This window comes from Colossoma macropomum, unplaced genomic scaffold (genome assembly GCF_904425465.1).
Source record: "Colossoma macropomum unplaced genomic scaffold, Colossoma_macropomum, whole genome shotgun sequence".
Taxonomy (NCBI): domain Eukaryota; kingdom Metazoa; phylum Chordata; class Actinopteri; order Characiformes; family Serrasalmidae; genus Colossoma; species Colossoma macropomum.
In genome coordinates, this window is record NW_023494794.1 from 20,370,232 (window position 1) to 20,514,410 (window position 144,179).

The window sequence follows — 144,179 nt, forward strand, 5'->3', positions numbered from 1 at the left end:
AAAATCACAATGTAGACAATAAGCCAGTTAAATAACAGTGTGGGCTACATTTGTGTCTAATTTTGAGAAGCAAACCTGACACAGGTAGCCTCCACCCAGCTGAAAATAGAACTCATATGAGTTTATGTCTTAATGTCCAGGTGTTTTTTGCGGCTTGAAGGCTCAAGAATATTCTGGAGACTCTCTCAAATGTCACACACAAGGGGAAAAGGCGAGAAAATAAAACCCAAAAGGCACACTGGCGCACCCTGTGGCTGAAAGTATGAAGTGCAGACTGAGGGTCACTCCCATGAAGTATGCATAACACAAACACCAAACAAGGTTTTGGTTTCCATTGGTATATATTTTATTTTCTTGTATAATAATAACTAGTACACTACATCTACTGACTTGTATACAATCCCATGATAAGCGCTATAGCATCTCTTTACTGAACAGGTTATTGAATCACATGAAGGATGACTGAGTGAACACTGCGTGAGAAACAGAGGTGTTGGTGGGGTGGGAGGAAGACTGAGGGAGTTTCCTGATCGCATCAATCAGCTCATTTGTCAATCCCAGTGAAAGTCATATTGGACACTAAAGGGAGAATTAGGCCCAATTGCGTATCTAGATTGCATCTTGCTGATCTAGGTTCAGCTGAAATATGACTGCGGGGTGTGAAAAGCAGAAACTGGTACTAGATCAGCGCTTTTATCCACAGAAGTTTGATAAAGACCTCTGTAAAGTAGTTCTGGGCCTCTTAGGGAAGAATAAGAAAATTATTATTAGAGAAACATCGTACAAAGAATTTGGAGGACTAACTTTCTGGTCTACCATGAAAATTCGAAGTGAAATCAGTGAAATCGCTGGGCAGAAATGTTAGCTAAAACATCTAACATGCTGATCTGCATTCATGTTCAATAAGTTCTGCTTGGAGAGTCCTGAACGCTCAACAAAATGAAGCTTAGATTCAGTAGTGGACTCCAGACGCATAAGGGAGCCAAGTCTCGTCAATTCTAAACAGTCTTATAAACTTCCTGGCGAGTCCTGTATTTTCCTTGATTTTTAAATGTGTTATTCACAATCGCAGAACTCTTTGAAAAGAAAGACATGGAGAGAATAAATACACAATAAATAGGAAATAAATAACACAATTATCAATTAAATACTTAAATAAATAAATAAATAAATAAATCAGTACACAGTTAAATAAATATGGTCAAAAAGAAATGTGCAGGTGTGTTTTTGCAGCCTGGTTTCAGGGTAAGTATGTCAGGGCACCTACGGGGGTGGGGGAGGGTGTAGTAGGTACCCAAAAAAAAAACAAACAAAAAAAAAACAGCAAAGGTAATAATAACTGATAACTGTACAGAAACTGACTAAATGATTGAAAGCTCTACGTAGCGATACAACCATGTATGCACTAACCACAGCCGAAGAAAAGTAGGACCGAAGTAACGCAGTCCTAAAAGGTTCTCTACATACAGGTGCATCCGATATGGAATTGTTAACGAGACCCAGGGATACGGGAGGAGTAGAAGAGAAATTTACACGCACATCTGTGACCTCTCCTCTGCTAACGTTTTAGCATCATGCTAACGCTTCCACATACAAAGCCTAACGTAGTTATAGTGAGGGATATACAGTGCATAGTTTACAGCCAGAGCTTGCAGTTTTTAGACCTTCACACGTCAGCATCCCGGCATACGTTACAGTTATAATACACCGTTTAGAAAAGCACACAGTCCCGTTTTCCGCTAACAAAACTTGAGCTTTTGAAATCGTTTGTTCTCGCTTTTGTTCGTTTCAAAGTCTTTAGGGGGGAAGAATAGTACAGAGTGTTTGTCTGCGTCGTCCAGTGAGTGGCCTTCGTCCTCTAGCTGTTTACATTCATCTCCTCAGGATGCTCCTTCTTCGGTCTTCGGTCTTTATGTTACCTTTATGTTACGTCTACACAGGGGCGGATTATCAAATAGGTCTACTGGGCACGTAGCAGCATATCGTCACTGTCCAAAAAAATCATCAAAGTATCTCCAGGAGAGGGCAAAAGCATTCTAATATAATAAGCTTTTTACCCAAGTAATTGTCTATTGGTATTTGACCACTGCTGTGTTCAAATTACATAGAAAAATAAAAAATCGGCAAAAAGTTTTTTTTGTTTTTTTTGGCCAGTGATGATATATTTATAAAAAGTTGCATTTATTTTAACCTATCAAGAGACAGAGTGTTGATATAACGTGCTGATGGAACAATAGTCTCAGAAGTACCACTTTGCGTAAAGACCACCCTTATAAAGGGTTTATGAATGGTTTAAAATTTGTTGGTTATTAAACAGGTAATAAACATCTTAAAATCATTAATAAGCAGTTATAGAACATAAATAAAAAGGGCAACATGGGGGCTCCCGAGTGGCACAATCGTCTAAGCGTTGGCTCTATCATCAGGAGAACGTGAGTTGGCGGTTGGCGCTTTCCTCCGAGCGCGCTGCAAAAGCAGTGGTTTGAAAAGATGCGGTGGTGCTTCACAGGTCTCTGAGGAAGCCTGTGCTAGCCGTCACCCTTCTAGTGCTGGTGGTATCGTGTGATTGAGAGAGTCCTAACTAGTGGGTGGAATTGGAGATGACTAAATTGGGGAGAAATCTGGGGGAAAAATCCTGAAAAAAAGGGCAACAGTGACCTGTTGCTTGCCAGATAGTGAGCCCACATTCATCTATACTGTCTCTTAATTCAGCATTATACCTGTCAGCTTTATCAGATATGCAACAGATACAACAGCTCACTCCTGCCCTTTTTATCTGTCATCAACACATTGTTTTTAAGCTGTTTATGATCTAATTAATACCCATTAATAAACACAATGCTAATTGGTACCCAGGATTCAAAATCTGGTTTTCTGAATGTATGCAATTGAGGTGGTGGTCAATCGCTTGTGAACATTTTGCACGTTTTTTTATGCTGTTGTGGTGGTCACCTTGGCACACTACAGTTGCGCTGTTATGGTGACCGTTGATAGGCACAGTGCAGGCCAGTATGGGGAGGGGGTGGGGGGTGGCCGTGCCCAGGACCCCAGGACTTATTAATTTGTCTCTGCTTCTGCTGATCCTTTTTTGGTTATTTTCACAACTTGGAAGAGTCTCTCAGACATGAAAGTGCTTTTCTTTGCTTTGTTCTGTCGGCTTTTTGGCGTCTGTAGACAGTCCCGTTGCCATAGCAACACTGCATTGATATTTGCTGACAATATCAATATGTGTGATAGCATATCATTATGTAGATATTCCCGCCAGATCGTTTTTTTTTTTTTCTAAAATAATGTCACTGCAGACTTGTCCATGTTGGATTATTGTTTTGCACTTTTGAACAGTGTTTAATGCCCTTTCTCCAGGCTTCTGGCTTCAGCTACCATCTTGGCTAATTTGATGATTACAGCCAAAATGTAATTTCTGTAATACTACCTGTAATAGGTAAAAGGTACCTATTAGGAGTTTTTAACACAGAGTAAGGGAATATTCTGGCTTAGTTTGGATAACTTGTTCATCTCTGCTTTTTCTTCCATTCATCCTTCTATTTATCCATCCTCCTGTACCCATCCGCTGGCTCCTCACTCTCCTCAGAAGCCTGGGCTTTCGTAGCTGCTGTGACTGTAGTAGCTGTGGGCCTGGCTGGGGCTGCGAGAGAAACTTCGGCTCCGGCTCCTGCTGCTTTTGCTCCGGCTCCTGCTCCGGCTTCTGCTGCTTTTGCTCCGACTCCTGCTTCTGCTGCGGCTCCTGCTGCGACTCCGGCTGTAGCTGCTGTAGCTGTCGTAGGAGCGGCTGCGGCTCCGGCTGGAGCTGCTGTAGCTGCTGGCTGAGCTGGAGGAGGACGGGCTGGGCCTGTAGTACGGGATCGGCCGCTTCCGCGCACTACAGAACAGGAGCAGAGTAGAGAGGGAATTACGTACTTAAAATATTAACTGCTGCCCATCAGAACTAAAAAAAAGGATAAATAAGAATGTTTTCTTTGTTTTCCAATAATATAAAGGGCCCAAGTCTACATTTTATGCGAACCCCTTAAAATCCCAGGCTTATTACATACTTAGGTTTATTATTCAGTAACTACAGGGACTGTGTTTCAAACTGGCTGAGCTATTCTTCAGTTATAGAAGTGTGTAATACAACTTGGGCCCTGGCCATTTAAGGGGTTAAGCCCACTTGGTTTTATGTCATTTTTACGACTGTTTTTTTTTTTTATCCCTTAACAGGCTATTATTATCACGGTGCCTTAAAGGCTGATATATATAAATGCCCTGTTCTGATTACCTGCTGTATGTTGTGCAGGTATTATACAGCAGTTAGTTCCGGCCACGCAAGCTGATTGGTTGAGAATCATTTTAACCGTGCTGTTATTTCGCCATAACATCACAGGTTTTTCACAGACACTGTATCACTCCGCTGAGACGCCATTGCTAAGCAACGACTTTGACAGCTGTAGGAGACGCTCAACCCATTTGAACATTTTTACTTCTTACTTGCCACAAACAGAAAATGGATACTTTTAAGATCACATTTGACCGACAGCCGATTTGGTCAGACTCTGAAGATGAGACGACACTAAATTCCCAAACTGTCACCACTGAGCAGCTTTTCAGTCGGCAGCTGTGACAGAAGAACCTAAACAACCTGGATTTAGCCAGAAATGTACCGAATACCATTCGCCAAACGTGTAGTCTGATCTTCAGAGTCTGACCAAATAAGACTGAGCCATAAAACTGCCGCAATAAAAAAAACAAAAAAGCTGCTCAGTGGTGATGACAGTTCCAGAATTCAGTGTAAGGAGCTAGAGATGAACTGCCGGCTGTGCAGCGAGTTTGTTACTCTGACGTAGCAACGAGCTGCTTGTTAAGGAACTATAATTTGGCGGAAGGAACTGCAAACATTAAAACATATTAAATGCCGCGTTCACGGCCCAATTTATTAATTTCTTACTTTATTTATTTAACTGTTGTATAAAAGCAACAGAACACTCGAGGTTGTGTGTTATCGCTACAACATCACGGCTGTGATGATCTACGGCACTCATCTTCGGCTTGTGCCTGTGACCAAATCACAGCTGTGATGTTATTTCACGATAACACACTCCCTCTTGTGTTCTGTTGATTAATTATGACATCAAAACCATGATAAATTCAAAATGGGCTGCTTTAGCAGCTTAATTTCCATGATGGACAACATGGTACAGTCATATGTTTGGGCGCCCCTGGTTAAATGGCATGTTTTGTCGGTTTTGTAAGTGAAAATTTATTAACACATCCTCTACAGAGAACACACTGCACGTCTTAATGCACAATTACTGTTTACCTGCTGAGTTTAACATATTGAAATAAAAAGATAAAAATAAAAATCTGGCCTGGGCAAAAGTTATGGCACATTTTATATTTTATTTTTTTCCCAATATGTTAAACTCAGCAAATAAGAAATTGTGCACTTAAATTTGCAGATGCTGTATTGAAGTTTGTTGCCAGTAGAGGATGTGTTATGTTCACAAACCAACAAAAAATATAATTTGAGCAGGGTGTTCAAACTTTGGCACACAACTGTATGTTTTGAAGCAGTGTTTACTTTGTACATCAGACTCTTATTTTAAAAAAGCGAAGAAACATATTCTAAGATATAGGCTCTTTAACATGATAATACTAGCCAGGTTTGTTTTAAGGGACGTAACAATACACTTTTAAATATTTGTGACAATTACACTAATGACACATAACAAAACTACATTCATGAAAAAGGACAGTTGTTTAAGGGAGGTAATTGTTTAAGGGAGGTAATTGTTTCTTAGTTATTGTTCCAAATGTTTAGGTGATACAGATTTCTTATAATAAACCTGATTAATATTTTAGTTTATTATGTATGAAGTCAATGTAAACAAAGAAAACAAGCTAATTTATCAGAATCATTTAGAAAAGCTAGGTGTCCAAAAATTTTTGATGGACAGCGTGAGTACAGATATCTAATGGTGTAAACACAGCATTGTCACAGTGAGCTGTACTGCTGTAATTAGTTGCTGCTGGAGGAGTGAAGAGACTGAAAGAGAGTGGCTGATTGTGTTAGTCAGTGTTAATGCACATCCCCTCTGCAGGCGTCAGTGTATCTTAGAAGAGACAGATATAGAGCCGTCATTTGTTAATACAGTGCGCTCCAACAACACACATACATACACACGCAAACTCAGACGCCATATGTCACCTCAAAGCACCCACACCGCTTGTGCTGCTGGCAAGCTGAGAGCTGTTAACTGGCACAGACTGAAATCCTTAAAAGAGTTGAGTGAAACAGAGCCTGTAGGTGACTTCAGGTTTATCAAGAGGCTTTTACTTACACTGATCATTGTCACGCATATTGAAGACTGAAAACTACGGGCACCCCCTGGTCAGATTATGTGTTTTGTTGATTTTTTAAAGTGAAAATGTGTTAACACATCCTCTCCGAAGAACGCACTTAAATGTGTGATTTTTACATTTTAAAATATTGGAAAAAAATACATAAAATATAAAATGTGCCATACATTTTTGCACAGGTCAGATTTTTATATTTTATTTTTTACAATATTAAATTCAGCCAATAAAAAAGCAATTATGCATTAAAATGTGGAGTGTATTCTCTGTAGAGGATGTTTTAACTTAAAAAAAAAATCAACAAAACAGCATCTAAATGGGGTGCCCAAACTTTTGCATATGAATACATATGTGTTTTACTATGTCATTTGAAATTCACTTAGACCTCACGCATTTCAGCTTCAGTTATACTGTCAATTTAACTCTTCCACGTGTAAGATAACTGGGACTTCTTTGGGTTAAATTATGTCCGCTCTTCTACTCCAAATGCATGTCTATATAAATAAATTGTGAAAATAAAAATCTATGAAATAAAACACACAGCATGAAGCCTCTGGATATCCCCTCAGTCAGTTAACCGTGCTGTAAAATTAGTGACCATCAGAAGACGGTGACCCTTCTACTGTATTAGAGCCAGAAAAAGCGAAAGGGTTAGGATGCAGGGAGGGGTGGGATGTACTCTAGGGATGCTGTCTGCGTGCTTGCTGCTTCACCAAAACGTGCTCATGAAGAGAAGAGGCCTAGGAGAGTCCTGCTGCTCGGCAACAGTTACCACGGTAACCCTGCCTTCAGCCCGCCGACATTCCGACGTCTGCTGTCTTCTGAGCACCTTTGTACAGGAGTGGAAGAGTGAGCTCATACAAATTCACCTACTCACTATGGACACAGCTGAGGTACGTGTGCTGCTGCACCTGGGAGGGTTTGTTTACCTTCATGGAAATTTTAGAAAAGAAAAAAGAGACTGTAACATTGTAAACAACGGAAATACTGACCATGTTGAAGATACAAGTATGAAATTACTCTGTTATGATGCTACTATGCTATAACTTAATAGGTTACACGTTAAAACCACAGTCCATTTGTTTATGTATAGTTTGTGTCAACCGTCCTCCTGCCCTTCCTCAGTTGTCAGTTTCTGACCACAGAGCTGCTCTTGGGTGGTGGACTCTCCACCTAACGTTGACACCGATGCAAGTCAAAACCCCTGCAACACTGCTGTGATACACTCATACCATCAGCTCACTCACTACCACGTCAACGTCTCCGCTGTGCTGGGAATGGTCCACCACCCAAATAATCTGGTGAACAGAGGCCCTGTGGTCAGAAATGCTGACCAATGATGAATTGGGTGGATGGATACTGTGAGCGATAACAGATGGGCTGCTATCTGTAACTGTGCACCTACAGAGGTAGGTGGAGCTCATAAAGTGGTCCGTACAAGGTAGGTGTTTCTGAATCAGAGGAGGGTGACTGTGTGATGTATATGTAATGCCCCCTGCAGTGCTAAACCGTAAGACTGGAAAGCCTGCAGTAGAGAGGCTGGCCACTAGATGGCAGTGTTACACTGTACCAATGTTACTCTATAGCAGTGATCACCAACCCTCCTTCTGGAGATCTACTTTCCAGCAGAGTTAAGCAGCAACCCATATTTACCTGGAGCAGGTTTGGTAGATTGTGGTTGGACTGTGGTCCATAGTTGGTGCCCTATAGCCAATGTTATTATTTAAAAGCTCAAGAAAAATAATAAAGCAAAATGCTTGAACACAGAACAACCGACACAAAATTCACAAATCATAAAAATTCGTGTTTTCGGCAAATTAATGGCAAAAACCTTTTTCGGGTTTAGATCAACCAAGAGCCAAGAGTACAATATATGTAATGTTGAAAATAAATAATATCTGACTAGTTGTCTCATGTGTTTTAAAATGTTCACCATTCACCAAAAGACTGTGAAACAGCTGGACGTCAGGTCGCTGCAGTGTGAGTAGCTATACTGTTCACATTTGTATACCAGTACTGGAGTCAGATTAAATTTCAGGTTTTTAGTTTTAGCAATATTGATAGATACAGAAACAGTTAAATGAAATGTAAACTGTACAAAAAACATAACCCTAAACATAATAAAATACATAACCATAAACTCTAAATAAATTGCAAGTTTCCGTTCTAGAAATGTGCTTTCTGTGTGATTAGCATGTACAGTGCTGTGCAAGGTTTCACTTGGAATCATTTGAAGAAAAGAAAACAACAGGAGTACAAAACAGTCTGACATTCTTTTCACAGTATCAGTACTCTGCATACCAGTACCAAGAAGGATGGGTGCACTAACTTTATTAACACTTAAAACTTAAATATCCTCTGATACAGTGATATTGTGATATATTTAGAAAATACTGTGATACTGAATTTGAACAAAATCGCCCAGCAGTAAGCATGAGGACGTGAGTTTACCTGGTGATTCTGCGAGCCTCCATAAAGCTGGGCGAGTCTCTCCTCCTCTTCCGAATGGGAGAGTAACTGCGGGAGCGCCGACGAGCTCTCTCGGCATCAGAGTAGTGAGGACTGTCCCTTTCCCTACACGAGCACACAGGAGAGGTGACATTTAGAAGTGTGTGCACTCATATTTTTGTGTGTATGAGCTTTTTTGAGTCACGTCATGGGTACATCTCTCTCTACATGTTCCCACTATGACAAGAAAACACTATTCTTACATTGTGGGTATAATTTGAAGCCCCTTAGGGAGTTTCTTTTTTATCACACACACTCACCACCCAATTTATAAGGTATATCTACCCGGCATCTGCACTCGCTGTCAATTTCATCATGTCCGCTTAGATGCATTTTATGGTTTTACTCTTACAGAAAGTCCCTCTGTTTCTCTGTATAAATTGAAAGTCCAACTCTAAATAAGAGGCTGTGTATTGGAGCAAATGCATTTTGTATTTAGTTCAGCATTTTGTTCCTCTAATTTTTTCCCCAATTTAGTCACGTGCAGTTCCACCCTTTAGCTAGTTCTCCCCGAATCACACAGTGCTACCTAGGAGGGTGAAGGCTAGTATGTGCTTCCTCCATAAAGCCAGCTACCACATCTTTTTGTACTACCACTAACACGTCATTGGACAGCTTAACATGCTTAGAGGAGAATGTTAAATGTGGATTTGTTAGCTAGCATTGTACTGGGTGATGGCGGGGAGGGAGGGTCTTCCTACCCCCTCAGAGAGAGCATGACCCATTACACTGTACTGGACCCCCAGCCACAAACGGAGCCCCATAATGGAGCCAACACTTAGAAGGTTGGCCTACATTGCTGTGTGTGAGTAAATAAGGGTGTACCTGGAGTTGTTCTGTCGTGTGTGGGGGGATTTGGTCTTGCTGGGAGCGTGCTCTCTGGAGTTGGAGCGTGAAGAAGAGCGGCCACTGCTCCAGGAGCTACTTCGCTGCCGTAGACTCCCGTGGGATTTGCTCTTCTTGCGGCCAGACGTGTGTCGGTGCCGTCCTGGTGACGCTGACGTGCTGCGGTGACGGTTGGGACCCCTTCCGCGGTGGTGCTTCTTTGATGAATGAGACCCTTTTGCTCTGGTGAGGAAGTGAAGATTGAGTATACACTGGGAAGTGCACTAAAATTGATGTATATAGATGGAACACTTTTTTGTGGATCCAACAACAGCAGATGTGCTACAAGTCTGCTGTACCCAGTAATAATAATGACTTACAATGACTGGCCACTTTATTAGAAACACATTCCTTATTTGTGTTCCCAATATAAACTCTCAACCTAGCAGTGATACTGACATTTGGGGGAAAACCTTGTGTCACTGTTGCGCTGAGAATGGGCCACCACCCAAATAATATGCGTTCTACAGCGGTCCTGTGGTCAGAAACTGACCAATGATGAACGGGGCAGTGGGTGGCAGACCATTTGCAGCAACAGATGTGCTGTAGTCTGTATCTGTACCCCGTATAGTGGACTAATAAGCTAGGTGAGGCTCAAAAAGTGCAAGGTAGGAGTCATAGGTCTTCCTAAGTTTACTGAATATTATTTTCAGTATAATATTAGGATAAATAAAATGCACACTGTAGCTTATGTATGTAAGGCTAAGCTACTGGTCAATGGATAAATAGCACATATAACTTTGTCTCACTTTTTCTGATGTGAGCTCTTAGCTTTGGGTTGGAGGTCAGGCTGAGAGTCACTGCTATGTGCTGGAGAGCCGCTCTTCTCCTGAGCCCGCTGCCGGCCACCCCGTCTGCCTGATGACTCGGAGGGGTGCTTGGCCCCCCGCTGTTGCCTCTCATCCCCTTTTCCCGCCTCTCCGACAGGCAATCCTCCGGGGCTCCTAGAAGAGGCGCCGTGGCTCTTTGCTTCCCTTATGCTGGGGGACGTCTGCCTCTGTGCTTCACTTGGGGAGGATGAAGCCAGTGACCGTAGCTTCTGTAGATGAATTATAACAAAAACAAAGAAAAAAAAAGGAAGAAATAAAAAAATGACAAAAATATACTGAAATTAGAGTCGTTTTCACCTGAGAGAGTGAGCGCTATGGTGTACTTGCCAAAAAAAGGTAAATATCTAAAAGAAAAGAGCTAGGAGTTTTCTCGATATGGCTTATAGACAGTCCTCTATGGTGCAGCGCATGCAATACTTGGCATGCAAAACCATAATGAGCTGAAAATATATAATCCCGAAAGAAAAGAAGAGAAAGAAAGGGAAAACAATATATGTAAAACTGTGAAAGAAATTAAGATCAGGAGAATAGAGAGTGAAAAGAGAGAGCGACAGATACTGAAGAGCTGAGCAGAAAAGGAGGACTTCTTCATTTTTTTAAAGAAATGACTACAAACCAAAAAAGTGGAAAATAAAAACTAGGAAAAAAAAGTCAGACAACTTGACGGAACATCACAGAAATGGAAGGAACAAAAGAAAGATTCACAATTATAGACTCAATCGAATTAGAAAACAATTGGTCTTCTACTCAATAGTAAATTTCTGCTTGTGGATTGCTTTTCCTGCAGACAATTGCTGAGATGTGAACAGCGACCCATTTCCTGCTTTTTTTTAATGGTTACTCTGTTTTAACTCCCTTTTGGTTAACATCCACTTACCAATAAAGTGGTATTCCCTCCTTTAGTAGGTAAGGTATGAAGAGAAGGGAAAAGTGGGGCAACATAAGTGCATCATTAGATTCACAAAATGCAAGAGAAAAAGACACAACACCCTTCCCTGGTAGTGAGCATGAGACAATGCATGAAAATCAAACCAAAGAGACACACCAAATCAAATCAAATCAAATCAAATCAAACAAAAAAGAACTGATCATTTAGGCCTTAGAAAAATAACCATGTGGGCTGGGACACTCATAGCTTTTGAGCAGAACCACTTCCTTTCAAGGTAGCAAGTGATTCCGATCCTTTTGTACAGGCAGATATTTTTTTCTGTCAGCTGCTAAGGTTGTGGTCATTTAGCAAAGAAAGGAAGAGCTAATAGCTTAAATTAGATTTAACGGTCAGCAAAGCAAGCATGCACAAAAGCTTCAAAAAAGAATAATCTGATCACGCTTTCAAAACAGATACGACATACTGGCCTCTCTCGTTCTGTGGAATTTTAAACAGATGCAAGCTGACCTTTCTGCATGGTTAGATTATTCATGGGATCTGACCATTTTAACCAGACAGTCGTAACCTCTGGAACAACCGCGAACCCTATGAGGTCTACCGTTGCACTGGTAAATTCTCTGTTCTTCCCTGTTTTATTTCATTTTGGTGTAGTTTATGCTTGATTCCTATGCTTAATTGACCACTCTTCATTTTTTATTTACAGTCAAAACAGCCTGTTATTCACTGTCAGTAGATATTTCTGAGGATATTCAATATGAGATATTCCATCTGCGTAAGGATGGAGAAAGTCCAGAGAAAATAAGTAGACCACCAAAGCTGTCACCATCAGATAAACAGTACTTAAAGCTTTATGCTTAATTTTTACTTCAGATCAGTTGTTTCTGTCCATCCTTCCACCATGAGAAGACAACTCAGCACTATTGGTGTTAAAGGATGTGTAGCTGCCAAAAAGCTGCTACACAGTAAAGGAAGTAGGCAAAAAAGGAAAATTTGGCAATTAAATAAAGAAGCTGCTGGTGTTTTCAAATTAATAGGCTTGCCACCCTATAGGAACCCACCAGACCTTACCATCACTGAATATGTTTGGGATAACTTGGATAATAAGAAGCAGAGAATGCAAGACTGAACTTTGGAGGTGTGGAAAAATATCCCTGCAGATTTCTTTGAAAAACTGAAAGCAAGTCTCCTGAAAAGAATAGAGGCTGTAACAAAGGCAAAGTACGGACACGAGAAATACAGAGCAGAAATGATATTATGTTATCTAAGTATATAAAATATAGTTTTCTGCTTTTTTTCCTGATGCTGGAAAATGAATAACTTTCATTGTTTGCTTTGACTGGAAATGAAGTAAGTGAAGGGTGGTCTCTGACTGTATATAATTGTAAGAAATTAAGCTAACCTGAGGTATTAAAGTCAACCTGAAAACATTTAACTTTCCCTCTTGTTAGTTTGTGTCCCTGTTCATATAAACCATGACTCATCATACTGTACCGTTTAACCACAACAAAATGTGACAATTTTTCCTTGTCTCTAAAACATCCTCTGATTTTTGATTACATCAGCGTGCACCAGCGAGCGGGAAAAATAATATTAACCAATAATATCATGGTTAACCTCCCCCACCCATTATTGAATGAAATGCTCAGCTCGCAGAGACCCTCCCTGATACTGATACTCAACAACAATGTGTTATGACTTCAGACTCGCGCTGACTTTAAAATACACCAGATTGCGTTCTGTATATTTAAACTTTAAAAAGCTTATTCACACCTGCATGTCTCTTTTACGCAAATGGTTCATCAATCGGAACAAACTGGAACCAACAGTTGGTCTTCTATGCCATTGCTCCCTTTCTGGCTCCTCTTTCATTATAGAAGTGTAAGATGAGGCCTTTTCATTGCACCAGCGCAATGATGGACCTCATAGAGTCGATAAAGGCCTCTTGTATTTTTCTCTGACTAGCAATGCAAATTACTCTGCGTTAAGCAAGAGAACATCCAAAATGCCCTCTTGACCACCACTAAGACAGAATTAGGACCTGCTGAGTAAATATTATATGTGTATAAAGAAATCTAAATGACTCTAAAGCTTTTTACATTTTACATTAACATAAGCACCAAAAATACATCCTTTACTACTTAATGCACGCAGGATTGTAGGAGCAACCTTAGACTTTGGAAGCAAAAAATTAGTGTTGTAGTTTAAAAAAAAGGTTTAAAAGATAAATGACTGAAAAAAAAACTGTAAGACGAATGTACCATTTCACCAAGAGACAAAAAAGGGATGCGGCACAAACATGAATGCATTCTACCGAAACGGAAAGAAGAAGAACGGAGACAAGAGATGGACTTGAGGGGAGGGCAGTGTACTGAAGACTTCAGCATGAGAGCAAAGGTAGATTTTAAGGTTGGTAAACAAAATAAATAAAGAAATAAAAGCTGAAATACTGAATAAAAATCATAGAGAACATATTGCTAATAAAGAAGAAAGGAAAACAATGAAAAGTAATCCGCCAACTTTTTTTTTGTCATCATAGATAAATGAGGAAAAAGAAAGAGAGAGAAAGAAAGAGAGATAGAAAGAGAGAGAGAGATAGAGAGAAAACATTGAAGTCAAGCTAGGGTGCTTGTCACATTCTCATCTGCATAGAGACCACGTGCGTAGGCAGAGCGTTACCTACCTTCCATTTCAATCAGAGACACGTATGCAATATTAACAAAAACAAGAAAAGGAAGAAAAAAAGGAGGGGGGGAGGGAGAAAGGAAAGTTCTCCGCAGCGAAATGGGAAAAAGACAATGAATTCTTTTTAGTATCCCAGCTAAGTAATTTGGACCACAAAGCTAAGAAGGAGACCAAAAAAAAAACAAAAAACAACAAATCAATCGAAACTAAAAAACCCCAAAAAAAACAAAACAAAATCGGCCAACATACGGAACAAAATGAGGACAAATGAACAAGAACGGAAACCAAAGAAACCAAACTAAAATCTACATGGATTGCTGTCTTTTTCGCTTGGACATATGTGCAGCCACGTAGTATTAAAGGTTAAAGAGGGTGGGGGGTGTGGGGGGCTCTAGATAGTCAAATGAGAGACAAGGTGAAACCCGTCGCATGGATAGAACCTGCCGGAAGGAAACGTGGAAGGGAATGAACATGCAGACTACGGTCGATGGGGGGCAGAAAGCATGTCAGGACAACAAAGAAGAAGAGCACACACACCACAGATGGACAGGTGGAGGTGGGAAAATGTTTAGGGAGGGGAGGGGGGGAGGTTGTCGAGTGGAGGGCAGTCACTGCTAGGATGGAGAACTAAAGTCAGCACATTTCAAAGGGACCCCAGTCACATTGTTGGGAACTTTGCACTAACAGCACATGGTATCCTTCGTAGGACTCTCTTTGCTCTCAGCAACTGTCAAAAATAGGCAAGACATTTGAGGAAAAAGGAAGAAGGATCAGTTTCATTATAAAAAAACATTAAGGCTGTGTTGGAGCAAATGTACTTAATGAGAGTCAGGCCTGATTCTAAATGGCTTGGGTCCCTTTAGAGTAACGCCTCCACTAAACGCTTCCTATTGTCCTATTGTAATAGCTGCGAGTTTTCCATTTGCCTAGTCAGACATAAAATCATTTGAGATTTAGAGTAGAAAAACCCTTGTTATTCCACAGCTACTGAAATATAAAATTATGTGTTACAGCAGCAAAGTCAGTGTTAAGGAGGGGTAAAGAGAATCCTTTGGAATTAGCTACTGCCGTCTCGTAAGGGACTGGTAATCGTTAAGAGGTTTCCTACTGCTTGCACTTTGCAATTCCATCACTCCCAGTCAACCAACCGGTCACCACGCCACACAGCTGATTGGCTGAAAGTGCATGGGGACGGGCTAGAAGCAATTACAAACTCGTAACACCTCTCTTTTTTATCTGAAGTGAGAAACAGTCAACATCAGGGGACAGTCTGACAGAGGTGACCCTGCCACCCGGAAGGTAACATGCAGGTCAGAAATGGTAGTCCACAAGAAGCAAGTAAAAGAAGGGCTTTTTAAACACTTGAGAGACAGCCGTCAAGTTCTGATCGATCTGGAGGAAAAGGGGGGAGTTCTACAGTGTTACTCGGCAGAACATGAGCGTTCAAACTGTATTGACAAGAAAAACTAATACACATACCCAGTTTAACCTACTTGGTCCAGTTCCAAAGCATATGAGTGCTTTTTACACAAACAAGACAGAAAAGTTTGGGCATTTATTGGTGGGAAGATATCACGTAAAATGAACAGAGGCAGAAAGTAAAGAAGAGAGGGATGAAGCAAGCAAGTGAAAAAGGAGAGAAAGAGCATATGAGACCTCCTCAAAAGAATGCATGCAAACTACTAGGAGGAAACCTGTTAAGGTACCAATATTTACGGTAAGAAAATACAACTGGAAACTCCTCCCAAATCATGAAGAGAACATCAGATTCTTGGCTAAACATTTACTGACAGTGTTGACTGGATACACTCATCGACAACTTTAGAAAGCCCTACCTTACAGGTCCACCTTGGTGTACAGTTAAGCCTTTTTTTTTCTATCAGGGTGTGTGGTAGTGTGTGGTACGGCAACAAATCCATGAGCAGACATTTTGTATTAATTTCCAATGCCATTTTATCAACGTTCCACTATCTGAGTACCTGTGCTAAATTTGGTTACCCTTTTTTCCGGGGTACGAAGCCAGAATGTGAGTGGAGCTTGAAACAGTGCAGACTGATGATTGATCACACGCAATCACCTTAGAATCTTCATTTGAGTCAGGCAACCTAACCTACCTAGCCAGAATCGCTTTCTCTGACTCTATGCAAAAAAATCTGAAGCTCTTCCATAATTGCTACTGCATTTGTGTTCACTGTTAACACACTGCGTAAGCCTCCAAGGGCCAGACGTGATCTCGCAACTACAAAGTTCAGAGACATCCTGAAAAATTTCTATCACTCGCTGCAGAACCAGAAGTCCAAAGGGGTGGAGCCGGACCTATCCAACTCCGCCCACGTCTTCTTTTCATTTGTCTAAAATCATTGCATTTTTATTGGTCTTTAAACTAGTGTGGGTCGCTTACATTTTCCACCTGCGACTGATTTCATTGGTCTACACTGTCACGTTTTTATCTGTGGGAAACCTGCAGGTAAACCACAAATACCAATTCACTACCATGTCAGTGTCACTGGTGTGCTGAGAAAAGTCTACCACTGAATTAATATCAGGTCAACAGCAGCCCTGTGGTCAGAAACCAGTGATAAATGGGGGAAATGGTAGTCTTGCAGGGTCAGGCGTGATCTCTCAATGAAAGTACACTGAGCGCATTGGGCTTATTGGAGCCGTGAATGTAGATTTGTAAGGGTGGGAACAAACAGCAATCCAGTGCCTTGTGAAGGCAGAGTTTAAAGGAAAGGTGGCCTTGCCAACACTGTTCACCTGCAAAAAGCCTGTCATTAGTACCACAGACTTAAGCTAATAAGGCTTAAAGGTTCCCTAATAATACTACAAATTAAGATGTTTGTTGCATGTGTGGGAAAAGCATCACATACTTTACAAATAAAGTAACTCTTCCAAAGAAAAATCTCCCTTTTAAAATGGAGAACACTTTAGCCTAATCTCTGGACAGGGAGTAAAAGTTAGCGTCAGATTACAGGCCGCTCACTGTTCTTAAAATACAGGAAAATACTATTTCGCTGGTTAGTGATATGTTGTTTTTTCTTGTGTTATCGATCACAATTTGGACTGTAGAGTATTGCAAGGGGATTTTAGAGGGAACACCTCTAGTAATTTGTACTCTTATTACAAGATTATATCAAACTCCGCAAAACTCGGTAGAGGCTGACAAATTGTATACAACAACAGACACACTGCAATCTAACTGTACATCTATATGGTGGACCTGTAAGGTAGGTTCAGCTCATAAAGTAGCCAGTGAGTGGATGCACAGGGTAGGTCTGTAATAAAGTGTAGAGTGAATGTATACTGCACATTTTCTCTCACTTGCACCTTCGGGGTACTTCCTCACTTTTATCAAGGAGTGTAAATGTTCCTTTTACATTTTCCCTTGAGGTTATGCTGGAATAAAAAAAGGCCCATCCTAAACTTTCACAAACTTGAAGAGCTGAGAGGGCTGCAAAAGCTCTGAAATCTGACATGTACAACTTTATTGCGTGGGTCAGTTTTTCTAGTTGTCTGGGCTTTGGTTTTCTTCATCAAAGTTCGTCCGACTGAAGTTTGGGAATTATAGCCCAGGGCGGAGGCAACAAACTGGAAGAAAGATGGCTGCGCCCTGACAGCATTTAAACTCTTTTCTTCTGAAGGCAGCGCTCTGTCATCTCCGAGCTACTTGACTGTGACTGAAATTTCAATCTACTGGATTTAATCTGCAGTGATTTATGTCACTTCACAAGGCGGCGGCCGTCCAGCAGCAAGCGTGGTTTACAGCCGGTGGATTCTGTCGAGGTAATCTTGAGAGAAGTCAATGGTTTGGCACGGCGCTCTGCGGCACATCCCTCAATTACTCCGTCATGCCTGCCCTTGGGTAACTCGAATGAGTTATTCTGCGACTGCACCTTCCTTGACACAGGTTTGGCATTGACAGTGCAGTGACTGATTCTTACAAGGTTTTCTAAGCTAGAGCTGGCAAAAATTTTATCATGGATCATGGATAGTTATATTGAATAAAAGTCTAAATAATGTTTAACACTTAATTAATATGTTAAAGAAATAATATTTATTGCCAATGTAGAATGTAAAAAATTAAGTAAAATCTTGAATATTAAGTACAAAATTACTGAGAAAGAATATGTCCTTGTTTGAAGACGTTTCATTAAGCACATCGCCACCTGGCCTGCTTTTATTGTCTTGGTAACACTACACAACTTACTACACAATACGTTTTGTACTTTCTGCACAACACTGCAGAAATTCTACTTCCCTGGTCTTATACTGCATTTAACCTCAAGACATGTAAAATGATTTTCTTCGTTGTTGTTTCACATAAAATTGCAAAAGGGAGTTGATTCATGTACCCACGCAAACCTAGAGGTTGACAAGTCGATTACAATATGCTTCTTTTTACTCTTTGTTGGCTGAAATGTAGGAAGTTAAACAACCCTGGTGCCTTTGAAATTGAACCCTGGTTAAATTTCCAATTCCGCAAGCCTATCTTTTCCTCTGCAGGCTATGAAGCCTGAATATTAAAGTGTGCACAGAGACAAACTGAGGTTCGCTATCAAGAGAAAGAGTAGGATTATCTGCTGTTCAGGAAAAAAAATAAACCTTACCCCAACAAACATGAAATCCAGCTGAGAATGGAAAATAGTCACAAAACTGAGCCAAAGAGGTGTAAGCAGGGGACATAAATAAATAAATAAACAAACAAATAAATAAACAAGAATCAGCTCACACATATGCGACTGAGGAAGAACAATCAAGTCAGTATGGGAGGCAGTTAGAGAGAGAGAGAGAGAGAGAGAGACCATGTGAGTGGGAGGACTCGAGTGAACAGTGTAGGGAGAAGGGCGAAGAGGTGAAATAGAGGAGACTACATACATCGTTCGCTTTCTCTCCATCGAGGTGGTTGGGTCCGGAGTCTTTGCCATTCCGCACCCGGTTACTGTGGTGGCCGTTCTGCCGGTAGGTGGCGTGGTCTGGGCCGAGGGAGGGGGATGGACTGTGACTGGACCTCCCACCGGGCTTGTGTCCGTCCGCCCTGTGCTTCGGATTCGACCTGTGGGTGGTTCGGCATCCAGTCATTCAAACATCCACAGAAAAGAGATCAGTCATGTGTACAGAAAAAAAATAGTAAAGAGTGACCTACATACATTGATCATCCACTCTAACTACTTACACATCCTCCACTCAGAGCCACTTCATAAGCTCAAATCTACCTTCTAGGTCACTGTATAGGTGCACAGTTACAAACCAGAGGTGTCACGACATGCATGTTAATATTATTTCTTGCTATAAAATGTGTGATAATGTGAATAGGATCTATAGTTCTATTTAACACAATTCTTTATATTCCTAAAAGTGACAACCATGAACACAAAAAACTACTACTAAAAATACTACACAGCTCTCAGGACGGGGAAAAACATTGGTTAGCTTAGCCTGGATTAGCTAAACTGTTTTTCAGTCAAGTACAGTAATCCTGGACAAAGAGTGGTAGACAGAACAGTGACAGATCGCTGACATTGCCTAATGTGAGGATCAAATACCTGCGAATACCTTAAATATGCTACCATATTTGTGAAGATATCACATAAATGTGTCAGTTACTGGAGCAAGAAGAAACGCAAATCTGAAGTTAGCAATGCTTCTTATTTGATTCCTCTGTTCCACCTTAAACTGAGTAGCAGTTACGTTACTGCTGCACCATTTAAGGTGGAATGGAACATTCTGTTGAAATAAGAATGTCGAACAGGAAGCCAACTTCAGCCTTGTGGTGAAAACAAGAACACAAGAGCTTCTTCCCCTCACAGGATTCAAGCACCTGCTCAGTGCTGATACTGAACAGGCAAAACAAATAATTCTCTCCATGGGGATGTTAAAAGAGACTGATTTGCACTTGCATTTGTTGCAGAGTTCACCTCTATTTGGTTGTGGATTCTGCAGTTTGCTGAGTGATTGAGCCATGTGAGAAAATCCCCTCTCACTCGTTTCAGCCAGAAAGTAAGAGCCACACTTTATACAGAAACAAAACATCAGATTGTAAATGAACTTGTAATGTTCTGTTCATTTAATATTGAGATGTAGCCTTATAGTTTACGTTTTTGTTTTCTGCTATAAAGATATTGCACATTGTTTATATTATTTATTCTTTTATATTCTGTCCTCTAAGAAAATGACAGTTTTGGGAATTATCAAAAAATAAATATTTCTTTTCTTATTCTGTATCGAAAAATGTACCGTATTGTGATGCAAAATCAACAATATGTATGGTATTATGAAATATGCTTATCGTTACACCCCTATTACAGACCAAAGCCCACCTGTTTTTTTCTAGTGATGGAGTGAAATTAACAAACCTGAAAGAAAGGTGTTTTTGCCGTTTTACTTATGCTTTTAAATTAATGCATGAAGCATAAAACTTCTTCATAGATAATGAAGAAAATACTGTTTTATTATCAAAAAAGTTGCTAAAAAATAAATTCACAATAAATATAAACAGTTAGCAGGCTACAGAATGTGCCATGAAATCCCTGAGAACACAGAATAGGTGGTCACTGAAGATAATGAATACCATTATTGTTTAGTTGGCACTTTGGCAGTGTTTTTAACCACTATTTATTGTTTTCATTGTCATTCAAATGATCCTATAGAACTATTTTGCCTGAAATTTTTTCACTGGTTTTTCTACGTCAGTGTCACTGCTAGGTTGAGAACGGTCCACCACTCAGAAACTGACCACAGATGTAAGGCTGGAGCACATGTGTCAGGCTCCAGTCCTTGCAGGCCAAAACACTGCAGCTCATCAGGTCATTAGCAGAGCCTTCATAAACTGAATTCAGAGCACTTTGGCCCAGAAGGTCCCGACTTTGACGTGCCTGAGCTAGAGGATGGCTAACACAAATCATGCATCAACAGATGGGCTACAGTCTCTGTGTGCCAGTAACACTGCAAAAATTTTATTTTGTCAAGTGAATTGATCTTAAATCTAGTCAATATAGGTAATATTTGTCATATTGGAAGTGTTTTAAGATTATTGCAAGATCTCATCATATTATCAGATAATTTCGCTTGTTTCAAGTATATTTTCTAAAACAAGCAGTATGTATGTGGTAGATTACCAGTGTGCAATACTAGTTTACATACACTCAGAGTCAAATCTGAGGCCTTTGCACATTACTCAAATTTCTATCCCAGCTGCCCCATAATCTGTAGACTAGAGTCAACTAGCACTGACTCAGCCTGAATGAGAATCAGGGCTAAAATCGGAGTACAAATCATGTAGTGTAACCTCAGCTTTACGGGTAGCTTGAATAGATGCAGTGGCTTATTTCACATGTCTCGTAGCGAGTAAGTAAGTAAGTAAGTAAAGTTTATTTATATAGCGCTTTTTACAATAGGTGTTGTCACAAAGCAGCTTTACAAGGAAATCAGCATTACAAATAGAAATCCAGGTCCAAACCCCCATGAGCAAGCCAGTGGCGACAGTGGCAAGGAAAAACTCCCTAGGAAGCATGTAGTGGCCTTCAGCCTCCCAGCTTGGTAACAGGGGGAGACCTAACTAGTAGATAAAATGAGCCACGACTGAAAATTGGGTTTAAAAAAATTGACTAAAACGGAGGAACAAAAGCAATGTTTACTGTCTTCCTAATAAAAGTTCAGGCGCTTGATCCTCCTGTTCAGCGGCTTATAGACATGTGGGTTTACCTGCTGGGGGATTTGGAGATGCTGGCGATGGAGGAGACAGAGGCACTGCGAGAGCTGCAGCAGCTTCCTCTGTGCTGAGGCCTCCTGCTGGCACACTCTACTGGAGACCTGGAGGCACACGTAAGCACACGTATGCACACAAAAGCACATAGACACACACGTGTGCACGACCACATACACACACAAATTACTAAACCTGCCAGAGCCATTTCTGAAACCAACTGAGTGTAAATCACTCCTCCCTGGCAAAATGTCATCTGCATCCTTTTCAGAAATGAAATGGAAAAACAACAAAAACAGGCCATCTGTCCTACAAGCCACCTACAAAGCTCCAAAATCAACGGATCGCATTTAATATTTGATTAAGGCTGAAAACGGTCGAGGAATCCAAACTCACTTCTTTCTCAGTTTGCTCTTGTCTTTGTGTTTGTTCTTCGGAGTGCCCGACCTGAGGAGGAAAAAAAAACAGAATTGATGGCAGTTTAAAGAAAGAGAGCACAACTGAGTTTCTCTACCGCAGAAGGAGAAACACAGTGAAAGGACTGAATTTGATGTAACCCTTAGTATTTTATTCCGAGGACTTGTTTAATAGACTGACAGTAGTCAAGGGCAGGTTACCCTAGCACTGAGAGATAGCTGGGGGTTAGAGTGTGTACGAACCTGTGTCTCCTCTTTCTTCTAGACCCAGATGCAGACCTGAGAGAGAGAGATTTGAGGCTGTGAACAAAATCTCAATCAGGGACTGCACTGAAATCAGATGAGGTTTAACCTATAATAGAAACACGACTACTTTTCACTGGCCACTTTAACGGAAACATCAAGAGTACAATTCTTGTCAATTCTAGAATTCTGTGCAATTCTAAACGACCATTCAGTACAAGTTATTTTTTCTTCCAGAGATATGTCTCAGGCACATGTGTCAAGCTCCAGTCCTCGCGGGCCAAAACACTGCAGACTTCAGCACACTACCTCACTGAACACACCTGATTCAGCTTATCAGCTAAATAGCAAGGCCTTCATGAACTGAAATCAGAGCATTAGATGAGGGTAAATGCTGATCTCCACAGCACTTTGGCTCAGAAGGTCTAAAGAAGGTCTGTGTTTAAAATTACTTAAATTGCAGGAAGCAGAAAATACAACCAAATTTTAAGACTGAACTTTGAAAGTGTGACAGAAATATACACAATTTTTGTTGATAAACTGAAAGCAAGTCTTCTGAAAACAATGGAAGCTGTAATAAAGCCAAAATGGACAGACTAAACACTGAATAATTTAATATTTAGTTGTTGAGGCTTCTGAGGACTTTTTTTGTTAAATATAAGTTTTCTTCTATTTTCCAGATGCTGAAAATGGATAATTGTACTTAAAGCCTGGTTTGACCAAAAACAAAATAAATGAAAAAGTGGTATCTGATTATTGCGCAGTACTACACCTTGCTTAATGCTGTTAATCAAAATAGCTGTTTACAACACTCACATATTGCTAATGTACATAATATTCCGGGGGTGTATATAATATCCACATGAAATACTCATTTTACAAAGCTTATTCCCAAAAAGTTGGGACAGTAGGTAAAATGCAAACAGCATGTATTTAAACAAAAACAGTACAGAGACAAGATATGCAAAATATTTCACCTTATGAACGTTTATCAAACCTCTCTTCAAACCATTAAGGTCACACAGACGTGTCATAAACATGATAAATATGGAGGAAGCCATATTTGTGAATACCAGCCCTAGTGTTGTCTGAAATGACTGCCCATATTGGTGAAGTTCATTTTGTTCATTTTTATAGGTCATAGTAAATCACACTGTGCTCTAAACCCCATCAGCAAGTCTGCACAACCTGAAGACTTGGATACAGTTTGAGCAGGTTGAGATAAATTTTGTTGGGGATGTATTTTTATGAAACAATTTGGACTATTTAACTTTGAGTTTCAGTATTACTTAGCAATGTTAGCCTCATAGCTCCAGTTCTAAACTAAAGAAACAATATATGGATCTGCGGTAAGTGAAAAACTGGATGAATTTGACGTGTATATTTTACTTATTTTCAGTAGTTTCAGTTTTAGTTTCAGTACCAACTGGACATTAATGACCATGTTATTACTTTACATTTATATTGATTGTACCTGTGCACTGTCCTTTTTTCTGACAGCATATGTAACTGATGGTGTTGGGAAGTGTACAAATGTAAGTAATTGGGAGCCCTCCTGCTGCTGGTTGTACTCATAGCAGTATGTGTTTTTTGCGTGTGCTGTTTGTGAAGCTGCTACCAATGAACCAAGTCATGTTCTCTGTATGAGGCTCTGCAGGAAAGGGAGAGCGAGGGAAAGAACTCAAATAAAGCTGTCATGGCACCACAGGGTGATGAGAAAGTACTGTTGCAGCCCTCCTGCTGTTCTGCAGAGAGACAGAGACAGAGACAGAGGAGCGTACAAACAGCAACATTTACATCCTTATTCCTATAATTCCTCCTTGTCTCGCTCTCTCGCTCTCTCTCTTGCTTCCACTCCAGCCGCTTTGTCTCCTCTCACTCCTTTGTTCTGTCAGAGAACAGTATGTTTTATGTGGGGTGGTAAGTTAAAAGTTAAAATTCAATGATGCAAGAAAAACAAGCACAAATTCATGCTTTACAGAGAAAAGAAAATTGCATTCTATCTTGCTTCGTGGCCCATCCTACATGGTTAAGCGAGACAAAACTGACTGGGACAGGAAAGTTCTGAGCAGTGCAGGTAAAGAACAACAGAAGGTCACTGTAACTCTATACACTGAGCTGTTGTGTGGCCTGAAGTTTTTGTTGCAACAGGTCACTAATCAGCATAATTAATCATTAAAATTCTAGAAATATTACTGTAATTTTTTTGTACGGTTTAAATTTGATAACATCATTATATAATTAACTGTTACATGATACACATTGTTATGTAATAAGTTACATTTACATTCAGTTTACATTCTGTATCAACCAGGACCTGAGCGATATATACTGAACTGGTGAATTAGAACCCAAAACACCATAATATTAACAGACTGCTACCAATTGATAAATATAAATGAGGAGTGCATAGAAGAGTGCAATATGGTGTACCACAAGGCTCTGTTTCAGGGCCCTTGCTGTTCTCCCTTTATTTACAGCCAACATGATATATAATTCGTAAATGAAAAAATAAATCTCTCGTAAATAAGGGTTAACATAAACCCTCCTAAGTAAGGGTTAACATACTTTCTGCATAAGACTAACATTCTAACACACAACAAAAACTTTTAAAGAGGAGAACTAAATTTGAAAATGATTATTGGTAGTGTTACAATATTTATATAATTTAACTGACTGTGACGTTCTGTTGTTTATATTGAGTTTAAGAAGCGGAACAATTAAGAACTGACAATCAAATCCATCAGTAAGGCAGCAAGTTTGAAATTAAAACGTAAAATTTTAATCTAAAAATATATATTTACCGATATTATTAGCTATAGGAATTTTTAGCCTCCTAAAGTGGGTATTTTGTTTTTGATTGAGCTCATATATCAGGTTTGAGTCTGTACCTTTTTCAGCCTGTTTCAACGTCAAATGACAAAAACATAGAAGAAATGTAAAGAATGGATTTTGTTTTAACAACACAAGACCACACAACAATAAATTCAAATTCATCAAATTCAAACAGAAAATATGTCCTACTTACATACACAAATGTGGTATTTGCTTGTTACAAAGAGCTACAAGTGAGTACAGTATCAAATATAATATTTCACCATGTTTTTTTAATCTACTACAGACTGCAGTACGTCCTGTTGCAGAAAGAGGGCAGTCGGGTCCCTGCATTGTGTGAGTGTATTATACACTGACCATTGCGTTTTACATGGTCAGTGTAAGCTAAACCTGGGCCAGTCACAAACTGTCATAACAGTCTTCCACCCCTCTCTCTCCACTCTTCCTCTAGGATATCTGACTCAAGGGACTCATCCTCCTCTCTTCTTTTCTCTTCTCCGCTCTCAATCCATAATTGATTAGGGGGGTATAAGCGAGACTAGCGGGCCAGTGTAACTCCAGTGCAACATGAGAGGGAGAGATAGAAGAGAAGCAGAGGAGGGGTGCGACAGAGAATGATAGGAGGGATGGAGGAAGAACAGAGGGGAGGATTGTGGGTATTTTGGAAAAAGGCTCATTTTTCTCCTCTGAAGGTCACGCAGCGTCCGAGTTTTTACAGGAACCAGTTCATGTCAGAGAGCGAGCGAGGAAGATAGAGAGAAGGAGAGAGAGAGAGACAGACCTCTCTTCTCTCTCTTTTCAACGCTGTTTTTTGAGGTTATTATGAGAGAGAGCTTTGTGCAATGTAATGTAGGAGTATGTAATGTAACCTATATTTCAGGCAGATTTTGAGCCTCATAAATATTTCATGAAGCCCAAAAAAGCTTTTGCCTAGCAGATGCTATTATTTTGCATGAAAATGTGTGATGCTCAACCAACGGTTGGCAAAAACTGCTATTTTGCCAACCGTCAGCTGAACAGTTCTCATTCTCTCAGGCTCATCAAATCACAAAAAGATTATAATAATAAAAAAAGCCGGAATAAAGTAAACTAGACGGGGAGGAATTTAAAATACTCTACAGCATATCATCATTTAACAGGCACTGTAGTTTCCCTCTACTTAAAAAAGCACCTGCCCATTGGCTTCTATTACTAATGTGTCTGAGTCAACGGGTTCTCTCCTCTTAGGGTGCATTCACACTTGGCAGGTTTGGTTCGATTAAAACGAGCCCTGGTGTGATTGCTCTGTTAGCGTGGTTCGTTAGAGCAAGTGAGAATGCGGTCATTAAAACTCTGGAGCGCTCCAAATAAGCAGACTGAGCTTACTGAGGTCTTGGTTTGCTTCAACTCTGGTGCGGTTTGTTTGAAGTATGAACGCAATAAAGACCAAAGACGTCTAAACAGACCAAAGACAGGATGAACTGCCGTCTACTCTCTGCAGAACTTCTTTTGTACATGGAAAAGACGAGTTTCTGATGCTGCTTTGACACGTGCTTGTGCTTTATCATCTCTTCTCAAGCTCTAAATTGATAAATATAGAATGGATATATTCAGTTTTAAAACGGGGCTGAGGCTTGAAGTCATTATAAAATACTTGATATACACATCTGACTGCACATATAAACTGCATTATGTATGAAGGTGCCAAGGTTTCTCTGTTTTAATAGCAGTGAGCCACTCGAGGCTGTTACAGGGATTTCACCCTGCATGGTGTTGAGCAAAACCACAATAACACAAGGAGTCTCGTGGCTTATTGCTCTAATACCACAAGACAGACAAAATAAGACATACATAAAACCAATGAGCCCAGTTAGAACAGAGAACTGGAGGATTCAGAAAGGTGGGCATTATCACTGTTATTGTACATTATAAAATATGACCGTCTACTTATATTACTTTTGTTTACATCTTTTGGCTCAAACTAGAACCAGAACTAAAATGTTAATGGCAGCTTTACTTCACATGTAAATACTGAATGATGAATGAACCAACAGAAATCACCTGTAATAAAACTTCACATTACATTAACTGATTAAATGACATTGATTGACATTGAAAGCTAAAGACTTACTTCAGACCAAGTATGAGTATGAGCATGTTTTTCAGTTCTCGCTGATACTGAGTCTGACACCATAATGAATTACATACTAAGAATTAAGTAGATGTTGGTGTAAATGAGTGCAAAGTACATCAACAACTAAATCATTAAAATCTAGCTGGTTTTAAATGAAGTGTACTACCTAGCTGTGCTATATTAGTTATGTTTGATTGAGTAGTGCTGCAGTGGAGAAGAGCAGATTTTGTTCCATGTCAGAAAAGGGCTTCTGTACAGCTGTAAGTAAGTAATGTATGTTTAATAGTTTTGACCCCTCATGAGGCTGAGACTGCAGAAGCTGTGATTTGACGTATGAGGTGTGCACTGCCGAAGAGTTTTCTGTTGTATTTCAGTTTCAGCCTCTACCAACAGAGTTGCTCTATCTGTCTGATGTACACTGCATGCTAAAATCACCACACTTCTTAGAATCTCAGCTCTCACAGAGAATTTAAACTGGCTCTGATTATCGGCGCTTTACTGGCTTTATCAGTCCAAACTAAACGCTAGTAGCTACAGATCGATAAGCCATCCAGAGTGAGACACAGGCCTAGAAAACATCCCCGCTATACTGTTTTGAGAAGTTATTCAAGTAAGCAAGAAATCCAGCCTTTACTCATGCGTTTGTTTTTTGTTACAAGTACGTCAAGCCAAAGCACTTCCTATCTCGAAAACCTAGCTGGTCTGACTCACGGGCCTGTATTTCTGTGCAGTCTTACAAAGCTTGCAGTGGAATTTATTTAATCTTGTGTTGTATTTCCAGACAAATAAAGTCATTTGGGCTTTAGCAGAAAAAATGATTTCTGTTCTATCCTCCTACTCACCACAGTATTCCTGCAATACGTGTGTTAGAATTAATAAATGGACAAAAAAGAAAAAAAAAGTAAAAAAGTAAAATAAGGTTCACTAGTGGCCACAGACACATAAACACACACCTGTCTCTCTTGTGCTTCTTGCCGCTCTTCTTCCTCTTTCCTCGCCGAGTGGGGGAGGAGCTGTCAACTCTGTGGATCAGATTACAAGAGACAGGAAACAGAGGGATGAGACTACTGTGTGCACACATATATACACACACAAAGACAAACAAAATACATCCCCCCAGACACACATGCACCACTGTTCAAAACCCTAGAATCACTGTTTTTTGATAAAACCAATTTAGCTGTAGAAATAAGCATAAAATGCATATAATGAATCAGGATTAATCATATTAGTTTGTGTATTGAATTTTATCTATCTTAGTTGTGCAACTGACCTTAAAGAAAAACCTTTCCATTTACAAGCAGTGCATTTTGTCATAGCTATATGAGTGGACAAAATAAGTTTCATCAGAAGGTATTACCTTCAGTAATTCAGTAACATTACTTTCATTATGTGAACCCTGCATTAAACATGAACACGAACCTGAACATGACAAATACGTGATTTCAACAGAGTGAGAACAGTTTCCAGTTTTCATCACCAATGTCTAGCCAGAGAACAGTGGCTGCATGTTCCAACTAACAAGTGTGTGAGTGTGTATGTGTGTATATATATAGTCACTGGTTCCAACTACTCCACGATTGTAGCCTCTCGTTCATACACCTTGATTCTTGTTACAGTGGAGGCTCTTGGTGTACTGTCCAGTGTAGTGTGCTGAAGTTTCTGAAAGTATCACTTTAAAAGCCATTTAAAAGCTGTATTTGAGCGAGAGGGCTACAATCACAGATTCAATCAAAGCAACATGCATCAGTTTTAGCCTAGAATTATGGATAGTTTGAAGAGTCAAAACTACAAAAATGCATTATCAGGATTTTAAAAAATTATGGCGTTAAATTATCGTACTAACACATTAATGTGTCAACTTTGACAGCCCTTATAAAATGATTCTGTTATGATGCAATACAACATTATACATTTCAAATACTTAGTTAATTTTTTCTAAAAAATCTGTCTAAGCTGTATTTAGTATCAAGAATAAATTATAATAAAATCAATATCCAGAATGCCTCAGTTTTGAACAGTGGTGTTCAATCTCCAGGCAGATAACTGGACAAAAACTTACTATTGATAGACAGTAATATTTATTATTTACTAACTTCTTGTTGTTGAAATATTAAATAAAATACTACACTACATAACAACAGTATGTGGACACCACTTCTAATTAGTGGGTTAGGCTTTTTCTGGTACACAAATTGCTAACAGGTGCATAAATTAGGTGTACAGTCATCTATCTCCACAGACAAACACTGGAAGTAAAATTAATTATGCAGCAGAATTCCAGAGAGATGAATCTGGATGCCAGGACTATAAAGTTTAGTGGAGGAGGAATAATGGGCTGGCGCTGTTTCTCATATTTTGTTCCTCTTAGTTGTGCTGCAGCACACTTTTTCAAGAGAATGGTGCGACTGCAACTTTGTGAAACAGTTTGGAGAAGGTCCTTCCCTGTTTCTGTATGAAAGAGCCCCCGTGCACAAAATGAGGTCCATAAAGAAATGGTTTGCCAAGTGGTGTGGATGAACCTGACTGGCTTTCACAGAGCCCTGATCTTAACCCCCCCAGTAAACACCTTGTGAGGTATGAATTTAGAGCCCTGACAGTGAGCTGGGCCTCACTGCCCAACATCAGTGCATGTCCCCACAAATGCTCATGTGGCTGAATGAAAGCAAATTCCTGCAGCCATGTTCCAAAATCTAGTGCATGGCCTTCCCAGAAGAGGGGAGGCTGTTGCAGCAGCAAAGGAGGACAAATTTCATGTTAATGCCCTTGTTTTTTTCTACGAGATGCATACATGGATGTGATACTCCACATACTTTTGGGACTATACATAAAATGATTCTATTATGTCTAAAATTAAGATGTGTCTAAAATGAGGAAGAATTGTACATGTCCAGCAAGTCATGACCATCCAGATCATTTGTAGGTCTTTGTAAGTCTCAATGTTTAGCATTGTACAGCAAGATATACATTTGTAGTTCTTCAATTACAGACTGTAAAAGGGGACTAACAGAGAAACAGATGGACTACAGTCTGTAATTGTAGAACTACAAAGTCCACCTATATAGTAAGTGGAGCTGATAAAATGGACAATGAGCGTAGAAACAGGGAGGTGGTCATAATGTCATGCCTGATCGGTGTATGTACAAGATATACATATTCACTGTTAAATGTTGGTATCAACAACAAGCAAAAATACTGTCATGTTGTACCCAAAATACTTAAAATATTCAATAAAATATCTACCAATACTGTCAGGTGTCTAGTTTTTAATATTTAAATCTACATCCACATTGTACGAATCACTGTGATATGTAAAGTAACCAAAAATATTAATATGACAAGTGATTTCAGATTTTTATTCTACATCTGTGCTAAAATGTCTTTTTGAATCTGAACTGCCTGGAGTTACTGCTCTGGCTCCGTGTAATCTCATAAAATTTGTTGTGACTCTCCTGCTTGTCACGGTTACCTTTCGGTGCCACTTCAGTTTGCTCTCCTACTCTTACTGTAATTCTCTGGGTTGTTTCTTATGGCAGTGTGCATTTCTCTCTCTCTCTCTCTCACTCTCTCTCTCTTCCCTTCAGATATTGCCTTGATTTTTCTGGCTCCCCTTTTCACTTCCTATAAAAAACCCCTTCAGACAGTCTCGATTCTGTCACTCATGGAGCTGTAACTATGCAGCACAGTTTCGCAAATGTGCCACTCAAATGCAGTGCTAAGCCGAGTCTTAACTCCAGACTTTAAATAAGCAAATACACGAAATAAACCTATATGGCTGGGACTTTAACAGCAATGCTGCTTGAGATGTAACTGAGCTTTTGCAAATACAAAACCAGCAGCTGAAAATCCCAATTCAAAGGACAATTCCACTGATTTTTCAAAATACCTGCATAATTTGCATAACGATTAAGATGTAAATAGTCATGCAGTGTGGTATGATGTGAAATGCCCCATTCTGGAGAGTCAGAATGGTTCCCACTGGTGGTGACAGGAACCAGAAGTCTGAAAGTTTAAGGCCTCAAAAAGCTCCCTCACACATAACATTAAATGGTTATGAACATGCTGTCAGATACCTGAGACACTGTTGTACAACAGTTTTGAGAAGACTGTGGCCTAAAACATATTTGTGAACCATTGTAAAACAGTCCCTAAAGAAAACCTATTTTTCAGATTTTATAATCATCAACATTACAAATAAAAACTCAGACGACATGTCTAGGTTCACTTTTGATTTTGGATACTAAATAAAATAGCTAGAATTACATTGTAGACAGCATGACTCCTGGTTCCTACCACCGCCACTGTAAAGAAATGTGTCAGCAAGTTTCTCATCAATGCACCAGTTTACATCAAACCACTATGAATGACTTTGTTTACATCTCAATGATCGAATTAAAAAAAAAAAATGGGATTCCCCTCTAAGTAAGAGTATGCTCCGCTAATGCTTATTAACTACACATTTTTAAAATAATGTCAAAGGCACAAGGTTCATTAGTTTGAACATTAGGCTACATTAGCTTAATTAGCCAATACGCACTCATAATAGAACATCCAGTTCTATTATAAAGTTTGGGTGCTCCTGGTCAAACTGCATTTCCCTGCAAAAAATGTGCGAAGCCCTAAAGATAATAGTTTTTATTGATGGTTTTGGGCTAATATTTGGTCTCACAGTAAACACAACAGATGTTACAACAGAAATCAAGAAGCGCTACAGAGGTCACAAAAATGAAACAAAAAGACATGTGCTCCTGGGGCATGGGTGCAGAAAACTAAAAAGAAATGGTTCCATGCTGGGAGAGGCAAAAAACCCAAAAAAGTATCCATCCACATCCACAAGGCATGTGCAAAATAAATCCCAGATTTAGAAAAAATTTTAGAAAAGTATAAAAAGCCTTTATTAAAACATAGCAAAGTAATTGCCTTAATCTATTACCTCCTCTAATGGACTTTGGAACAACCTCAATGGCCATTGTTCGCCACGAGCTAGGGCTCGAACGTTTAGCTGCCTTATAATGCATGGCCATAGAATAGTTAGGGTTCTGGGTAACAATAGCATTCTTATGTTCAGATCATCTATCTCTAAACCTCCTTTTCGTAGGACCAATATAAAAACAACCACATTCACAATCAAGTCTGTATACTACAAAAGTAGTGCACTTAAAAGTAGTGCCTTAGCAATGTTTTTCAACTGTCTGAAGTCACCAATGCTGAGTGGAACAATACAAACTCTTCTTTCTATAAAAGGCTGTCTGCAAATTTACCCACAAAACTTAATCAATTAAAGAAAAAAATAGGAAAAATATTCCATATTTACTTCATCTGTTTGTTTAATGATTTGTTGTTAAGAACTTTAAAAAGCTTAATGCCTGCCATTTTGGGACTGGCCCCTTTTTTTTGCACAAGAGTGTATATGTTTTGTTGATTTTCTAAGTAAAATAATTTAACACAGAACTAATTTAACTTAATTTAACTACAGAAAAACACTTCATATTTAATATTTTATTTTTTCCAATATGTTAAACTCAGCAATGGAAACTGTGCACTAAAATTAGCAGAAAAGTGCCATATTTAAGTGTGTTCCCTGTAGAAGATGTGTTCACTTATATTCACTTAGAAAATCAACAAAACAGGTAATTTGACCAGGGGTGTTCAAACTTTGGCACATGTCTATATGCATCAAAGCAGCAGCTTTAAGTTTAATAAAGCCACGTTATGCTTGTTATTCTAAAATAACAAAGTAAGAAATACTAAACACAGTACTTATTCAGACAGGATTAGTTAACCAGTCATTGTTTCTCTGCATCTTTCCTCAGGTTGGAAGCTGAGTTGTAAGTGTGAAAAGTGGAGATTTCCAAGTTTCGGGAGGCATATCTGATAGTTCATGATCTCTTTAACACTTTTGAAATTGAACAGAGATGAAACTGACACTGCTACGCTTTGACTGCCTTTGGGAATTTAACCTTTTAAATTTTAACCAGTTTCTCCTAGCTAGTTTAGATGCTAAAATGCAAATTCTGCTCTGTAGTGGCTATTAAAAACTATGGTAGTGAGGTAAAATACTTTATTATAAATATACTGAAGTAAACATAAAAGTATGATGATTTAATTCTACTCAGAAATGTAATATTACATAGAAAGTTGTTTTTCTGTTTATGAACTACAGCTACTTTCATTTTATTACTTAAGTACACAAAAGTGATAGGTGATGCTGAAGTGACTGACCGGCTGTGCCTTCTGCCTTTCTTCTTCTTTCTTTTCTTTGGTGCAGGAGAGGGTGAACTGCTGGACTTCCTCTTGGTTCTGTTAGAAAGAGAACGCAGCAAAGGAAGAAAGAGTGAAGGACGAGCCATGGTACTATACGTGCATACGACTGTTAGCGCAGTAGACATCGAGGCTTCTGGTCCCCATCACCACCATTATACAGAAATTTGAAAGCTTTCTTCACACAATTTCACATCAAAACATTCAGAATTACTCTGTTTGCGTCACAGAGAATGAATTTTTTTGAAAAATCAATGGAATTCCCCTTCTGTACTTCTGCTCAAGCTATATTTTGTAATGGTACATTTACTTTTCCTTATATTACTGAAGTAATAGTACTTTCACTTGACTATGTGTTTAGGCAACTCTACACACCACTGACTGCCACATATGTAGCAATATAATTACAAATACCACCTGTGATCTCTTCTACTACATCACTCTCCCTTATTATCTCTCTCTCTCGCTTGCTAATTTCTGTTTATCCTGTGCTGACAGTATCTGCTTCTGTGTGTGTTTTACTGCAAATGCACTCCTGGGGGTGTTGGTTGACAAAGCAATACTGAGCTGAACTCTGACTTTCTCTGTATAGAATGTAGCTGCTTATGCGATCCTCTCTCTCTCCCGCTCTCTTCTGTGTAGGCACACAGAGCAGAGGGCATGATATGTTCTCTGTTCTTACCTGTAGTCATCGTGGGCGACAGAGTCACGATCGTAGTAATCTCCATGCCAGTCGTAGTCTTCCTCGTAGCCAACGGCAAACGCGCGGCCCTCGGCATCCTCTTCATCACCATGGGGCAACATGGTGACCCTGAGATTAGAGAGGAAAGATAATGTAACTGCAAACATTCTTCTGCTACAGCACACTTAGCGCTTAGAAAGTGAAACAATTCATGCGTGTACCACAGTCTACTGCAGTGAAGCAGCTCTGCTATTTAATATTTAATGTTTTATGATGCCTTTTGTCTTGTCTGCTGTTCACACTGCTCTACCAGGTACTGTATGTATGGTGTGTTATGGTATGTTAAGTGTTGTCCCTGCTGCACTTCGCACTACATAGCGTACACTATAGCTTTTCATTATACTGTATACTTGTTTATAGGTAAAAGGAAACTTGCCAATATGAGTGGGGTAGAGGGTAGTATGACAACAGATGGGCTACAATGTGTAACTGTACACCTATATAGTGGACCTATAAGGTAGGTGGAGCTTATAAAGTGGTCAGTGAGTGAAGTACGTCAGTGGGCCTCATTCACCAACCGTTCTCCAGAAGAAATTCTTAAGCAGTTTTTCCAAAGATTCCGACATTCACCAATGTTTTCGTATTTGGGATTTGTTCTTAGGTAAGAACAGAATCTACACACTCAAGAGCACAAAGGTATGAAGAATTCTGCAGTTTAAGAACACGCCATGAATCTGACGTAGACTTTTTCTTAGGACTTTTCCAAAGAAAAAAGTGAACTAAGATCTTCAAAGTTTCTTCTCCCTACAAAAGTTTTACATTCATATTTACCAATCACAATGCCATTGTGAGATATTCATTTTTCAGTGTCAAGAAAAACTAGAAATCAAATCATATTATATATAATAATATATTTAACAGAAAATGACACAGAAGACTCAAAGGTTACGTTCACATTACCAGGTTGAAGTGGCACAAATCCATTTTTTGCCCTAATGTGACTCAAATCTGATGTTTTTAGGGCTGTGTGGACACGCAAATCTGATCTTCTCAAATCCGACCTGAGCCACTGTTATATGTGGTCCTAGATCGGATATGTATCGGATTTGTGGCCATGTGACCTTAATGTGAACGCTCAGATCAGATTTCATGCGCATTTTTCCACTGCACATTCGCAATCATTCAGCGTTACCATGGCAGTAGCGCCGAACTGACGTTAAAGCCTGTAAACGGTGGAAAAGCAACGTATCTTATCTTTATCTCCTTCGTCTCGCTCTAATAATGAACAGCTGAGAGCTGTGACGTTACTGAGTAGAATATGCGCATGCGGGTGATTTCAGGACGTTGGTTCATTCACATTAATGGAAGATCTGAATCACTTACCTAAACGATTGTGAACCATCGTGTCAGAGAAATCGGATTTGAGCAAAAAATCGAATTTGAGCAACAAGGCTTGTAATGTGAATATAGCTAAAAACTAAATATCAGTTGTTTCAGTATTTAGTCTGTCCACTGTTTGCCTTTATTACAGCCTCTATTCTTTCCAAGAGAGCTGCTTTCAGTTTTTCTAAGAAATCTGCAGGGCTTTTCTTCCACTCCTCCAAAGTTCAGTCTTAGAAGTTGGTTGCATTTTCTGCTTCTCACAATCTACCACTAAGTTGATACCAGTACTGTTTTCTCTATTACTTTCAATCATTTTTTAACCTTTCAGGAAATAGAAATAGACTGTGTACTTAATGGCTGTTTTGGCTAGAAGCGAAATAAATGAAAAGTGGACTCTGCCTTCTACCCAGTACTGTGTACCGTACACTGTGATTCAAGAGACTCTAGAGACACTAGTGATTAGTACAGACATGTGCACACCTGTGAACTGAAGAACTGCAAGAAGGGGCAGAAAGAGGATTAGAGGGTGGCTCCTACCATCTGCACACGTTCCGTAACTGTGTGTCCGTGTGCGTGTGCTCTGTTGAGATGCATTAAGCTCCTTTTGCGTATTAACATCATGATCTGCCCCATCACACTCCCCAGTGCCAGTCAGTTCCCTCCACAGTCACTACAGCCACACAGTCCCGTTAGTGCCGCAATTATGTGCCCACTAATCTCCATACAGTAATTGCCATTGGTGTGATTTCTTAAGCGATGCTAAAACCAACAACCTCGCTGCGTAGCCTGAGGCTTTAGCCCGAGGCTTTACTCTTTTTGGAGTCAGAACCCTTTCGTCTTCTTCATCTTTTCTCTCCTTCACTCCTGCTTCATTCAAATGGGCTGAAAGCTGCATTTTTGGTGGTTCTACCAGTAACATTTCACTAAGGGTGCATTGAAGGAACGGTTTTGCACAATTTGCATGTAATCGATCGGACAAGACATATTCAGCGTCCAAATTTTTGCTTCTTTAGGTTTCCACTGGAGTTACAATGCCAATGAAATAGAAGTCTATGACCCCCAAAGTCTTGTCCATTAATACATGAATACAATTTTTCCTAGATTTGCTTCAAATGCTTCAACATTCCTAGGTTGTCCATAGCATACAGCTATGCTTGTATATGCCTCCTCTCATATTTTGAAGAGTTACTTTTCACTCATAGAACAAGCAAAGAAAAATTCTGTGGAAAGTGCAGACTCTAAACTTTCAATCCATGCCACATTTGTGTTTGTTTGTAAAAGAAGCAATACTTTATTATGATTTAAATGTAATATTATTTTTTGCGCAAATAAAGATTAACCGCTCAGATAAACAGCTTTAAAGTCAACATGAAATGGAAAGCGCAACACATTTTCCTTCCGTTCTGGCGTATTTCCAGCACGGAGCCACAACTGTTAGAGCTAGGCCTCCAGTTTGGGCCATAAATGTAAAACTAAAAAAAAAAAAAAACTCTATGATAATGCTAATGTCTACTAGCAGACCAATTGGATTCTAATAGTATGTTAGCGCTAAGCTTGCATATGAACGTTTTTTCATGTGAACTTCATTTTTACATTAAACACAGATATTCAACCCCTAACATGAACAAAGTTTTATTACACACTTCTATAACCTAAGCATAGCTCAGCCTGTTTAAAGTCCCTGTAGTTACTGAATAATACACCTTAGTATGTAATAAGCCTGGGATTTTAAGGGGTTAAAACTTATGAAAGACATTGCATATTTTGTTTGAAGCTTGTAACATACATTAACATATATCATTGCCTTGTAGCAGTTTTACAGTGACTCTGTGAGAGGAGACCCCTGCCGTCAAGCTGCCGCTGCTGTTTTCCATTTCTAACAACTAAGTGAGACCTGGTTAGACCATGGCTATTATACATATCATAGAAATTTCAGAAGGTCTAGAGTGACTTTCTTTTTCACAAAATTGGTCCAACCTATTGTAAATCTAAATATGATTGGTTTATACTGTCACTGTCACTTCCTAGTTATGTTAGTGGTTAATCTGACTTGTTATGCCTTCAGTTCAGCTCCTGAAGTCCTAATCAATGGGAGAGCTCGCTTGGCTGTATCTACCTACATACCACAGAGGGAAAAAAAGTCCTGATCGCATAATTTTACTGTTGGGTGTTTCAGTATTTACCCCTTTTTGTTTCCAGTCAAACGTTGTAGAAATAAGAGTATTACTACAAAAACTTACAGAGTTTAAACAGATTCAGCAAGATAGTTCTTTTAAATTAAAATGGACAAAAAAGTACAGACATATTTTCACATTAATCCCAGAGGGCTCCCAAATACATATTTCTCTCGAAGACAGGTGGGGCGGTGGAAGGAAGAGATGAAACATGATACTGTTGGTTAATACTACATGTCCTTTTATTCATGTCTTATAGGATAATATTAAATATTAGGTATTAAACAAAGATATTTTAGACACAGACACCACTACATTTTTGATGGAAAATTATAAAAAATATAAAATAAAAATATAATATAAAAAAGGAATTTTGTTGTTTACATGGTATGTATGATAAAGTATGCTTAATATGACAGGCACATGCACTTTTTAGGTTGATTTTAGGTTGATTCTAAATATAATTGTCTTTATTTTTTCCCAGAATTGTACATTTGCTTTACATTCTGTATCATTAAGTTTTCACTAGTTATCCCCCCCCAATTTTTTCCCCAATTTTAGTTGTTTCCAATTCCACCCTCTAGCTAGGACTCCACAGTCACACAATACCACCAGCGCTAGGAGGGCGAATGCTAGCACAGGTTTCCTCCGAGACCTGTGAAGCGCCACCACATCTTTTCGAACTGCCGCAACGTCATTGGACAGCTGAACATGCTTGGAGGAAAGCACCAACTGTCTTCGTCAGCTAACAGACGCCTGTGCTTAATAGCATCGCGTTCGAGTGATGGGGGGAGAAGGGTCCTTTACAATTATGTAATCATGTAGCTGCATTTAAATCAGTATGTAAGGTAAACTGAACATATAGCACAACAACAACAACAGCTCTAGACTTTGAAAGGTTAAGGTCTTTATGCCTTTGAGTTCCATCCAGTCTCCAAACACAGCTCAGCAGCATGACTAACTTCAGTGACCTCTACGTCTTTACAAAAATACATCCCCTGGTTACTGACAAGATCTATACGTCCTGCTACAGTGTGAAGGGCTCATTTATTATAGCAGGTCACCCCGTGGCTGAATGACTTCATGCTCATCTCTGACTGTCTCTGATGCCCTGACGATTCATAACAATGAATAAGAGTGCACTCAGCAAGCACCTCCAAGCTACACTGCAATCCTGCAGTAGTCATAGATGCAATAGACTCTGAGTAAAGAACATAATCATGCCTCAGGCTTTATAAAGCTTTGCAAGTAGGCACTGTTGTGGTGTATTAGAGAGAAGCCCATATTCTAAGCTTACACTTCCAAACTACAGTGAAATTGGGCTCTTTCACAGCTCAAATAATTCAATATACCCGTGTATATTTGTGATCAAACTGTTGCAATCAGGGCTTCCGAGCCAGAACCAACAGAGTTTATGATATGAGAATGACTGTAGTGTTTCAGCACGTTCATCACTTCAGTGTATAGTTATTATTGTCATTTGCCTATACGATGAATTTACATTACATATTGATTGACAGTTATTACATAAGTACACAGGTAGTTGTTTAAAAAGGTACATTTACATTCAGTTTACATTCTGTATCGGCAGGTTTATGATGTTTTTTATGCATTACCAATCCTAATTCTAATCAAATTCATATCATAATAAAGTATCTCATCTTTTACTTACAACCACAAATGTGGTAAGGACTGTATAGAATCCATATTTTCAAGAGACTCCACTTGTTTCAATGACCTTATGTTCCCTGAATAAAGGTACTGAGTGACCCCAGTGACAGTTTCATACCTTTTTTTCTGAGAGTGTAGGGCAAGTTAACGTTTAAAAATTGTCTGAACTTTTTTTATTGTGTTTCAATAACCTATGAGTGAATAATAGTTCAATAGCAGAATCTGGCTAACCCTCTTTTTTCACCGTAGGGCAGGTTAACTTTTAAGAATTGTTGTAACTTTTTTTATTGTGCCCCATGCAGCAATACAGGAAGTTAGGGGGTGCTGAGGGGGCATTCCCACATTTCAGGACTGCACTATGTACGATTTGGGGATTTGGAGACCTTTCTGGTGGAAATTGCATGTCACTGCATGAACATTTGTAATGCCGGTTATGCTTTGGACTCCTGTCCCAAGTGAATGATTGTGAGAGCATTTAAAGCGTATTCAACGAGAAGTCAGTCGAACTTGATGAAGAACATGTTTTCCGAAGATGTGAATTATCTACTACTGTTAACACATCTTTATCAGCATAATGTTAATTTTGCAGATGGGATCTAAACATCAAGTCGGACCTTCTTTCTGAGTGTGTGATATTAATAAGTACAGGCGATGATGTGGTACGAAAAACTCCCACGGAATCCGACCTCTGACTTTAAAATGATTATTTCAAGATTTGACAGCAGCGCACGCTCACCATATTTTAGCGTAAAGGAGAAACGTATGCAAAGTTGTAGGCTATGTCTCAGCCCTCAAGGCAGCCTAACACTGTTTTTTAAACTTAATGTTATAATGTCCCATGTTTTGAGTGTTTTTCAACTATTTGGTGTATGTTTAAGTGTTGATTCGTCACACTGTAGCTCAACTCTGAGCTTGACACAATTGGTTATGATGCCACATATCAACAACCTGATTGGTCTTAACTCTTAACTCTTTTGCATAAACTTCGTCCAGAAGCAGAAAGAGCAGAGGGAATACTGTTGTCCCTCGCCACATTACAGCATGTTCTGTTTGAAGTTTTCACTCGACTTGTTAAAAAAATTCTTTTGCATGAGGTCACTCTGTAGGTCACTGCTCAAAATAGCAGAACCCCCAGCTAAAAGCACCTTTCCGTGTCCTTGCTTCCATGAAATAACTCTTGCTAGTTCACAGCCTGAACCTGTAGCAAGAGTGTCCGAGTGAGGACGACGATAATTTATGACATCAGAATTGCTGTAATTCCTGTATGATCATCACATTAAAAACATATTTAGAACTGTTCTTGTATGCAGTGCTGGAGCTGCTGCACTGGATGAAAGAATGACAGGGAGGGAGGATGGTGGGATGAGAGGAAGAGAAGATGCGCTTGGCTGGATGAAGGATGCACTGTTATTAAGTCGGTGTCCCAGGGTTACTGGCATGATGTACGGTTGTCGTGGCATCTTCGGGGCATGCTACGGCATTAACAGAGGGCCATTTTTTATCTTTAAAGCAGCAAGCTCTGTGATCCTCAGAGCGGGGGCTTAGTTTCTGCTGCAGCAAATGGAGAAGAGAAGCATTTGCAAGTGTGATGCGAGTGTATCTGTGAAAAAAATAATAACACTAAATCTAAAGCTTTTATTTTTTTGTCTTGTGTAAAATACTGTATGAAATGAGACCAAACATTATACGATAAGGATGCAGATTTTGCATATTCTTTTGACCGATAATCGGCCATCGTTAGTCAGTAAATAATTGTTAAAAGACAAACCTAAAATCATGGCTACAACCCATGAAAACATCAAACAAAGCAATGCTATTTACAAAAAAAAGGCTTTAGGCTTTACTGAATAAAAGCCTAACATAACAGATATGACAGTAACTTAAAGTAGCCTACTTACTTACATTTACATTTAAAACATAAAATATAAAATGTGCCATATCCTTTGCACAGACCACATTTTATGTTTTATTTTTTTACCTAATATGTTAAATTCAGCAAATGAACAGTAATTGTGCATTAAAATGTGCAAAAGTGCATTTTAACTTTTTAACATTTTAACTTTCAAAAAATACAATAAATATTTAAAATAAATAAAAACATTTCATTTTTTAAATTTAAATTAAAACATTCTGGTTTGAAAATAAATGCGTACAAAGGCATCATCTTCACTATTTGTGTTTGTCTTTGTCATTTGCATATATATCTTAAATATCATGAAAAATGCGTATCACTGCTGTCCAAAAAAAATTAACGGCATTTTTTTCTTTTTTTGCAATGAGGGGACCAAATGAAATGCTCCAAAAATGCTTGGAATAAAATTTCTGTACATTAACTTACATTAGTAAAGAATGTTTTTGCTTTCTTCTGTAAAGCTGCCATTTTTGGAGGTGGGTTTTTTGAACAGCGATGATAGTAGTACATTTGGCACTGGGAAGAGTGGTCTTCCTGGCACTTTTACACGTCAGGGAGTGTGTTTATATGCACTCAATAATCCTATCATGATCTGATTTCTGCAGTTATCTGATTATTTAAATGGCCAAGTAAACAGCATGTGCAAAAACAGATGGTGGTACCAGAAATAAGCAAGCAGCTTATTTCTGAGATGCAGCAAAACACTTCTGGAGCAGAGCTCAAACAAACTACATTCTTGATGAAATGAAGGATTTAAATATTCTTCTGATTGATCTATGCTCATATTTTCAGGTAAAGTGGTGCGATGTTTAAAAAAAAAAAAAGTCGCGACACGAAGTTTGAGTTTTACGTTACGTTTACGTCTTTTTCTTTGAGTCTACTGGCTGGTTGCAAAGCAGAAATCTGATTACTGTCTGACTCATTTAGACACAGAGTTTCCTCATTATCTGATTACCCAAGTGCATGTAAACCCGTTGGTCGGATTACTGACAAAATCTCATTTTCAGCTTTTATCGGATTATTCAGTGCATGTAAGTGCACTTAGTGTCACTGCTAGGTTGATAGTGGTCAACCACCCAAAAATATTCATCCAAGGGCGTCTGTGGTCAGAACCAATGATGAACTGCTAAAGCAGCATTTCCCAACCCGGTTCTCAGAGACAATCCCTATGTGGTGTGGGTTATGTTGGGGCGAAAACATGGACTGTTTGGGGAGCCCTGGTGGTTGGGAAACAGCGTGCAAGAGGACAGTTAACCTGAGTTGTGCATGGTAACTGTACACCGTCAAGGTGGAGCTCTAAGATAGGTGTTTCTAGTAAAGTGGCCAGCAAATTTAAGTGTGAAGCATAATTTCAGCACACGTAAGCTACATTCATGGATGGAAGGTTTCTAAGAACAAATCAGGCCTTTCAGTACTGGTTAACCCCCTCATTAGTCAAGCTCAGGAGGAGGGATGTGTGTGTGTGTGTGTGTGTGTGTGTGTGTGTGTGTGTGTGTGCGTTCCACTGTGGTTATATGACACTGTAAAAGCAGCACTCTAAACTTCAGAGCAAACCACAGCACTGAGCTAAAGATCTATAGGAACCACAGTTCAATGAGGCCTGAAAGTGATTAATGATTGCTCCCTGTGTTTGTTTGTTTGTGTGCTTGTGTGTCACTTACGGTGGTCTCGGGTGAGATCCTTCTCTGGTTATGACTCCCTCTTTCTCCATCAGCATCTGCCGAAAGGTCCCGACCTTCTGCCGGATCTCCTCTTCTGAGTATCTACACAAAGAACACACGCACATTAACTAAACTGTGACACAGATATACACATAATATACATGGTTGACTAAAATCAGCAGTTATCATAGACATAAATTTAATAGTAGAAGTGAAAATAGCACCAATGAAAGTGGCTTGTGTTACACTGTGATGATACCCTGCCCTCATATGAGGACAGAAAAGCCTGTCTACATGGTCCAACAAGAGAATCGCTTATTTAAGAAGACTATAATTGATTCCTACTTATTTGCCAGTCTTTATAGAAAGCTGAAAATAAACAGTTGCTCATATTTAAAGCTGAATATGTAAACCTCAACAAGAAATACCATTAAAAATAACAAGGACTTGTAAAATACACCCAAATTAACCTTTATAACAGGAAAAAATTATAAAAACTAAAATCTGACAAAAAATAAGAAAAATTGGAGCTACTTAACTGAAACCAACAAAATCGCTAAAAATCTAGAAAGCTCTCACACCCGTGACCACAATATTTATATTATTCAAATTGTTTCTGTTGAATTTGACAACTTGACAATCATATAAGCCATTAAAGCACTGTTTCAAGACCTCATTCACACGTATCCGGATATTTCTGAAAACACAGGGCTTTTTCCTTCGCTTTCAAAAAAATATTCATCCACTCCAACGGCAAACAACTTGAGAATGCATATAGGCAGCCAGGTAGGTGATAATACCATAAAATTTGATTTCAAACACCTGAAAAAGAACATTATGACCACACGTACTGCACAAAACTGAAGCAGAGGTTTTCTAACTAAGTGATGGCTGATTTCTGCCAGAAAATAAAAGTTAAAAAGCAAGAAAATGCGTCCTTTGCTGCGGTGGCTACACCACTGTCTCTGAAATGCCCAGGCAGTGCTGATCAGGTGGAGTTTTTCTAGCTAAACTCCATTTGAGAACTGAGCACAGTAAGTTGTGATGTCTTTGCACAGCAGTATACTGAAAACGTCAAGGTAAATTCAGTGATAAACACATTATCAACTCCCACATTGCCTTGTACACAGAAAGTCAGCCATATTTCAGACAGAGTTCTGCAAGCTCAATAAAGGAAAACAGCAATAATCATGCGCAAATGAATGCTGTGATATCAGCAACTTCAGAAAGCTGTGTTCTGCCTGTCCACACAAAAATCAATTTTCAAAAAGATAGATTTTCAGTGATACAAACAGTGTTTTAGTGTGGACGGCAAAATGCAGAGAAAAAACTTTGAGTGAAATAGGATATTCAGGAAATTCGGGTGAGAAATAATTGAGGGCGAGACGTGATTTTATTCTCCAGGATTTGACAGCATTGTGAAAAGCAAACATGGAGTCAGACTCTGACATGCATTTACATGCAGCCAGAAAGTTTGATCAAACATGACAGAAAACGTGAATTTTGTGTTTTGAATTATGACAGTACACAGTGGATTGTGCTTAGTATGACCAAGGACATGAACTAATAAAGCAAAAAAAGGTCCATTTTGATTTCAGGTTGACTTTTTCTTTTATAATTGACATTTTATTTGCACACAAAGTCAGGTTCACAGGTACAGTGACATTAGTAACTTAGTTATTACTAAGTTATTACTAAGTAATAGTTACCAGTGGACATGACATGACCGTGCCTCAAGGTAAGATATAACAACTGCCATATTTGCCAGAACTTTTCTGAGTTAAGTTATTTGTCAGTTGCTCTAAAAGAAGCACTTTTGTAAACTGGGACAACCAGAAATCAACAGATGGAACCTGAGGAGTCCCCAAAAGTAAAATACATTTCTTAGCCAAAGAAACTTATATAGAAACAGTTGCTTGTACGGTTGTTTTACAATCAAGTACAAATTCCATATCAAAGTTTAATAGGACCAAACCAGGAGAAAGGACTAGGCAAAGTTTCAAGTTCATGGTGGATCCCCTTCCAGTAAAACTGTATCTTGTCACATAACCCAAAACAGTGCATATCTGTACCTCTTTCCTGTTCACATTAAAAGCAAAGAGTTGAGCAATATTAAGAGATCTTACGGAGGTGAACTGGCATAAGGTAAGTCTTATTAATAACTTTAAGTTAATTTCACAGAGAGATGTCAAGCATACTCTAAGCTGTAGGCCTTCCCTAATCAATTTCCAATCATCATCACTTATGTTCATTCCCAGATCTCCCTCCCACACACCCTTCAGATAAGGTAGAGATGATGTCCATACACCAGACAGCTATTCAGGTCGTCATTAAATGTGATTATTTACAAACATACTGGCTGATATTATAGATTTTCAGATTTTTTCCTCCTTAAAATTGGTATCAGTATTGGTGTAAACCATATCAGTCGAGCTGTAACACATACACTCACAGGTCTCAGACAGCAAGATCAAGAGAAAGAGAAGAATGACACTGCCAGCACGAGGCCATTCACTTTATCTCTCTCTCTCTCGATCACTGATATACGCACCACAATAACCTTGCCTGCCGTTATGTCCACTACAGAATAATCCTGCATCAGAAACAGCGACAGTGAGTCAAATAATGTGACACATCCGTGGCGCATGAAGGACGCTAATAGAGATATCACACACAACAGCGAGAGGTCACAGGGACAGCGAGCGTGTGTGCAGAACAGCATAGATCATTCCTCTACTTTCAGTCTGATCCATAACAGATACAGACAGCACTGAACTGCAGGAGCACCCTGTTCTCCATCAGTCTAACACGGCTGCTAATTCAAAGCAGCAACCACTTATAATATCACAAGCATTATGGAACAGCGCACTAATTGTTGGGAACGTACCAGATGATGAAAAGTCCATTTAGCCATGTATTAAAAGTAAATGAAGCACCTCTGAAGTGTGTCTTCATGTCTTCCTCCGCTGGAATGATTTCATTTCAAGAACGTAGGTCTGTTTAGTGTGACTGTCAATAGACGTTCCTTATCACTTTGCATATACACTTATTGGCCTCTTTGTAAGAAACACCAGTTATTAAACAGTAGCATATCTGTTGGCATGCATGATTTGTGTGCGCTGTTCTCTAGCCCAGTGGCGTAATAAGTCATCCTCGGTGTCGTATGAGAAGCTTTTGGACTGCGCCCGCATACGATCCCAAACTAAGCCCAACATAGTAGTGCCAAATCCACTCACAGCCAAAGTCTGTACTAACTGTCATATCCAGCACAACAGTTTGATTAACTGTTTGACTCAGTTAAACCTGCAATATGTAAAACGTTTTTTTGTTACATCTGAAAAAAGTAGCATTATTCAGTCAGGAGAAGAAAAAAACAAAAACGCTAAAATATGGTTTGTGTGCGCTGCCGCGAGTCGCCCTGTAAAGCCTGAAATAATAATGTAAAAGTCAAAGGCATCAGATTGGATTCTGTGGGGTTTTTTGGACCATGTCACATGCACAGGCTCAAAAAGAAGGTCCGGCTTTAGGTCTTAAATGCAAAATCAATATTATGCTGATGCTACATATGTTGACAATAGTAAATAATCCACTCACATCCTTGGAAGACGTTCTTCTCCAAGTTTTGACTGAATTCTCCATGAACAGTCTTTCACTGTGCTTGCGATGATGAGACTCATCCATTTGAGTCTGAAGCACAACGCACTTTACAAAATGCTCTTCCGCATGTTGCATGCAGTTACACATTTGCTCTATAGGGGGCTCCAAAATCCCCAAAACTTACACAGTGTAGCTTTAATCAAATGTCTGATTCAATGATGAATTAACATGTCAAGTTAACATTATTACCTGTGGAGATTCAGTTGGACTGGGACAAAGACTGCCCATTTTCTATTCATCCCAATATCATATCAAATCATAGCAAAAGCACTGCTGCAAAACACGAGGGCACAAGCTTTGAAAATAACCACAATAGTGGCAAAATAATATATAAAAATAGAGCAAATAAATACAGTAAACCTCATATATATAGACTAAATCTCATATCAATCTTAAGATATCATATCAATAGACTAAATCTCATATAGAGGTGCAAACTTGAATGAAATGTTTGGGAATAGACTCTCAGGGTATTGGGTTTTTTTAAACCCCTTAAAATCCCAGGCTTATTACATACTAAGGCTTAATATTCAGTAACTACAGGGACTTTGATTCAAACTGGCTGAGCTATTCTTAGGTTATACGGCTTATGGCCATTTAAGGGGTTGAGTCTCTGCAGGCACATCTTTTAAATAAGTGCAGGTTCAGATTCAAAATATATTCACTGAAGGGTAAGTGTTGAATAGTAACGGTTGCTAAGCACCGACGGGTGGGCTAAGAAAGTGAGGTGGGGTTTGGAATTGGTCAATGATGCACTGATAATAAACAGAGGTGATTATGCAATGAATACACAAGAAGCATAAGCTGCATACCAAGATGATACGTCCTGCTTTAGCCCTAAGGGTCAGTTTCTGACCACAGAGCCACTCTTGGCTGTATATTTTCAGGTGGTGGACCACTTGTGACCTAACAGTGACAATGACGTGTGTAAAAACCCCAGCAACACTGCAGTGATACACTCATTCCCGCACCAACCATACTACCACGTCAGTGTCACTGCTGTGCTGAGAAATTATCCACCACCCGAATAATATCTGGTCAACAGCGGTCCTGTGGTCAGAAACTGAACAGTGATTAAAAGAGCTGAAGATGGCTGATAAACATGGATGGACTAAAGTGTAACTACACACCTATATAGGGGAACTATAAGGTAGGTGCTCAAAAAAGTGGCTAGACAGTGTAATTTTAATACCCACTACTAAAATAATAATAGAGTCATAATGGACAGCCAAAGTCAGCAAGGGTTTAAAGTAACAAGAACAAATCACTTACAAAACGGGCACTGAGTTGTCACCCAGCAATCAGGCAAACAGGAAGCACCAGGCGTTTCTGCCCAGGTGACCATCAGTTCTGCTCACACACACTCCCACTCACAGTATGGCAGCAGAGCCGCAGGGTGGACGCAGCTCTTCCCCGCTGATCTGAAAGCAGCTCTGCTGTAAGCCAGTCTTCAAAAAGCTATATTTTCATATATATATTCTCAGCACTGGTATAAACATCTAAAATACGCAATTTTTTTGGAACACTGGATGTCAAACGCACAGATAAAACATTACCACACTTTATCCAGTGACTATTTTACACTAAATAATTAGTGTCCTGAATTTACCTCACTCAAATGTGTCTATTAGTCACATATTACATCAACACAATTCTTGCTAAAAGAAGCAATCTGAAAGCAACTGTGTTGATGGAACATATTTCATTTATATGCAACCAACTGACAGATCAAATCAAACCACTTTTTCAGTGCATAAAGAGTATATAAATGCTACTTTTTATTATTATTTACTATTTTACACTTTTTACAGTTTACAGTCTGTGGTGCTTTTCCTTATCAAAGTCAACCCTTAAGTTACTGTAAGGCAGACATGGACAGTAGCATTTTTACCTGCATTATTATTGTATTATGCATTATTATTAAGATGTTATATATATAAGATGTTGTCCACTTAAGAGTACAATCCACAAAGGAAAAAGTCAAATTTATTTGCAATTACAGAATTCACTTATTTGCTATTCTGTATACAGATGTATATATGCACAGTACTGTGAAAAATTCAGAGACCACCCAAAACAGCCAATAAGTATAAATTAAAAAAAAAACTACAAAAAAGCCTCAAAAACTACATCTAATATTATATATTTCACTATTTACTGCGTCCAACTTTTGATGTTGGCCTATTACAGCTTCTATTCTTTTCAAGAGAACAGCTTTAGTTTTTCAAAGAAAATCTAAAATCTGCAATGTGCTTTGAAAGTGGTCACTTCATGTGTCTTGTGTATCAGGATTATATCTGAATAAGGCCAAGCCACATAAAAAGGCAAGCGTAAACGCACGCAAGATGCATTTAAAATAGATGTAAATCTGATCGCTCAAACCACTTCAGGAGGTGGTCTGAGACGCGTTTGAGCCACGTTACAGCACTACAAACGCATCCACCTCTCCAAGACACATTCGATAACCAAACCACCCCCCCCAGTAACACCAAAACTCCTCCCCATGCAGAACTGGGCACCTGATCTGACGAGGAAGATAATCACGGTGCACACACACAGTTGGAGACCAGACGAAGCAAAACACTTAACAGCAATATGGACAGACACTACTGTGCAAGACAAACTGCAGATGAAGAAGCTGAATGGTTAAACACTTGGTAATTGGTTGCCGCATAATGAGTGGATTTGCATATTCTGTCAGATTTCAGTCTGACTAACCGGAGATGCATCTGACTATCAAGTGTAAATGTATTTGGCTAAAATCTTACCAAGATTCAGTTGATACAACTGAATTAAAATGAAGTGACCAGGGGTAAACAAGGTCTTTAAAGGTGGTTGCATTTTCTGCTTCTAATAATCCAAGTAACCCCAAACACACTCCCTGATGCTGAGGTCTGGACTCTGGGTGGTCAGTCCATTGTTCTGAGAACAGCCGGAGCTTATTTTTTGGTTAGTGTGGCATGCGCCCGCCCCCTGGGCCCCGACGATGACGGCCGCGGCGACGGACCTCGGCCACGACGGCAGGGAGAGAGCCACGAGTGGGGAGGGGGCGGAGCGCAAAGCCCGAGCTCCTCCAAATAACCCGAGTGACGCGAGTGACGGCGGGAGGAGGAGGAAGACGACGACGGTGCCAGGAATGAGAGGCACCAGGGCAAGGAGCGAGTCCCGAGCTCTGCCGCCTGGGCCCCGCCCCCTGTTACGCAGCGAGGCCACTCCATTACACCTCACTTTCGACCCGGGCGGCTGAGCTGCCAGCTGGGGGCGGTGACAAGGAGGCGGAGCAGCGAGCTCTCGTTCCCTCTCGGCTCAGGTGCTCACTTAATGAGAGCCAGCTGATGCTGATCTGGCTGGCAGCATGAGCGCCTTTTAAAAGAGCTGAGAGGGAACGGAGCGAGGGAGAGGGACACGTAGCAGCAACAAAGACCGAAGAGCTGAAAAGCTGAGGATAAAGGACTGAAAAGTCTAGCCAGCATAGTTTGGTTGTTTTGAGTTGTGTTTATTTTGTGGTGTGAATAAAAGAAATATGGCTGCTGCGACACTGAACCCTGCCTCCAGCGTCTTCCTTGAGCCCGGGGTAGCACATGCCGTGCTACAGTTAACTAATTTTATTCTTTTGTGTCTGTTTCCTTTTCTTAGTAACAGCTTCTTTACAACTACACATCGTTTTGGACCCATAGTGTTGAGTTGTCTTCTCACAGTGGAAGGATGGGCAGAAACAGCTACGTATTTTTTCCAGATGTGAAGTAAGAGTGGTGCTTTATTTTCTCCTCTCTCTCAAAGATAAAAGTTTTACGTGTTGTTCATCTGTTTTGGTGGTCTTCCAGGTCTTGAGTCTCATTTTCTCTGTGTCTTTTAGTCATTTTTTAGACTCTAGTTTTTGAACACCTGTCAAATGTATTTTCCTTTGACTGTACCCTTCCTTATGCTAGTGGATTATCTTATATCTAATCACTTGTACTTAATGGTTGTTTTGACTTTCGCACAGCATAGTGTTTAACCTTCTTTCTATGTGGAGTGGATTGCACTCATACTATTTATTCATAATAGGCTCTTGTCCTTAAAATATAATACATATCAGTGAGGGTCTATTTATTTAAAAAAATGATAAAGCCTGTAAAGTAATCTGTGGCTTCCTCTGCTCTGACATTAGTAGCCAATAAATGCCTGTTTGGCTGGCGCTGTGTGTGGTTTAATCTGTAGCTAAAGGAGGCAAATCAAAGGACAAAGTCAAAGTCATCCACTCAGGCATGCAGATCACGCCTACAAACACAGGAAATCAGCTGTCAGCCATGACATGAAGACAGAGCCGAGCTGAGCAGCACAAGGAGTGATTCCGGATGGCAGGGTGGGTCTTTGTCTGATCTGAGATCAAACTGTGGCCATGCCACATGGACAGGGCATGGCAGGGTCAGATCTGTGGGGAACAGACTCAATCTTCGGTCTAACATCAGAAATGAATAGACACAGTCTCTATCTCCAAAGTGGACCACTGTTTTTGCTGCTTGCTTTGAAAACATTTCAACATTCATTCAAATAAGACTCTCCCAGGCAAATCCATTATTTTATTCGCACTCTGTTGATCTGAAGACACTTCGTGCGCAGCTGACGCTGCAATAAATCACTACTTCAAAGGCGTCAGGAGCTGCCTGCTTTATCGTCTTAAAAGTGCTGCACAATAAACAAGCAGCCTAGAAGGTAACAGAAATTACTGTAGGAAATGAAAATAGTAAGAATAATAACTGAAGGTACTTTCTCTGTGAAATATGAAAACAGTCCAATACCTACAATGACAATGTTTTGACTAGAGTTGCACCTCTATTGTATTTCTGGGCCAATACAATGAGCGATAATTAACCTATATCCCTGCGGTGTCAACCAATCCTGACTGCCAGCCAAGCCACTGATCTATGGGCTAATAAAAGCAACCAAGCTAGCATCAGAGGAGCTCTTAATATGGCCATCAAACAAAACTAGAAAGCTTTTTATTCAGCACTGGATACCAGAGACAAGTTTCCACCTTTTCAGGCAAAGAACAGAAGAAAAGAATAATAACTGAAGGTACTGTATTCTATGACTTATTCTTAACAGTCCAACAAAAAACTGACACTTGTAATATCTATAATGACAATGTTTTGACTAGAGTTGCACCGATATTGTATTTCTGGGCCAATACAATAAGCGATAATTAACCTATATCATATCAAACGAAAGACCTATATAATAAACCAATCATTTCATCATTTTAATTTTTTTATTTTATTTTACCTAACAATGAAGCTAATACGAGGCTATACAAAAATCATGTCATACGCAGATACCCAGTGGGGAAACCTCAGGGCCTTCTAGGCCTTCAGAGAAGGCCTGATGATTTCAGGGAAGTAAAAAGTGCTTGTGTGTAATTTTTATTCAGTAGAATTAATTATATTTTATTAAGCAGAATTAAATCGACTGTATTTAAACTCTGTAAATATTACATGACTACTCTTGTTTCACTGTTAAGTTTCGGATGGAAAAGGATTAATAAATAAAAGGATTAAATTCTTGAAACACTGAGTAAAAAGTTGGTCAGGAATTGTTTCTAGGCACAAACAATAGGTTGTTTATAGGTTTCTACAGCCAAGCCAGCACCAGACAGGGTTCTTCTATTGTTACAAGCTTGACATCATTACAATAGCAGAACCTTGGGTGCTATATGGAACCCTTTCCAAAAAGGCTCTATATAGAACCATCTACAGCACATGCTCCATCAATCTGACGAACCATTTCACAATGCAAAGCACCCATTATTCATACAAAGGGCTCTTTGAGTGTTCTTTGAGTAATTTATACCATAAAGAAATAATTTTCTTTACTAAAGAACCGTTGAAGAAACATCTTTTTTAAGACTGTAGTTAAGCTACACAGTTCGTAGTAACAGAGTGTTTAAAGAAAATACAGTTGGCCACCTCTGTGCCTGTTGGAGCAACCAGGAATATGAAAGTAGCATATCGCTGCTGTTGGAAGAAAAGCTCGTGTCTCCAAAATGGTAACTTTACAGAAAAAGGAAAAAAACCTACTTTACTTTTAGTGTAAGTCTTTGGAACCAGACTTTTTTCCCCCCCCAAGTCATTTTAGGGCATTTCTTTCAGTCCATTCTTCATGAAATTTACATACAATGTAAAGGGCAACAAGCATTTTCAAATTACGTCAAAAACTGAAAGTGAGTGTCACACTATGCACATGCTAAAATGAAGTTATTATATTAAATACAGGACAAAATTAAATAAACACTAAATGTAATGTATTAAATTTACTTGATTCAAATTCCATATTTCAGTTTACTAACTTACTGCATTAATCTAGCTTAAAACTAGGGTTTAATATTTGCCGTGTTGTGCAGTATTCAGTTGTGCAGCATTATATCTCTCAGCACCATTTTCATGTTTTTGTTCAGCAGTGTCCACTCACTACAGTACCCAGCATGCACAAATACATCATATACCAGTTGGGAATCCCTGCGGTGTCAACCAATCCTGACTGCCAGCCAAGCCACTGATCTATGGGCTAATAAATACAACCGAACTAGCATCAGAGTAGCTCTTAATATGGTCATCAAACAAAACTAGAAAGCTTTTCTGTTTTCATTCAGCACAAACTGGACACCAGAGACAAGTTTCTACGTTTTCAGGCAAAGAAAAGAAGCCAAACTGAGGTGAGGTATCTAGACAGCCAGCTACCTCGCAAACTCCAGCTCTTAGCTTATTGTCCTCCTCATCTGGTGTCATTTCTGTAGTTTGAGCAATCCATTCTCTCAACTGTAATTATGATTTGAAGGCAGTTATTAGTTATATGGCTGCAAGAAGATATTCAGCTTCCTAGCAGTTAGCTATATGCCCTCCTTCTGCTAACATTTCAAAACAGCCAGCCCTGAAAAATCCACCCCAAAATGGCTGAAAGTTTTTAAGATTTGCTCCCAGCCTAAAAATTAGGTTTTGCTAATGTCTGAACTGGAAAATCTCACTGGCCACTGCTAAATAAGGCAAGTAAGCAGACGTAGCAAGGGTTACATCTCTCATTTTGGCCAGGGTGTCCTTTTAATTGCGACGATAGTTCATACAGTACATTTTATTGATCGAGTAAATTCAATGCATCACATTTTTCAGCGCACAAATGTTGGGACGGCAGAGATAACAATTATGAAATCCAATTAATGATGCTGCTGTCATCTCTGTGGTCTGCATAAATGGTGAAAGAGGGAAAAAGAAAGAGAGAACATTATGTTACACAACATAAATGAGCATTAAAAAAACATGCTGAACACTTTCAGTCTAAGGCGATATGCTCTGCAAGTAACAAAGGGACAGACCACGTTCCTGCCCTTCAACGCAGTGAAGACATCCGCTCATTATTAGCTCGTCACATCCATCACATACTCCAGATGCAGCAACGTAATTGTGTTGGCTGAAGCCTACAGCACAGAGCTCTAAGGATGTGGGAAGAAGGGGTGCCGAGGGGACTGCAGCCCCACCAGATTTCAGGATTGTTTAACTATAAAAATAATGTAAGCATAGACCTTTGTTTGCACTTGTTTTGGAGTCTAGTTTGTATTTTAATTTTATGTTTTTATTTTCAAAATCTGCAGCAGCCATGCACTGTATAAGTTAATGCTGCATTTTCTTTACAGTGAGCCGAATTGCTTCCCTCACCAGCTATTGGCTGCTCTGGAGGCGTGTTGATAAAACACAAATATAAATGTACAATTTTCAACTTAATAATGTTTTGTACACATTCGTTTTTACAACCAGTAGTTCTGTGTCAGCAATGAGTGAATCTTAAAGTATCTGAACTAATTAGAAAGGATAGTTTTGAACATATAGTGTATATAGAGATGCTCCCAGACATAATTTCTGTGCAGATGCAAACGTCAATAACTGTTTATTTAAATTTATTTTAATTAGTGTAAAGTATTTTATTTAGATTTTTTTACATAGTTGTAGTTTTGTAGTACTTTAGTCTCGAGACCATTAACTAGCTGCCTCAGTCTCGTCTCAGTCTCGACATCATTTGGACTTGATCTCATTTTGGTCTTGGGGTAAGGTAGACTCAGAAACTGAGGTGGAGACAAGCTAAGTGTGATGCCTCCATCTGAGGTAACTGGGAACTAAACTTTTTTCAGTTACTATTGAACTTTAACAAAACTTTCAAGCACAATAAAACAGAGTTCCTAATCTTTTGCAACCCGTGACCCACACAGACAAACCAATTGTTTGTAACACTAGTGACAATACCTGCATCAGTGATCTAGAAACAGGGCACTAAAATATCTGATTTAGTTAATGACTGAAATTCTAATAACAGGTAATAATAAACAATAATAATTTCCATTTATAATGTGAAAATTATCTTGTTGTCAGGATTCCACCAATTTTTCTGCATCATTAAAAGGTTAAGATGTAAACCAAGTCATTGCGAGGGAACTTACCAAGAGAAACTTAAGCCAGAAAATTTGAAATTTGGAATAAAACTTGAGTCTTAAAAGACCTTGTGGTGTCTAGATTACGGTATTTCAATCTATACTGTGTCTAAAATATGTCATTAAACAAAGCAATTCAGAAAGCAAACTGTATGTCAATTAATCAATCAATTATTATATAATATTTTATATTTAAACAGTAAACAGCTCAATACTATTATTGGCCAATTACTAATTACTACACTAATACTGCACTGACTTCTATTACATTATATATATATATATATATATATATATATATATATATATATATATATATATATATACACACTGATATGGTATAATTAATACTTTAATTAATTTGTTTAATTATTTATTATTAATTGGCTAAATTAGAAAGAAAAACACTTAATGAGGGACTCTTCTTTAGAAATCTACAAAAATACATCAAACAGTGTTGCTGAAGCTGAGGCAGTAGAATATGACTGGAGGGAGCTGTCCACTGAGTTGTGGTGCTGAAACTGACACTACGCCCCAACGTCTTACAGCATTACTTAAACTGATATTATGGTGTTTCAGTGTTCATTCATTTCATGTACCATAACATCATCATCCTCCACACACACACACATCTCAGCGTGCCCCCCTTCTCCTAGCCCTTCCTTCCTTCTATCTTAATTGTGCAAAACAGAACAAAAACAATTCTCTAGCGTTGCCCCCCCCCTCAGAGCAGGACGTGCTGAAAAGACGCTCATAAACATGCTAGGCTTTCTGATATCAAACAGAGACCTTTCCTGTTTAGTTTAGCATGCCTTCAGTAGGAAATGAGCTCACTGCAGCGTGGCCTGGCTCGTGTGGTGGGCTGCCAAAGCCTCTTGTCACACCGTCTGCCCCTGCTATAATGCAATTTCCCGGCCCTGTGGCCATCTGTAGGGCTAGAGAGGGCAGAGGAGCGCTGACAGTCACTCAGTGTTCATACAATATTATCATACATGCACCAACCCTCATGAACCAGAGAGATAAAAAGTGAAAAATACTCAGTGGGAGAGGGAGAGAGAGAGAGAGAAAGAGAGAGAGAGGTACATCTTTAACCATGAGGGCCTGTATGTGGATCCATACTTCAGTGTACATAACTTATATATTCGTTTCATAGTAGTTACTGTTAGTTTCTGTTAATAAGTAACAGCGAACGTACCAGGAAATACTGCCTAAGAGCACGAGAGAGAACCAAGACTCTAAAGGAAAAACTCCTTCACATCATGAGGCTTTATTAAACTACCTAACGCTATAAGATGATTGCTTTTCATCTATTTTTCTGTATTTTTCTTTCTTTTTTTCTTTCATTCTTTCTTTTTTGCTTCCTTCCTTATTCTTCCTTCCATTCTTTCTCATTTCCCTTAAAATTCCAGGGTTTTTACATACGAAAGCTTATTATCCAGTAACTACAGGGACTTAAATGCAAACTGGTTGAGCTATTCTTAGGTTATAGAATTGTGTTATAACACCATCCGTAACAGTGCAGCTGAAGCCAGAGATGTAATAAAGGAGGAGACGGGTCACTGAAATATGAATGAGAAATCTCATGACGCTCAGCAGGACATCTGTTTATGAGGAAAGTCCCGCCTTCAGTACAGAGAGCCAACCTCATACTATAAGCTGATAGCTTTTCAACTGTGTTTCTGTTCATTCTTTTTCGTCCTCCCTTCTTTCTTTCTATTTTTCTTTTCTTTCTTTTTCTTTATTTCTTCTTTTATTTCTTGTTCCTTCTATCCATTCTTTTTCTTCCTCCTTGTTCTTCTTTTCTTTTTTTCTTTTTCTTGCTTTCTTTCTTTTTTCTTCCGGCCTTCCTTCTTTCCTTTCTTCTTCCTTTCATTGTTCCTTTTGTCCTTTTTGTCTTTGTCTCTTTATCTTGTTTCCTTTATTATTTAACATCCTTCCTTGTTTCGTTTCTTTCTCTTCCTTTCTTCTTTTATTACCTTTCTTTCACATTGTCACAGTTTCCCCATTGTCCCCCTGTGTTGTCGCCATGTGCTTTTGTTTTTGTTTTGGTTTCCTTTGCTCCGCACTTTTCCTGCCTTCCCTAACAGAATCCTCACCTGTTTGTAGTGCCATTCTCCTACCTTTCCCAGGTGCTCCCTATTGTTTCTAGCCTATGTTAAGCCCGTTTTTTCAGTTCATGGTTGTCTAGTCTGTTACTTTGTTATATGTAGTGGTTTAGTACCTGCCCGGTGTTTGGTTTCCTTAATGTGTTTCTTGATTTAAAGCTGTGTAGTTTGTTATTTTGTGTCGTATCAGTGTTTCTTTTAGTTTGTTTTGTTTATTAAAGATGGCTCACGCTTACAGCCAGCCTCATTACTCACCATACATGACACACATTCATTTTTAATTTTTCTTTCATTCTTTCTTTCTTTCCCATTTTATTACATTTGAATTCTGTCACTCATTCATTCCTTTCTTTTTCTTCTGTCCTTCTTTTCTGTCATCATTTCTTTATCATTTTGTTCCTATATTATTTGAATTCTGTCACTCATTCCTTACATATATTATTTTATGATATTTATTTGATTTGTACAGTATTTGCTTCAGGAGAAAATTATTTAATCATAATTAATTATAGCTATCATAGTTAATTAAACAGTACAGCAAAATGACAATAATAACTCTACTTCTAAAGGTAATATAGCCAATACTAATTCATTGTAGTATGCCTTGCATTCAAGTATGCCTTGATCAGCTCTGATACCGATCTTTCAGATCAGACTGGGACATCTTTGCGGAAAATTTACCCTGCATGCTTCCAGTCAGCTGCCATTAGCCACACCTGTGAGCAGCTGGAGGGATCAGAGTAACCAAGGGCAACCATTGTGTGTTCACTGTTGCTTGTTACGAGGGAAGCATCACAACAATACCCGGGTTTATCAGCCACACTGCAGAGGACCCTCACTAGCAGCAAACAGCAGGAGTGGATGAGTGTGAGTGCGTGTGTGTTGGGGGGGTTGTTATCTGTCCTTGTGCAATTAGCCAGGGAACATAACACTGAGCTCGTTCGATGTGATGAAGGGGTAGGAGGCGGGTTTCATCTTATCCATACCTGCATACAAACAAGTTCAGTAAAACTCTTTTTATTAAAAAGTCTATACTTTATATTCAGACAGAGGACTGTCCTCACAGCGTTCCCCCAGAAAATTGTATTAGTGGTTGGCATTGATTGTTGAATGAGGGTTGGCAGTATGCGCCTATGCTGATCGATATAGTCTTTTTTAAAGGCCAAGAGCATCAGGACTTTTTCCCACATGCTGCCAGTGTCATGCTCATAGTTTCTGGAGAGAAAACACTACAAAATACAACTCTCAAAAAACACATATCGCTGCAGCAGAAGTGTGTATGCAAGGCTAGTGGCATTCACGGCAAGTTCATAGCTAAATATGGTCCAGATAAAGTTGATTTGATGATTTGCAAGTAGAAACACGTTTCATCACTCTTTCATGGTAACATGACACTTCTATATTACTGAGCAAAGAACAAAATCTGTCATGGCATCTCATGACATCACATGACATCTGCCAAGACATCTTTATGGTGTGGCTGTGTCAGCGTTATCTAGAAGTAAATTTCAGCCCAAACATAATTATATTATTATTGTTTTAAACTGGTATAACTGTTACGATTAAAAGCTTAGTTGATGTTGAAGAAGAGCATATAGATCACCTGGTAATAGTGTAATATATCACCATGTTACAATCAAAAGTGTACAGACACGCCCAAAGTCAACTGTTTTTAGGTCTACACTCTAAAGGATTAAAAGGTAAAAGGAACACCAAAAAAATCCAGAGGCGCTGCATTTTAGTGGCCAAACTGTCAAACGCTGTGTCCATTCTGTTCAATCACTCATCCTGTGTATGTCTGTATGTAAAGACAGGAGGATGTGCATTTGTCATATGGAGGAAGGAGAGCAGTGTGTGTGTGTGTGTGTGTGTGTGTGTGTGTGTGTGTGTGTGCGTGTACTTTCCAGAACTCTGGGTCAGCCTCACAAAACGCTGCACTCAGCAACTTCTCTTAACCTGACTAACTCACAAACACAACGAGATGAATGGAGCTGAATTAAAGAGAGAAATGCTGATAAGACTGCTGTGAACGAGGAGTGGGAGAGAGAGAGACAGAGAGAGAGAGAATTGAAGAGAGAAGGGAAATAAAGAAAGAAAGAAAGAAAGAGATACAGAGGAGAAAGAATGAAAGAATGAAAGAAAGAAAGATACAGAGGAAAAAGAGGAGAAAGGAAGAAAGAAAGAAAGAAAGAAAGAAAGAAAGTAAAAGAATGAGATAGAACAAGAGAGAAGGAAAGAGTGAGAGACAAAGAAAGGAAAAGGAAAGAGGGAGAGAGAGAGACAAACACACAGATAAACAAAGAGAGAGAGCGACATGCAGCACTTTAATGTTAGAAATATCCACCTCAGGGCACTGTTATCTGTGCTTCACGTATTTCCAGATGAGTCTACAGGGTCTTTAGTAGGACTAAACACCCACACACACACACACACACACACACCACACACACACACACACACACACACACCACACACACACACACACACTCATTTTGTGTCCATGTTGCATCCTCCTTCCGTCGCTGTGTATTTCTTCAACGTCAGCTAAGACGGATGAGTTCAATTACATCGAGTGACTGAGCCAATTAGAAAGCACCATGGAGACGAGACCCTCCCCCTTACCAAATGCCTTCTGGGAAAATCAATGATCCCCCTCTCTCCTTTATTGAGCCCATGGCACTTTGATTGTCCAGACTAACCACTCTTAATGGCATTAACGTGAAGAAATTTACTCATGTGTATATGTGTGTGTGTGTGTGTGTGTGTGTGTGTGTGTGTGTGTGTGTGTGTGTGCGCTTTATCGGACCAAGACTCCTTTAATAATGTACACACAGTACTGTGCTAAGGTTTTAGGCACATAAGCACATTATGTAAAGCCGTTTATCTGCGCAGTCAGTGTGTTTTCAACGTAAAAACTCTTTAAAATATTTTAATCTATGCAAATAAACAGAAAACTAAAAATATTTTTTTTTTACGTTTTAAACACCTCAGTGTCACTGCTGGACTGAGAAAAGTCCACCAACCAAAAATATCCAGCCAACAGTGTTCTGTGGGCAGCGTCCTATGACCACTGATGAAAGACTACAGGATGACCAACACAAACTGTGCAGCAACAGATGAGCTATCGTCTCTGACTTTACATCTACAAGGTGGACTGACAAGGTAGGAGTGTCTAATAGAGTGGACAGTGAGTGGACACAGTGTTTAAAAACTCCAGCAGCACTGCTGTGTCTGATGCACTCATACCAGCACAACACACACTAATACACCACCACCATGTCAGTGTTACTGCAGTGCTGAGAATGATGCACCACCCAAATAGTACCTGCTCTGTGAAGGTCCATGGGGGTCCTGACCACTGAAGAACAGGGTAAAAGGGGGCTAACAAAGTATGCAGAGAAACAGATGGACTACAGTCTGTAACTGTAGAACTACAAAGTGCACCTATATAGTAAGTGGGCTGATAAAATGGACAATGAGTATAGAAACAAGGAGGTGGTCATAATGTTATGCCTGATCAGTGTATACCTCAGCCATCTACCTAAGGTTTGCTTTTTTAGCTTTGTCCTGAAGCTACGAGGCTAATGTAGCCTCAAACAGGCTGGCTTATGTGGTTGCTGACATTATAAATAGAGAGTAGAGCAACACTATGGCTTCAAAATGGCTGCTGTTACTGTTTTTAACTATACAACTGTTAATACTGTTTATTCTCATAGACAACAGTATGTCATGCAGCATCAGAAACCACATAAGCAAGTCTATTTGAGGCGTGTGATCACTTGGGCGTACAGTTTGCCAGATAACTGATGGGGTATAAGCTAACAGTACTAGCCTCATAACTCCACAGTAAAACTATAGAAGCAAACATGCATTGGTCGAGTACATTTGAAGTAAGAATTCTGTACATGTGATTTTTGCCAAATTACTACTGTAAAGCTGCCAGTGATTGACTAATTGACAACACTTTGGACTTTGACTGACTGTGAAATTCATTTCAACACTTGATAAATTCATGTCGTCTGCTGGTGTTAGTTTGTGAGAGCTGGAATGAAGCCAGCATAATTGACACGTTCAGTCCTAACAGATGCACCCTGAACATTATTTATGTTTATCTCTGGCCAATGTAATAGAGATTCAGACTCACTCTTTCACTTCCACTCCATCAATCACACCTCCTCCCTGATGTCCCAGCTGATCATTTGAGTGTGTGAGTGGTGAGTGTGTTTGTTTTCTTACAATGACAGGATAAAAAAACAGAAAAAAGGGATTGACCTACAATTTCAGGACACCAAATAAACTGGAGTCTTACCTGGAGCACCTGTAGAGCTCTTTAAAAGGGAACTCCACCGATTTTGCTAAATTACTTAATCATTCAAAGATTTAAATGTACACAAAATCATTCAGAGTGGTTTGGTGTGAAATGCACCTTTCCAGAGAAATTTACAGTAAAAATTGTTTATCATTGTAGTAGTAGGAACCAGATGTCGTTATGTCTACACTACCCACATGTCTTAGCATTGTATTAAAACAAACTCTGTGTTAAGCAGAGCAGAGAGGGCAGCCAGTGGCGGCAGATGTCTAAGTGAGTGTGCGGCTTAGTGAATGGGCCGGCTCCAGTGTGCCTCTCCTCTAATTGGCTCCCAGGATGGGGATGCCATAAAACACACCTGACAATTAATCCCCTCTGCCTGCAGTCACACTGCATATGCTGTGTGTGTGTGTGTGTGTGTTGTGTGCTGCGGCGGCTGGGGAGGGAATGAGTAAATGCCCCAGCAGTGCACGCAGCCAGTCTGTCTGTTTAATCTGCCTAGAAAAACCTCAGTGGGCCAAACAAGCAAGACAGGGATTAAATGCATGTGTGTGTGTGGGTTAAAAGCTTATGACAGGTTTTTGGAAGGAGCTTGTTTGAATGTAGCTAGAGGGGCAACCCGGTGGATTAGATTCACCGCCTAGACAAAAAAGCCCCCAGTCAGTGTTTTAATTGCTTCTAAAACTTCTTCCACACACACACATTTGACACCCATCCCAATCATCATCACTCTGTGCTCTCCTTCCTTTTTCTCCCTCATTTAATTCAAAGGAGTCAAAGCTCTAATTAAAAGGGCTTCGCCGGTGATATCTGGAGAAATAGAAGGGCAGAGAGACGGGTCCACTCGAGCATGAAACAGGCCAGCAGAGTGGACGAATGGCGACTGTGGGGAAAACCCCACAGCTCAGGTCAATTTGCTCTCATTACTTTATACTGCGTCCCACTCTCGTCCATATCAATTACTAGAGGTGTAAAAAGTAGAGTTGGGGCAATACATTCAGGAAATCAATCAAAACTACAGTAGCGAACTATAAACAGAAAACATGTCTTGGCTGATCATTTATGGTAAGGAGCAAAACTGATATTAGAATTATTGACAAATCATTCCTTTAAACTCTGAAATCAAAAAATGGACTTTTTTATCTGGTCAGTATATACTCCTTTCCCTTCCATGTTCTAAATCACAAATAAAGCATAACAAACCTAAATGAACGCTATTTACCTGTAGGAAGACATATGTATGCACGTATGTATGGCTAGGCGTAAACTATTCGACTTTTAAATTCTTAACAGGTTTCTAAACAGAGCACCACAAACTTAACATTAGTTTGTCACAGAAGTTCTTGTCTTATTGTCATGTGGGCCCAGCTTATGTGTTTATGTATGTGTGTATGTATGTCTGCATATGTGTATGTGTGTATATGTCGTCGCTGTTGCACAAAAAACCTTGTATCTCCATTTTTGCTGTCGCCTTCTACTTTTTTACATAATTCATAAACTCCAGTTACCCTTTGCATTGTGTTAAACTTCATGACAAACTGAAAAAAAGAAATGGTCTAAAATATAAAAAAAAAAAAAACTGCTACATTAACTTTAATTTCAAGTTACGAGTGTTTTTTTTTGTTTTCCTGTGAAGTTAGCATTTCGGAAATATGAGCTTTTGTTCTGACAAAATATATATATAAAATATACTTCTTTATATATATATATATATATATATATATATATATATATATATATATATATATATATATATAACAAGAAGTTTTGTTATATATAAGAAGAAACCCTATTTTTGTGTATTTACTGTATATAATTACTATTTACTATTATATAATTAGTTATACAAATTATATTTAATGATAGGAATCATATGTAGCAACTGAAGTAAGTTGAAATTTTTTCAATATATAGAAAAAAAGGCTAAATCTGTCATTATCCCAAGAGACCAAATGTTCTTGCTTTAATTCAGGTCTATGTACTGGTGCACATGCCTGTCGGACACTGCTTGACGATATCACTATTCTCTATATCTGACACTGTGTTTTTAAGTGATAGTATTGGCGCCAATGCCAATAGGGTATCGATATTGGCAGAACCCTAAAAGCTTGCTATATTAATCACGATTCAACATATCACTCAGTTTAAAAGGCAAAAGTTTCATTTTCCTGTAATCTTTTATCAAAATGTCTAAAAAAATCCTCTAATTTTTGATTACATCACTGTGCACCAGCAGGCTGAGACAAATAATATTAAACCCTTAATATCCCAGTCTTATTACACACTGAGGCTTATTAGTCAGTAACTACAGTGACTTCAATGCTAACGGGTTAAGCTATTCTTAGGTTATAGAAGTGTGTAAAGGCTTAACCAATGATACCATGATTCACTGCCCTTTCCCACAACCCCGGCTGTCATTGAGAGGTAACACTAAGATAGCTCAGAGACCCTCACTGACACCATGTTATCTTCTTCAATATAAATGAACTCATTATTTGTCCAAAATAAAAGTCTTAGGCTATTTTCAAAGGTAAAAATTAAAAATGTGTATTGTTTTCATCAATAACTGGCACCTTTGTGTCTACAGTGTATTTTTAACCATAACTCTGAATCGTACCAAAATCGATTTGTGGTGAAACTGATGAGATTTCATGATACAGGGAATTGTTTCCTGAAGACCTGCAGCTGAAACCAATGTTTCTGAGATGCGAGATTTAAACCCTTACTGTTCACCTCTTAGCACTCTCCCTTTATTCAAAACAGGGAGCAATTAGGCTGATACAGAAGAGGGCTGAGCTTTGTGAGGTGTTTAGCACCCCTGGCAGATGGTCGCTCTCTCCTCTTTAACATTCAGCTTCATATCATGGTCATCAATCTGACGGCCAGTACATCAGCAGTTCTAACGAGGAACATACCATCTGCTGTGGTAAGAAGGGGGGTTTGGACGGATTATGTGGATTACTAAAAGACGAAATACAGAAAGATACTCAGCAGCCACCATTTCAGAAACACCTTGCTGGTGTACAGATTAGATTTATAACCGTTCACCCATTTCACATCCACCGTGATTTTTTCAACCTGACTCTGAGCACTTTCTAGAAGTGTATACAGGTTAGCCACTCATTTGGAATCGATTCCTCCAACAGCCAACGAAAACTGAGCACGTGAAAGAAGAAAATACAGAAAGTAAGTAAAGAAAAATGTTGAAAAGACGTTTGTGTATGTAGTGAATTGTTTTAATGAACTGAGCTTGAGGCAGGAGCACAATCAAGTCCATCTACATCTAAAAAAAATTCCACACAAATCACATCTTTACGTTCACAACCGTCACTTAAATTTCTTTACCTGCCACCTCTGTACTGTGTCAGCGCAAACAGTAGTGCAAACAGCAGCAAGCAGCGTCAAGTTTGTTTATCTGCGTCTCCAGCAAAGTTCGGTTCGGTTCCACAACTAAAAAGTTGTGCAGTGTGTAGTGGTTTAGTGTATGATCCTCAGTATTTCAGTCACCTCAAAATTTCAGCATTTTGCTTATAAGATCAGGTGTACACACTGAGCACAAGGTCACGGCCCTCCCACTTAATTAGTCACTCCTTGGCGCCAGGCTCCTGTGAAAAGCCCTTGAGGCGTCCAGCATGGGGCCTGCAGGGACATGTGTGGCGGCTGACTGAATGGCAGGCTCTGCAGTGACAGGGATTAGAAGCCTAACAAACGCCTCTGCACACACGCTGCCATTCCACTGAGGCTAATGGCATGTTAATAAAGGGAGAGTGAAAGCGTGAGACAGAGAGCATACAACTTCGCACTTTCCCCTTGCTATTATATTTCATAATGGATAATAACCTCTGTGCCTTCCATATAGACACGCATTAGAAACTAACTCACGTAATTAAAGGCTGCACCTCAATCCTGAGCAACAATATCTTCTTTCACATGAGCTGAGCTTCATTCGCGCCTGGATAAGCTTCCAGTTTGGTACCGACACCTATTTTAACAGATCTAGCAACTCAGATATGAAATAAATGTATGCAGTAATCTGTATATATTAAGGCGGGCCTGAATAATTTGAATACGTTTCTGTGATGTCACAAAAACTAGCACATTTGCATACATTCATTTAACCTGCAGCAGTTTAGCCCTGTCAATTCAGACTGAGTTAATAGCAGCTGTTGGTTCCTGGTCGTTTTCAGTAGTCGCTAATGCTATTCTGTGTTTTCCTGAGAGGCTGATATCACAGTATAAAGGATTCAAATCATTTACTCAGGTGTTTTTGGGACTGATTCCAGACATTTGTTTGTTTTTTTTAATGGTCTCTAACGGCAACCATTAAGCAAACTCTGGTTAGGAAGCAATATCATCAGGTTTTATTCCTAATGGTTCTAATGGTCTTCAGCATGGCTTTCATGAGTTTCAGCAGTAGCCTGTTTGTTTTTCCTGCGACTATCCCGATATTCATGTCTTATTGTCCTGGTTTTATTTTGAAAGTTTCCACATTTAATTACCTTATTTTCAGTATGACAACGCTAATATATGTTCAGTGTAACTCCTGTTGCCCAACAGTACGTTTCCCTGTTTTCCCTCATAAAACTGACAAAAACACTCTCGTGGCAGAGCGTGCACTGACGTCATTAATAGGCTGGCGGTGCATGTCAGGCTGATAATGCATGTCTGCAGCCAGACCCTTCTCGAGCTTTTAGAGGCATTAAAGCCTTCAGACGTCTGGTTCCCATCACCACCACTGTAAACAGTAAGTTTCTCTTGAATGGAGTATTTCATATCAAACCACTTTGAATGACTTTGTTTACATATTATGTAGTAGTTATGAAAAATGGGAGGAATTATACTATAATCTGTTGGACTCAGTCTTCAAAAAACTGATGACGTGAGCTCCTGCTTGGTTGGTATGAAAACCTGCAGCCATAACAGCCGTATGTGGATAAGATTTTTATCCCTGCTATAAAAAGTGGGAATGTAATTTTCTGATGGATGTAAGACACACATGCAGTGTGTGTGACAGACGACTTAAAAAACACTTGAAATATTATTTCTTTGAAGGGTGATTCTGAAAATAAGTATTCAAGTATTCATCAACAAGTACTTAAAGCCTTTAAAATGCTGGCCAGCCCAATAATGAATTCCAAGGTTATAAAGTTATGAAGGTCATATGTCCACAAATATCCAGACGAGCCTGTGATCACCACACCCAATGCCAACGTTGGCTAAAGGGGTACAAAGCCCTCCAGCATTGGCCTGTGGAGCAGTTGAACTGCATTCTCTGGAGTGATGGAGCTCCATCCAGTACCTTTTGGATGAGCTTAAGTGATCGACAACTGATCATCCAACATCAGAACCTGACCTCACTAATGCCCTTGTGGCCGAATGCAATCAAACCCTCACTATTAACACAAATGACCAGGTCTCCACAAACTTGTATATGTATGACACCCAGATATCCCTTAAACCAAATGCTGGGAATTGGCTTAAAACCTTGTGCGATTTTCAATTAATCCCATGCCATGGCAGGGATGGGTGCACACAGAGTCAAGCCCACCTTCAACTTCTCGGAAAATAGCTTGTGTTTGGGCGTGAATACATAAATATATAGCATCGGACTGTTCCTTGTAATTTCTATGAATCTGTCTATGTATCTGTGGATAATAAATAAACATTAAATTAATAAAACAATCACATAAATTGTTGATCCATCAAAAGAGCTTAGTAACAATGTCTGATACAACTGGCTTGTGACACCAATTTATAACTCATACTTTAGCCAAGAAACTGTTTGTCAAGTACTACTAAAGCGCGTTTGAGAAAATTTTGTAAAGAAAACGTTCCTTGCATAAGAACCTTGTCAACATAGTTACCACTGAGCTCTGTGTGTAATGCTACCTGTGTGTAAGACACACTTTTTTGTGTTTCAAGACCTACCAGGATCTTCTAGATCCATCACTACTCGATGCTCCAGAACCTCATCATTTGCAAAGTAACCAACATTACAAACCCCAGTAATGACACATTTCTAACCATAATATTGCATTAAAAGCCCTTTATCTTATTATTAATATATTGCTGGTGTTGGAACAAAACCCTGAACCTCGAACTTTACAAGAGAAGAAAAGAACCTGCTTTTCCTTTAATGTAAGTCAATGGAACCAGACTTTTTTCCAAGTCATTCTGGGACATTTCCTTTAGTCAATTTATCATAACATTTACACATAATGTAAAGGGCAACAGGCATTTTCAAATGTCAAAAACTGAAAAATGCTAAAATGGAGATGCCAGGCTTTGTTCCAACAGCTACGATATCTTTAATGTTGACCTGCCAAACTTGTTAGCAGTTTAAAGAACATGCTGAGTGAAAGAGCACATGCTGTGTCTTTGGGCTCCCTTGTCAGGAGTAACACTGTGCATTTTATGCCACTGCAGCAAACAAACAAGCAAAATAAGAACCAAAAGCAGACGTTATTCACAATCCTCACTATGTGCCAGCTGAAATACTGTTATTCAGAAGTTTGGAATCACTGTTCAAAAAGTTGCAATTAATGTTGGAATTAATCAATATTCTAAAACCAACTTTGCTGCAGATACACATACTATATAAAATGATTCGAGCACAATGTTAGGGCTCCACATATATTTCCACTCCCTCATATTTTAAATAGTTTGAATAAAGCTGAAAGAAACGAAGAAATTTTAAATGTGTCCAGAGTTATAAGCAGAGCTGTAATAGCAAAACAGCTATTTTCTTCTTCTGTACAGTTCTTATTTCAATCAATACTGTACATAGTGTCATTGATTAAAATACCAAAAATGACCAATATGACAAATGATTCCAAACTTTTGGACAATGGTGTACACACAAGGACACACACAAACAGTCTGGCTCACCCCTGCTCCTCCATCATCTCCTGCAGCTCCATGCATTTCAGCTCCACTCGTCTCTTTCTCTCATGGTCCAGGATCTCGCGGTGAGCCTTCTTCACCAGCACAGGCTCCGGTTGTTGCACACCCTCCTCTTCCTCAGGCTCATCGTCAGCGTTGGGGCGCATGGCAGGCTGCAGGGGGACTCCGTTAGCGGCATCCCCAGGGGAGGGAACCCTCGCCCCGTCGTACATGTCCACAGCACTCTGGAAAAAGAGGACGAAAAGAGTCAGTGATGTTGAGTTTGGACAAAATCTAGATGAGCATTCATCACTTTTGTATTCAACAGGTGGGTTAAGATGGAATTTGTAGGATTCAAGTAGATTTTGTCAGGCTACAGAGAGGATTGGGCAGTTTTGTTGGGCTACAGTCGAATTAGGGCAGAATTTTGTTGAGCTACAGTTGGGTTCAGGTAGAATTCTATTGGTCTACAGTTGGGTTCAGATTCAAAACTTGGTGCTGTGGTTTAAGTTGGACTGCAGAATATTTACAGGCTGTAATTACGTTCTGTTCAAAATTTTAGGCCTATTATGCTGATTAAAACCCTTATTCAGTTATCAGCCGTTTTAAACCCACCATTAAGGGCTTTATGGTTATCCCCAGATTAAACTCAACTCAATGTGTCATTCAATAAACACTGAGTGTGTTTATACACTATCTATTACACTAACTGTAATAGAAGTCATTTGCCACCCTACCTGCCAAGGACGATCAAAAATAGTACCAAGATGGCAGATGAGAACTAGCTTCATGAGAAAAACTTAAACAAAAGCTTTAAAGAAGCGAGAAGCCACCATGATGCTCTTAAGACAAAGTGGAACTTCTGATCTGACAGTATTAAAACTCTGCAATAAGTCACACCCAATTGGTCACCAAGTGGTCCATAAACCCACAGCCAGCAATTCATCGAGATCTGATCCAAGATCAGTTTGCAGATACAGACAGCGGCTCTAAATGTCATATCCCCTTAGTGAACTGATAAGCGGATCATTTCACCACTCAAGACATTCACTCTGAGCTAGATATTAATAATTAACCTCTCGTGGCCTTTCTGCTCGGCTACGTTGATGAAGCTTGATGGTTATCACTGTGGACAGAAAGACTTTTTTTTTGCAAAGGAGTGAAATATTTTTGATGACAGGGAAGTGACATATTTCATCATTAATGCTTACAGCAACCTTGGTCTGCTGTGCAAGTATCAGCGGTGAGGTTTAAGGTTTATCTTCAACATCGATAAAAGGATAAGGCTGATGTTAACATCAAAATGGCAGATTCACATGCTGCTAACATTGCCGAATGACCCTGATGTTTGAGGTTCACTCATCTGAGTATGCATAGATACATATATCCACCCAAACAAAACACACACAAACACACCAAAAGCCTCTCTGCAAATGTGTTGTCTCTGTATTTCAGAGAATAGTGGGTTCTGATAGAGACATAGTGGAAATATCGTCCACTGTGCAGATAGGGGCAGAGGAAAAGAGCGAGGGAGAGAGAGGTGCTATCATCTCCATCTCTCTGGGACAGAGGCCAGAAGTTGCTCCACTAATGGACTCATTTTTCACAATGGAGAAAACGCAACCACATCGCTTAATCACTGTCACTGCCCAGAGTGGTCAGGTGCTGTTTTTTTGTCCATGGAAAATGTCTCCCTTGGGCTGTGGGCTCTGGGTGTCCCTCTGTTAGTGTGTCCCATTAATTAGTAAGATTTAAGACACATTCCATTTTTTTTTTTTTCAAAAATGATAAGTGAAATATAATGAAAATGGACACATTGGATAAGCCCATGTGGTCAGATTCTAAAGAAGAGAGTGACAGCAGGATTACATTAAATATCCCCTTACATACAGGATAATACAGATAACTCTATCTAACCTAACTAGCTTTAAAAAACTGATATTAATACAGTTCCAGTTTTTAAATATTTTATTTTGGTGACATATCAAGTGAATGAATGGCTTTTACTTGTTGGATTATATATGTATATATATATATATATATATATATATATATATATATATATATATATATATATATAAAATGATATGCAGATGAACCTGTGGTCTACACATGTAAGCACACAGCTTCTCTGGCTTGGTAAAAACTGTGCTGCATGTTGTATTTAACCCAAATTTCTCAAATCATTTGTCTTACATGTGCGTCCCATTCACTCGTGCTCCGAGCTCAGTCTCTGCTGGAGTTCAGTGAATATTACAGTCAAGCTCAATAACAGTAGTGGCAGTTGAGTCGCAGATTTCTCGGGACCGTTGAAGCAAAAGGCTGCGAGACCCCGCTGCCGTGTGATGAAGCTGACTGAAAGATGAGCTAGTGGATACACAGGCCCATCTAGTGGACTAATTTACTAAAGGCTAAACCAAGTCTAAAGGCTTTCACTACCCCAAAAGACTGCCAGTTCCTTCTATACATCTCTCTGAAGTTCACTCCCTCGATAACAACCTGGACTAACTCTAACTCAGACTGTAACTAACTATGATGAGGGATTACTGAAATGAGCCTGGCTTAGCCATTCAGGTGAGGGGCTTCCATTCAAGAGCAACTCTGTGGTCAAATACTGATCATGAAGGGCTGAAAAAGGCTGACACAAACTGTGTATCAACAGATGTACTGGGAAAAAGGAGTTAATGAGTTAATGTAGACCTGCGTTTATAGACCTGATAAATCTGCGTAGCTTGGTGTTGACAGAAGTCACTGATGCAAGATCTAATTTTGTTGTTTCTCACACTAGGACAAAAGAAGCTGAGCCAAGATCTGTGCAATGGAAGAGAATGCTAGCTCATCCTTCATGACAAGTTCAAGAGATCCTTATGAGTAAGCAATATGGCTAAGGTCGACTGGTAAAAGCAGCATAAACTAATGAGTTTGCTCAGGACAATGCCCTACAGTGTGCTGAATGCTAAACACACAAGGTGGTGGAGAGCCAGCCGTGCATCGTGGTTAAAGTCACGAAGCGTCGCATAGCTAAACAGGTGGCGCGGCAGCAGGAGGCATCATCACGGAATTCATTATCCACTAAATCACCGCCTCAAAAACACTGTGACTTGCATGCACACACTCTCTCGCTCCCTCTATCCTTCTACAGCCTCATCATCTTTCCTCCTCCCTCCTCTCTTTCTGCATCTGTCTCCCGCCTTCTCTCTAATAATCTGCATAGGAGACATTTCCGGAGTCAAATGGATTTGAAGGAATTTTTATGTTTATGTCAATGTTTTGGGAAATGGACTGCCCCAACAAGCTCTTTCTGTCCCCTTCCTCTGACCTCAACCTTTAAATCAAACCAAACCTCTACAACAAACGTCGTGCAGAATACTAACTAATACACTGGACTATTTGCTGGCCACTTTATTAGAAACGTCCATACTGTAGCCCATGTGTTTCTAGCATAATTTGTCTTAACCATCCTCAACTCCTTCATCCATGGTTAGTTTTTGACCACAGAACTGCTCTTGGTGGGATTTTTGGCTGGTGGACCACTCTCCACCATGAAAGTGTCAAGAATGGCCTACTTGTCATATTGTTGCTGCCGGACAAAACCTCGTATCTCCAAAATGGCAACTTCACAGGAGAAGGGTAAGACATACCTTTTTTGGAACCAATGGAACCAGACGTCTTTACAAGTCATTCTGGGTCATTCATTTTTGGTCCATTCATCATGAAATTCACACACAATGTACAGGACAATAGGCATTTTCAAAATATGTCACAAACTGAAAAATGCAAAAATGGAGATAGGAGGTTTTGTTCCGAGAGCAGTGATATAATATCTGGTCATGTTGTTAGAAAATGGCTGATAAATGGGGAAGTCTGTAGACATATAAAATGGCAGGAGATTAGACGTAAGATGAAGAAAGTTTGCACTACAATGCCAAAAATGGACATATGGGGTAAGGTTTACTTAGATCATGAGAAGCAGAAAATGCAACCAACGTCTAAGACTGAACTTTGGAGGTGTGCAAAAAAGATTTCTTTGAAAAACCGAAAGCAAGTCTCCTGAATAGAACGGAAGCTGTGGTAAAGATAAGGTATGGACATACTAAATGATATTATATTGAGCTGTTGTGACTTCAGTGTAATTTTCTGTTAAGTGTATGTTTTCTGATTTCTCTTGATGTTGGAAATTAATAACTTGTAGTAAATGGCCGTTTTGGCTGGATGAAATAAATTAAATAAATGAAAGCGTGGTTTCTGACAATGGCAGTGTTGTATAGTGTATAGTTAGTCACGAGTGAGATACTTATCTAGACATAAATGAAACACTAATAGGCAACATATCAAAAAACATATCATTAACACTGCATTCTATGATATCTACAACCTAACACTTAACTCATAAAATGCACTTCTGAGTTCCACTACAGATCTCATCTCAAAAAGGCAAGTGGTTGAAGCTCTCCATGAGAAAACAGAGCTGCATTTGTGCCCTTTGTCTTTTATAGTCGCTGATAATATACATCCTCTCAAAGCAGTAAAAGTGTTTATAATAGACATAAAACAGCTACGAAGATTGATGCTTTTCCAAAGTCTTTCTAATTGAAACATCAGGATCTGGCCTGTGCTTCAGCTACCATACAGAACAAACCAAGATAGCGTTTAATAGAGGGTGTGCCATGGTACATGTTAATGACACACTGTATATCATTCATTGGTGACGCTTTGGCCTTGGGCCATGCTTAGACCTCCATGGTGAAAGCATCTGCCATATGTTAATGGAAGCTGTCCAACTGATTAAAGACCAGCTTTGCAGGTTTTTGATCTCAGTTAAGCTAAGTTTCAGCTTCACGAAGCCTAACAAATGCAACCACCTTAACTCCTTTTACAAGGATGGTTAACAACTTTGTTTTCTGTTAATCCAGGTTTACATACTGAAGCTGTGATTAATCAGCCTGTGCATGCTCACGAAGGCATAATGTTTATGATGAACAGCCAAGCGTGTGAAACATGAGGAGAAGCTCACATGAATACATGAAGATGGAAAAAAAGGTTGCACACACACACACACACACACACACACACACACACACACACAAACACACACACGCACACGTACGTATATGTATATATTAGCCAAAAGTATGTGGATACCCCTCCTAATTACTGGGTTCAGGTGTTTCAGCCACACCCATTGCTAACAGGTGTATATAATAAAGCACATAACCATGCAATCTTCTTAGACAAACATTTCCTGTAGAATGGCTCGTACTGAAGAGCTTTAAATGTGGCACTGTCATAGGACGCCACTTTTGCTGCAAGTCATTTCTTTCTATTTCTGCCCTGCTAGATCCGCCCTGGTCTGTAATAGGACTGTTCTATTATTGTGAAATGGAAGCGCCTAGGAGCAACAACAGCTTAGCCACAAAGCAGTAGATCACACAAACTTAAATGGATGCCTCTGGGCTTGGCAGATGGCAGGAGAACACTACCTACCAGAATGCATAATATCAACAGTAACGTTTGGTGGAGGAGGGATAATGGTCTGGGGCTGTTTTGGGCTTGGGTTCGGGCCCTTAGTTCCAGTTTAAGCTGATGTGCTACGGCTTAAAAAAGACATTTGTGGGAACTGTTTTGGGGAAGACCCTTTCTTTTTTCTTTTTTTTTATTATATTTTTATTAAGACACTTGTCAGGTTCACAGATACAAATGCATTTGGAAACGCGGAGGGACCATATGAGTGGAAAATCTAGGAATGATTATACAACTAAAAAAAGAGCATGTATAAATACAAAATTAAGACAAATTACCAATATAATTCCATAGAAGAAACCATATTTGCCAAAAACTTTCTGTCTTTTGGTGTAAATCAAAAGTTAGCTTCTCAAGAGGAAGTAAAGATGTTATTTGAGAAAACCACAAATTGAGAGTTGGGACCTGAGGAGAAGACCAGAGAAGTAAAATACATTTTTTAGCAATATAAACCAGTAGAATAAATATCTATCTAGCACTGTAGTGAAATGTATCTTCCAACTGGCCATAGAGTAAATATAATTTAGGGCATAATGTAAACTCAAAGTTACGTTCGTGTATATTAACTGAAGTGCACTTAGGGTATAAATTTGAACAGACAGAGAGCCAGACATCCTGATCAATAGCCTCCTCAAGGTCTCTTTCCCAGATATCTTTAAGACTTGCAAAAGAGGACAAACACTCATCAGATAACATGGCATAAACCTTTGAAATCAAGCCTTTTAACTCGTGGTGTTTAGTCAAAAATAGTTCAATCTCTGTCATGTCCATTCGCAGCATTCCAATATCCATCTGAGCTTTAATGAAGTGTCTAATTTGGAGATTTCTAAAAAAGTCAGTCTTTAGTAATTTGTTTAACATCTCTGAAAATGACATCATAACACCCTCTGAAAACAAACAAGAGACCTGTGAAATGCCAAGTTTACTCCAATTTAAAAGTCCAATGTTAGATAACTGAGAAAGAGTCCGGATTGGATGCAATCGGAGAGAGCAAGGAAAGGCCTTTAGGTACCTTGAAATTTTTTTTTACTTCTTTCCAGGCCAATAACGTATTGGGAAGACCGTTTCTGCCCCAGTATGACTGTGCCCCTGTGCACAAAGCAAGGCCCATAAAGACATGATTTTATAAGTTTTGTGTAGAGCAACCACGGCGGCCTGAACAGAGTTCTGATCTGAACCCCGCTAAACACCTTTGGAATGAACTGTTATGCTGATTGCGGGTCAGGCCCTCATGTCTAACACAAGTATCTCACCTCACAATTGTTCTTTTGACTGAATGGGCACAACTTCCTACAGACACACTCCAAAATCTTGCGAAAAGCCTTCCTAGAAGAACTGCATATTAATGAGCATGGTTTTGGAATAGGATATCCAGAAAGCTCATATATTATATATTAGTGGTCAGGTGTCCACATGCATTTGGCCATATACACATATATACACATACATAAAAACATATAATGCCAAAGTTCAAATACTCTTGATACCCTCTACAGAGAACACACTTAAATATGGCATTTTATGCAACTTTTAGTGAACAACCTCTACTTATTCGCTGAGTTTAAAGTATTGGAAATAAAAAAAAAACATATAAATAACACAAACATAAAATACATATGCTTACAATATAAAATGTGCCATAACTTTTGAACAGGCCACACGTTTTATTCTTTTTCTCCCAATAATTCAGCAAATACAAAGTAACTGTGAATTAAAATATGCAGAAGTGTGTTCTTTGTAAAGAACTAATTCTTATTTTCACTTCAGTCAACAAAGCATGTCATTTGGACAAGAGTACCAAAACTTTTGCATATTATTGTAAGTTGCCATGGTGATGTAACTCGTTCTTTAGTAGTGATCGGTCATTGTGAGACAGAAAATCCAGGGTTTGCTCAAACTAAGCCTAAAGTTAACTAGCCAAGTAAGAAATCCTACTTCATACTGAATTATAGCTTGTTTTCCCCATCATAACCAACACAAACCTCACAAAAATGCCAGAAAAAAGGACAGGAGGTTCTTTATTGGTGATGAATTTTCATTTCTGCATCTCCTCATGTGGTGAAATGGGATCTAGTGAACAGACGCAGGAGTCCATATGCTAATGACGTGTGCCTTCTTGTTTTTAAATCGTATCATAAAGCCAATCAGTGCTTTAATTATGCTAATGTGCACGTCCCACTCATCAAGAATCTGCATTGTTTACTTACGGGATCGGAGCGAGTTTGGTCTTCGTAATTTTTTTTCATGTAATGAGTCGCAGTCTGTGCTGCATGAGATGTCACGAAGTTGACAGGGCACAAAAAGAAGCAGTTAATTAAGCGAGGTTCTTCGGATGCACAATCCGGCGATGTCGTTGGCTGTGTTTTCCTCCAAACAACAATTGATGCCATTTAGATAAGCAATTTCGCATTTGTTGTATTTGGAACAGAAGGTAGCTGTCAGAGCTAGCCTCTGGTAATCAATGGCTAATAAAGGCAACATGAGGAGACAAAGCACTTGTATTGATTGTAGAAATCTCATAACTGTGTGTGGAGCGTGCAGACATCGTGCCACTGTGCTCTGGGAGGATAATAAGTACCAGCACACATAGCAGATATGACTTCTGTGCTCAGCGGAAGTCTTGGAGCTCTGTGTGTGCGTCTGCCTGCATAAGCACTTGTAAAGTACTGACAGCTAGCTATAAAGTCCCACAGGAGAAGCGGGTTTCACTCGCGCTCCCAGTAATTGCGCAGACTGCTGGATGTGCATTTCTCTCTCATTCTCAAAGTCCCCCACCATCTCCGCCTTGTTTTCTGCTGATGCAGTTCGCTCATTCAAACAACGGCAGCACAAAAAAAAAGACCTAAAGAAAAAACAAGTAATTAAAATCATAATGACTGTCATACTGATGAAATCCTAACATACTATTCCTAGTGGATACTGCTCACTTTGACTTGACTTGTCAAGGGCCAGGGCTGTAACTAGGATTAAAATGTGGGGTCCATTTGGCAGAAAAGTATTGAAGCTTATATCTGGCACTTACAAAAAGAGTATATCATTATAACAGGAAAGTTTCTCAAAATTCTAAGTTGCTATCTCATAATTATGACCTGGTATCTCACGATTGTGATAATTTTGTCAGAAGGTCTCATAACAACGAGAATATTTACTCATATTAAGATGTTAAGTCATCATTATGACATACTAAGGTATGATTATGAGGAGGTAAGTCATAAATATGAGATAGCAAGTCATAATTATGAAAGAGTAAGTCACAATGATGACATAGTGAGCTATTATTATGAGACACTAAGTCATAATTATGAGATACTAAGTTGTAATTATAAGACAGGATCTTATTAATGGGTACTAAGTCATAAGTATGAGATACTAAAACTCATTATTATAAGAAAGCAAGTCAGAATTATGAGATTCTGTCATAATCATGAGATATTAAGTGATAATTCTGGAAAACCTTCTCAGTATTATGACTTACAAAATAGCTATATATATTTTTCAGTGGCCTCAATAGAAAAGTGAGCAATTTCACATAGTGAATAAACCAACCGCAGTGTGTATTATGTCAACAGTCAATTACTCCATTAGGGTTTTTTTTACCTATCCATAATTGTTATGTACCTTTTAACTTAATTTCTTCCTTACTCATCCCTCCCTTCATCCATTCAGTACTATTACTATTTCATAAACTGTTTTTTTTTTATTTTATTTTCATGGACCTATTAATTTATTTTCAGCTGAAAATACATGTTGAACAACAAATTATGTGGTTTACAAGCACACAGTCTGTTGACTGCTCTCATAAGCTCTCACATTTATATCACAGCTTCACTAAATGACCAAAAGTATGTGGACATCCCTTTTAATTATTGTGTTCAGGTGTTTCAGCTGCACCCATTGCTAACAGGTCTATAAAATCAAGCACATAGCCACGCAATCTCCATAGATAAACACTGGCAGTAGAATGGATCGTGCTGAACAGCTCAGTGACTTTAAACATGGCACTGTTGTTGAATGCCACCTTTGCCACAAGTCAGTTTGTGAAATTTCTGTCCTGCCCTAGCACACTGTAGTGCTATTATTGTGAAATGGAAGTGACAGGATCAACAACAGCTCAGCTAAGAAGCGGGAGACCTAACTCACAGAGCGGGGCCGGCAAGTGCTAAAGTGCGTAGCACCTAAAAACTGTCCATCCTGAGCTCCAAACTGCCTCTGGAAGCAACATCAGCACAAGAACTGTGCATTGGGAGCTTCATGAAATGGGTTTCCATGGCCGAGGAGCTGCACACAAGTCTGAGATCACTATATACAATGCCAAGAGTTGGCTGGAGTGGTGTACGGCACGCTGCCACTGGAACAGTCAAAACATGCTCTCTGGAGTGATGAATCACACCATCCTGCAGTCTGATGGACAAAACTGGGTTTGGTGGATGCCAGGAGAACACCACCTACTGCAGCAAAACGTCCTTAGACCGAGGCTACCCAAACCCAGAGCTGCCATGGTGATGTAACCCACTTTTTAGTGATAATCAGTCAGTCGTCGTGGGACAGAAAATCCAGCCAAATCCTCAGCAAGAAATCCTACTTCATATTGAATTGAAGCTTGTTTTCCCTGGCATAAGAAGCATTAACCCAATCTCTCCTAAAATGCCAGAAAAAAGGACGTGAGGTTCTTCGTTCCAAAGAACACTGGCATGAATCTTCATCTCTACATCTCCTCATGTGCTAAAATGGCATCTAGCGAACAGAAGCAGCAGTCCGTATGCTAATGACTTGTGTGAGGTGCACAAAGAGGGTTTGACAAGTTTGAAAAGTGAGATATAACAACATAAAATCCCAAGCTTTTGTTAGCACTGCAACTTCTAAGGTTTAATGCATTGAGCACAAGTATATACATTCATATTTGGAACTGCTGGTTGTTAAAACCATACCATACAAGGTGCTGACCATTTGTGCTTTCAAACTTCAATATTTTGACCTTTTCTTGGCTGCCTAAGTATGTCACCTTAGACCCAAAATACTTCCTTTTGATCATAATGACCTAATGATCACTGACATGCTGTATAAGATCTAAGGCTTTGATTCTATTCTGTGATTCACCAGTCAAATGCTGAAGAAAGTGAAAGGTGGTCTCAAGAGCAATAGACCTAGATGTCAAAGTGTGAAATGCAGTCCCCACAGCCAGGCTGTCTTACAGTGAGAACGCAGCGAATTAACCCTGTCTGCTCCAAAGAGGACGTAAGCTTCCCCTCTCACTAAATAAACAGCTCCCACTAGAGAATTCATTATCACCTCAACAGTGTCTCCACTAGTCTCTTCTCACCTCTCTCTCCATCTCTGGCACTATGGCTCTATCGCTAGAGGTAATGAAGGCCTAGCCAAATACATCTCAGCTCTTTCTCCTGAGGGTCCTGTTAGGAAATCTCTGGGCACCTAACAATTCGAATTCAGAGCAATGGTTTATGCATCTTGATTTTAATTTCCTGTAGCATTAGCAGTGTTAGCCTATACATAGTCCACTTGCTATGCCTATAGGCCTAGACCTATTTAATCATTTTACAGTACAAACTTCACTAAACTTTAATTTTATTTGATCTTTTTGTTCTTTACATCAAGTTGTAGATCAGAATTGCATTTGTCAATATGTCAACATTTCAGTAGGCCTCAGATTATGAGTTATTTGATTTAGTGCGGAATCTTTTCAGTGTGAATCACATAGAAAAAGGTATTCTTTATCCAAACCTTTAACCTGTAGTGGATTTCCACCAGAGACAAGGACTGCTATCCAGGCAGCTTGGCCTTGTAGAACCTCCTCAGACTCAGAATTGCAAATTTGTGAGGTGTGAAAAGTTCAGAAACCACCTCTTCCCTCCATTTTAATGATTTTTACATAAAAGTAAGCATTGTTGTGTGCTCAAAAATACACGATAATACAATCCAAAGTCAAATACAACACAGGCAGCTCATAGCTTTTACAAAAGTCTATAGAAATCAATGTGTTTCATGAAAAATGGCATCAATTTCAGTTTCAAGTTTTAGCTGATTGTCTGGGCTAATATGTGATAATTTACACATAATAACCTTTTTGAACCCACAGCTTGAAAACTATTGAATGAAATCCAAAAATTCGAATAATAAGCCAAATTTACTGCTGACCTTCATACGACCCAAACCATTAGCTACGACAGATCATTTTACCATTAAGTTAATTGGCAATTAATTGTTACTGCAGCAACAAATGAGAATAAAAGAGCTTTCTTCCAACCCAGTTTACTGCTGTAACATCTGTTGGTAAAACAACCTGCTTAAAATTTTCTGCTTAAAATTTTTGAGACTAAACTGCAGTATTGGCTCATTAAATATAAAATGGAATGGCAGATTAGTGACCACGTTTGACCAAATCTACAGGATTCAACAGTAAAGGGAGCATCTTGCTTCTTTTATATAGTGGAAGAAAACACGGCAGCACACAGAAAGCCCCAATTCCACATGCTGATCCATTTTACTACGGCCAGCGTGGACATGCACATGACCTGACTACTCTGTTAAAGGGGACAAAGACAGAGTCTCTGAAGACAATATGTTGTGTATAATAAGGGTTAGGGTTAAACTGTTCTTCTGCAGCGTGCAACCTCAGAGAACACCATCATTCTACCTGCTATGAAAAGAAAAGGGCACAAGCTTGAGATTTAGATTCTGGTCCTAAACTGTTCGAGCAATAAATCTGAGGTTTTATATATGTGAACAATGATTATTCCAGAAAATAGTCTGAAGCCAATGGGGCACATCTTCCTTAGAACATTACTCATTTTCTTTATACCTCATATTAGTTCAGAAGATCTTCTGTTGATATTGTTTATGCAGATAGGAAGCTCAAACGTGTGTACCAAGAATTGGAAACATTTTTGATTTGATCTATATTAAGCATTTTCTACTGTTTCTATGCAAATCAGTAGTCTTATTTAGCGATGAAAAATCCTTCAAATTGGTGCTCATGCAAGCTCAGGTATATTCGAAAGTGGCAACCACTGCCATAAGCCAAACAAAACAATCCTTTACCATTCTTACAGCAAACTTTCGGTGACGCCAGAAAGTCCACAACCTTTAGCTTTGCAGTGTCAAGGAGCTATAGCTCTCGAAAAAGCTAATTTGTACGTGTCGGCCTTGATGAATAGCACTGTCCACTCCAGCTACGGAGACACCCATACTCTGCAATATGCTTCACTGGAGCTCCCCCTATCTCCTGCCCACGCTTCCATAAACTCACTCTCCATTTTGGCCTGGCCTGACAAGCCGCCGATGCTATTTTTTTCCTGAGCTGCTCTCTCCCCAGACTGCCTGCAAAGAGCTAGCAGCCTACAGACCCGGTAATCTATTCCAGCCTCCGTTCCCCGGCTCTCAGAGGGCCTACGGAAATAAACGCACCACTTCCAGGCACTCGCGCCTCTCCGGGAAGCCATTCATGCCGGGCTGCTAACGGAGGCGCAGAAATAGCGGCGAGCCAGAAAAACAGTCCCCATAGTGTTTTTAACACAAGGTGAGAACGATTTTTAAAGGCAGGACCTTGAAAGGTGAACGGGAAGTTAGAATAGTTACGAGTTTTTGCTTATCAAGAAAAGGAAAGAGGTGGAATTTAATGGACCTCTTTTCGAACTTGTTGAGAGCAAGATTGGAATAGTGTCAGCGCAATTGCTATGACACCTGCTCATCCAATGTTTCTTCTGAAATTAAGGGTATTCATTTGAAAGTTTGTCCTTTTTTGCTGCACTGACAGCATCTACCCCTCTGGGAAGGCTTTACACTAGATGTTGGAACATTACTGTGAGGATTTGATTGCGTTCACCCCAAAGATTGTTAGTGAGGTCAGGTACTGATGTTGGATGATCCAAGGCCTTTTGCCCCAAGAGTTTGGTAAGTGTGGCAAAGTGTGAAAGCTGTATTCCAGCATGGAAGAGGCCCAGCAAACCAGTCCTTGGTTCTCCTGACTACGCAGGTTCACTGCAAGCAAATCCTGATGCAGTCTGCAGAGTCTGTGAAAGCTATCTGCCCCCAGTGCTGCACATAGAGTATTGTTATTGGTTCATTTTGTCATGCTATGGAGGCAGAAAGGGTTTTGAGGCATGTCTCATGCATCCAACTTGATTTAAAATCCTCCTAAGTGAGAGCAGCTACTCATTTGCAGGTTGCATGAGGACATGCCACACATTCGATAACAGCTGTCCATCACTGTGAGTGTCGGCAGCCAACCATAGGAACATAATGATAAAGGTATGAACTATTGTCAATTGCGATGCCACTACTGTCAAAAACAGCAAAGGGATGAGCCTATAATCAGCCATTTTGCCAGAAATGTGTGTACAGAGGTGGCATACGGAATTGCGTAATCAATCCATGGTTCGCTGATGTGAGAAAACAAAACAGCAATAATGAGCTCCTCACCAAAATGAGCCCAGAACCAGTTCTGGGTGTGGACTCGAGTATACATGGACAACTGTGAAAATGCCTTCAGGCAACACATTTTAAATGCAATAGGATACTATTGCACAAAAAGAAGCTGTTCTTAGGAGGCAGGTTAACGCATTTGACAAGTAGATAAAGATGAGACAGCAATTTGAGAGAGTCCAAAAGACAGAGACGGTTCATAACAATTTCAAAACTGATATACTGTACAATAACAAACCAGAAAGCTCTTTTTCACACTCAGATAGTGATAATCTTTGCGTTAAGTGTTCCAAAGGTTCGGGAACTAGCTTGCTGAATGAGTGACTAGAGAGGAAGCATCCTCGATATTGACTGGTCAGCTGTGGATAACATATGACGCTCTTTCGTGAGCGCTCGGCAGAAAAAAAGTTGAGAGTTTTTCAACCTAAATGTGCAGTTTTACAATGAAAAGCATATTGCACAGGTTAGAAGAGTTTTTCAGTTGTAGTAAGTGTTGCTCTATAGACAATAATGACAAGAAGTGCATTAGAGAGCTTGAAAAGGTGTCGTCTCAACCTTATTCAACTGATGCACATATTTAAATTAAGTAAATCATTTTTTTTCGGTGGAGCTGTGTCAGAGATGGATGATCTTTTGAGAGCTTTTCTTTCACAGTGCACCCGTGAAAAACAGACTCTTGAAAAAAACAGAGGTGGGTTAAGGACAGTGCAGGACTGAACTGTCACAGCAGTAACAGCTGAAAGAGTGAGATGGAAAGAGCTGATGGCCAGACTAAAACTCAAGAGCAGAAAATGAAAACAGGAATTATTCGGAACAGGAGAACAAAAAATGAACTACACAGGTGGCGGGTACAAAGACTCTGCAGTCGCACTGTCCTGACATCACCTCTCTAACACAGTTTACACAAGAATCACATCCTACACACACACACACACACACACACACACACACTGCTAGACTTCAAACACTGTTACTCCATCTGCTCTGCTCTGACCAAGGACAAACCTCTGGTTATTTTTAACACTCCAATCACCTCCTAGAGAGAGAGAGAGAGAGAGAGAGAGAGAGAGAGACAGAGAGAGACACAGAGAGAAAGAGACAGAGAAAAAGGTAGAGAAAGAGAGAGGGGGAGAGAGAGAAACAGAGAGACTGACAGAGAAATAAAGAAAAAGAAACAGATAGAGAGAAAAGGAAAGGAAGAGAGACAGAGAGAAAGAAAGCAAGAGAGACAAAGAGAGAAACAGAGACAGAAAGCGAGACACAGAGAGCGAGCAAGAGAGAGACAGAAACAGAGAGAGAGAAAGAGAAAGCAACAGAGATAGAAAGACAGACAAAGAGAGAGAAACAGAGAGAGACAGAGGAAGAGTGAGAGAGAGTGAAACAGGATTGTAACAGGATTGAAAGAGAGAGAGGGAATGAAAGAGAGAAAGAAACAGAGAAAGAGAGACAGAGGGATAAAGAAAAGAGAGAGGCAGAGAAAGAGGATTGTTGGGGGTGAGAGAGAACGGACAGGACAGAGAGGACAGAACAAATTACAACAGGGTGATGTTCAGCTCCTCTCTTTCTTTCCTCTTTGTCTTTCTCTCTCTCCCTTTCTTTATCACCTCCCCCCACCCCATCAGTGGATGTGGTTCAGTCAGTCTGCCAGCTGTTCAGAGTCAGTTTGGGTGTGTGATATGGTCGTTTATATGGTTGTCATTTCATTAAATACACTGTAGTTAATGTATTTAACCATATAATAACACAATAACATTGAAATCCACGGTGTATTTTTTTTTTATAAGTTACACTTTTTTGTCCAGCACCTGTTAAAAGAAAGCTATGGCTCTGCATTAAATACTATACCAAAACAACAATATTAACTCTAGACTTCTAAAGGTTAAGCAAATTTTGCTCAGTGCTTTCTTCTTTAGACTATAGACTTGTTAAAATCAGTTTCTCATTACAGCTCTCTTTTAAGGGTTTACCCAAAAGAACCCCCTTCCCCCAAAACCGTCCCTCTCTCCCTCACTTTAATTACCAAATATTAACTCTAGTTTCCCCCAGGCTCGTTTTAGACGCATAGCCATCCATTTGGAGCGGATTTCATTAGGAAACGCTTCTCTTACAGTAACAGGTCTGTGGGCGAAAACAGAGTGTGAATAAGTGATGAAGACAAAAAAAAATCCCCTGAGTGTTTCCAACTGCTCCCTGTCAGACGAGGGAGCGCAGAAGCCCTTTATGAATTTCCCTTCGTACTTTAATACCACCTCCTCCGATAGAGTAAAGTAGCTTCTACTATAATACCTTTTCTTCTTCCGTCAAAAATAGCATTACTGTTAGACGACATGGTGGTCCTCTATCTTTAGCTCGTCGGCTGTTAGTCGAAGCTGATAGATCTCGAGGGTGCTGTAGGAGCCGGTCCTTTACTCCAGCCCAGATTGGTTAATTTCACCGAGTGGATGGCTTGGACCGCCCGGGGAGGCGAGCCTGTGCTTCCTCCGAAATGATTTCAAGCTTTATTGCGTCTCCTGAAAGAGAAGGGGGCGGCCATTTTTGCAGGAGTAAATCCTCTGTCCTCGTCTGGCCGGTCTGCTTTGCGAGCGGGGAAAAAGGACAAAGACCTAAAGCGGTTATCTGTTCCGGGAACTGGAAATAACCTTATGGCCGCGCGGCTGTCCGTGAGGACGGACGGAAATTGGAAAGTGGAGTTTAGGAGGGAGATTAAATGCCTCCTCTCCTCTCCTTTCTCGCTCTCTTCTTCTCTCTCTCCACAGATGATGGGGTTAGGGAAGCCATTGTCCCAGCCTTTTCCCTTAGGCCCTCTCTGCCTCACTGAAGAGGAAGATGAAGAAGAAGAAGAAAGTGTGCTGACAGCATTGTCCTGCACCCAAAAAGTCATAAAGAAAGAGTAAAAGACTTCGAGCTAGAGCCTCGCGCTGGAGCAGAGAGCATAACGTGCTCTGCTAAACAGCGAAAAAGGCAAATTCATGCTTCTGCACAGGGAAGAGCTGCTATGATCCGATATCTTAACCAAGCCTGAAACTACTGTTTTAGACGCAGGGCCGTATTATAGAAACGTTCTATCTGTTTGTCTTAACTCAAGATCTGACAGGTCAAGATAAGATTTTTCACAAATTCGTATTACAGAAGCAAATCTTATCTTGATTTAGGAATCTTATCTTATCTTACAGCATCTTATCTTATCACAAGTTAAGAAATCTTAACTAATTCAATCGAAGTCGACAATCAACTGTCACGTCTGTTACCTAGCAACTGACCACAAATGCTCAGCTGAAACGTAAACACGTAATCAATGTAATTAAGCTAGTTAGCCAGGCACCTAACATTAGCTACTGTTACTGATTTAAGAAGGTCAAACAAAACTAAATCGCGATAAACTGAAAGTTAAGAATATTGTTTCAGCGCTTCAAGCTGTTTATCAGGGCGTCACCGTCTCCAGTTTCAGTTTCATTTCCCAAACACTTTAGCCGAGCGCACTAAGGTTATTCCTCCTAATAAACGGGTAAAAACTCACAAGCCAAAGCACCGTTTTTGATGTAGATAAATGTAGCATCATTATGCTGGTTATAATAAACTATGCTGCCTGTCACTGCATAAAACAGTAGAAACATACGGTTAAAACAGAAGTTAAGAAGCTCTGGTGTTTATCTTAGTTAGGATAGAATTTAGGAAATGTTGTAAAGTTAGGGTGTTTCTGTAATACTGTTTTCTCATCTGGAGTTAATGGATAAGATTATGAACTTAAGAACTGCTGTTCTGTAATAGCTTCTGTCCTAAATTCAGTCCTAACTGAAACTGTCATGGTGACTAAACAGATAAGAGTTTCTGTAATATGGCCCGATCTATCCAGACACAGTCGATAAATGAGCCTAAATGAGTAGTAGTAACTTCTCCCATAAGCCTGCTCTGGGCCTCCCCAGCCAATCACCGCAGCTCTCCCAGCCTTTCTCAGCATCATCATCATTAAATCAGATGTTTTTTCTACTCTACTCTATACCACTTAATTCAATTTTACTCTGTCCCATTCTGTCCTATTCTAATCTATTCTACTGTATTCTGTTCTAATCAATTCTCTTCTATTTTGTTCTGTTGAATTTTATTCTATCAGATTCTCTGCTCTATTCTTTCCTCCTGTGTTCCGTGCTATTCTGTTCTGTGCTGTTTTATTCTAATCTATTTGATTGCATTCGGTTTTTCCATTCTGTTCTGTTGTATTACATTCTGGTAAATTCTATTCTTTTTCATTCCTTTCTGTTCTGTTCCAAGTTCATCTATTCCATTCTATTCAGTTCTACTTTATTCTATTTTATTATGCTCTGCTTTTTTTCTTCTATTCCATTCTGACTGTTTTATTATACTCTATTCAAATGCATTGCGTTCCACTGTATTCTGTTGATCTCTTGCATTAGGTTCTGTCCTATTTTGCTCTGCTTTGTTTGATTCTTTTCTGTTCTGCTCGTTCTGTTCTATTCTGTTTTTTTTTTGTCTATTCCACTTAACTCTATTTTTTTTGTTCGAGTGCATTCTGTTCTATTCTATTCTACTCTATTGCTCTGTTCACTTTCATTTTGTTTTCTTCTATCCTGTTCTGTCTGTTTGCCTCAAGTCTATTCTGTTCTACTATGTTCTAGTCTATTTTGCTTTCTTCTGTTCCATTGTATTCTATACTATTGCATTCTGCTTTGTTCTGCACACTTAAAAAAGATGGTTCTTCAAGGGCTTTTTAGTACAGGCAATGGTTCTATTTAGAATATATACAGAAACATCTGCATGCTTAAATGGTTTTTTGCATGGTGAAATTGTTCTTCAGATTGATGGAGAATGTGTGATATGTGGTTCTACATAAAATCTTAATAAAATGGTTGACAAGATTGACACTGTAACAATAGCAGAATCCTTTCTGGTGCCATATATGACTACTTTCAAAAAGGTTCTGTATAGAACCATTTACAAGACATACAAGACATACAATCAATCTGAAGAACCATTTCACCTTGCAGTGCAAAGCACACCGTAAGCATGGAATGGTTCTACATAGAACTCACAATTTTGAAAAGAACCACTGCCTTTACTAAAGAACCCTAGAAGAACCATCTTCTTTTAAATGACATTCTGTTCAGTTTTGTTTATTCTGTTATACTCTATTCTGTTTTTCTATTCTATTCTATTCTATTCTTTTACAAGGTTAAAGTAACTCTAAGCATGTTCCCTCGTGTGAAGGTGCTTGCGTGCTGCTGTCCGCCAGAGGCGATAGGGAGGCCTGAGTAATTATGTGTGCGCTGAGGCACAAGCTCCAGGTCCAGAAGAGAGTGCTTTCGGTTCAGCAAACACGCACACATTCATCACACTGCGCCCTCGCACAGCCAGCAGGCCAAAACACTGTGACCTATCGCATTAATCACACGCACACATACACACAAACAGCCTTTACAGAGCGACTTCAGAATATCCGCTCAGCAATGCAGAAACACACAGTGAAGCAAAGGAATTCATTACTGACCTCTAAGCACAAAGCTGTTGATGAAAAAAAATAACACAAAGTGAAGGTGAGGGAGAGACACAGAAAGAGAGAGAGAGAGAGAGCAAGAGATGCTTGCATAAGTCCTGCATTTGCATTAATGTGCACCCACTCTTTCTCCTGCGGCACAGAAGCTCACCTCTCCTCCCTCCTCTCCACTGAGTGTCTATGTGGTTGTGATCTCCTCTCTGTTTCTGCTCTGGGCTGCAGGTCTGAAAAACTCTAATTGACAGAGACTGATGGAGTGCGAATGCCTCAGAGACTCGAAGTGCTATCTGTCAATTAGACATGCCTCTCTGCCCCCCAGCACCAATCAGACGCTGCTCTTGGCCCTCCCGCCGCTTCCCAGGCCGTTCTCCAATCGCCCACGGCACTGTCACTCAGACGGGACCCTGAGCTCATCAACCTCCTGCCAAACTCTCAGCGCTGCGGAGACGAAAAACTGAAATACATACAAAGCCGATCAAACAGTCCCGAACCACGGAGGCGAGTGTGTGCTGAGCTGACTGATTCTTTAGGAACTCACAATATATGGGTGAGCGATGTATTATCACAGAAAATCAGGGAAATTATTATTAGCAAATTACAGCTGAATGTTACAACCGATAATTTGGCATCCTAATTTTAGCCTGCACTCTATTCTGTTCTATTCCATTTTGCTCCATGTTAATCTATTCCATTCTATCCTGTTCCAGTTTAATCTGTTCTGCTCTGTTCTACTCCATTATGTTCTATTCTATTCTATTGATGCATGTGGTCACTAGTGTTTGCTATTTCCCATCTTTGCAACTCAATCAGAGAGATAGCATGGTGAATAACACTGTGCCCCACACATTCTCCATCCAGTCGGGAACACCACCAATACACAAATAAGAGTCCTTGGGCAAGACTCATAACATTACATTCACTTACCATTGTGAGTAACACCAATTAATGTAAAATATATACAAATATGGGTGTCTACAATAACTGTCATGTCTAATTCAGTTATATAAAATGTCTTGGCTATGTAAAATGAATTAATAATCTATCCTTAACCTGTCTTATGCTCATGTATTATAGCGCGAAAAATCAGAGATCCCATTTCCTACTCTTTTCTTGTACTTTTACCTATTTCCCCTGAGGTCCACTTATAACGTTAGTGTGGTTTTATGTGTCATAACTGGGCTCCCGAGTGGCACAATTGTTTAAGTGCTGGCCCTATCATCAGGAAATCGTGAGTTCGATCCCTGGTCCATGGTTGCGAGTGCAAGAGAGCCCAATCAACCCCGCTCTCTCTGGGTGGGTAGGATGGACCCCTCCATCTCCCCCCATCACCCAGCATGATGCTGGGAAGCTTAGGCATCTGTTAGCCACCGTAACAGAACCGGCAGATGGTGCTGTACCCCAAGCGCGTACAGCTGTTCAACGATGTTGTGCTAGTGGCAGTTCGAAGAGATGCAGTGGCACTTCACACACTTCCTGGAGGAAGCCTAACTAGTGGAGGGAATTGGATATGTGTAAATTGTCATAATTCATTTGATATGACCATCTTGTTAACCTTTAGAATTGAAAGCTGTTTTTGTTTGTATTTTTGCCTTTAAGACCTTTATATGTAAATACACTCTGTTCTGATTGGCTGCCATGCATTTTGTCTCTTTCAAAAAGCAGTCCAGGTTAAAACACTCAGTGTGAACAGGCCAGGCTAAACTGATGTAGGCTGAATAGGCGGATGTAAAAGCACTGGTTTTCATGACGTCACAAAAACAAGGTATTCAAAATGGCCTGTTTTAGCAGCTCACTTTCCAAATACCGGCAGTTTGGACTGGGAAGTGAACGGTATGTCTTGAAGGTTTAATGATGATTACATACTACAGCAAACTCTTTTATTTCATAAAAGTGAAATTTCACCTTGAACTGATCAAGTATTACCATTGGTATAAACATACAGAAAGGTCCCAACACAGAAATCTACCAAGTGTCAGCAATGAGACGTTCAGTTTGACAGGGCTAAAGTACGAGAGCCTTTATGTGGGCCCACTCTTCAATTTCTAACTCTCATAACTACATTAGTTTCATAGCAGTTACTGAATGATTTATAGTAGTTGCTACATAATAAGTCATAAGATTAATAACTCAATAATAAGCCTGCACTTTAAGGCAGCAACTGCAGCCTCCAGCTTCAAGGCTTTAGTATTCCAGTCTGCAGTGCTCGCTGCCCAAATGCTTCACTGGCTCTCGCACCAAACACACACACACTCTGCGAACCTCTGACTGCTGGCTTGGACTTCAAAACACTGCCCGCCCCCATCTGCCTGCTCCGAGCCGTTCCCCTCCACTGATCAGTCATGGCCGCCTTCCACGTTAGCTGAGTCATCTGTCCCTGTCATAGCTGGCAGATGTGACGAGCCGCCATCAGGGGCGTCCATCTCCACTGTTCTGAGACCAGCTCTGCTGCTCGTTTTGAAATGGCCACAAGGGTTGGGATTTGGTGTAGGAAAGCAATGGTAGATCAGAGTGGAATCGGACCAGCTGAGGTGGATTTTAGCATTATGGTATAACCAGGATTCTATAAGGCGAGCAAAACGCTCGCATTTGCTCCTTCTTTTTTCAACAATGAGACCAGAAATTTGATTTAGGAGCCCCTGTGTGAGAAGAGATGTTAACCTGAATAGAGTTCCACTTCATTATGTGTATTCATTCTGCTTGACTACAAACATGCAGATTTTATTCAACAACAAATGCCACTGGCCTTGGATGCTACTATATTTAGAGGTCATGGTGATAAAAATTAGCCTATTGGCTGATCGCGCATGTTACAAGAATGTCACAAGGCCTGCTTAATAACTAACCAGCATAGCTGTGAAGTCTCAGTTTAGTTAAAAATGGTTAGTTTACACTAAGACTCGTGTCTTTCGCCTATGCTGAATGTAAATCTCAGGGTTAAAAAGTTACTGTGCGCTGAACAAAACATCCAGCAGCTAAAGCCATATTTCCACTGTATAGTACGGCTTGACTTGACTCAACTCACTTTTGGTACCAGCTGCTTCATTTTCCACTGCAGATGTAGTATCCCCTCAGTGTGGCTGGTCGTCATAGCGACACCAAATGAAACTGCTGTGATGTGAAGGAGACAAATTTTGTTCAGAAGAGGCTGATAGTAGCAAGACAAAAGACTGCTGAAAAAACAGTAGAGTCTGGGAAATACTACATCAGAGTTAAGATGACGAGACGATTCTGGTTGCTCAAAAAGGCGACGCAAGAGACTACGCTAACCTGGTGGCTAACATTAGCATATACGTTTCGCAAATCTCTCCAACCAATCAGTAATCTGCAGAGTTTTTTGCACCTTTTGGCATCGGCTCGGCTTGCTTGGAACCTCGAAGGAGATGGTGCCAAAAAAGTATTGGGTACCAGGTATCAACTTTTCCTAATGGAAGACCAAACAAAGGCAAAGACAGTCGAGTCGAGCCTTAAAATTTAACTAAAAAAATATGCTGTTGCATTGCAATACATTTAATTTATGTTACATAGCTTTATATATGGTTGTATAATTAATTACATGGTTAGCACACAATGAATTTCACTAACAACCAATTTACATTCTGTACCACCAAGGCTTGAGTCTGCACTTTGAGCTTTTTTCTGTTTGTTGAAATGTCGAAGAATGAGAAAAACATGGCAAAAACGTAAAGGATCATTCTTCTTTACACACAACAACTTCTCATGCAATCCAGATCATAATAAAATATCTCCTCTTCTAATTACAAACACAAACATGGTATGAAATTTTCTGCATTTTTCACAGATTTGGGAATCCAACTGCTTGTTTAAGTAAGAAATAATTAAATAAATAATTCAATAAAATGGAGTAAGAGGTGTTTTAAAATGTATAAGCTAAACAACAACAACAAGAACTAAACAGTAAACAGTAACTACACATCTATATTCTCTGGCTATTTCTGTCTTGTGCATCTACGTTTTTCCCCCAAACAAATACAATCAACTTACAATAAAAGACCACAGAATCCCAGATTTACCAAAATAATGTGCATGGAGCTCCGTTCTAAAGGTTATATTAATCCTCAAAGAAACTTCAACACACACAAACACACACAGATCTGGGTCACATACAGCATTAGCATACTTCCATTTCAAGTTCATAAACAACAGAGAGAAAGAAATTAATCATCCCAGCCAAGAGGAGAAGGGAAGTTAGTTCCTTGAGAGTTTGAGGTCTGGCTAGATGGGAAAAGTAAAAGAGTTCACAACTTTTATTTAAGACATTATCACTGTGAACCATAACGTCACACTCTTACAAATAAAGGTGCCAAAAAGGGTTCTCCAAAACGATAGAACAATGGTCACCAACCCTGCTCCTGAAGATTTACCTTCTTCTGGAGATCCAACCACAATCTGCCACAACTGCTCCAGCTAATAAACTTCTTCAGAAGATCACATGTATTAGTGTTGGATAAACTTGGAACTAAACTCTGCAGGAAAGTTCCCTTAGGAACTATCGGTGCACTGATACCTTATAGTGACACCTGATCCTCTAGAATCTGTCACATACTGGGTACCAGTATTGACCCTAACTCCATCTAACTACTTTATAGGTGCCTAAAAATCCTGATACCGTATACAATTCCACTTCTAAAATATTGTATTTAAACAATGTTATGATAAATGTAGTGTTGTGAACTTTTCAGTTAGCACCACAATACCAGCTTTTAACTGGTAGCACTTAACTTAAGATGAGCATCTTAAAGTAGACTATCATACTCCAACTAAACAAATACCCTACTACCCACTGTCCAGCAGCTCAGATCACTTGGATAGCAAGCTTTTCACGTTAAGAATACCCAAAAATGAAATTTGTAAATGAGAATTATATTTGTAATATAATACGCAAGCAACCCAAGTAACTGTTTAGGCATTACCCTCAACACAACTGAAGACAAGCCAAGAAACAGGCAGGTGTTTTGCACACTGTGGACAGCACCCAAATGGGTTGCTACTTAGCTCCAGTCTGAGGCGACTAATGTGATAGATAGAAAACGTAGGCAGACAATAAAGTGGCTGGTCTCCCCGTTCTAAATGGGATTCAGAAGTCTGTGTGAACCCAAGCGCGATAAACAGGCCAACGCAGTCAATTTTCCAGTGGATCAGAGACGAGAAGAACTGAAATTAGAAAGAGAGAGTGAGAGGAGGACAGCGAGAGAGGGGGTGGTGGTACGAGAAGCAAAATGAACAGAAAGAAGAGGGACTGTAGAGACGTGGGTGCCTTGTTGATGTTTCTGTAACGCTACAGCTACTTTAAACTCACGTCTACTCACACAGGTGCTATTACACATACTGGTATTGCAAATCTATTAGTTTAAACCTTGCATAGCACGGCAGTAATACAGCTGAGAAGAACAGCAACAAAAGCATAAATGAAATTATCAAAAAGGGAGGAAAAAGTTAGGAGTGGGTAACTGAATACCTGGTAAACCATTTGACATTTATGTAAAGACATTTGAAATTGGTGAAATCAGTATTTAGATGTTTGTTGTGTTGTCTTACGGAACGTCAGCCTAACAATTCAGTGACAAACCCAATTTTATGTTTTTTATGTTTTAACAGGGCTGTAAAGTGCAATTCTTTGCTTGTTGTTGTGATTAAGTGTGTGCACTATACTTTTTAAAGTGCTTAATGTGAGCCATAGTAAGGAGTATGCTGCCAAGGATGTGATGAAGAAGTATGAGGAATAACGTCAGACGCTAACTAGGACCATAAACAATGAAAAGATATACAGTATTTCTCTGTTCTCCATGTTAACAAACTAATGTGTTGGTTTATCATCCATGACAGAGAAAAGAGTTCCCTTTATCTGGCTAGCTTTAGTGTTAACTCATAAGTTCATCTGAAAAGGCCTCTTGACTATTTGTGAATATAAAGCAGCGTTTTCTCCTTGTAAGCTGTTACATTTTCCTCTGTGCTACAGAATTTTTCAGCCTGCTAGCACCACTACAACCATTTAAAATGTGCAGCCATGTTCAATGATCATTGGGGAACCATACGGGCCTTCTTGGCCTTCAGAGAAGGCCTCATGAATTCTGGCAACTAAAAAACAGGCTAAAAAGGCTACTATTAATACCCTATTTCATTGTTAAGTTTTGGTTGGAAACAAAAGGCTTAAAATCTTGGAACATTGTTCTGTCAGGATTACCATCTCCACCCATCCTATCTAGGTAGATACAGCTAAGCTAGCTCTCTCATTGGTCAGGCCTTCAGGAACTGGACCAAATGAATGCATTAGCTCAGCACTGATGTGCCACAGGGGCTGGAGCAAAACCCAGACACTCTTAAAAATAAAAGTCCAAAATGGCACCAAAAAGGAATTTCTGGAGTGATGCCATAGAACAGGGGTCAGCAACCCAAACGTTAAGAAGAGCTATTTTGTCCTTTCAACAACAGCCACAACATTACATATGTCCATTTTACCGTCTTGGCTGTGAATACATATAAGTATGTACTAATGTACTAGTAAAGGCCAAAAAATACAACATAAACGAAAACCAAGACTTCCTTTGCTCTGCTTTAAGCTTTAACTCAGCTATGGGTGCTTTTCTCGCATCTCCAGCAGGAAGCTTTTCAGAAAAAAAAAGTAGAACCGTTTCTTGTAAAATGTCTCTCAACATTCGAAAATACAAACAAGAAGCTGGCAAACGAGAAGCTGACTTCAGCTTCAAGACTTTTTACTGTTTGAGACTTTCTCGTTGCAGATTAAACATATCAGGAAACCAGCTGAGTGATTATAAATGCAAATAAGTCCATTCGTCTCCAAATCATCAATGTCCATCTTTTCTTTTTCTTCGCCATTTCGTTAGCTACTAACTTGAGCGAGATTGATGTCTGCGCTACTCTGAGACTAGAAGTCTGTGTGCCAATCTTCAGGGTTAAAGGGTGAATTAGCAGATTTAGGCTATATTTATAACTCCATATATATATAACTCCAGCGTTTCAGAGCATTTATTGTTAAAACTGTGTTAGAATGATCAGCAGAGCATTATTTTTATTTTCAGGTTACCTGAAAAAAAAAAAGGTAAATGAGAATGTGTTTTAGATGTATGGGATTGAATACTATAAAAGTTCTATAACAGCTGAGCAATTTATCCTTTTCATATTAAGATTGCAACTTGTAAAAGTGAAACGTTTAAGAGAATTTTAATCATATTCTACATTATTCAATGTTGTCTTTAGTTCTAATTGGGGGAAACTAAACCTAACAAAGCTGTTTCAGCTCTAGGTTCTATGCCAATTAAAGGTTTTTCCTAGAATCTTGCATCCACTCTAAAAACCTTTTACCAACTTTTATATATAGGAGTGTAGGAAATATGGATAGAGATAAAGAACGCAGGAGAGAGCAGAGAAAGAATAAAATGATCAAATCCAGAGTGGCATCTGGTCATCCTGCCGGCAAAAACCTCCATTTCACTTTAATGAGAGGACAATGTTTAGAAGAATGGGAGCATAAGAGATGATATAATGATTGCGTCTCTGAAAAAAACGCAGACCTCAGAGTGAAGGGAAAGAAGCCCCTGAGGATGACGATGATGATGGTCGAGTAGAACACAGCAGCAAAGTGCTCGTTAAGGCCACTCGTTAATGCAGCTCGTTTATGGTCTGCTCTAATGAGACATTAAGGCAGGAAACTCGGTAATTAACTTCATCGGCGCTTCACACAACTTCACTTGATCCTCGTTTCTCTCTGTTTTCCCTCAAACCGCTCATATTTAGAAGAGCGCTCTACAGTTAATGGGCTGACGCCATAGTATTTTATGAAATAGCCCAATGGTCTGTTGTAAAACCTTGTTATTGTCACTGTTTGGCTGGATTAAATCTTAGAACCATACACTGTAATACTGAATTTAATATAGTTTTAAGGTTCAGAGATATGGAGATACTGTCCTCGGTACAAACGTTTACATTGTGTGAAACTTTCATGATGAATGGACCAATAGAAATACCCCAAAACTAGGCCTACTTGGAATAAAATCTCTTTACATTATCTTACATTAAGTTAAAAACATTTTTGCCCTCTTCTGTAAAGTTACCCTTTGCAGATACAGCAACAAAATGTATGACTGGCTAGCCAACACTGAGGTCCAGAATTAGAAATAATTTGAATTACTCTTTTATGGTCTATGTGAAAAAAATGCCTATTTCTAGCATTTAATCTACTCTTCTCCTTTAATATGATTTATCAAGCTGCTGTTGCATTTATTTTGATATGTGAAAGGTTAAAAAAATTTTAAAATGAGGATTTTTGTTTTGTTAGTGTCGCAAACTAGCATTTTGAGCAAGCTAACACATTAATTGGAATATACTTCACACTTCAGTCACCTTTTATTTCTATGAAATAAACCAGTAATAAGCCTACAGCAGTAATAAGCCTATAGGAATGTGAACTGCATTCTGATTGTGCATGCACGCTCACTAAGAAACTATCACAGGGCGTCCAAAATTAAAGACAGCATGGTGCTTCTTTTATACAGTGATAAAAACATGGCAGCACACAGAAAACTCAAATTCTACAAGCTGATCCATTTTACTATGGTCAATATAGGCATGCACCAACTACTCTAGGGGTAGATTTTAATGAGCTAAAGGGGACAAAGTTAAAGTCTCTGAATGTTAGCCCTGTCTAAACTTAGACGTTAGGATCTGATCGGTTTAACGGAGGTAAATTTAAACGCAGAAGCAAATTATTATCTCGCGCTTATTTAGGTACTGTTTTCTCTTCTCTTGGCTTCCCTTCTCTGCTATTCTGAGAAACCCGGCAAAAATGGTCAATGAAAGCACAAGAGAAATCAAAATAACAAAGGCACTGAAAATCTCATTTGCATTTTCAATCATTTCAATTTGAAATCAATCTATATGAAGATGCAGTGATCACTGAGGCAGTGATTTCATTAAATTTGCTGGTGTTCACCACAGAAGCAGAACAAGACACAGGCAGTGAATGAAATTCCAGAAGAGAAAGAATTCCGGTTTGCTAATTAGAAGTCCAGTTGCCAGGAAACAGCGCTAAGAGAAAAAGATCCACACACAGGTAGCCAGGATGAAGGACATTATTAAGTTATTTTTGTCTCCTGACAGCACAATGGTTCTGCCTGACTTAAAATAGGCAAACACCTGGCAACCGCAAAAACACTTGGCAACCGCAGCCCAGCTAGTTGAGCTATCGGTCGTCATAACACCTAGTCTAAGGTGTGGTAGAAAATAACATTCCTATATGATCAGCAATTTAAAACATACTACGAAGTACTGCAAGTCAATATTACTCATAAAGTAGAGCTAGACTACCTCAGATGGGTAACCTGAGGTCATATTAATGACCATCTTCAGCTGCATCTCAACAGTAGAGCAATAATGGAGAATTAAGATAGCAAATCTCATTTCTGTAAAACAGCAACATGCTTAAAAAAAAAAAAGATCCTTATATAGTTCCCTGTAGTGATTGATTTAAAGTCCTCAACAGCATAGTGGATAACACAACACCCCACACTGGGGAGAGGGGTTTGTTTCCCTGTTCAGGCAGAAATAACACTGCTGTATGAATAAGTGTACATGGGCGAGAGCCCTCAAGCTACACATGCTTTCCATTGTAGTTACATACCTCAATGTTTACAGATATATACATGCATTTAGTATGCAATCCGTCACTGTGCACCAGACAAAGCCTGGACGACATTAAAAGTAGGCCTACGATTTCAACACTGGATGGGTAAGTGAGAAGAAAATATGGAAGAAAAAAGCTGTATGTTCATGTGACAGAGAACGTGTGAAGGAAAGCGTTCCATTACTTCAAATTTGTTCCAACAGGGCTTGACCACAGATGTCTGCGGCCTCCTGTCTGCCTCAGACGAAAGTATCAAAAAGAGTGCATGAGGCTGTTTAAATTATAGGTAGAAGCAGGCTCAATATCTAGATCAGAGACTAATTGAAGAAAAGGTTGTCAAAGTCTCCCAAGGAGAATGAACTCAGCATACTGAGGTGACGGTGGCACATCAGGCAGGAAGCATAATTTTTGATGCGCAACGTTGGGCTTTTTTCACTGCAGTGAAGTTCAGCGCATCAGCAAAAACCCTGTTGGCCTCAGGCTAGTGCCATCAACATATAATACAGCAAATGATGAGATAAGCAAAAGAAAGTGGAGGATGTAAGGGTTCTGAACATGGTTAAGGGTACATAAAAGGCTTGATCTCACTGGGAGGTACAAGGGGGTTCTCAATAGAGATGTCTTGATCGAGTGTTTTCACCCTGATCTCTCACATTTTGACTATGCAGAACAGTTAATGATCAGACAGTAGGTTCATTGCAGTGATAAATAAGAGGAGAAAACAGAGCTCTGATTGACAGTAACATGGTTCTTACATATAGCAGTGCACTGGCACTAAACAAAAGTTGCTTGAAAGAAAATTTGGCAAATATGTTTTACTACTCAAAAGTAGTCAGGGGAAATCTGAAAGTTGGGTTAAACCAGTAGGTTTTAGTTTCAGATAAGGCTTGAGTGATGGAGGTTGCACCTTCAAATGAGCTACTTAATGAGCTAAAACTAACACTAGAGCTAACAGGCGCAGTGTTAGATTGCGACTTGTGGGATTCTACATGAGATTTCTTTACTCTCAATGGATGATGAGCAGACATGTTAGTCTGACACGGTATTACTAAAAGCTAATATTTGCATGTGTACAACTGACACCGCAATACAGTAAAACCAATTCAATGCAGTTAAGCACTTAGCTAAGGTTTACTCTAAAAATGCATGAAATAACTCAAGTCTCGGAGAAGGACCACGGCTGAAGCTCCTCTTGCTTCTTAATGTAATTCAATTATCCCTCTCTACCTTTCATTTCCTGTGAAGTTTTTGCACCACACCATTCCCCCATCTCCTCCCAGTTTCCAGTCCTATCTCTCAGTCTTATCTCTGTTCATATGTAAAACACAGGCAGATATTACAAGCGTTAAGCTGTTTTATTTTGCACTTTAAAACAGTTCAGCACTGCAGACATTCAGTCTGCTTGTTAACTTCTGAAAGTGTTTCACTGCTATAGGTTGTGGATAACATCTGTTTAGGTCAACTTTACAGCAGGACTGAATAGAGCATATGGGCATAAAACAGTTTAACAAACGGTAAGAAGTTGATTGAGCCAATTCTCATCCAAAGTTTCTTCTAAAATAAAGAATATTAATAGGGAGTTTTCCCTTCCTTGCTGCAATAATAGCTTCTACTCTTCTGGGAAGGGTTTACACTGGATGTTGTAACATAAATACCACTCCAACTCAACAATGGTGCCTCATCACTCCTGAAAACACTGTTCCAATGCTCCACAGCCCAGTGCTGAAAGCTTTATACCCCTCCAGCCAATGCTTGGCATTGGCCATAGCGACCTTAGGCTCATGTGCAGCTGCTCCAGAGCATCCCATTCTACTCTATGTTTTTCTATGGAGATGTGAGCACAACTGAATATCTGTGTGAAGAACAGGTGCACTTAGCTTAAAGTAGCTAAACTCACTAATTAGAAGGGCTGCCTGGATACTTATGGACATTTCAGAATCCGAAAGAACCGAAAATCACTTGGAGTCAAGAAGCAGTGATATAGGGATATGACTACAGATGGAGAAAGAGGAAGAGAGGAGCCGATAATGAAGTATGATTGAGCGAGACAAATGGAAAACAAAGAGGGGGAGAGGGGTGAGCGAGAGAGGGACAGATAGAGAGAAAGTGAGAGAGAATCACTGCTAATGAAGTATGATTGAGAGAGACAGATGGAAAACAGCCAAAAGGGAGGACGAGGGGCATCATGCCATGTGGAATGAGGGGAGGGAGAGAGAGCGAGGGAAAGAGTGAGAGAGGGAGACTGATAAAGAGATCAGTCGCCAGGCAGGTGAAAGCTGTTGACAGCTTATTTCCAGCAGCATCCTCTCTGACCCTCGTCTTCCCTGATGCAGAAAAAAAACACTGTATCTCTCTCTCCATCCCCCTCTCTCTGGCAGGGAGGATAGGGCGTCGCTCATGGACGATGAGAGGGAAAGAGATAAGAGAGAAGGGCCCGGCAGACAGGTGTGTCACTGACCCATCCGTCATTACGTGTCAGACTCCACTGGCTAAGTCATGACCAGGACACACACATGCCACACTCGGAATTGGAGATCATACACTCCTTTATTACTTCCCTCCCTCTGCACATCTCTAAATGACGGCTCAATAGGTGCCTCTGGCCTCCAACGCTGGTCCCCTGCCTGTCTGCGCTTTTGACAAGAAGGAAATTGCAGTCCCTGCACACATGGCGAAGGTGCTATTTCAACATCCGCACAAATTGCATCGAGCCATTACATGCACTTATCTCATAGCAGGCCATAGGTCAAATGAAATGGTCCCACAAATGGCAGCGCGATTGAAGGATTTGTTAAAGCAGCACAGCAAAAAGGGCACTGCAGGCATTCCAATATCACATAACATAACCCCTTCACGTACAGTACTGTGCAAATATCCACAGGCCATCTTTCTTTTATTCAATGGTCAAAACTGCTATTAAGTTCTAAATAGTCATGGTTCTGCATCAGGAAAAACACAAAACATGCATCAATCAGCCACTTTATTAAGTACACCTACTTTGTGTCTACACGTCCATTTTATCAGCTTCACTTACTATATAGGTGCACCTTGTAGTTCTACAATTACAGACTGTAGTCCATCTGTTTCTCTTCATACCTTGTTAGCCCCCTTTCACCCTGTTCTTCAGTGATCAGGACCCCCAAAGGACCACCACAGAACAGGTATTATTTGTGTGGTGGATCATTCTCAACGACACTGACAAGGTAGTGGGATGTTATTGTGTGTTTTGTGCTGATATGAGAGTTTTTAAACACTGTGTCCACTTACCGTCCGCTCTATTAGACACACCTACCTTGTTGATCCACCTTGTACATGCAAAGTCAGCGACAGTAGCTCATCTGTTGCTGTAGCTCATCTGACATCCATTTCATCAGTGGTCACAGGATGTTGCCCACATGATGTTTATGGCTGGGTATTTTTGGTTCCTGGACTATTCTCAGTCCAGCAGTGACACTGAGGTGTTTAAAAACTCCAGCAGCGCTGCTGTGTCTGATCCACTCGTACCAGCACAACACACAGTAACAAGCCACCACTACGTCAGTGTTACTGCAGTGCTGAGAATGATCCAGCACCCAAACAGTACCTGCTCTGTGAGGGTCCATGAGGGCCCTGACCACTGAAGAACAGCGTAAAAGGGTGCTAAAAAAGTATGCAGAGAAACAGATGGACTACACTCTGTAACTGTGGAACTACAAGGTGCACCTATATAGTAAGTGAAGCTGATAAAATGGACAAGTGTAGATACAAGAAGGTGCACTTAATGAACCGGTCTGTGTTTAGTTATTGAGATTACACAGAAGCAATAACAACTTATTATAACATCACATTTTTTCAGTATTTAATGTTCATTTTTTCAGTATTTAAAGTCTTACATGGTTGTTAGGAGTCCCATTTTCTCTAAAACCTATTTTGTAAACTCCTGTTTTTTGCTTCTTTTCTTTTGACTGAAACTTCTCTTATGCGAGTAGATCCATCTATTCTCCTCAGAAATATCTCCTGAAAATGCAGAACTTGTGCTTAGTGGCTGTTTTGACTGGAAATTAATAAACAAATGCTCTCTTTTACAAAGTACTGTACATGGTACAAAAAACAATGTGACTAATTAAGTAATTAAGTAATTAACACACAAATCACATTACTGTTGCCTCTTTTGATCTCTTGACTGTTATTTGTCTGGATTTCACTGCTTTGTTGGTGAAGAGAACTGTGATGTGCATGTGTGTGCAGGCTAGCCAAAGTGTTTTGGGAGATTCAATTACATCTTCAAAAGCGTCGCTGTAATCTGCTCAGGGGGAGTTTGTGTGGATTAGCCGCCACGCTGTGGCCAGTGTAATCCCTGCCCCCAATATAGGCTACAATACAATAAGAGGGGGAAAAGAGAGAGAGCAATATACTGCTGTCTATAATACTGACACACAAATTCATTAAATGGGGATGAAAGAATCCCCGCTCATGATATCAGCCAGTTGTTGGAGATTTGAAGCTTGGCTGCTTAATGTTTTGGAAAAAATGCAACACATCCATATTAATAGGCAATATAAACAATAGAAACAGGCTGGCCTATAACCATAACTCTGTTGTTTCATTTCTGTAATTAACAGTCTAATCCACTTCCTTTCCTTTGGTTAAGTGGCACAAAGTGTATTTCCTCCTCACCCTGCAAGTGTCCCTCCAGCTTCTTTCTTACATGCTTCCTTATCCGCTAACCAGACTTAGTGCAGGGCTTAGGCCTAATGGCAGACCTGCCACAGGACGTGGCTCTGCTGGGAGGATATAGGACCTGCCTTTATCTCAATAACAGCAATCCAAACACTGGTCTTGGATCAGTAACTTCACCGAGAATGATATCATTGACATTTCCTAGCCAGGGCAGGAGCATGCAGGAAAGTACTTCATAATGTAATGCTGTTTTCAAGTGATCTTAGTTTCATCAGAAAAACTAGTTTTCTACCAGGAGGCACCACACGAACGCCTGTCCAAGTCGAATGATGAAGTCAGGTGTATTAGAATTTGAGTATTTTTATCATAGTGGAGGACAAAAGCAAACAGTCAAACAACAGAAAGCAATCAGATGAACTGTACAAGTATAAAAAATGATAATGCTGAAGTGATAATGTAATGTAGAGTCAACCCACATCTCATTTTTGCTTGGTCAGAGTTCCAAACACCACTAAAATTGGCCAAAACTGACAGATGCCAGCTAGCTAATAAACTACAACACCCATTTCAGAACCTCATTGTTCTGTTTCTCTCTCACATAAACCACATAAATGTGCACATTGGTTGAACCAGTTTCTCTTTGGACCAAAAACCACCGTCCCATTAGTACTTCAAAGCAGCATTAAGTGCCAAAGCACTAATTAAACTGAGTAGGCTAATGTTAAATATCATTCAGAGGTGAACTGCAGTAACAGGTAAGTAACATGTAAGTCTCAAGTCAAGTCCCAAATCAAGACAGTCAAGTCTCAACTCAAGTCCTGAGTAATACAGCCTTTTAATGAAAGCATGTTAGTAGTATATGGTTATGGTTGAAGCTTCACCTTCACGGTGCAGCATTTAAGCCTCAAAATCTAACTGCTGCGCCATTTAAGGTGGAAAATTCAAATAAGAAGCCGGCGAATAAAAAGTCAAGTTAGCTTTGTGGTGAATTTTGCGCTTGTTTTAACTGCAGAAATAAGCTGTTAAAATAGTTTAAATGGAGAGCACTGTTTCATTTGTTTAACTACATGGTTAGATTTGTCTGTTAAGTTTCTCCAGTTGGACTGCAGTTTAAGTGCTGAGTGAGGCTGATTATTGATGCTGTTGCTTGTTTCTAGCTTATGAAGGCAAACTTGAATTCTGACACTTGTCTTCTGAAAAAAAGTAAGCCAAGTACAAGCATACTAACAGACATATGTTGCTATATATCAGATTTACACTGGCACAGCAGCACAGCGGGTAGTGCAGTTGCCTCACAGCAAGAAGGGCCTGGGTTTGATTCCTGGCTGGGCAACCAGGGTTTTCTGTGTGGAGTTTGGAGGTTCTCCCTGTGTCTGTATGGGTTTCCTCTGGGTCTCCTCCCACAATTCAAGGACATGCAGTCAGGCCACCTGGACATGCTAAATTGCCCCTAGGTGTGAATGTGTCTGTCTGTCTGCCCTGCCATAGACTGGCGACCTGTCCAGGGTTCCCTCTGGTATTATTGATACTAAGGGTGCTTTCACATCTACCATGCTCGGTCCAGACCTTTGGACTGTTCAGTTTGGTACGAACCAAAATAGCTGGTGAAAATTTGCTCCGACCAAAAGAGGTGGTCTCGGTCTGGATCAAACTGAGCCTTGGTTCTGCTTGTTTGCAGTGTGAAAACACTTTTTTGGATGGTTTGGAGTTCGGACCAGTATACTGGAAAAGAAATGAACCTGTTGATTCATTTTCCTCCATTCAAACGGAAAGGGCTACCCACCGAACTGACAACACACTAACATAAGACGCACGCCACTCTACAAACCAATCAATGTCAAGTACAGAGAGGGTGCTTGCTAAATTGCAATGTGAAACCAAAACTAACCAGATCAAATGTATACAACGTCTTGGTTTAGGCCTTGGTCCAGACTTTCAGATTTTAAAAAAAAAAGTGTCATTAAGTAGATTCAACCTGCTGGCGACCAAACAGACAGTGCTCATCCAGAATATCTTGTCTTTTGTTTGGGTCTTTAGGCTTCTTAAAGGCCTTTTCAGGATTCCTCTGATTGCCTCCATCCATCTTGTTGCCGGATGTCCTCTTCCTCTTTTACCTTCAACTGTCTTATCCAATGAACTGGTTGTTCTAATAATATGTCCAAAATAAGAGAGCTTCAGTTTGATTTTCTGGGCTTCTTATTAGAGGTGAGGCTTGATGTGGTTAAGGATGCATTTGTTTGTTTTCTTTGCCATCCAAGGTATTCCAAAAATCTCCAGACACTAGAGTTCAGATAGCTTTAAATGTTGGTGCTCTCATGCTTCAGTATTAACATTTTTTTCTCACAGCTGTAGTAGTTACAGTTGGGACCATATGCTGCTTATTTCTTGTACTTTTCCACTTAATGTACTAAAACACTCAGAATTTTTCTTTACATGATTTTCCAACCAATTTTCTTTACTGTTTTGAATTAAACAGGCTGTTTCTGTTGTTAATGTTTACAAATGATATATGTAAATATCCTCTGGCTGCCCTGAATTGTACCTCTTTTATAAAGCAACCCTGGCTTAAACACTCTGTATACATCAGCTTAAACTGCCTATGACCTGACTTGACAGATATATGATTGTGGTCAAAACAGGCTCTTTTTGCAGGCTTCGTTGTGAACTGCATAGAATGGCATTTTTAAAACTTTCTTTATTTATTATATAAATAAAATATGGTTTCCACAACATGTGCCCTTCAATACACATTTATATAAGGCTCTAAAAGTATCCAGGTAAGTGTGTGTGTGTCTGTGTGGCCATTTATGCAGGCCTCTGTCTCCACGGAAACCTTAATAAAGCTGGTGGTTTGTGTACAGTTGCACAGCTTCATTAAGGAGGACTGCACAGTAAAGGTCAGGTGAGCGTCTATGGCTGGAGTTGGTGAATGTTTCCAATTTGCACTGATCCCATTCCAGCTGCTCAGTTTCTCTCACAATGATCAATGTTGCTGTTTGAACAGGAAACGCAGCTCTTGGATCAGCGAAAGGGCACCCAGAGCTCCGATGCTCCCTGGAGAGGCATCGCTTACCGCCTCAAAGGTTACCCAGCATGCCCGGTGCCGCTCAAGGTGACGGCAGAAATACGGGAGGCGTCGCCGGTGATACGGAGAGGCAATAAAGCATGAGGAGAGAAAAATCGATATGGAGGAAGGGTCACCACGGCGACCAGAGCTGCCAGTGAGTGAGAGCGTGTGCTAAAATCCATTTCACTGTAGAGAGAGAGAGAGAGAGAGAGAGCCTGGACCCCAAAATTTACCAACCATCAGCTTTATCCTCTCCAGGGCTCCAAGTAACAGTTATTTCTATAACTCGTTAATCTATTGACTATTATGACTATTATTTAATTAACTGACAAAGCGAACCATTATGACTTCTGCAGTTTTCTCTCATTTTGCTCCTTTCGCACCATCACCGTGATTAGTTCTGTCTTTGTTTTCTTCTATTATGGTTCAACAAAACAAGAGAAATCATACTGTTTCCAAACCTATGTGTAAGAACAGCAGCAGACAGCAGTGCAGACAGACAACAGACTCAATACATGAAGACACACTATATAAACACTATACAATACACTCTTCTGTACAATATACAATAACTATACAACTACAGCACCATGAAGCACAGGACAACAGAGAAAACAGACCAGCTGTTGGTCCACAGTAGCAATAATAGTTGTGTGTGAACAGTTGATCAATGCACTCATAATTAACAGTAGTGTTTAGCAATGCATGGGCCCAATCCCATTTCACCCCTTGCCCCTACCACTTAGCCCTTACCCATCCGTTTTGCGCATTCACGCCTAGGGGTAGGGTGTCCAAGGGCTACATGGCTCCCCAAACAAAGGTTTTTCAGAGGCACACTCCAAACAGTGTTATGAGAAAAAAAGAAAAAACAGCAAGATGGCTGCACAAGCGACCAAAGAAACCCACAAATGTGAGTATTTTCTCTGTTAAAAATGAAGATAACCATTGTATTATCTTAGTTTAATGTCGTTTCAATATATTACGGTCCTTTTTTTTTCATAACAAGCATAAAAAATCGCTAGTATGCTGATGTCTCATTAGCCAGCTAGCTAAATTTCCTGTTGCACCTTAAATGGTTCAGGAGTTACATTCTGGCACCCCAGGCGTCAGAACTGCAGCGCCATTTAGGGTGGAACAGGAAAATTCGAACAAGAAACTGGTTAATAACTCACTTCAGCTTCATATTACTGAAGAATTACGGGTGGGTGATAATAATTGTTGCTAAAGCCCAGCAGTGAGTTTGCTGAACTTTACCCTCCTCTGCTTTCACTGCAGGCAGGGCAGTCTACAGAGCACCGCTAGTAGCCTGTTAATGAAGTAATATTCTTTTTTTTTTGAGGGTCCCATTTCATAGGGGAAGATTTCAACCACTACCCCTTGTACCTCAGTTCCAAGGAGCAAGTATATATACACATTTTTTAAGGAGATGTTTCACTAGGACTTGTTTTACTAATGAAGGCCATAACTTCAGTTCTCAGCGTCCTTCTGCAGTGTCTCTGTCCTGAGGGCATCTTTCAGCCTTGAGGAGAGGATCTGGAGAGTCTGATACATCTGTAGCGGAATTTGTCCCAGTGAGGCTCATCAACCCAAAGAGCCAAGAGGCTCCATTCCTCATCAAGATCAGACCCAAGTTCCACCATCTGACTAAGAGTTTCTACTGCTCATTCTCATTTCATCCTTTTCTCTAGGTCCCTCCTGCTTTCCTTCACTTTTTCCACTCTTATTCCATGTTTTTTAAAGGAACACATCCCACTTTACTAGAACCTTTATTTTTTGTATCTCAGAAGAGAAGAATGTTTAAGTGACTCTGGGATACTTTTCTAAAATATCTGCTTTTAATTCATTTTACTGCATTTGAAACCCCATTGAAATACGTTACATTTCTCTGTAATGCTAACCCAGATATATCTGGGTCCAGTTTCTGCATTTGATAAGTGTTTATGTATCGGCATCAACAAATATGTACAGGAAAAATACTGAATATCAGCACTGGCCACACTTCCCATATCAGTACATACCTAATGATGGTTTTCTAATGCTTTACCCCCTTGAACCCTAGGTTTATTTTTCATTTTTTATCTTAAGATGTATTATTTAGTATTTTCTATAAATCAATGGCTAACTGTGTGGACCCACATACAGGTGATTAAAGTGGTAAACTCTTGTGTTTTTTCTCTACCTACCACCTTCTATTTTCATTACTGTCATGCAGAAACAGTCATTTTGTCACTCTCTGTGGGGCTGAGCTGCTTTTTTGGCAGAGGACAGCCTGTCTAGGAAAGGCGATGGTAACTTCCAGATCCACTCAATCTGGAAAAAGACAGCAGGACGCATGAACGAAGGCTCTTCACCAAGAACAGTGTTAGAATCACCTCAATCTACTCTTGGTCTCTCTCTCTCTCTCTTTCTCTTTCTCTCTTTCCCCTGTTCCTTGTTGCACGACACCCTATGTGGATGGTTCCAATGCAAGTGCGCAAGCACACACACACACACACACACACACAGACACAGTAACACACTCTCACTTGGCTGAACCATCTGTTTCCTGCTCTCTCTCTGGCTGTGGTCCTGTGGGACTTCTTCTCCTTGCTTTTCTGGATCATTCTTCCAGCCCTCTCAACCTCACCACCCCCCACCTTCGCACACGCACACATACAGCAGCATCTCACACAGCTCCCCCCACCCTGCTGAGAAAAGACCAGCTTCACACACTTAACCTTTAACTGTCAGGGCGTTTCTACAGCCATTTAAACTCAACACGAATAGCAGAGATGGAACCGATTCGATCCTATATCGGTATCAGGTCCGATATTTACATCACTTCACCTACCGGATATCGGACGGCCGATACTTCAGTCTGTGACTAAGTAACATTAGATGATGATTTGACTAATACGTCGTTTGTTTGGAGATATTTTACTCTGGAAACACCGAAAAGCAAGAGCACTACTTGTATTGTGTGTAAAGCCAGCGTGCCGAGAGGTGGAAGCAACCAGTTTACTCAAGCACCTGCAGAACTTTCGCGAGAAAGAGTACCAGGAGTTCATGCCAGCCAACAGAGAGGAAGACACCAGGCAGCAACTCTCACTGACGCATTCCAGAAACGCAATAAACTTCCAGCAGACAATCCAAAGGGATAACGGAGAAGTAGCTCAACTTCATTATACTTGATGACCAGCTGCTATCTGTAGCGGAAAATGTCGGAATTCGCAGCCTTTTGGAGAACTTAGAGCCCAAGTATAATGTCCCATCCAGAAAATACATTTCAGAGATTCGGAGACAGCTAAACCCGAACTGTACAACCAAGTGTCATCACCGTTAGCGGCGCAGTTAGTTAGATGTTAAAGCCATGAGCTTCACAACTGATATTTGGACCATGTGATGTGAGCCCAGTCTCTCTCATAAGTCTCACTGCACACTGTGTGAAGTCGGAAACATATGCACTACAGAGTGTGGTGCACCAGGTGAAAAAGTGCAGGGGGTCACACAACAGCAGTTCAGCTGCAGCCTCCATTACAGATATGCTTAGTGATTGGAAGATTAAACACTTTAAACACAACCTTAAACACAATAGCAACAATAATAATGATAATATCAAATTAAAAAGAGCTCTTGTATCGGAATCTGTATCAGTATCGGCAGTTGTGTATCGGAATCAGAACTGGATCCGCCCATCACTAGAAAATACAACAGAAAATACGAAAAAAATGCAGATTTCTTTGAAAAAAGTGAAATCTTCCAAATAGAATGAGAGCGGTAGATATTATATTAAGCTACTGAAGTTTTGAGCAAATTTTCTATTAAATATTCGCTTTCTTCTTTTTTCAAAATGAATTACTTGTACTTAATGGCCTCACTGACTAGAAATGAAAAAAAAATGAAAGGTGGTCTCTGACTTTTGCACATTCATGTGCCTCCAATTCAAATGAATGTAGTCCAGCTCAAAGACTCTATGGCTTCCAAAGGTTTTAAGCCACAGTCACACTAGCATTTTACAGTTCGCGTCTCTTTGTCAAACAGTTAAGACTGTAAAATAAGGGACACTGGAAAAGGGTACTGCCAACTCTGTATGCTAATTCACTACATATAAACAGTGAAAAGTGAAGAGTAAGGATAATTATACCATCTAATGCCAAGACTAAAAACAGAATAGTAGTTGTGCTCCTGGTAAACAATTATAATTTGCATGTCAAAGTTCACCGAAGCTGAACATAAATGCATAGTGAAACCCTTGGCCTTTAGACTTGAGCTGTTCCTACAAAACAGTGACCAAACACAGCTACACAAACACTGAACACGGTTCTGCAGCAACCATCTGCATTTTTGGCTGTGTTCCTTATTAAACTCCACTGTGTTGTCCATTGTTTTTTTCTGGACAATTGAGAGCCATCAGCCAACCGGGCACAGTTGAGTATGCATGAGGCACTTGATGCTGCCTAATATAGCTCATAAAAACAACTGATTTTGCCAACTTAATTTGATTGGATGTGCAATTACTTGCTGGGTTGCCAGGAACCTCAGTGTTGCCACACAAATCGGTTAAAGCTCGAAGACTCCGACAGCGAGAGAGACTGCACTGAGTGGTGAATGTGTTTATGGGGACACTGTATGAAAGGTCAACTCTGTCATTATCGTAGCCTGGCCTGGCTGTGCGTGCAGTGTGTGAATCACCGTGTGTGTGAGCAGAAATATGGGCTCTGTCTGCCGCTATGTTGGGTGCTCCAGAGACGAGTGCACTTGTTTTTCTGCTCCTTCCGTCCCTTTCACTCTCACTCCCTCCCCCTCTCCTTTGACAATTTCTCTCCTCTTCACTGTCTTTTAAAGGCACAGCTTGTGCTTCCTGTAATCCTTCCTTTCTTTCTACATACTGTACTGTACAAAATCACCCTTCATTTATTTTCAATGATAATAGCCATTAAGTGCAAGTTATTCATTTTTTAGGAGATATAAGATAGATATAAGATAATCCACTTGCATAAGGAAGGAGAAAGTCAAAGGAAAATAGGTGAAAAAAAGGATTTTCCAAAACTGGAGTTCAAAAAATTAAAATTATTAAACATTATAAAGAAATTGGGGCTCCTAACAACCTTGCAAGACCTGGTAGACCACCAAAACTGTCCCCATCGGATAAACAACACTTAAAGCTTTCATCTTTGAGAGAGAGGAGAAAATCAAGCTCCACTCTTGCCCTCACTGAGAAAAGGAAACAAAAAAAGGAGAAAATTTGCAAATAAAACAAAGCTGCTGGTGTTCAGAACAACAGACTGATCCAGACTTCAACATCACTGAACGTGTTTGGGATTACTTGCATTGTGAGAAGCAGAAAATGCAACCAACTTCTAAGACTGAACTTTGGAGGTGTGGAAAAATCCCCGCAGATTTCTTTGAAACATTCAAAAGTAAGTCTCCTGAAAAGAATGGAAGCAGTAATAAAGGAGAAGGGTGGACACACCAAGTACTAAAAAATTACATTATATTGAGTTGTTGAGGCTTCTGTAATTTTTTGTTACTATATGTTTTCTGTTTTTTTTTCCTGATGCTGGAAAAAAACAGAGAATGTATACTTTATGTCTATTTTGACTGGAAATGAAATAAATGAAGGGTGGTCTCTGTCTGCACAGTACTGTACTACCTTCAATTCCCTATTCTATCCTGTAGAAACGGTCATTTTCTCACTCTCTGGTTACCACTCTGCGCTCTGTATGGCTGGGCTTCTTTTCCAGCACGGGAAGGAGTCTCTTGAGGAGACGATGGTTGTACCGGATCCATTCACTCCTAGAGAGAGAGTAGGAGGCATGAAATTTCCTCATGAGGTACTGCTGGATCCTCTCTGTCTTTCTCTTTCTCTTTTCTTCCCTCTGTCTTTCTCTTGTAATGTACAGAGAATACTGATCAGCCACAGACCGACTTTCTCCTGATTAGAATCCATCCCCACAAAAATCCCCTTAAAGGAGCGGTTTGTGCTAATGTTGCTAATGAAAGTAAAGAATCACTCATTATCACTATTCAAACAAATTCATGCTAATTGGTGACTACTAGTTTCTGTTCATTATCAGCAACATTAGCATGTATGGTTTTCCTTCAATATGTCTCATTTGAATTATTCACAGTCACAAACACACACTGACACACCTCACACACACACACACACACACACACACACATTCACATCTTAGAACATTCAGACATACACCTTCTGTCAAAGGTTTACATGCTTTATTTTAAATTTTTCAAGTAATGTTTGATTTTTGTTGTTACTTTTTAATTCCGTAAGAATAAATTCACCACAAAGGTTTTGTTACACTTTGGGTTTGACTAACACTCAGCTGAACGTTCATCCTCTCTGCTATGAAGAGCAGGTTTTGTCTAAATAATGATTTGACATTTTCTTTTCTGAACAACTGTCAAAAGCATTCTAAAAATCTTCTGCCACAAAGGTGGTTTAAACACCTGAAAAGTTTGAGCGCTGCCATCACAACAAGGGGGTAAAATACTTATGCCTTTTGTACTATTCCCAAGATTAAACCGTCACAAACAATGTCACAAATATTTGTGTGTTTTAAATAGGTGAGGTTATCGCAAATCAACAAAGAAAACATGTTCATCTGTATTAAAAACATCCCTAAACTATTGATAGCTAGTGTATCTCTCAACTTTAGCCTGCCAGCTAGAGAGAGAGAGAGAGAGAGAGAGAGGTAGTGAGAGAGATCATGATCCTTGTAGACAGGGGTCAACACTGTCTTTGCTTGGCGCCCCTGGACACAACATTTCAGACTTTGGTCATTAAAAAGGCAAAGGCTGTGGCCTGAGGGCCACTTGCTTTGGAGATTTCTGTGCATCTGTTTTTTTAAACCACCAGACCAGCTGAATTTTCATACATTCACAAATGTCTTCTGATTCTGAGAAAGATATCGTCAGTGTCCAAAAAAAACAAGGATGTCCAAAATAATAACTTTACAGGAGAAGGCAAAACACTCTTACTTTTCAATGTAAGTCAATGTAAAGAGATTTTATTCCAAGTGATTTTAGAGCATTTCTATTGGTCCATTTATCATGAACTTTTCGCACAACGTAAAGGACAAGGTGTGTTGAAATAATGTAGAAAAATGAAATCAACAAAAATGGAGATACACGGTTTTCTTTGGACAGCAACGATATGATGTTCTTTCAGACATTCCATCAGTTTCCAGACGTCACAATTACGCCACAATATTCAAATTCTCCGCCAGAGCTCTCAACGCGAGTGGTGTTACAGAGCAATGATCTCATGTGGTTCCAAGAATAGACCCACAAGATCAACTGAACGAATGATCAAGATCAAAATCTTTGTTTACTTGCTATTTTGTGAAAAACGAGGACCCCTTCATGTCACTCCCCCGGTTAAATGAAACTAGTATAATGAAAAAAAGAAAATGAGGTGAATGTGGAAGATTCATATCGAAAAGCAACACTAGTTACTATACTTTATATTATATATATAGATATACTATATATATTATAGTATATAAACATGTTTCCGTAATTCTAACCACAAATTCTTAATTTTGTCTGCAAGATTCACTGGCTAGGTGGCCTGAGAGGCCAGCGCAAATGTTATATCTGTCTACCTCTGCTCACAGCCCACAGGAAGTCATCACCACTGGACTGGAAAAGGTCAGGTGGTCCCCTTAGTGGACCTCAGTGGACAAGCACTGCTGCTGGCATCCCCCTGTCTACCACAGGCTGGCTAAAGCGGTGGATAACACCTCCAGGCCTGTGTCTACTGTTTTCTTTACCCATTCTGATCACTCTCTCTCTCTGTCTCCTTCAGTGCACTCACTGTGTGATTGACCGCTCATGCGTTCATGGCTGCGGGGCGCTAGGGCTTGCCGCTGCTGTGCCCATGTGTTCATCCAACCCTGCACAGCAATCGGCACCCAAACAAGCACTTACTCCCACGGCCCTGTCCATGCCATTAGCCCACCCCAACCCCTAAGCTTTATTACAGCTACTGCTACAATCCTGCTCTTGCTGAAGTGTATTACTCCATTAGCCGGAACATTCAGAGCAAACAAGCAAAGTGCAAAACCTGCTGCTCCAACTGAAGAACGGTCTTTTCTCTGCTCGTATGTCCCTAGAACTGCTCTCTGCCAAACAAGGGAATCACACAGCCCTGTGATGTGGCTGGAGACAAAGCGGCCTGCTTTAGCACAATCGCCGCACTGGAGTGCCTTGTTTTGTCTCTGCCTTATCACAACCGAAGACCAAAAGCATCCTGGGGTGCTTGGGGAGGGCCATCCTGCAGAATACATCTTAAAATCTTACCTTCTCACTATTAAGAGTGCGACAGAGAGAAAGACAGCAGAAGGGGAATTACAACAGTTTTTCAAAAGCTCTGCATAGTTCAGCTGTTTAGATATAAACAAAGTCAGAGATCGCTGTTGTCGGAAGAAAACCTTGTATCTCCATTTTTGTAGTTTTTCAGTTTTTGACATAATTTGTAAAAACTGGTTGCCCTTTACATTGCGTGTAAATTTCATGAAGAATGGACCAGAAGAAACGGCCCAAAATGACTTGGAAAAAAGTCAAGTTCCATTGACTTAAATTAAAATTAAAGTAGTTTTTTTCCTTCTCCTGTAAAGTTACCATTTTGGAGATACGAGGTTTTCTTCCGGCAACAGTGATATATACAATTTTAAAGCCGGTAGTAACTTCAGGCTCCTGCAGATGGTGTTGCATTAGGACGATCGGCCTATAAATACCTTCCGGATGTGCGATTCATAGATTGAGAAGAGGTGGTACAGTGCAGTGAATGTCTTGTTCGATGCATCGAAGTGTACGGTCATACGTGTCTACCAGCAGTGGCAAAAATCCCAGTCTACAGGAAATTCTCGTTGGAATTGTGGCTGTAAGACGAAACTGACAGACAAGGACTGTCGGCGTGTTTCACAGGTTGTGAATAAAAATCGCTTTGTTTCCAGGCAAGAATTACTTGTAGAAGTCAACGCAGGTCCTTCACAACCAATTTCTGAAAGAAACTGAACCCCAGTGCCTACACTGAGCTGCTAGACAACCAGGTTTTGCCTTTTGCTCATGATCTTACAGAGAAACATAACATTCCTATCCCTGTATTCCAAGATGACAATTCTCACGTTCACAGGGCTGCAAATGTGAGTGACTGGCATGATGAGGAGCACTAATTTTTTTTGTACAATGAGCTTATATATTTGTATAAACAAAAATGTTGCCAACTGTATGGCATATTGTTATCAATAACAATGTGGATCGAAGAAAATTCATAAGCAGTCAAACAGTACGAGCCTGAATTTTGTCCACACTTTCTCCATTCTTACAACAATATATCACACAGCTAATAACAGCATATCAAATCCTCATACCAGCATATCACACAGTCTCAGAAACCATATTAAAAGAGTATTTGTCTTAGATGATCAAGCACATTTAGGACGAGGAGATTTATTTTTTATTTTTTTGCCAAACTACACTGCTTTAAGCAAACAGCTGCCGGAGGCTAGCAGCACTCGCTAGCTCACCTTGAGAGTCTGTTCTGCTCCCCAGCGCCTGCAGGTGTGCTTTTAGAAGAGAGGGATGCTGAAGAACGGGAAAACAAAGAACGAGAGGCGTTTTGCGCTTGGAAATTACCCCCCTTAAGCACTATGAGCCAGCAAGTGCTTGTATAATTGCTATGTTATTGGCTAGCACGGGCGTCACAGTGTGGTCTCCTTTGTGCGATTTGGAGGACAAGATACTGCAAAGAGCTGACAAAAGCAAAGAGCCAAAACAGGTGCAACCTGCAGAAACGTGCGCATCAAGATCAAATACAGGCTGTATGTGTGTGTGTGTGGGTGAACGGGTGTGTTTTCACAGCCTCAAATGGGAATTCCTTGCTAGATTATAATTAGCCAACCTCGAGCAAACAAGTGAACGCATCTTCAACTTTTTTTCCTATTGCATCATTTGTCTAGTAATTAGTTAACTAATTAGTTAACTCCAGATTACATTATTGAACAAAATGACTTGACAATTTACCAGCTCCAGGCCTACCCATCGCACATCGATAAGCTGGAGTCAAAATCTGATTAACGTTTCCGTTCTCGTTGTTATCGACGGAGCAATTCTGCATTCCGATTTGTGAAACACAAGCTGAACAGAGCTATGATTAACACCACTTCCAAACTCCAGACCCTTTCCCTTACCTTTTCTTTGGGAACCAAGCAGAGAAACACTGAATCACTGCATTATGGGCCATTATGTGAAGAGAGGCAATTTTTTCGTTCACCGAAAAAAAAAAAAAACCTATTCTCAGATCAGCCATCTTTGTTGTCAGCAGTGCAGCACAATCTATTCAGGGCAATATAGTAATTGGATGGCATGCTGGTTTTTGTGTGTGTGTGTGTGTGTGTGTGTGTGTGTGTGTCTAATGGACACAATGACAGAAAGGGGATGCGCTGTTTGGACACTTTGCTGAGAGGAAGGATGCGGGGATGAATACACAATTACTATAATCCAGGACATGATATGAATGGAGGAGTGTGTCTGGCTGACACACACCCACAGACACACACACTAGGGCTGCACAATATACCGTTTATTAACCATCATTGTGATTTGGCCTAGGTTATTTGAGCTTTTCTAAATGTGGTAACAGTGCTCGTTATGAAAGTTTATTCTTCACTCTTGTTTGTAGGATTTTTGCTTTCTACTTGTTTCAGCCAACTGTTGCAGGATCCTACTATAAGTGATTAACTTAATTTCCTAGCTTACTAGCTTGATAGGTAGTGATTCACCTTGACTTCAGGAATAAAATGATGCATTAGCTCAGTATTACATTAGCTACCCCATTAACATCAAGACTCAGTATTTCCCCGCAACTGTACTTTACGGTTGCACAAGAAAGCACACACAAATTTTTCCAGTGTCCGCAAATACGCCTGTGATTTACCTGTCAAAAGATGAAACCCTGAGTAACAAACAGTAGCTATATAATGCAATTAGACCTCCAGCTAAAAAGATCATTAGACGGTCGAGCAAAGTGGTCTATTTTTCTGCGCTGGGTGGTGGGGTGGGATTGGAGGAGCTCAAATGTAGAGGGTTGAACCACACCAATTCACAGTGTCTTGGGTTGTTTTTAACATATATATATCTTAAATATAACACTGGCAAATACAAATTCTGAGGCCTATCTTTACTGTTAACCAAAAAAAATTAGATACGCTGACAGAGGCTCAAAGAATTTGTGGCCAGAATTACAGAATCATGTTTTCTGTATACAAACGTTGGCCCTTATCCATCAAAGTTAAAAAGAAGTGCAGATCTGATCGTCTTTAATGACGTACAAACTTCTCTGCGAGTGGAGATTTGAGCTCAAATGATTAATCAGCGTTAGTGCGTGAAATCAAGCACCTGCCTTCTGGTGCTTCATTTACATATTTACATATACAACACACTTTACGCAGGTGTTGTTTAAAACAATGTGCATGTAAAGTAAACATCCATTTTTGCACTGGATTGCCATGTGTACAAATTATTATTATTATAGTTATATTCTACTGTTATTCTTATCTTTGGAAATTATAAATTATACTGGTAAAAGTTTTAATTATTTAACTGCAAATCAAGCTATTTTTAAGTTATTAAACTATTATACTCAAATTTACACACACTCCTACCAGACGAGAAACTGATCATATGCCACATTTGCCACAAACTGATGATAACAAAACTGAAATTTGTGCTCATTTTACCACCAGGTTTGACCACACTGATGAATAAGGGCCAATGTATGTGTAATTGACAAGCATACTTCAGTACAAAAGAAGGGCTAGGTGTTGTTTTTTTTTAAATACTTTATATTAATAAGAACAAACGCACACATTAGTGCCCGTTTAGCAGTCTGAAAGTTTTCCACAGGGGTTTTCAACGTGCTTTTGTGTGCGTCATCTACGAAAATGAAAAAGAAGAGTCTTGAACTCACACCAGCAGGAGCTCACTAATGCATATGCTTGCAGTCATGTTTCATTAAACATTTTCATTCAAGCAGATCATGCTTACAATGCTTGTAAGCTACAGACAGCACAGGACTAAGCTGCATCTGACTGTGTGTGTTTAACAAGAAAATGTTGTGCTATGTGAATTATTCTCGCCTATACCTAATGAAAAAAGTAGTTTTGTTTTTAATGGTGGACATTCATGAATATGTGAAAATTCAATTGGCCTGGTGGTTTGCTAAACGGGAAAAAAATGTCCAGAGGTTCCGTATTTTTAGCAGTCAAAATGTGAAATGTTGTGGTTAGGGGTGCTGAGCAATAGGCAGTGTTGGTATTTTGTCTATTCTGAGTGTTTTAGAGTCACATTACTGGGTATGAATGAGTTATACTAAATTAGCTACAACACTGAACTACTGCCTTGAATCATCCTCTAAACACATATTTTCCAAAACTGGCTCAACTCTGGGAAAACCTTACAAATATCACAATGTGACTTTATCCTAATACTGGTCTATGCTTGCAATGGAATCAGTGGATAGGGGGGTAGGTGTATGGACTGACAGATGGATTGAGAAATGGACGAATGGAAGTGAATTACGCAGTGAATTACACAAAATTCAACCAATGTGCCCCACCAGGCACAGAAATTCGACACCAAGCAATCCTATCCCCACTCACACACATTCTCACCCATTCACCTTTCTCCTCTCTCACACTGTTTACACACTCCCTTCATATTCCTCTAGCTCATACGGCTCACATCTGTCCATTCCATTTCTTCATTCCCCTCCTGTTTCTGAATAATGTATGGAGGCCTCCCTCTATCCACAGCTGCGTGACACAAAAGAGACTTCATCGTCCAATCAGAAGCAGCGGATCAGCAAGGCGCTCCACAGAAACCGACAATGCATCCGAGCATCACACAGCCTGTATGGAAACTCAACACAGTGAACGCAGATGCTCAGGAAAGCATATGTGCACTCATACACAAAGGAAGGAAGGCAGGAACAACATGATGATGGAATGTAGCTCTGAAAATATGGATTATAGAACAGAAAGTAGAATATTGGTGCTCTTTAACTCTGTCAAACCTGATGTATCTTTAATAATAAATTCAGAGACATTGGCTATGATCCATTTTACCTCCAGTAAACATTTAAAAGCAACAAACATAACATCTCTAATCAGCCTAATGGAGCTAAAAGGATAAAGATAGAGGCTGTAGCCTACACATCGCAGTCCAAAGTATCAGCCTCTTCAAACAGCAATCCATGCAGATGACGAGGAAACAAACATTTTTATGCTGCACTGTAGGACTGAATGAATGCCAGGTTATTATAATACTGTTTGGGACAACATCAATAATGAAGTAGCTTCAGTGCAGCTTTCTCCTTTTGTCATGTAGCTTAGCTGCATTTCTCATGAAAGGGTCGCTTTGATGTAGCTGAGCTATTTTTTCCAGTAACAGGTGGCTGAGCACACTTTACTTTTTAATTAGCTTGCTCAACACTTGACCATGTTAAGGAACCATGATCCTGCCTTGTTGTTTAGTGCACTTTATTACTGGATCCTTTCTTGATGGATGCACTGTGAACACTCAGAATGGAATTCTGATCGCTATGGAAACATTCATCTGTTCCACCACAAGGCCTAAAAAGCATTTCAACACTGAGCGCTATTTATTTGTGTATTTATTTGGACATCAATACATTAATTAGACTGCTGGGATAAGCGGCTTAGAAGATGTGTGTGTGTGTGTGTGCGTGTGCGTGTGTGTTTACATTAATTAAAGCACATATATGACCAATAATCTTAGACACCAAATGTGAAAATCCAACATTATTTTATTCACCCTCTGTTTGTTTTCTGCAAACTTTGGCAAGTGACATGAACTCACTGACCAATAGCTTTCATCTCTGGCATTGGCATGGCCACAACCAAGATGATGGATTGCTTGGGTGAGATGTAGTATATAAACATTTTTAAAGTTTCAGAAGGCACAGTTCACTCTCCTGTCCATATGCTGAAAAAACACCCTGTTTTGAACTCACTGTTTTTGTGATGTCATAAAAAAAACCCTAACACATTTACATAGCAGTTGAGCCCCACCCACTCACACTGAAGTTACAAGTAGTGTTTCAGCCCATACTGTTGTTTGAATGAGGCACAATATAGAGCAGTCAATGGTTGTTTAAATATACTGGTCTTAAAGGTATAGTGACACAAACAGCCTGTTTAATTCTAATGAATAAAGAAAGTTTTTTTTTTTTGATTTTTACCCAATTTTCTCCCAATTTAGTCGTCTCCAATTTCACCCACTAGTTAGGACTCCCCCAATCACACGACACTACCAACGCTAGGAGGGCGAAGGCCACCGCAGGCTTCCTCCAGGACCTGTGAAGCGCTACCGCATCTTTTTGAACTGCCGCTCACACAACTGGACAGCCGAACGCGCTCGGAGGAAAGCACCAACCGCCAGATCTGTTACGTCAGCTAACAGACGCCTGCGCTGACTAGCATCGCGCTGAGTGATGGGGGGAGAAGGGGGGCCATCCTACCCACCCAGAGAGAGCGAGGCCAATTGTGCTCTCTTAGACTTCCAGCCACGGATGGCTGTAGCATCACCAGGGATCGAACTGTAAAAATGAATTTTGAAGTAATAATGAATTAAGGCTGTTTCTAATATGTAAAACCACAAACACATCATAACTGGATTCAGGGGAAATAAAAAAGCACAAACAAAAATAACACAAGATATGGTCCTTTTTAAGGGTTAATAAACTAGGAAGGTCCATGTAGATCTTCCAGAGAGATCCTAGCTCATCCAGCATCAATAAGCTTATTAATTTCGAGATTTTCTGTTATGGCTTGACAACTGCGTGTGCGTGTGTGAGGTACGGAACAGCGGATATGAATTCCTCCGAGAAATAGATAGGAAAGGTCAGTGAAACCATTAATCTCCAGCTGTCTGTCAAAAATGTGAAAACAAACGCACACATGCACACAATTTTTCAGTGCACTCCATTTTAATTGTGTGGGTGTTTTCATTTTCTTTCCTCTGTATTTCTCTCTCTCTCTTTGTGAAGGTACGAGTAGTATTTCTTCAGGTCTGCTGGAGCAGATGTCTGGTATGGTGAAGTTTTGAGGTGAACAGCTGTTATTGTATGACAATGGCAACTACGCACACTCACACACACACACACGCACACCTGGAAACATAAGACCCGAGAGGTCACCTGATCCGTCTTTGTGAGTGTTGTAGGGCAGACAGTCTTCTCTATTATTCAGTGGATTAGAGCGCAGCCTCATGCATGCATACACACGTATGCACACACACACTGAGCTTTGTACTGTGGGGCTTAAACCAGCCACTCAAAAGTAAAACGTAGGGCTTAGTATATCTGACGGCCCATATCGAGAATAATGTGTCAATAATTTGTTTTTGTTTTTAGTTGCAGCTAGAAAGGGTTGAAACGAGTGAGACAATCTCAAACCTTCAAACTCTTGTGTTCGAAGCAGAGGTTTCGAAACACAAGTTCTCTGCAACGTCACATTCTGGACTCCCTCCAATCAGAATTAACTGTGCCCCTACTGCTTCTGCAAACAATAATACTGATTACTTGTATCTTATTTTTGAGTATAAACTGACAAAACACTGAAATTAACAGCTAAAAATTAAAGCTTTAACTGAAATGTATCATGTTTTTGTCAAGTGTTTGAGAGAGATGATCGTAAGTGAATTTTAACGTGATTTGCTTTCATGCGAGATCTGGCTTCTAATGAAATATAAACGTTTTTAGAAAAAATAAACCTTTCTCTTTGAGGCAGTCATAAGTAATAAATTACATTATATCGCAATATCATATGACACCACACGGAATACGTCTTTAAAAATCTTGAAAGAATCGTATCGTGGCTCAGGGACTGTGATAATATCGTATCGCGCCGCTTCTAGCAGCTCCCACCCCAAATGTAAAAACACTGGGTGAGTTAATATTGCTTACTCTCTCTCTTTCTGTCTCTCTCTGTCTGCCAGATGGCCCATATCAATATTTCCCTCTATCTGTATCTCTTATCTTCCTCATCTCTTACCCTCATGCCACCCATCTCTCGCTCTCTCTCTCGCTCTCTCTGTTTCTTGCACCCTCTTTCTCTCCGAAGGGAGACTTCAAAGCCCCTCTGAAGTCAGACCAGAAGGACAGGGACAGAGAGAGAGAGAGAGAGAGAGAGAGAGAGAGAGGGAGAAAGTCCCATGAGATTTACTATGACCCTGCTTAGCATCCCACACACACATATGCATATGTACACACACCCCCACCCACCCACCAACCCACACACACACTCAAGGTCTTTGACATGCGTTGCGTGTCCTCTGCTGTCCCTGAAGACACATGAACGAGCAGTGCAGCTTCAAACAGGCTTCTCTTCTCCTCCGTTTCATCATTTCATCCTGCAGCCATTCCCCTCTGTTCCCTTCAATAATGCCCTTTCATCTGTTCTCTCCATTCTCTAACAGACAACACCAATCGAGCACAGATCGCCTCCAGCCATCCACCCATCCACCGTGCAGGCCTGACGAATCGAGCACAGAACACCCCGAAAATGACTTGAAACAAAGTCAGGCACTTGTGGTTAAAAAAAACGCTTTGTAAACAGTTCATCTTAATTTTTTTTTACAAATGATGGCCTAGTGGTAGGAGAGATGAGCCAGTTTGTGGGTTCAAATTCCAGGACTGGTTGTGCTGCCTCCAGATTGGGCATAGTTAGGCGGCAAAACAACAAATCTCCCTTGCGGGATCAATATGTTGTAACACAAGAGTCTGGGATTGTCAATTTAATGGATGTATGTTGGTTAATCAAGGAAATATCTCAGAAAAAGAAAAGAAGATTGTTGCATTCTCAACCATAATTCTGACCAGCAACAGAAATCTGTGAGACGCAAACAAGAATCCATGTTTGGAATGAGGCATTTGATTGGTCATGACTTATCATGTCGTCAGTCTATAAACATTGGGTTTGGCAAAGCTTGTGAAATCTCAAATTCAAACATTGATCTGACATTGATTAATGTTTGTGTAGGCCTTAGACGTGAGACGTGAGAAGTGAGACATAGAGAGAGGGCTTACAAATCAATAGTCAGCATTCGAGAGAAAATATGAGATGTAACAGTGTGTGTGAACTCGCTACGATCATTTAGGTTTGATGGTGAAAGCAACCCATAAATTCATCCTTTTCCTAACTGAATGCAGGGTTCTAAGATCCTTAGAAGACCAACCATTTATAATCAGTGACAGCCAAAGAACATAACTCCTGTTCCTCAGCATAAGAAGCGAGCGCATTTACATGTACTTTACTGCAGAAAATCAGATTTTGTCAGTAATCTGATCAAAGCGTTTACATGCACTTGAGTAATCAGATAATGGGAAAACTCTGGGTCTACATGAGACAGGAAGTAATCGGATTTCTGCTTTGCAACCAGCCAATAAATTCACAAAGCAAACACTATAAATTTCATAAAACGTGATGTAAACGTAATGTAACCTCAAACTTACCAGAAAATATGAACATACATCGTCTAGAAGATGAAGAATATTTAAATCCTTCATTTCGTCAAGCATATATTTGGTTTCAGCATCGCTCCAAAAGTGTTTTGCTGCCATCTTGTGCCAACGCTGCTTGCTTATTTCCAGTACCACCGTCTGGTTTCACACGTGCAGAGTGAGAAATCCGAAAGAAATCAGATTAAGGTTTACATCCGCTGAGAAATCTGATTACTGAGCTAAAATCCAGCTCTCTTTATTGGATTTCTTGGTCGGATTTCTAGAGCTTACTCCAAACTAAGAAATCGGAGTATGGTGTTTACATGACCATCTGAATAATCAGATAACTGCAGAAATACGATTATGATCAGATTATTGAGTGCATGTAAAAACACTCATTAAGCAGTGACACTTAGTACTCAGGTACAAGTAGAAGTTCTCTATTTTTATTTCTATTTCTGCCTAAGTATTAAAAATAAAAGTACCGAGCTATTCGAGATATTAAATTAAGGCCTGTGTGACCGTAGAGTTGAAAAATTGTTTAAAAAACAGAAAAACTTTTCTGTTTATTAAAAGAAAGGTCCAGGGGGCTCCCGAGTGGCGCAACCGTCTAAGCGTTGGCCCTCTCATCAGGACATCGCGAGTTCAATCCCTGGTGATGCTACAGTCATGCGTAGCCGGGAGTCCTAGAGAGCACAATCTGCCTCGCTCTCTCTGGGTGGGTAGGATGGCCTCCCTTCTCCCCCCATCACTGAACGTGATACTAGTCAGCGCAGGCATCTGTTAGCTGACGCAACAGAACTGGTGGTTGGCACTTTTCTCAGAGCGCGTTCAGCTGTCCAATGACGTTGCGTTAGCAGCAGTTCGAAAAGATGTGGTGGCGCTTCACAGGAGGAGGAAGTCTGTGTTAGCCTCCGCCCTCCTAGTGTTGATAGCATCATGTGATTGGGGGAGTCCTAACTAGTGAGTGGAATTGGAGATGACTAAATTAGGGAGAAAATTTGGTAAAAAAAAAAGGTCCAGTTCATCACACAGTGCTTTCACAGCAACACAACATGGAAAAATAGCAGAAAAAGATGGAAAAAGGGCAGACACAAATGCAAAGGCAGCTCAATAATGAGTACCAGCCCAACACCAGTGCTCTGTGACATTCTTGTTTTGGATGTACGGTTCCAGAAAAGACCTGTGATTGGTAAATAACTTTTACATAACATGGAGGTTCTTTAAACTTTTCAAAAGCTTCTTTGCACTAAAGAACCACCTCACTTTAAAAACTACCTCACATTAAACATTAAACATACTGTAGAGCCTAACACACCATAGTGGAGACAGTCATACATTCTTTGTAGGAATGAGCAAAATTTTAATTATATGGTTCTAGAATAAAGCTGCAGTAAAACTGCAGTCCAGATAATATTGCACTGACAAAGAAACAGTATGTGAATGTGGTTGGTCAGACTAATAAATAACCCCAACCAAAAGAGCTCCAGCCAGAACCGATATTGAGCCCAGCGTTTTTTTTTTCTTTAAAACACACCTGGTATCAGATTGATGCCATTTCTACAAATTACATAACTAACATCAAACACTCCTGTTTGGTAAAGAAGAGCATGCACATAATAAGACAGGGAGAGAGATTTTCTTTTCTCTTTGAGCTCAAATCGACAGACAGATTGAGAGCGTCAGTACTTGAAAGAAAATGAGAGATCTGAGGGGCCGGGTGAATTCACTACGCTCATTTTCATATGACAAAGTTAAGACTTTTCCTGGTAAAATAATTCCAAAGTTTAGCAGAAAAGCCTGACTTTACTCCAACCTCGTCCTCATCTTACAAACAACATACAAAACTGTTTTGTAGGAGATACAGGAGTGTCTTGTTGAGTCCATTTACACTGACCCATCTCTTTAGTAAGTACACCTCCTTGTATCTACACTCACTGTCCATTTTATCAGCTCCACTTACCATACAGGTGCACTTTGTAGTTCTACAATTACAGACTGTAGTCCACCTGTTTCTCTGCATACTTTGTTAGCCCCCTTATACCCTGTTCTTCAATGGTCAGGAACCCCACAGGCCCACCACAGAGCAGGTATTATTTGGGTGGTGGATCATTCTCAGCACTGCAGTGACAATGACGTAGTAGTGGTGTGTTAGTGTGTGTTGCGCTGGTACAAGTGGATCAGACACAGCAGTGCTGCTGGAGTTTTTAAATACTGTCCTGTGGGGGTCCTGAACACTGAAGAACAGGGTAAAAGGTGCTAACAAAGTATGCAGAGAAACAGATGGACTACAGTCTGTAACTGTAGAACTACAAAGTGCACCTATAGGGTAAGTGGAGCTGATAAAATAGATAATGATTGGAGATACAAAGTGGTGAAGTGGTCATTTGGTGTATACGGGATATACATCCCTGTATGGTGTATACATCCTGTTAGCGCTCTTGGTGAACAGCAGAGATGTTAAAAAGAACTGAGGATAAGATACACTGAAATCTTCTGACAAGCTTCTGGCACAGTGACACACACACAGCTCTGACGGAAAAACACAGTAAATTAACACATAACTATCACTTTCGATCAGTACAATGTTGACTTAGCACAAAAACCGACACTCTTTAAAACAAGCCTGTGTGTGTTTGCATGTGTGTGTCTGTGTGAGTGCGTGTATGTGTGAGTGCGTGTATGTGTGAGTGTGTGTGTGTTTGCTGCTCTCAGTTCAGAGTAGGTTGAGCAGTGAAGATGACTCAGGGTGCAATTACACAATCAGTACTTGGCACCAGTTCACGACACACAAGGGTAAAGCGAGCAGAACTCTCTCTCCCTCTCTCTTCCGCTCTCTCTTTCAGTCTTCAAAACACCTCTTCAAGTGTTTCTTTCTCTCCTGAGGGCACAGCAGTCTTCCTTAACGTCCTTCCTACACTCTGGCTCCTAAAGAATCTATATGTGCTGTCTTATACATAATACTGTGCAGACCTGCAATAATTCACAAACACACATTCATATTCATGAGGGCCAATTCTTCACGCTTGTTCTTCCAGATATGCAGAATGAATGCAGGGCAAAACAAACATACATATACACACATATACACACATACACAAGCATACACATTTAGCCGTATGCAAAAATTTACCTCTGATTAAATGACGTGTTGTTGGTTTTCTAAGTGAAAATAAGTTAACACACCCTCTACAGGGAACAAACCTCAATATGACCAATTTTCTGCAAATTTTATTTTCTGAGTTTAACATATTAGTGCGAATAAAAATGTAAAATGTACCTTCTGCATAGGCCACGCTTCTTGTCTATGTGATAAATTCATCAAATGAGCAGTAAATGTGTATTAAAATGTGCAGAAGTTTGCTCTTTGTAGAGGATGTGTTCTAATATTTGTAACTTAACTGAAACGTTTGCATGTAACTGTGACACTCAGGCTGTAACGATACATGCATTTTTAGTTTCTGTAGGATTTTTGATTCTGGGATCAATATTTGTTTCACGTTTCGGTATTTTATGTGTTGAAAATGTCCTGATTCTACAGAGCATAAGTTCTATACTACACAGATTGGCTTTGCTTATAAACATAAAAGTTCTCAACAGAACTCTTTAACGCCTGTCACACCCTCCTCTAACCAAGTACACAACTGAATTATAATCAAAGTCAGAATAAAAGCCCAGTCATTTGAATGTGGGTGCCTTCATAAAATAAGTGTGATGTTATTAGGGGTAACACACTCCCTCTCGTGTTCTCCTGTTTCATGATTTCCCAGTCAAACGTAGGTAATTTTGACCGCTAATTTTCTAACAGAGCCTTTCAAAAATAATGTTAGACTTCTGGATAATGTTAGCAGGATTTCTGCAACTCGTCTCTTCTTAATGAATTTATTTTAAAATATATGTATATTTTTTGGTTGTGAAAAAAATATTTATTGTTAACAGGCAGTGGCTGCCTTCAATACAAAATAATAATAATAACAATATTAATAATAGGTAAAATCTAATTGTATATTATATATATCAAGTAAACAAACACACGCACAAGCACACACACATACTCGCGAGTGCACACACATACCCAAGCATGTACAAACACACACCTACACACATGTACACATGCATACAAATAGACCCAGCCATCGAAAAAAGCAATCATACACACACACACACACGCTCACATACGCAGACATTCTAAGATAAGCCATGATAAGACTGCAGCACAGCTGTGGGCTGCACACATCAAAGACAAACAGCTAATCCAAATCCCCCTCCCTACCAGCCCTGCATTACAACCAAGACAGCGAGAGGGATTAACACTGGAGTGTGTGTGTGTGTGTGTGCGTGTGTGCACCACGCATGTGTGGACTACATGTTAAATATGGATGTGCACTGATAAGAGTGCAGAGGCGTGTTAATTTGGCCACCAGCACACTCTGACAAAAATAGAGCTCATTTGGTTGAGTGTGTGTTTGTGAGTTTCAGAGAGGTCCAGCGCAGCAGCAGTGATGGACTCGGACAAACTCGCACCACACAGCTGAGGAACCAGTCTGAATCCTCTCTCTCTCTCTCTCTGTCTGTCCCCTCTCTCTATCTCACATTCTCTCTTCTCTCTATATGTCCACCTTCTATCTCTCCCGCTCTCCGCACATCTCTCTATTTTTCTCTCCCTCTTTCTCCTCTCACTCCCGTCTCTGTATTTCTGTCCTTTCTCTCTTTTGCTCTCCACATACCTTTTTCTCCATCACCCCCCTCTACCCATTTCTCTTTTTCTCTCTCCTCTACTTTCTCTCTCCATCCTTGTCTCTTTCTGTATCCCCACTTTCTATCTCTCCTTCTCTTTCCACCCTTCTCTCTTTCCCCTCTCACTCTCATCTATATTTTTTTCTCTCTCTTGCTCTCCACACATCTTTCTCTCTCTCTTTCTCTCTCACCCCTCTCTACCCATTTTTTTCCTCTTCTTTCTCTCTCCATCCCTCTCTTTCTATATCCCCGCTTTCTCTCTTGCCTATTTCTACCCTTCTCTCTTTCCCCTCTCACTCACGTCTCTCTATATTTCTTTTTCTCTCTCTCTTGCTCTCCACACATCTTAACTCTCCCTCTTTCTCTCTCTCACCCCTCTCTACCCACTTCTTTTTTTCTCTCTTCTACTTTCTCTATCTCTCCTTCTCTCTTTACCCTTCCTTCTCATTTCTCTTTCACTCCTGTCTCTGTATTTCTCTCTTTTGCTCTCTACACATCTTTTTCTCTCTTACCCCTCTCTACCCATTTCTTTTTCCTCCCCTCTTCTTTCTCTCTCCATCCTTCTCTTTCTGTATCCCCACTTTCTATCTCTCCTTCTCTCCTTCTCTTTCCCCTCTCACTCCCGTCTCTATATTTCTAGCTTTTCTCTCTCTTGCTCTCCACGTCTTTCTCTCTTACCCCTTTCTACCCATTTCTCTTTTTCGTCTCCTCTACTTTCTCTCCTGTTTCTCTCTCTTATCTCTCTCTTTTCTCTCCTACTCTCCACTCATCTCACTCTCATTCCCTTCTCTCTGCTATCCAGTCATTCCTCATTCTTGTTCTCTTTCTCCCCTCTTCTCTGTCTCTCTCTTTTGCTCTTCATCTTACTCTCTCATTCTCTTTTTCTCTCACCCCACTTCTCCCTCTTTCTCACTGATTTTCGTTCTGTCTACATCCCTCTCTCCCTCTTGTATAGAAATACAGTGTAAATGTCAGTTATTACTGCTCCAGTTTTGACCAAAACCTTTTGAAATATTGCAAGGTCTCCCTCTCTATCAGCACTATCAGCAGAGAGAGAGACAGAGGGAGAGGGGCAAGAGAGACAGAAAGGGGAGGGGGGGAAGAGAGAGAGAGAGGAAGAGAGAGAGTCCCCTGCCGTATGTGAACATTTCTGCTTAGTATTTAAATACACATTCAGCAGTGCAGTTTGAGAAGACGCATATGCTGGAACACCAGGATCTGCCTGCTGGTCGTTCTTTATCGTCTATTCATTTGTACATTAGCAGAACACACACACACACACACACACACACACACACACACATACACACACACACATACGCTGAACATCCCCCAGTGGTGATGCGTGTCCTTCAGGGGAATGAGGGATAAGAGAACTAGGGCAGAGGGAGGAGGAGAGGAGGACATATTTGATGAAATGGAGGCACTGAAAACAGAGAAAAACTGAGAGAAAAGAGGCAAAGCAAGAGAAAAGAAAGATGAAAGTAAAATACATTGTATACATTATGTGCTTGTAGCCCCTACACTTCTAGGAAGGCTTTAAACTAGATGTTGGAACACTGCTGTGAGGATCTGACTGCGTTTAGCCACAAGAGCATTAGTGAGGTCTGATGTTGGATGATCAGAAATACAATGATTTTTGGTCAGTGTTTTACAAACTGCACTGCACTAAATCCAATTAAACCTTAGGCCTAATTACGCTTATTTTGCTATGAAACATGCAGTTAGTCAGTGTCAGTGTCAAAGATGCTCCAAAAGCACACTGTGATATAATTTATTGCTATAAAATATGTTCATATAGTCATAGTTCTGGATCACAAGCACCAAATGTATAGGATGGAGCTCCATCACCCCAGAGGATGCAGTTCCAATGCTAGGGGGCTTTATACCCCTCCAGCTGATGCTTGCCATTGGACATGGTGACCTAAGGCTCAGAGCATCCCATTGTACTGGCAATGCTTTTATATAAAGATTACACAGTCTGTCTGTGCCGGTACCCAACGGCAGCGTCAGCAATGGGTGAATCTTAAAATAGAAGGGATGTCTGGATATTTTTGGCTCTATAGTATAGTCTCAGCCTCAGATGCACAAAGGCACACAGACTGTCTGATACATGCTGTACGCTAAGATGTGCACAGCTATCAGAATTTAGTCCGTTTCTCGAGTTTGCTGATGGATACCAGATTGTTTCCCATAGTTGTTTTTGTCGTAGCACCACTCTGACCATTGTCAAAAACAACAGCATGTGGTTGACCATTTGGACAATCTCTAGCAACAACCGTATGTTGTTGTGAACATCTCTACACAACAAGCGCATGTCAATCAAATGGCACCCCTCTGTCACCGTATGCAGGCTGCTGGCCCTGCCGAGCAACAAAAACGCGCCACACTTTCTGAAGAAGAGAAGAAAGGTTGAGCACAGAAGGTGGATGACAGATAAAACCACCACTGATGAAGCATCAGACAACCTGTGGAAAGCAGCAACAGCTTTGTGACAGTCTCTACTGTGAAAAGCAAAGCTGCAGTTCAAATGACATGTGGACACATGCTAGACTTCAGCCCTCACATTAGGGGCGAGTGATATGGAAAAAATGTAACATCACAATACTTCAAGGCATTTTTGGGATACTCAATGTGTATCATGATATTTAGTTTTTCTAAAATTTTATAAGTTGGAACATAGAAATAGAACCAGTAGTGCCACCTATAATAATAAATAATAATACTTATTATTATTATTATTATTATTACTATTATTATTATTATAAAACCTAGAATTACAATGATTTTTAGTCAGTGTTTCACAAACTGCACTTTACTAAATCCAATTAAACAGGCCTAATTATGTTTACTTTGTTATGAATCCAGCAGTGAGTAGCATCAGTCACCTATAAGTATGTTCAGAAAGCATAATGTGATATAATTTACCACCCCTATCTCATATACAAACATTTGTATTGATGACTATCATCTGCACACAACAAATTAAGGTCCAAAATGAAGTAAAGGCATTGGTCATTTCTGTCCTTGCTCATATAAGATTAATTCAGTGAAGGAGACATTTTATGGGAGATAACTGTAAAAATCTGTCACTACAGCTCAACGTTAATTGGTACAAATATGAATGAAAACAAAGCAACTTTACATTGCACATGCTGTTCATCAAAAGTATGGAAACACCCCTCTAGATGTATAACGCAAGCCTTCACACGTCACAGTTCTGGCATAGATACAGCACATAGGTTAGCCAAAGAATAAAAGAATGTTCATAGAAATATTCCCAAAATGCAAGTGTAGTTAACACAGAAAGAAATCCAGAACAGGTATATTCGTATTTCGTCAGTACTAAGGTAATATTAAGGTAAGGTCCTATTTTTAGCCGTATTAACATCTGAAACGGCAGATTATTCATTTAATCTAACGGTCATGCATCAGTCGATATACACAAACAAAAGCCATGTGTGGCTTCTCAATGGACAGTATGCACAGCAGTCTATGTTTACATGAGGCTTTATTGCTTATTGATGTATAGAAACCAACAAAGCAGCCTAACACTGGAAACAGGTAGAGAGCTAGAGAGAGTAGCATAAAACCATCCTCAAGTATTTCAATTAAATAACGACTCAAGTAGAGGTAAAGGTAGATAACAAGATACTCAAAAACTCCCCAAGAACTGAGTTCCCTATAGAGCTACAGTAAACCTCTCAGTATATATAGTATCTATCAGCAGAGAAACTACAGTTTGTTAGGTGCTGTTCTCTTTTTTGGATCCTTTTAGTACAAAGTAAAATGTTAAAGCTTAGACGTCAAAGACAAAGTCAGCAAAGCTGTTCACCGACCAACAGAACAGACAAAGCAAATTCCTCACAAATGTACTCAAATAGAAGTGGCAGTTATCTTCTGCGGATGCTCAAAATTGCATCCAAATTTTACCTGAGGAGATGGAACTGAGGAAAAGGAAACCACCTACCTGTGCTGAAACGTCCATCGGCGGTCAAACAAAAGAAGCTCACTAAAATATCACATTGGATTTGGCCAACTACAGACTGTGGGAAGTGATCGAGGTCTTCCCGACAGGAATAAAACTGAGACACGTCTTTATGTGGGTGCCTCTGAAAACAGTGATTTCCAGGAGGCTGATGTCTTCGGTGACCCGGTACTAAAGTGGGTCTTCTTGGGGGGGCGGGGGGGGTTCAGCCCTCGCGGACACACATGGCAGTATGTTTATCAGATTGGACTAACCCTATTCTCCAACCCAACTATGGTTTACAACCCATTCTGTTCACACAAAACATCCCAAACTGGAACTCAAGACAATAAAAGGCAACAAACGTGATTCGAAATGGTCCAGATGGGCAGGAAAATTCCCAATCTGGCAACTCTGCTCTGTTTAAGTGGGGGTGAAGCCGGGGACAACAACAACAGCAGAGGATTAAGGGGTTGGGGGGGGGCGTTTATGCCAAGAGCCTAGACGAACTACAGAACGACGATGATGGTGGTTATGTCAAAGATTCAGGCTAGTAGGTACCTTTTCAGACTCAGTCTCCCAGTTAAAGATGGATGTGATATTATTAACCACTAACTACGTTAATTATATCCCCATTTGTGCCATCAATCCGCGAGCCAATGTACGCTGTTCTGAAAATGGAGCCAAGGCTGATTTTGTCTTTTGAATTTTTCTGGTCCACCTTAAATGAAGCAGAATGTAAACGCTGCACCATTTAAGGTGGACCTGGAAATTCGAATAAGTAACTGTTAAGACAACTTCAGCTTCCTAAGAGAAGTTGGTGATGTCTAACCGAATGAGCGCGAGTTAAAAACAACTTCACCCAAAAAACTGACGTAAAATAGTTTTCTCTGTATTCAGATAGTGTTCGTTTGCTCATTTTAAGCCCGTTTCAACGCTTGGAGACCGTTTACACCGCTTGAAAAGAGGAGTAGAAGAGGTGAAAAGGAGGAAAAGATGAGGAGACGCCTCAGGATAACAAACCCAAAACAACACGACGCGAGTTCCCTGACGAGGCTGAAGTTGGCTTCCTATTCAGCAGCTTCTGGTTCGAATTGTCCCGTTCCACCTTAAGTGGTGCAGCAGGTCCAGACTCCAGAATGTAACTGCTGCACCATTTAAGGTGGAACGGGAAAATTAGAACAAGAAGCTGGCGCATTAGAAGCTGACTTCAGCTCCGTAGTTCCGTGTAGGTGTTTACTACGCGGGCAGTGTGAAATAAAACCCCTCAAATCTCACCAAAACACGGATTAAACGCGGCCTCCGGTCGACAGACAGCCCCTGCCCTGATTCCCGGTGGACAATAACCGAGTTTGTGGCTTTTATAACGCAGTGAAGAGCCGTTAGCCGCCGTGCTACCGACTCTCGCGGGTCCGCCGCTCTGGTTTAACGGATTTCGTGTCTGTCTTTTTCTCCTTACCTGCTCGCGGTCGCGGCGCGTGTTCCCGTTTCGTGGTTCGCTCGCGCTGTCGCGGGGCTCCGGCCGAACCGTCCGCTCTCTCGCGCTGCTGCGGCTGCTGCTGCTCGTGCTGAAGTGCTGGACAGCGGCAGCAGCAGCAGCTCCGCTTCATAACGGTTTAAACGGGAGGGGAGGGTGCTGCCTCCTAGAGCCACGGAGGAGAACTGCAGCTTTTAAAAGGTGCGGAGTGTGAGCTTCGGCTGGGTCCAGAACACATACTACACACTTAAAAAAGAGGGTTCTTCAAGGGTTCTTTAGTAAAAGGAATAGTTCTATTTAGAACCATGAGCTCTATATAGAAACATTTCATGCTTAAATGGTTCTTTGCTTGGTGAAAATGGTTCTTCAGCTTGATAGAGAATGTGTTGTATATGGTTCTGTAGAGAACCTTTTTGGAAAGGTTCTATATAGCACCAAAAAGGGTTATTCCATTGTTACGATGTCAAGCTGGTAACAATAGAAGAGCCTTTTTGATGCTATATAGAACCCTTTTCAAATTACCAAGCTTGATATTGCAACAGAACCAGTTTTGGTGCTACATAGAACCATTTAAAAAAATGTACTATATAGAACCATATACAGCACATTCTCCATCAATCTGAAGAACCATTTCACCAAGCAAGGACCATTTAAGCATGCAAATGGTTCTCTGAGTGTTTATGGTTCTATATAGAACCACTGTCTTTACAGAAGAACCCTTGAAGAACCAACATTTTAAGAGTGTAGAACCATTTTCATAAAGGTTCTGTATAGAACCATCTACAGCACATTATCCAACAATATGAAGAACGATTTTACCATGCAAAGAACCATTTAAGCATGCAAATGGTTCATTGAGTGTTTATGGTTCTATATAGAACCATTTTCTTTACTAAGGAACTCTTGAAGAACCAACATTTTTAAGAGTGTAGAACCATTTTCAAAAATGTTCTGTGTAGAACCATCTACAGCACATTCTCCATTAATATGAAGAACCATTTCACAATGCAAAGAACCATTTAAGCAAGCAAACTTATATATAGAACTCATGGTTCTAAATAGATCCACTGTCTTTAATGAAGAACCACCTTTTTAAGTGTAAATCATACTAAACAAGATGCAGAAGTAGCACAAAGCCATTAGTAATTCATTTATTAGTACAGCGTGTGTACGCCTTAATGATGAAGATGGTTCTTCAAGCGTTCTTTAGTAAAGAGAATGGTTCTACATAGAACCATGAACAACATAGGCATTAAAACGTGCAGAAGTGTAACTTATTTTCACTTTAAAAATCAACAAGCCCTGTAATTTGGGGTGCAAAAACTTTTGCACTAAGCCATGTGAAAATTAATTATTTGTTCTTTTTTAATGAGATCCATATAATATATACAGGGTAATATATACAGGATTTGTTGTTTATACTCTTTATGTATAGTTTAATATTTTAATGATTTCAGTATCAACACAAATACACACACACACATTATCTAAGCCACTGATCCTCCTGGGTTGCAGAGGGTGCTGGAGCCTATCCCAGCAGTCACTGGGCGAAAAGCTCAACAGAAATAAAAAGTACTAAATTGTTTCCCCATCCTCCCTCTACTCCACACAACATGGCTGCTTTTTTCTGCGATTCACCGGCGCCATCTGCTGGGAGAAAGAACTAAGTATTGGCAGAGAAAAGGAAATTTTGTTAAAGGTTGTTACCGATTTTTTAAAATTACTGCATATTTCACTCAATGGGATGTAAAAAGCCTCATTCAGAGTGGTTTGATGTGGTTCATTGCAGACTTGCAGACTCTGATTTCTTTACAGTGGTGGTGACAGGAACCAGGAGTCATTATGTCTACAACACAAATATTTAATAATTAATAATTAATAAAAAATTAATAATTTTATTCACTCTCCAAATCAACACGTGAACCTACACGTCTTTTACATTTTTACATGTTGATCATGATAAAACTGTGAAAAAAAATCTTTCTTTTTCTACCTATCTTTTCATTTTTCTTTGGGGACTATTTTTTGCCTTTCAACGTCCTGCATGTGCCCACCACCATGAAGTGGATTAAAAAATATATTTTTGGCCAAAACCTTATCTTAATAAAATATACTGTAAAACAATGTCTCGATTGTTTTATAACTATAATTCTATTTCATGTAACAACTTTCTGTGAGGGAGCTCTTAGACTCATTCAACTCATCAGATGTCTGGTTCCTAACACCACAACTTTAAATGTGTCGGTGACATCTTAAAAAAAATCTACACATAATCTACATATATATATATATATATATATATATATATATATATATATATATATATATATATATATATATATACACACACACACACACACACACACACATTACCACTGTTGGTAGACCCATATGACTGTACGCTTCGATACACCTGCAAATTCAGCGACTTCCTTCACACTGTGGCCTTTGGCTGCCCAAATGCAATCACTCCTTTCTGCCATTAACATCTGCTTTGCAACCCATGTTACACACATCAAACGAGACATTCACTGTACTGTACCACCTCTTCTCAATCTATGATTCCCGTCGCACGTCCAGAAGGTATTTATAGCCCGATCATCCTTGTGCAACAATACACACACACACACATATACACATATATATATATATATATATATATATATATACACACAAAAATGATTTTCGGTAACTGATTTAGACTTTTGACCCCTACTGAATATGTCTCAAGATGAAAGAATACTCATAAGCCGACTAACTAAAGCAAACTGTTTTTATTTAAAGGAGTAATCTTCAAAACATGGTTAGCCGATTTTGCACCACAGTAATAACCTGAGAATTGAAACGCTCGATGAAATAAAACTGCCACAGCGCATTTTCATACCTTTTTGTAACAATCAAACATGATACGAAGGCACAGAACTTTTAATCTCTCTTAAATGACTTTCTGAGTAAGGATAAAGTATCGCTCCTGCAGAACAGCAAAATGAGAAGAAGGCAAAAGACAGCAGGTTAAATAGTGAGGTACATCAGGCCATGACAGGCTGCTCTGTGTTCAGTACACTAGATGCTAGCTGAAAGGAAAGATGAAGTAATCTGAAGCTAAATGTTAATAATAAGCAGCGGTTTTGATATTGGCGCTGTGTCAAGCATTAGCTTCTTTAAAATCAATGGTTCAGCTGAAAAATCTAATTTACACAATGAACCCCTTATCCCAAATGGTAAATTAGCCAAGATATGTTTTGTGAAGTTTGCTTCTTTACTACTGCACTAGAGCTACGACGCTAATGTAGCTGACAAGTAACATTAGCCTAGCCACCAGTTACTAAAATGTAAACTTGATGTCTAGATCATCACATACTTTTCTCAAACTGTGTTAGGATGTTAAGTCTTCTCAAATAGACTTGCTTGTCTGGCTTCTGACACTCTATGACATACTGCAGTATGTGGCAGAGCTAAACACTGTAGTAGCAGATATTAGTACACAGTACGTCCAAAAGCTTGTAGACGTCTGCTCATTCAACATTTTTTCCAAAATCAAGAGCATTTATAAGCAAGCCAGTAACAGCTTCTACTCTACTGGGAAGGCTTTACACTAGATGTTGGAGCATTTGCTGTGAGGATTTGCTTGCATTCATTAATGGTGGATGATTACTTCTGGATCATTCATCCCAAAAGTATTAGATGGAGAGCATTCAGAGAACACAGTTCCACTGCTGCAGTCCAATGCTGGGGGGCTTTATACCTATCAGGAACATGTCTGGCATCGGGCATGGTGACCATTCTATTGGCAATGCTTTTCTATGGAGATTACACAAGCTATGTGTGCGGCATTGAAACCCTGCACCAGCAATGGGAGCACTTAGAATGAAGGGATGCCTGGATCCTTTTGGACCTACAGTGTAGTCTCAGCTTTAGATGCTCCGTCCACAAAGGTACACAGACTGTCTGATATTTTCTGTATGCTAAGATGTGCACAACTATCAGAATGTCAGTTCCTCGTTTGCTGACACATAGCACATAGTTCTGTTTTTCTTGTAGCACCACTTCAATTATCGTCAAATACTGTCGTCTGGGATTGGCCAAACTGCACATCAATCAAGAAATGCTTTCCTGTCACAGCAGGAGGTTCCTGGCCACGCTGAGTGACAACAGCATATAGTGTCTCACACAGCGTAAAAAAACTACATAAGAAACAAAGTGTGTGATTATTTAGTTCAGACTGCACAATGCTAAATTCATGGCTATAAGCTTTCATTATTTGTTAGCTATATTAGTTTTATAGCTATTAGCCTTTTTATGAAGTGCAAAAGTAAAACAAACTATGGACACCAAACAAATCTTGGCTGATTGAGTACATTTCGGCTAAGGTGGGAAAAGTGTAAAACTGATTTTCACCCCAATCATGACTTTACATAACTGCCAAATTATGCTGTTTTCAAGCTAAGTTCCTAAAGCTATCATAACAGGTCATTGTAAAGTGTTATGTACAGCAAGCAATCCGATGCTTTTGGGAAATTAGGCCCTGTCAGATTAACTTTGTGCTGAATTTACTTCCAAAAATGTACATACAAAAAGATTTCTATGTAGAACTTGTTTGAAGAAGCATTGTTGCAAGGCATGTTGTAGCTAGGTAGCATACATTTTGTAGTTTAGAATTTGTGACAATTTAAAACTCTGCACAGCCACCATGGGGGTTGTATTCATATTCGTATGGATGAGGCAATGTACATTAGCATTAGTGTGTGATTGTATCGTGTATTGATGATAGGGATGATTACGGGATGTAGTTGTGAGGGAGAGTGTTATTTCTTGGCCATTAGTTTCAGTCATTAGAGAGGATGCTGCTGGCTGTAACTGTGGGAGGGATGACCCTGAGTGACCGCTTGAGTGGCCTGCTCAGGAACCAGGCTGGGGTCCGTCAGGATGGACGTGGAGGTACTGAGCAGACGGAGTGAACTCAGAACGGCTGAGATAAAAAGAGAGAGAAAATAAAAATAAATAAATTAGTTAAAAATTTTATTCAAAAAAGCTGTTTCACATTTTAATGTCACTACCAAAACACAAATAGGTTTGGTCCATAGACGGAGCCTTATTTTAGCTTATTTTAGCCACACCCCTGTATTTTAGAGCAGTAAGTGAGACTGCGTCCCTGTTCCTCAGGGACAAACAATTAGCAGTTAAATTCCACTGTTTTGCAGTAAATGTGTTTCAAAGTCTGAAAATCAGCATGTAACAAAGAACTGTCACTACTGAAAAACATACTTTCTGCAATTAAGTAAACTTTCTTTGTGTTTTAATGAAAAATATTATGGTTTTATGTATGTAAAACTGTTCAAAGCTGTTTTTGCTAGTGAAGTATGGACAGTGTTTTTGAGTCAAACTCAAAATGAGCTAAAATTGTCACTTCCAAAACCAATTCGGTAGAATGATCCACTTAGAATGCTCGTATTTTAAAAAAGTGGTGATCAAATCACAAGACAGTTAATTTGACAAAAATCTGTGAATAGATGAATATATTATTTATCATTTAACCCTTGTGTGGTGTTCATGTTTTTGTTACTCTGTGGGTCTAGTGGACCCACCGCATTTTTGTTTTTGTAAATCAATAAATTAAATTGTTTTTTTGGCTTCCTGCAAACTGACCAAATGTTCCCAACCTTTTGCAACATGTGGCCCACATAACTGACCACGAAAGCTAACTAAGTTTAAGACTAATAAGGTTTGCCTATTAAAATTTCACTGGACAGTATAATAATGCAATATAATAATAAAAATTCTATTTGTAGCCTTTTATCCATGATGGACGAATTTCACACAATCGAAAAGAGAAACGTTTCACATTGCACTGCAGTGAAAACATAAACGTATCTAGCTTGGTATACTGGTTGCATCTGTCATGCATTTTGCCAGAGCAATCAGCAGCTTGATTAAATATAAAGCAAATTTAGTTGCTTTATATTTATATGCTTTATATTTATATGTAAATATTTAGCACAACAATAGTTTTGTCATTTGTCAATTGTCAAATTACTGGTACGGTTAAATGTCTTTATAATGTAATGAAGTTTTGCAATAAAAAAAGGCTGTCAGCAGCTCCCTAGCAGAACTAGCACAGCCCACTGGAGGACGCGGCCACAGGCTAAAAACCGTTAGTATAGATAATAAGCATCATATTTAAATCACTGTATATGACTATGGCATGCTCCAGCCCCCTGGGCCCCGATGTTGGACGAGGGAGCCAGCAGGACGGCGGGGGAAGAACCGCGAGTGAGTGGAGGATGGAGCGCAAAGCAAGAGCTCCACCGAGGGACGCGAGTGACAGCGGGAGGAGGAAGACAATGATGCCCGCCACGAGAGGCACAAAGGCAGGGATCGAGTCTTGAACGCTGCCACCTGGGCCCTGCTCCTGTTCCACAGCGCGGCCGCCATCGGAGCCCCCGGGAACGGCCGCACACCGCAATGACTATCTACAACAAAACTGGTTTTATGTTCTTGATAACAGGGATATTGTACTCACTGGGTCTGAGGGCGGGCAGGGAGCAGTGCTGGTCCAGCCAGCTGAGGGTTGTACGGCACAGGTCCTCCACACTGGCTGTGGACACCATACTGTTATAGGACTCAAACAGAGGCTCCATAATCACACTGAACTAGCACCGGCAGTTCAGGAACATACTCAGAAACTGAAGCACAAACTGAAATACACATGAACACAGCCTAGAATATAGCCAGATAAATTCAACTATACACACTATTATCTACGATCTATGCCATATGTATATGTACATGCATCTGAAATAATATGTTCTATAACTTATATCCTAAACCTAATGTGCCTTTTAAGAGTCCTTTAAAAATTTAACATGGAGCTTTGTAAAAAAAATAATAATAATAATAACCTTGAGCAAAATCATAATCATTTTGTTGGATCTAAGGTAGGCTAGCTCAACAAAGTTCTGAAAACCAAGGATACAATCCAGAACTTCCAGTTCTGCAGCGTCTGAGCCCGGACATATTCTCTGAACTTCTCCCTCATGTGGTCAAAGCGCTGACGGGTGATGGGAACGCCTGTAGCAGGGAGCTGTTGCTGACACACACTGTATCCAAGAGAACATTGGATTAGAATGTAAGATTAGATTAGACTGTAAGTAGAAACACAGGTAAACACACAGGGACAAACATGCATGTTAAAACTATTTTAAACTACTCTGCATAAATTTTGGGGATCTGGAGGTGTGGAAACGGGCACGCAATGTGCAGATGAACATTTTGTAACATAGGTTGTCCTTCGGCCCCCAACAAGCAGATGAATCTGATGATTGTGAGCATGCCTAAAGAGTATTTCATGGGAACTCAATCAAAACTTGCTGAAACTTGCTGTGACTAAATTATGTACTATTGTCATTATATCTAATTATTGGTTACACACATCAGTAGAGGTTGAGAATGGACCACCACTCCATACAAAAGCATCTCTGTGGTAAAAAAACTGACCATCAGTGAAGGGCTAATGGCCAACACAAGCTGTGCATCATCAGCTGGGTTACAGTCTCCTACAGAAGGCTGGATACATGCTGCTTGTGCCTGTTAAATGCTCTGTATATTACTGCTATCTCAGCTACACATTATGTGTTAGGAACAAAAGAGGGAAAACATTCTTAAGAACGGTTACTGCAACATTAAAAACTGTAATTTCGGACAGTTTCTGTTGGTCCATTCATAGACATGATTTGTATTTTGATAACCACCACCTACTGGCTTCCTTCAATTATTAGCATTGTTAGCATGTTAGGAGGAGAGGAGTTTTCGCACTTGATGGCAGAGTTGAGCACCAAGATCTCATCTCGGAGTCTCTGCGCCTCCTCATGGAGCTGCGCTCTCTCCTGCTGCATCTTACTGATGTACTCCGCTGTCTTCTGCAGAGTGGTAGCTTTACTGATCTGAGAGAGAGAGAGAGAGAGAGAGAGAGAGATCACAAAACGGACTTAGCAAGAATCAAAGGGGAATTCAACAGATGACCACGTAACCTTAGGTTCATGTGCAGCTGTTTGAGAGTGTCTCATTCTGATGGAGAGTATACAAGCTGTGTGTGTTCAATTGAACGCCTGTGTCAGCAAAGAGCACCTTAAAGTAATTGAATTCACTAATTAGAAGCAGTGTCTGGATACTTTTTGGATATATAGTGTACACAGTTGTAGTACCTTAATGCTGGGCTGAGAGCTGAGTGTTGTCACCAGGCTGTGTAAGGTGTCAAATCCCAATTTGATATTAAACCTCCTCTTCTGCTCAGCAGATATGTGCGTGATTCGTCGTGTATCTGTCTGTAATAGAGAACAATATGAAGATCATTCTTATCAAATGGAGTGCAAATATGTGTGTTGTGTGCTTATTAAATGTGTCAAAGTTAAAGCATTTTCCTAGTTTGACCGTTTGAACCGAGTTACAGCAGTAACACACTACACACTATTTCTGTGACTGTGGCCCTCTTGTTCAAATACAGCTTTTAAAAGTCCCATTGATGACCCTCTTGATAAAAGTTAATTCCACACAGCACACATTTCCAGCTTGTGTCAGTCCATTTCAGATGAGCTTTAGCCCAGAGAAGTCGACAGCGGATACTGTTGATATATAGCTTGCACTTTGCATAGTCTTAACCTGCATTTGTAGATGCAGCGACAAACTGTGTTTACTGACAAGAGTTTTCTGAAGTATTCCCAAGCCCAGCTGGCTACATTATCTACACATGCATGCCAGTTTTAATGCAGTGCTGTCTGAGTGATCGAAGGTCACAGACATTCAATGTTGATTTTCCTTGCCTTTTTATGCACACAGATGGTAAAATCCCTAAATTCTATGCCATCAGGTATTGACAAACGTTCTTAAATTGCTGTATTACTTACTAGCGCAGTTTTTCACAATGTAGCAAACTTCAACCCATCCTTGTTCATAAACAACTGAGCCCTTCGTGAATGCTGCTTTTATACTAAATTATGATAGTAATATCTGTTACCTATTCACCCGTTTACTTGTGGAAATGTCCAAGACAAGCGTTTCTGATCATTCCACAATATTCCCAGTCTTACATTGCCCTGTTCCAATTTTTTGGAATGTGTCAAGGTATCAAATTAACTAATTAGGAATTAGCGTATATTTACAAAAATCAATACAGTGGATAAAGTAAAATATCAAATATCTCTATTTTGTGCTGTTGCCAATAAAATACAAGTGGAACTGTTTTCTGTTTTCATTTGCATTATTTGCATTCCAATTTTTTTGGAATTGGGTTTATAGAGCAAACAAGATAAACGCTTACCCTATTAGGCTCTGTCTTAGCTACTCCAGGTAAGGTGTGTGAAGACTCCAAGCTTTTCTCAGAAGGATTGGTTGGGGACGTTGGGCCGAAGTTTCCTGAAAAGCTCACTGAAAATCAAGTGGAAGAAATTCTATTCACAGAATTCTAAATAATAAAATAAAGGCCTATTCCCCAAGTTTGATTCTTGGCATTTTTAACATAGAGGAACCTCCACATCAGGTCCAATGCTTTAAGGAAGGAGAAACGACCTTGAGTAGTAGCAACAATGACTTTATCATTTTTTTTAAAGCACTATACCTAAAAATGGCACACATGCTCCATCAGTTTCATACTCAATTGTTCATTTTTGTTGGTGTGAATAGGCCTTAGACTTCTCGTCTACACACGCTGAGTTTTTTGTTGTTTTGCATGTTTACTGGCAAATTATGTAATGATTTGAGAAGTAGAAATAAGCTCAAGCTTGAATTGGTTGTCGATCTAGTCTGGCCTCAGGGAATCATCATGAGTTAAGCCCTTAAAAGTTAAGCATTGTACGAGTAATTATGTGTCACTCATAGCGCGTTGAAATGAGAAATTGCTTAATCAATACCATATTTGGATTCTTAAGGAGAAGAGGAGTTTATTATGATTTAACTTTAATGTGTTTTTTGCCATTGAAAAAACACAATAAATGTACAGACTCAAATTTGTGGATACAGCATAGCAAAATGTCTATAATAACTCAAGATATCAAAAAGTGAAAGACAACCTAGTGTACCTGTTAGGCTGTTAGTCCTCTCTGGGGTGTGGATTTGAATGGGCGAGAGTTTCTCGGTCTTGGGGATGAGGAGCGGGGGCCTCTGGGTGAGGAGAGAGGAGACGGTGGAGCTCTGGGCAGAGCTAGTCTGGGGAAGTATTGGCGTCTGCAGCGGAGCCAATGGCAGAATCTCCGCAGGGGGCCACGTAGGAGGCTGGCATGCCTGTGACTCTCCACGACCTGCTGACATGCTGCTGGTGGACTGCTAATCATGAAAAGAAGCACCCTGTTACCTCTGCGGTTTCTTAGAATAATTTAAACTGGGCATTTACACAATATAGCATTGTGTTTGAAGCAAAATGAGGGTGAGGACTAAGCTATTATCTGTGTTTGGTGACCTTATAATCAGGGATAAAAAAGGCACATGGACTTCAACTGTTATAAAATGTTATTTAAAAATATGGTTAACCATTTAATGGTTTTATTATTCAATTCTGGGTCATTTTCATAGAATTATGGCTAGTAAATGACTTTGCTGTCCACAACATGCTGGCTCATTTCTGCAGTACCTGAAAGGCGTGTAATGATTTAATGTTTAAATGTGCAGCTTTTGGAACTGGAAAATAGCTGGTTTGGTTATTCTGCCTCGCTTATCAAAAGCTGTTTGAAGTAGCGAGATCAAACTGTGGTAGATCAAACTGTGACAGAGTGCCAACATTTGTCAATGCGAGGATCAAATACCCATGCTAATACCTCAAATATGCTCACTCATTTGTAAGGACATCACCCAAATGTGTCAGCTACCGGGGCATAGGGAAAATGTAAAGCTACAGTTATTCAGCTTCTTATTTGAATTTCCCATTCCACCTTAGATTTAGCAGAAACAATATTTTGCTACTATATCCTGCTTACAATTTCAGTTATTAGGCACTGGAATTAAGAGCACTTACTGCTGAGCTGGGAGAAG

General features: G+C 39.9%; 2 protein-coding genes across 4 annotated transcripts in view; both read right to left on the minus strand.

The window, feature by feature from the left end:
* Positions 1-1,158: 1,158 nt before the first annotated feature.
* srrm3 (serine/arginine repetitive matrix 3) lies at positions 1,159-68,836 on the minus strand. Its single transcript, XM_036580520.1, has 13 exons — positions 68,610-68,836; positions 43,199-43,300; positions 34,398-34,526; positions 33,677-33,754; positions 28,408-28,476; positions 22,507-22,542; positions 22,244-22,294; positions 21,847-21,954; positions 19,021-19,198; positions 10,494-10,783; positions 9,685-9,927; positions 8,803-8,925; positions 1,159-3,880 (listed from the first exon to the last, which is right to left on the minus strand). The coding sequence occupies exons 1-13, from the start codon at positions 68,834-68,836 to the stop codon at positions 3,589-3,591; spliced, it is 1,926 nt and encodes a 641-aa protein (XP_036436413.1). The 3' UTR covers positions 1,159-3,588.
* A 67,086-nt stretch (positions 68,837-135,922) lies between these two features.
* Positions 135,923-144,179, minus strand: part of LOC118814760 (carbohydrate-responsive element-binding protein) — a 38,549-nt gene continuing 30,292 nt past the window's right edge. For 2 of the 3 annotated variants that reach the window (XM_036580518.1, XM_036580516.1), the window contains exons 10-17: positions 144,163-144,179; positions 143,234-143,477; positions 142,477-142,583; positions 141,365-141,484; positions 140,976-141,103; positions 140,137-140,260; positions 139,684-139,813; positions 135,923-138,132 (exon numbers count right to left, since the gene is read on the minus strand). The exon at positions 144,163-144,179 is cut by the window's right edge and continues 57 nt beyond it. In XM_036580518.1, coding sequence (XP_036436411.1) covers positions 137,996-138,132; positions 139,684-139,813; positions 140,137-140,260; positions 140,976-141,103; positions 141,365-141,484; positions 142,477-142,583; positions 143,234-143,477; positions 144,163-144,179 — 1,007 coding nt within the window. In that variant the 3' untranslated portion in view covers positions 135,923-137,995. The remainder of the gene's footprint in view (positions 138,133-139,683; positions 139,814-140,136; positions 140,261-140,975; positions 141,104-141,364; positions 141,485-142,476; positions 142,584-143,233; positions 143,478-144,162) is intronic. The other variant, XM_036580517.1, reaches the window with a different exon arrangement.

Excerpts from the sequence above, each read along its gene's own strand:
- srrm3 (XM_036580520.1), bottom strand. The coding sequence starts at position 68,836 with ATGTACGACGGGGCGAGGGTTCCCTCCCCTGGGGATGCCGCTAACGGA. Across the intron at positions 34,527-43,198 it reads GGATCTCACCCGAGACCACC|GGTCACCATGTTGCCCCATG; the intron begins GTAAGTGACACA and ends CTCTAATCTCAG. Across the intron at positions 3,881-8,802 it reads GAGGCTCGCAGAATCACCAG|TGCGCGGAAGCGGCCGATCC; the intron begins GTAAACTCACGT and ends CCTGTTCTGTAG.